Raw genomic sequence first — 129,572 nt, 5'->3', positions numbered from 1 at the left:
TAATATTGGGTCCTTAATCATTTTAAGGAATTCTAAAATATTATTGTTAGTTAAAACATTAATATTTAAATCTTGAAATTGAGACATAAGTTTATAAAACTCATCATTATTATTATTATTATCTTCTATAGGATTTATACAAGATTTTCCTTGTATACAATTATTGCATTCTTCTAAATCAGAAATATCTGATTCATTATCCAAAATTTCTTCTGAATTATAGGATTCTGAAGAATTCTCAGTTTCACTATCAGAATTATTATTAGAATCCATTATTATTTTAAATAATGTTTCTTTTAGATTATCATCTATATCTAAATTATTAATTTTGTTTTTAGCCCAACATTGATTAGCATAATGTCCTGGCTTTTTACATTTTCTACAAATTATTAATTTATTTTTATATTTATCTTTTTTCCTATCAGCTTTAGCTGTTTCACGAATTTCTTTTCTTTTCTTTTTTCTTTCTTTTTGTCTTTCAGACAAATGTCTTTTCTTATAAATTTTTTCATTATTATCTTTAATTTTCTTCTTACCTTTATTAGGTAAGTCCATACCAAATTGATCACAAAATTTACCTAACTGTTTTTTCTCAAGTAAATTCTGTCTTTTAATTTGATTATTTAATTTTAATTCATTACAGAGAGCTAAACCCTCTTGAATACAAGTATTAATTAAATTACCATAAGTATAATTATCATAGGAGATATTTATATCATCCTTTCTTAAAACTTTTCTAACCCTTTCAGCAAATAAGAAAGGTAAGCCATCTATGAATTTAGCTTTCCAAAGACTATTATTACAGTCTGGAATCTCATAAATTCGAGATAAGAAAGTATCTTTATACCATCTAAAATCAGTAAGTGTTTTACATTTTAGATTACTTAATAAAGTTCTAATTTGTTCACTATTATCAGTGAATTTTCCTGTAAAATGTTCAATCATAGTCAATATTAATGTATACACTACATTTTCTAATTGAATATTATTTCCATTTTTATGGAATTAAAGATTTCATCTTTTTGAGAATAATTTAGATAATTATCCCACCAACCTTTAAGTTGGCCAGTAAATCCTGCTGTTATCATTTTAGCAATATTCTTATCAGTATTACCTGATGATTTACACACAGTACTATACATTAGCATTCTGTGAGCAGTATTATAAATTTGTCTATCACTATAACCATCAATATTCCATTCATAAATATTTTTCCCATTATAACTATTTGAATAAATATATTCATTTCTTCAATGAGAACATCCATGGGAGTAGGTTTATTATAGTAATATTTGGATGTAGTGGGTCTATCAGCCCATTTAATTTTATTAATTTCATCTTCAGAATGATTATTAATCTTATCTAATTCTTCAAACTCTTCATTAAGAGTATTTAAATTAAGATTTCTAAATTTTTCTTCTAATAATTTTCTATATCAGAAACAGAAGATTTAAATTTAAAATCCTTAATATCAGGAGGGGATTGAATGGATGAGGTAGCAACAGAAACAATATTATTTTCTGGTTCTTCTATATGAACATCAGATTTAATTTTATTAATAGCTAAAATAATTTTATCAATACGATCTTTAAGAGAATTTATTTCTTCTCCTATAATCGTGAGATATAAATTTGTATAATTTTGTTTTTCAATTATCTGATTAATATGTTTAACAGTAATTTGTAACATATCATTCTCAAATAATTTTGAAAAAGCAGTGAAATTTAAAATTTTATTATTCTTTTCTATTATAAAAGATTGTTGAGGAGGATAAACAGATTTTTGAATCTGTCCTGAAGAAAGTTTATAATTTCTTTCAAGAATAGAAATATAATCTATAATAAATGTTTTAAAAAACCAAGGAACAAAATGTATTAATTTATTCTGGTTATCACAATATTTATAAAATGTTGAAACAATATATTCAAACTCTTCTTCAGAAAAACTTTTAAAGTACCAATTTCTGAAAGATTCCCATTTGGGTAAATAAAATTCTGCATTGATCTTTGCTCTAGCAGAAGATCCTTTAGTAAAATCAATTTTAAATTTATTGTCCATTAAATACTAAAATTCATTTCTGAAACTGTATCAGTTTCTCTAACTTTTTGAAAGTTACTTTTATGAACTATATTATTATGATTTATAATTAAATCATCTACTGTATTAGTAGATTCTAAATCTTCTCTAACTTGAGAAGTAGAAGCTCTAGAAGTTTGTGGTATATCAACCATATAATCTAGAGGAGAAATAAATGTATGACTAGATCTTGATCTAGCATAAACAGAAGAGGGTAATAATCTTCTTTGTTCATTATTAAACTGTATTTGAACAGTTCCTTCATTAGTTTGTATAACTTGTTCTAAATCTCTATTTATTATAGGATTTCTAGGAACAGCTTGTTCAATTATATAATATAATATAATATAATATATATATATATATATATATATATATATATATATATATATATATATATATATAAAGATAACTTTGAAAGTTATCAAACGTAACTTTCAGAAAGTTACAGGAGAAAGAGAAAAAAATAAGGTTCTTGGTTTTCTTTTCGATCGTGCGATTTATTGGTTTATCCAATCGACGAACCGACTTCAGATCTATGATCGTTGACACGAGGTCTTCGATTTGAGGTATAAATTTCATAGTTTTGGTGATGTTTGAAATTCGTCGATTTTTGGAATAAATCCGATAAATTGTTAAATCATACTGGAATTGAAGATTGTTGAATAGTGTATGATTTTAACGAAGAAGAGATGATTATAGTGATGTTATTTTGAATTATTCTCAATTTATTATAATTAGAGAATTTTAATGATTTGATTGAGATTGAAGAATTATTTGTCGGTTATATATGCGGTAGAATAATCGGCAAGAAACTTGTATTCGAAGTCGAAATTGAATTATATTATGATTTCGATTTGATATGAAATTTCAAAGTTTCAAAAGATATTTGAAACTTATATTGTTGATATTGAATAATGTTATTGATCGAAATGGATATGTTATTGATGTTGATAGATTATTATATTGGTATCTTCAAGCTACATCAACTGGAACGAAGAATTGGGGTATGTTGCGACCGGCTAACATACGACAGGTATCTGTATTATATGATATATGATTGGATTGATTTGATTGGATTGGATTGGAATACATGTCTATGTGCCTATTTGATGATTTGATGTGGCATACATGACATTGAGATTGGAGTATCGATGTACAAAATAAATGTTTTGTTAACACACATCATTTTATGCATACATCGATACATGACATGCACGTTGAGCTATGATCCTTGGATACCCTGATATGATTGGATTGGATTCCGGGGTTTGTGAACACAATCGCTATGCCGGTATTATATGACCCGTAAAGCATAGACAATTGTGGCCCCATATGATTGGATATGAGATGTGGGATTGATGGCGCTTCGTCGACGCTATCATATGTGTATTCCCATATCGGCCGGTGTGCCAGCTCGAGCATTGATTTGATTTGATAGCGATTCGATTGATTCTGACATGTGCTCAGTGGATGGGCATTTGACCTGATACCTCCACGACATACATGCATTGCATACCATATATCATTGTTTAGATATCTGTGGTATATATGATTGGTTGTTCCATACGGAGCTTTGCTCACCCCCAAGGGGGGCTGTTGTTGTCTTTGTGTGTGGACAATGGCAGGTACTCCAGGATATCAGGAGACCAGAGAGGGTACTTCTGGTGGGAGCCACAGCTTGGGCTGAGGTTTATGTTTTTGTCTTGTTCCCAGTATATATGTATATGTATCTATATACCGGGGCATGTCCCGAGGATATGAGATGTTTGTATGTGATTGGTTTTGATTATGTGTGGGCGTGTTTTATGTTTTTGAATTTAAATACTATTTTTAGTATTTAAATATCAGAAGAGATATTTTGGGCTCATTGTAAAGAAATTTTAAACTCGTTTTCCGCTGTGATTACTTAACCCTAATCAAATTGTGTTGTAATAACGATTAGGAGCTAAGGGCCCCACACAGTATGGTATCAGAGCATAGCTGGGAATGCTCTATTGAGTCTTGTGTACACTTGAATAGGCACAAATGAATTGTGCGTATGTATTTGACTTATCTGTATTACTTGCTCTTATGTGATTTGATTTGAGTAAGTATCTGATGAGATTGATGATATGAGATGATGATATGAGAAGATGAGATTATGAATTGATATGAAATTGTGATATTCATCTGTTGATTTGTAGATGGATCTCACAAATGAAACTGCAAGTAGCAGTACTGAGAGGATTGTTGGGCAATTTGAAGGATTGTCCATGGATGTTGTGATGGCTCGATTTCAGGATCTGAAACCACCGAAGTTCTTTGGCACTGAGAGTGCTGAAAGAGCTGAGGCCTGGCTAAAGGATATCGAGCACTTGTTTAATATTGTTGAGTATTCCACGGCGCGGAGACTGAAACTTGCTCTTTATCAGTTGAAGGACCGAGCTAAATCTTGGTGGGAAGCCGCTGAGATTGGATTGAAAGAGGCCGGGACTGAAGTCACATGGGATGTCTTCAAGGCCCAGTTTTTGGAGCAGTATTCCCCTCCTTCTTATTATACTGCTCAGGAGAATGAATTTAATAATCTGCAGCAGGGAACGATGTCTGTTGCAGAGTATGCTTCAAAATTTTCTACTTTACTGAAGTATGCACCTCACGTAGCTGGGAATGCGAGGGCAAAATATAACAGGTTTGTAAATGGTTTACATCATGTCTTGTATACATATGTTGTTTCTGGATTGCCTACCAGCTACGCAGAGGCAGTTGAACGAGCCAAGGCAGCCGAGGCTGGACTTAGGCGGGGAGGTCCACAGTATACTCCTCCACCACCGGTGTCAGCTCAGCAGCCTACTTTGCGACAGAGGGGTAAGAAGTTCAAGAAGACTGGATCTGCTTCTTCGTCTTCTTCGAGCTCCAGTGGATCACAGCGAGGGAGTCCTGTGATTGCTCCCTACTGTAGTCATTGTGGAGGCAAACATACTATCGAGCAGTGTCGAGGTATGTTTGGTACTTGTTATCAATGTGGGCAGGAAGGCCATTTCTCTCGAGTATGTCCGAACAGGGGTACGACTTCTGCTCAACCCCAGCCAGGATTTAGAGGTGGCCCTAGTATGACGAGACCTGCTGTTCCTGTTCCATCTTTTCAGCAGTCGAGTGCCCCATGATATCGAGGACCGGTTGGTCAGAGTGCCCCAGTTCCTCCTCAAGTGAGAGTGTATGCCATGACTGAGGATCAGGCGAGAGAAGCTCCTGGTGGTGTGATTGCAGGTATTTGCACGCTTTGCGATTATCCTGCACGTGTTTTATTTGATACATGAGCATCTCATTCATTCATATCTCATGCATTTGTTGCATCTCACGATATTGAGTGTACCCCGTTGTATGATATTTTGTCGATAGCCACGCCAACAGGGAAGATTATTTTGTCTGAGAAAGTTGTGCATAATTGTGTATTGATATACGAGGATAATGTGGTATTTCTGAATTTGATTGTCCTCCCAATGCACGATTTTGATTATATTGTTGGCATGGATATTTTGGCGACGAATCGAGCTACTGTTGATTGTTGTCATGGAGTGGTTCGATTTCGACCGATTGATGGACCCAAGTGGAATTTTTATGGCAAGGGTTCCCAAGCCAAAATTCCATTGGTATCTTCCTTGGAGATGTCTCGATTGTTGAATAGCGGAGATGAGGGTTATCTTAGCTACGCTATTGATATTTCGAAGAAGGAGTCTTCCTTATCTGAGATTCCTGTTGCGAAAGAATTTTCGGATGTATTTCCCGATGAGATTCCTGATTTTCCTCCTCATCGAGAAGTTGAGTTTAGTATTGATCTGGTGCCGGGGACTGCGCCTATTTCTAAAGCTCCCTATCGTATGGTACCATTGGAATTGAAAGAATTGAAAGAACAATTACAGGATCTTCTCGATAAGGGATATATTCGACCGAGTGTATCACCTTGGGGAGCTCCAGTTTTATTTTTTCGAAAGAAAGATGGTACGATGCGAATGTGTATCGACTATAGACAACTGAATCGGGCTACTGTGAAAAACAAGTACCCACTTCCGCGTATTGATGATTTGTTTGATCAGCTTCAAGGTACTTCTGTATACTCGAAGATTGATCTTCGTTCTGGGTATCATCAAGTACGAGTTCGAGACGAAGATGTGCCCAAAACTGCTTTTCGTACGAGGTATGGCCACTATGAATTCTTGGTTATGCCTTTTGATCTTACGAATGCTCCTGCTATTTTTATGGATTTAATGAATCGGGTCTTCCGAGATTATCTGGACCGATTCGTTATTGTGTTTATCGATGATATTCTTGTGTATTCGAAATCGAGAAAGGAGCATGCTGAAAATCTGAGACTGGTACTTCAAACTCTTCGTACTAGTCATTTGTATGCCAAATTGTCCAAATGTGAATTCTGGATGGACAAAGTGGTATTTCTGGGCCACGTCATTTCGAGACATGGCATATCTGTTGATCCTACGAAGGTCGAAGCTGTATTGAATTGGCCGAGACCTACGAATGTTCCTGAGATCCGTAGCTTCATGGGTTTAGCTGGATATTATCGTCGTTTTATTGAAGGATTTTCGAAAATAGCTAAACCGATTACTCAACTGACACAGAAGAATCAGAGATTCATTTGGTCAGATGAATGTGAAGCTAGTTTTCTTGAATTGAAGACGAGATTAACCACAGCACCTGTGCTTACTATTCCCTCAGGTACCGGAGGATTTGTGGTTGTACAGATGCGTCTGGTAAAGGGTTGGGCTGTGTTCTGATGCAACATGGCAAAGTGGTTGCTTATGCGTCTCGTCAATTGAAATCTCATGAAACACGTTATCCTGTTCATGATCTCGAATTGGCCGCCATTGTGTTTGCTTTGAAGATTTGGCGCCATTATTTGTACGGAGAAAAGTTTGTTATCTATTCGGACCATAAGAGTCTGAAATATCTCTTTTCTCAATCTGATCTGAATATGAGGCAACGCAGGTGGATGGATCTCCTGAAGGATTTTGATTGTGAGATTCAATATCACCCTGGATCGGTGAATGTTACTGCGGATGCCCTGCGCCGTAAAGTTCATGATTCTGTTCTAACTTCTGTCAGTGTCGCCAAGGTACATGAAGATATATGTACTTCTGGTTGGACTTTTCACTCGAACTGGAATTCTGTCACTGTCTCAGCATTGCAAATTGAGCCGAGTTTGATATCGAAGATACGAAAGGCCCAACGAAGCGATGCTCAGATTCAAAAGTCGAAAGAACTTATATCTGCTGGACATCAGTCTGGATTTCAGATTTCTTCTGATGGTTCTTTACGACTTAATGGTCGGCTGGTAGTTCCTGATGACTCTGATTTGAGATCTACCCTTCTTCGAGAAGCACATTGTAGCAAATACAGTATTCACCCTGGAGGTCGAAAGATGTATTTGACACTGAGACCTCAATTCTGGTGGAAACGTATGAATAAGGACATTGCTGAGTTTATTTCTAAATGTCTTGTCTGCCAGCAAGTGAAAGCCGAGAGAATGAAACCAGAAGGATTACTCCATAGTCTTGAAATCCCGAAATGGAATTGGGAGCATATTGCTATGGATTTTGTGACTCATTTACCTCGTTCGCCCAAGGGCTGTGATGCTATTTGGGTCATTATTGATCGGCTTTCAAAATCTGCGCATTTTATTCCGTATGAGCGGACTTATCCTTATAAGAAAATGGCCCGTTTATACATTGAGAATGTTGTGAGACTGCATGGTGTGCCAGTCTCAATTGTATCTGATCGTGATCCCAGGTTTGCTTCTAAATTCTGGGGTAGTTTCCAAGAAGCTATGGGTACGCGTTTGGCTATGAGTACTGCTTATCATCCTCAAACTGATGGCCAAACTGAGCGTACGATTCAGACTCTAGAGGATATGTTACGTGCGATTGTGATGGACTTTAGAATGGGATGGCAAGATGCCTTACCATTGGTTGAATTTTCTTATAATAATAGCTTTCAGACGAGTATCGGTATGGCACCGTTTGAAGCTCTTTATGGGAGACGATGTAGATCACCGTTATTCTGGGATGAAATTAGTGAGAGACAATTGACTGGACCTGAAATGATACAAGAAATGAACGATAAGATTCAGTTAATTCGGCAGAGGATGAAAGCTGCTCAGGATCGTCAAACGAATTATGAGAACAAACAAAGGCGACCCTTGGAATTCCAGAAAGGTGACAGAGTGTTTTTGAAGATATCTCCCTTTAGAGGCACTGTTCGATTTGGCATGCGAGGAAAGTTATCTCCTCGTTATGTTGGTCCATACGAGATTCTGGATCGAGTTGGTGATCTTGTGTATCGATTGGCATTGCCACCAGCTCTATCTGCTATTCATGATGTGTTTCATGTTTCTATGCTGAGGAAATATGAACCAGATCCATCACATGTACTTGCACCTGACGAGGTTGAACTTGATCCTTCTCTTTCCTATGTCGAACAACCTGTTCGTATTATGGATCGAAAGGAAAAGATATTGTGTAATAAATCGATTCTGCTAGTTCGAGTGCAATGGACACGACATGGGTGGAGGAATCGACGTGGGAATTGGAAAGCAAGATGCGAGAATCATATCCGCACTTGTTTGATACTATTCCACCTGTTCCATTGTATTCAATGTATACTGATCCGTTTACTGATTTTAGTTTTGATATGTACTATAACTGGTGACATATATATGTTTGCCAATGTTATGTTTATAGAGATGTTTGAGATTTCGAGGACGAAATCTTTTAAGAGGGGGAGAAATGTGAGACCCCGAGACTAAAATAGCTTTGATGACATTTTGGTAAATAAGTTGAAAAATATTCAATTTATTTTGATGGTATTTTCGTAAATAAGTTGAAAAATAATGAATTAATTTTAAGGGCAAAATGGTAAATAGTGATATATCTTTTTCATATGAAGCCCAAATGATTTGAGATTGGGATATGACGTAGAAAACTCAAAGATATAGAAGTTTCATGTTTTGAGTTTTGAAAAATTGGATCGTTTGACTAGTCCAAAGAGATATACCGATGTTAAAATATTAAATAATATATATTATATTATTTTATATAATATATAATATAATATAATATTATATATATATATATATATATATATATATATATATATATATATATATATATATATATAAAGATAACTTTGAAAGTTATCAAACGTAACTTTCAGAAAGTTGAAAGTTACAGGAGAAAGAGAAAAAATAAGGTTTTTGGTTTTCTTTTCGATCGTGCGATTTATTGGTTTATCCAATCGACGAACCGACTTCAGATCTATGATCGTTGACACGAGGTCTTCGATTTGAGGTATAAATTTCATAGTTTTGGTGATGTTTGAAATTCGTCGATTTTTGGAATAAATCCGATAAATTGTTAAATCATACTGGAATTGAAGATTGTTGAATAGTGTATGATTTTAACGAAGAAGAGATGATTATAGTGATGTTATTTTGAATTATTCTCAATTTATTATAATTAGAGAATTTTAATGATTTGATTGAGATTGAAGAATTATTTGTCGGTTATATATGCGGTAGAATAATCGGCAAGAAACTTGTATTCGAAGTCGAAATTGAATTATATTATGATTTCGATTTGATATGAAATTTCAAAGTTTCAAAAGATATTTGAAACTTATATTGTTGATATTGAATAATGTTATTGATCGAAATGGATATGTTATTGATGTTGATAGATTATTATATTGGTATCTTCAAGCTACATCAACTGGAACGAAGAATTGAGGTATGTTTCGACCGGGTAACATACGACAGGTATCTGTATTATATGATATATGATTGGATTGATTTGATTGGATTGGATTGGAATACGTGTCTATGTGCCTATTTGATGATTTGATGTGGCATACATGACATTGAGATTGGAGTATCGATGTACAAAATAAATGTTTTGTTAACACACATCATTTTATGCATACATCGATACATGACATGCACGTTGAGCTATGATCCTTGGATACCCTGATATGATTGGATTGGATTCCGGGGTTTGTGAACACAATCGCTATGCCGGTATTATATGACCCGTAAAGCATAGACAATTGTGGCCCCATATGATTGGATATGAGATGTGGGATTGATGGCGCTTCGTCGACGCTATCATATGTGTATTCCCATATCGGCCGGTGTGCCAGCTCGAGCATTGATTTGATTTGATAGCGATTCGATTGATTCTGACATGTGCTCAGTGGATGGGCATTTGACCTGATACCTCCACGACATACATGCATTGCATACCATATATCATTGTTTAGATATCTGTGGTATATATGATTGGTTGTTCCATACGGAGCTTTGCTCACCCCCAAGGGGGGCTGTTGTTGTCTTTGTGTGTGGACAATGGCAGGTACTCCAGGATATCAGGAGACCAGAGAGGGTACTTCTGGTGGGAGCCACAGCTTGGGCTGAGGTTTATGTTTTTGTCTTGTTCCCAGTATATATGTATATGTATCTATATACCGGGGCATGTCCCGAGGATATGAGATGTTTGTATGTGATTGGTTTTGATTATGTGTGGGCGTGTTTTATGTTTTTGAATTTAAATACTATTTTTAGTATTTAAATATCAGAAGAGATATTTTGGGCTCATTGTAAAGAAATTTTAAACTCGTTTTCCGCTGTGATTACTTAACCCTAATCAAATTGTGTTGTAATAACGATAAGGAGCTAAGGGCCCCACAGGTTGTGCCATCATCAACTGAACAAAATCCTTCCTCACAATCTCAGGATCAAGCAGAAATCCCTGCTAATGATATTTCAGTTCAAAATGTTACTGAAATAGTTTCAACTGATCAAGCCTTGATCGTTTCTGAACTTGATAAGGGTAATGCAAGCACTTCTCGCCAATCCAATCCTCCATCTTCAGCAGATTTTGATCTCATTTTTGAAGAAGTCCAACATATGCAGGACATCATGAATCAAATCATTACTGCCATTTCCAAAATTCAAAATACACAACTTTCGCACAGTCTGAAATTGGAAGAAAATCAGGAATCCTTGAAAAGACTGAAGGATATTCAATCTACTGTTACTGCTCTCTCTTTTGCAGTTGGTGATATTCAGAAAAATAGAGGTATCATGTCCAGTCTGACTGCCACTCAAGAATTGATTAACCAACGCGTCAACAATGTGGAATCGCTTGTGTCTCGGAAAATTGAACTACTGCAAGTCACAATGACTACTGCTATTGAAAATATGTCATCATCTGTCATGGTCCTCTCTTCTCACATTCGCAAGCTATCTGACAAGATGGATGTATTTGACAAAAAGGGGGAAAGTAGCTGAAGAAACTGATATCATTTGACCAGTTATTTTATGATTCAGTTATGATAAAGAATTAGAAAAAGAATTAATCAAGCTATTATTTTCAACTGATACCAGTTTCTCAGACTTCTACAAGAAATCCAAATATTCTATGATTCAGTTGCGTAATCTATTATCAACAAAGAGCTGAGTTAAATCTCTTGGTTTTGTCAAACACCATAAAGGGGGAAATTGTTGGAAACTAAATTCTGGAGTTTGACAAAACATAAAATCAACTAATACATGAAAGCATATTCGGCAGCTGAACATTCAACTAAAATCAGTTGACACAAACTGATCAGTTGAGAACTGATCAGTTAAAACATTCAGCCGAAAACATTAAAGCTTCTCAACTGATGATACCTCGGGAAAGATCATTCAACAGACAAAAAGACATATCAGACAGCAACTGAATATGGAAAGCCGCACTGCATAGAAAAACGTATTTCGGCTATTGAGATTAATACGCCGTCTTACAATAAATGATGAAGCGGCAATCAAGAACTCTGTCCAAGAAATGATAAGGAGGCAATCAACGGATACGAGAATTCAAAATTACCGTTGAAAGATAAGTCTATAAATATGACTAAAGAGCAGTTGACAAAACAGACGATTGACCAATCTCAAACTTGCCATTACTCTGTTAAAAATCTCTGCTCACACCTATCAGATCTATTCGTAGCAATCAAGGCTACATATTGAGCAATCTAGCACTGTGAAATATTGATAACTCGATAAGTGCTAAGTTCAGTTACTTACAGAGATCATTGTATTATACTAAGAGTTTCAGTTCAGACAATAGATAAGTCCTAACTGAAGTGGGTCTGTACAAGCGTTGTACTCGATCAAAGTCTTTTAGTGAATATCCTATCCTTGTGATAGAAGGGGTGACGTAGGAGTTATTCAATTCTCCGAACATCCAGAAACATATTGTGTTGTCTTTACTTCAGCTTTTTTACTTCCAGTTAGATATTCTATCTTTCAATTAGTTTATTTTCCGCAACTGCTTATTCAGTTTAACTGATTGATAATTGACAGACGGGATACTCAGTTCAGTTTGTAACAAAACTGAACTACCTTTTTCGAAAAACATTTAAATTTCTAGAAGTGTTTATTCAACCCCCCCCCCCCCCCCCCCTCTTCTAAACACTCCTTAGTCAATAACCGATCCTAACAATTTATTTTGTTTAAAAACCTTATAGGCTTTTATACTTGTCGTATCCCTTATCGGGAGTGTGGGATGTCGTCTTAACATCCTCCCAGGATTTATAATAAGTTTATGAAAAATTTATTTTTATTATTTCTAATAACAACATTATATTGTATATTAAATAAATACACAATAAATAAATAACAGTAAAATAAATATAATTACTTTTGTTACCTTTTTCTTCTGTTTGGAGCTTGGAAAAGTACGTAGGACTTTTAGAGCTTCGTGCTGATAACGTGTTGTAAAAAAGTAAAAATTTATGGTAAAAAGTAAAAATCTCAAACTCTCAAAATTTACCAAACTACACACTTTATAATATTTTTCTCTCTACTCAATTGTGATTTTCTTCACAAATGAGAGATCTATTTATAGAGTTTCATTACACATAATCCAAAAATAAAATACATCATTACCTACATCATCACACACAAATTTCTAACTTTACAACTCTTATTTTCAACATTCAAATATTCAACTATTACTTTTTCCATATTAAAATATATTATTTCAACAACTATATGTTTTTCGTTTGTTTTTTGTTTTCACAAAAGACATATAGTTAATATTCAAGAAAGTCATTTGCAAAGTGGCTAAGAAATAAATGACCAAATTATCTATATTGGACGAACACTCTTTTCGATAGGACGTAAATGGGGCGGGGTTGGTTTGTTATCCTCACCTCTTTTCCCGTTTATATGTACTCATCTTTTCTCAGCTCTATCTAATCAAAGAATCTCTATCTCCGATCCTTCATCAATTAGTGCTAACATCCAGCACTCTATAACTCTACCAAAATCTTCCAATATCTGGATAAAATATTCTGACAGTCTGTCAATCTGTGAAGAATCTAAAAGAAAGCTCATGATATATTCTGTCACAAGTACAAAATCAATCAAAAATCACAATCTGATATATTCTACTGTGGCATTCTGATTACTTTGACAACTTCTCTGACATAGATCTGTGTCATTTGGTTATGTTTGTACATCATCTTGTACAAACTAATAATATATAGATTGAACACAACGATTAAAATCTATCATCTCACTTCAAATACACATTGAGTCGGCCAAAAAGTCTATATAGATTAATCTTAAGAGAGTTTCAAAAGCAAAACTAGGAAGACAGAGAGAAAAAAGATTGAGTTTTTAGAAGAATAAGAAGTTTCTTCTCTGCTTTGCAAAACGACGCGAGGGTTTTCGATTAGGGTTGGTTTTCCTTCTTCAAGGTATTGTGAGAGATGCTGGTTTTATTTGTTCCTATAAGATTTGTGAAAATAAAAAACCTCACTATTAGTTATTAGTATTTAAATATACTTATTAAAATACCCAACTAATATTTGGGGTGTTATATTATTAGCATTAGTATAATAAAAATAACTATTACTATCGGGATAAGTTCAAGGATGCGAATAACATCTATATACCCACCCCCGATCTATTGCGATGATTTAAAAAGATAGTAGGTTTCTTGTGAGACGCTGTAGTGACCCGTTCCAGAATCACCTACTAGGCAAGAACTAAGCATGCAATTAACCTAATTAACAATAATCAGAGATAACAGCGGAAAAAGTCAACAAAATAATGGTTATACAACCCAATCGAAGTCTAGAATAACTCAAAATAAAATATCCAATACAACCATATCGAATCAAAACAATACCGATAAACTAAACCAACCAGCTACTCAACGTCCTCCTCCTGCTCCTCCTGAGCTGTCCAACCTGAGGCCTGCCCCGTGGGAATGGGGTGTCCAAGAATAAACAAAACCGAGGACGTGAGCGATAAGAACGCCCAGTACAAAAGTATGAGTATACAGACCTATATGAAATGCACATGCTATGATCATGATACCGGGGGTAGTCAAGAAACAGGAGTCACAAAAGGATCTCAACAATGCTCAGTCTAGAGGCGCCAAGTGGATAGTGCCGCGCGGTACACCTCTGGGTCACTGCATCCACTACAAGACAGACGTGGACCTAAAATGTCCCGGACCACCGAAGCCCTCCCGACCCGTCGGCCACTGTGTACTCTCGGTGTCCATGCGTCCACAAGACAGGGCTGAGCGGCCCCAAGATATAGCTTATCTCGAAAGAGATACAGCTCAACAGCAAAGGCTATCTCGAAGGAGGTACGGCTCAACATGAAATGCAACGTGCAGTAATAAACGTGACATAATAGCATGCATCATATGACATATATCAATGCACCACATAATCATGCAACACATATAAGAATGTATACTCAACCAGGATATCTCGGATAGTACTTTCGTACCTCTATCACAGCAAGCCTATCCTTACGCAACACCGCTAATCAGGTCTAGAACAAGCCTACGCATCAAAAGCATACCCAATGAACAATACTACCATGCTCAACTAGCAAAACCAGTACTCCCTAGTACTACCAAAGGTTTAGGGTTTACCTTCGTCCGTCGACAGCCCTTTGATGTCGATTGCCTCGTAACTCAGGCGCCGCTACGCTACTACTCCTGGCAGCTCTTGGCTATCGCTCGACCAACAACTAACCCTAGAAACCTTCCAAACTCTCCAAAATGAGAGAAAACTCAAGAAATTGGCAAGTCAAAAATGAGAAATCCGAGCACTATTTATAGGCCATGTTCGGATCCTCCGAACAACACTTCGGAACGTCCGAACGCTACGTGTCCATTGGCTCTTGACAGCTCATGATCGGATCCTCCGATCATACACTTCGGACCGTCCGAACATGCACGTGTCCAGCTGCTCTTGACACCTCATGATCGGATCCACCGAACCCACTTCGGACCTTCCGAACTCTTCGGTGCTTCCGAACCATCTTCGGTCCGTCCGATCATGACTCGGTCAAAATTACACATTAAACCTTCTTAATCACCATTAATCCGTTAATTACCCAATTTGGAATTCGGGCTACTACAGACGCTTTCACGAATATCTATCTGTGAGACGGGTCAACCCTATCGATATTCACAATAAAAAAGTAATACTCTTATCATAAAAAATAATATTTTTTCATGGATGACCCAAATAAGATATCTGTCTCACAAAATACGATCCGTGTGACCGTCTCACATAATTTTTTTGCCTTAAAAAAAGATCCTTGAATCCGAACTAATATCCGATAACGTGCCACCGAACCCACTCCATTTCAATTCTTCCCATGGAGCTTTGAAAATGCATAGAAAATTGTCAACCCTACCTTTCGATGTGCCCAAAGATGAAAAGATGTGAGTTGCATCATTAACCGATATTCTACTATATCGAACTTTGAGATTTGATGGTGGCGAGATGAACTGACAAATAAATGACACAATAGAGGCTCATACGCACATGAGAATGATTGATAAATGGAATCGACAACATTGCTTGCATATGTCTCATAGTTCATGTGTTGCTAAATACATGAAGTGTGAGAAATATTATTATAGTTTGAAATATGTTTAGAAAATAATTAGTCTATTTCGAGCAGATAAAACATTATTTGACATACTTTTCTCCTTACTCGATATGACATAGCAGATGGAAATAATCAAAACTTTATCTATAGAATATAAGGATAACGTGGTCCAATCGATCTGGTCCATGTCTGACTCGTCCTATCTCATCCATTTACAATTTTTTTTATTGAGTGATGAATTTGTTACAACAGAATATCAAATCCGAGATTTTGTCTCAAAACTGAGACCTTAGTGTCAGATAAATTACAATTCATCGACTCATCCATTTAATCTAAAGACTCGTACAAAACTTTTTTGAAATTTTTGAAAAGTTTTCACAACTGGCAAATTCAAAAGATTTTGAGGTAAAATGATGTGTAAATGTTCCCTTACCAACAGACCATTTACCCCTTATGGTTTGAAAAAAAAGGCTGGAAATATTAATGACAATTTAATGCATGCTCGTATGCTTGTCTCTAAATAATGATACGAGGAATTCTGTCAAAATATTTTGTTTTATTTAATAATCCAACAAATTCTAGTTTTAACTATAATCCTATAAGCAGAATTATGTATATTTTTAAATAATAAATCTTACATCTCAAATATATTTTTAAAATTACGAGTTATTTTCTTAGATAAAATAGATTCAAAGTAAATCTACTAGAAATAGTTTAGGCAAAAGAAATGAAGCTTATATTCAAGATAATTTCGTACATATGTGTGTACATAAATGAAAAATCGCATTTTTGGTCCCGTGGATTTTTCCAATGGGACCTTATTATACGATTGACGTGACATAATTCACACAATACTGATTTATAGCGTCACATCAACACTTTCGTTGAAAAGTACAAAATGAAAAAATACGCGATTAATAGAGAAATTTGATTATATAAAAGACCAAAAAACACAAAGAAACAAACTTACAAAACCAAAATTGCATTTTTCTCGCAAAAACTTTGTCAACATAAATCCACAAGGATTTGAGTATGTTTCTTGTAAGACGGTTTCACAAATCTTTATCTATGAGACGGATCAGCCCTACCGATATTAACAATAAAAAGTAATACTTTTTCATGGATGATCTAAATAAAATATCCGTCTCATAAAGTACGACCCGTGAGACCGTCTCACACAAGTTTTTGTGTAATGAATTTTAGCTTTTCATATAAACTTTCAAAATTGTCAGTTTTTGAGGACAAAACAAGAAAAGGCCAATTTGACTCCATTTTGTTGGATCGATCTACAATGCATTGCAAGTCATATTTTTACGTCTAGTCTGGTTTGTATGTTTCAGAATTTGGCTGCATCCAACATTTTTCCTCGTTCCGTCACCTCAAAAACTACCCCCTTTAGCCTTACCTAAGCCGACTGCATGGCTGTTTTGATATGTATATGTCCGCTGCTAACATCGAACGAACCCTTTTTGTGATACTGTTATACGAATTTTTTTATACGTGAGTGAGATGGATTTTAATATTTACAATAAAAAATAATATTTTTAGCATAAAAAGTAATATCTTTTTACGAGTGACCCAAATAAAATATTCATCTAAAAAATTTTTTACAAGAGTTTTTGTGTTAGTTAATTTCCACCTTAAATTTTGGCGTTTGTCCAAGTCGTCGTTTTTTTGACTGGGGATTTATGTTATTTTAAAAATACTTAATTTTGTTCCTTCTAATTCGAAATATATATCTAACATACATATAAATATATGACTTCTAATTGTGAATTTTCCAATATACCCTTATTCATTTAATGTAGCAAATTAAATCAATAATTTTTTTATGGATTCTTTTATAATTTATTGTATATCTTAAATGTCTTTGGATATTAATGCATATTAATTTATCAATTTACCCATAATTTCTTTGTTGCTAACTAAAATTTGTTACTAAAATTAGTGTATTTATTCATGATAGCTAATGAATATTTAATATTTATATCTTATTTTTTCTTTTATTTTATAAATTGATTTAAGTAATAATTAAATAAATAGTTACTCAATAATTTAGTGATTTCATTTATGATTCATTATGTATTATGATAATATTTTAGATAATAATTTTTTCAAATTAAAGTTTCTATTATTATATATTTTGTTACAATTTTCTATTGCATTCTAAACATAATACAAAGTATGATTATATTAGCATTATTCTGTTACGAAATCATCATATATAATATATTGATTTGTTATCTTGTTTGTTCTTTTCAACCTATTAATTAATTTCTAATTGTATATGATGAAATTACATACATAAAAAACATTTTTTTCTCTTTTCTACATATTAATTAATTTATCATTATATATGATGAATTTATATATATATATATATATATATATATATATATATATATATATATATATATATATATATATAAACTATTTTTCACATTTCAAAATAACAAAATTATTATTTAATATTACTCACATATTAAATTAACTAAGTTATGTCTACCAATTCATTGTGCATTATTAATATGATTTCAACTTAATGAATCATAGGCGATGACATAAAGTGATCACCCTAACAATTAATATTTGTGTTTAAATTATTATTAGTAACTAAAATTACTTTGTGTTCGATGAAATTATTTGATTAGTGAGAATAAATTTGATTTAAAAAAATTATTTCTAGAATGTAAAAATAACAACTATATCATATTTGTTAAGTACAATAATTTGTAAGGTATAACAATCCAAATATGACGTTTGAGTTGTTTTACGATTTTAAAAGATTTTAGCTAATGTTGCATCGTTACCCCGGTTATAACTTCTGGTAAAACGGCAAATGCATGATCTTACAATTGGTATATATAAGAGTCAAGTCATGAGATCGATTCTCATAGATTGCAATTAGTGTAATTATTGATATTGTTGGAGTGCAATAATTGTCATTCTTGGAGACATCGATCGAATCATGACGATTGAGCTACTATACCGTTTAAAATATTTGAGTTGATTTGTAATATCTATTATAAAAAAGGAAAAAGTTAAACAAAATTTGCAAGGAGTTAAAAATTAACAAAAACACAATTGATTTTTAACTTAATAACAAGTTTAGGGGTTTTGTTTTAACATCATTATGATAATTTAATTAATTAAGAGAATTTTATTTGACAATTATATGCACTTCATTTAAATACATTGTGATTTTGGTTTTAGTTAAATTTACTATTCTCTTAATTTTATTTTGATTGTTTTCATTGTGAATGACAATTGGATGAAAAATATCTTTGTTAATTTGAGAGAGCTGTCATTATGTTATAATCATACAAACTGAAAAATATTATATAAATAAGTGAATATATTTTATTTATCGTCATGGAGTATTTTTATTTATTGTGTTTTGATATATTTAGATTAATAAAAATTCATAAACAAGATGTTATTCAAACGATTTTAAAAATTATCTAAATCTCGTTATTATATTTTTCATTATTAATTACCCACGTGCATTGCACGTGATCATTCCTAGTATATATATATATATATATATATATTATATATATATATATATATATTTCTAGATTAATTTTTGACACTAATATATTGTATCTATGTAGTAATTAATTTTGATATCTAAATGCGACAACAATTTTTTACCCTTTGCATCTACTACTCTTATTTTAATGCCTATATGAAAGAATATATAAAATAGAATTATTCAATTACGAAATTAGAATAATAAATCACTCCAAAGTAATTAGATTTTTTTATACACAAATTTACTATACATGTATAAACACTGGCGGCTCTGCCCCGCATAGAATTTTAAACTATATAGTTGATCTATCCAGGCTAATATAATATTATTCCAAAATTATACAAAATTTAAATATAATTTTTTTTAACAAAATGGCCCACCCGAGCATGTGGCTCCGCCACTGATATACGAAGATCACCAAGAAGTACTTCGAGTGTAGAAACTCGGTGCACAAGACTAATCACTCGCGCCTGATCTCATTTTTTCGATTAGAATTCGAATCCGAGATCTCGTGAGCTACCGCGACAAACTCGACGGTTTATACTTATACACCAGTCGTATTATTTCTCAACTTCAGCTATGAATTTCGACTCTTTTTCACCCTTCCCAAATGTTAATCGACCATGACCTCGTGACTAAAAGTATAGATACGTATATTTTGTAGGGTCCCTATGTCTACTCGTATTAAATGTCGCCTTTATGCACCACCCAATCCCTCCCCCAACTTGAGATTTTTGCCCTTTTTTCCCTCTCACAGGATTGAAACTTGGTACGTGGTTTCGTTTTGGTCCCCTACTAGACATCGATTGAGTCAAGACATAGGTCGGGTTCTTGGAGTTTACGAGGACTTTGTGGACATCGATTGGGACATTTCATTATGTGATGATTGTATCATGTTATACTTTTGCAATACATTGTATATTTTTGTGTATATTATGCGTTCGTGTCTTGGTTTGTATATATCGACGATGAGGAGGTTCTGATCGGTCTAGGGTTTTCGGCACCGAGCGTAAATGAGATAAATATTTCAAGAGTACATTTTTGTGATATAACTTACACATTTTTCATTTCTTGTCGTTAGACATGCTTAACGGGCCGGCTCGACTTGGATCAGGATCCAGACTTACCGGAACTGGTTGGAATCAAGGTTTTAAAAAGCGTGAAGCATCTCGAAGCGTGGATGTCGAGCTTCAAGCTTTTCAAGCTTAAGCGAGATTAGCACAGGCTTAAGCGTGAAAAAGCGTATTTTATCTTTAGTGTAATTGTAATTATCTCAAACCAATAAATAGATAAAATAATACATAAATATGATAAATTTAAGTTTGAACATTAATTCTCATATTTATAAAAACATAAAATTCTCAAAATTACAATATTTATTTGTTTTTGCAACTAGACTACATTAAAAATTGCTAAATATTTGTCAAATCATTGTCAGACACGCTTCATCATAATTAAAATTAAAAAGTAAACATCTAAATCATAAACCTAATTTATTATTTTAAAATAAAAAGACATAACTTCAAAATAAAAAAAATTAAAAAATAAACATATATATGCGATTAATTGTACTTAAGCACGCTTAAATAAACGCCTTAATTACGCTTTAGTTTGACCGCTTTTTTTCGTTTTTCCCGAAATGGGGCGTTTTTGTCGACTTTTAAGCTTAAGCGTGCTTTTTAGAACACTGATTAGAATTTAATATAAATACAAAAAATGAAAACAACTGTTATAATCTTTTTAGAAAGACACGGAAACTATTGGAACGGGACCGAAACCGGTCCATCCACTACCAGTTTTGGTAGTAAATCATATTGGTTTCAAGGTTGCTAAGATAAAATTTATATCTAAGCTTTGGTGATTCTAAACTAAAATGATCTATTTTAAGCTTTTATATTAATACAGATCCTTAAACTAGACTATACAAGGCTACAAGTGTGCTGATTAACCTACGTTGTTACTAGTTTTATTGAACATACAAATCGAGCAGTCCAACTATTTCGATATCACAGAGTTTCTTGATCATGACTTGAACCAAGCTATTCGAGCATAATATATCAACTTGAAGATCATTCTATCAACATTCTATGAAGCCAAACATAATATCTCTCACGTCTTTTCATGGCCAGGTTTCTTTAATTACTCAGATATAATTCACCTTAAATTGGTCGAACCCACTTGATTATTATTTTTTAAATATTTTTATCTTCTTGATTAATTAATTAAAATTTATTTTAATAACTTAACACTTGCACAATTTATATCATTATAGCCAAAAAAAATGTATATTCTTGATTAATTAATTAAAATTGGAATGATTTGATTCATTCTTATTAAAAACCACTAATACAATTTTGCTCAATTTATTTGAGTAATGTTTTTAAAAAAATTACAAAGTATTTTATCAAGAAAAAGAATCAATTCAAGTTGTTGATTATCGAAATTATTTAAAATGATACTTTTAAATTAATTTTTCAAATGAAATACCTTTACCCCATCTTCAAAATCTTGATGACGCTTAACTACGTCATTTTTTCCAAAGCATGATCATGTTAAAGTTTATTATAATATATATAAATCTTAAGAATTTGAAAAAAAAAAAATAGGGAATTTATTTAAAGACAAGATAAATCAAATACATCACTTCTTTTTCTCATGCTAATAAAATAAAATTTCCATCGGCCCCAATTGTATATATTAATTTGTGGCCACTATCCAAGAAGAGATAATTTAAAGGCTTAAAGCCATCATCATTCCTATAATGATAGTGACACACATTTCCTTTTACATCTCAATCTCTTTTTCCAAAAGTTTATTACAATTCTTTTTGGTTTTTTATTTTAATATCCATGTTTATCTACCATATTTCAAGTTTATTTGCTCATCATACATAAATTTTATATTTATACACATTTATCATTTATGTATCAAGTGTGTACCTTTCAGAAGTTCCACCGACGCGTTTTTTTTTCTTTTATAATATCTATAAAAATTACCCTCACAAGACTACGAAACTAATGAAATATGTCATAAGAAGATGTTCGAGTTGATAGAGTAGGTGTGTACTTTGATCAATGTTCATGAGTTTGCTTCCGCTTACCAACTCCATGGAGCAATATGTTACAATTGAAACACGGAAGAATCGAAATCTTAGATCAAAACACTATGTATGGATGGTATGAACTGTCCAAACAAGAATTTTTGAACAGCGAACAACCAGTTCGGATATTCACAACCAAGAAGTGCTTGATTCTCTTTAGGATAGGCCCTGAAAGGAGAAAGAAGGATGGAATGCCAACGGACGTCTATTATTGAATATTGAACGAACTTGCCCAGAAAGTTATTTTGTTAACCCGAACGTTTATCCAGTGCACACAAAAAGATAACAGCCATGTCTTTTCATCTCATAAAAATATAAGAAGAAAAAAAATATTAAAAACTTAAAACAAAAATATCTTTACATAAATATGAACCGGATAAATATGTTTATTATATGAGAATATAAATGATGAAAAATACGAGGATATATAATTATTTCAATTATTACATAATCTAGCCAAGCGATATCACGGAACAAGAATATAAAAACAATCACAAATGTCTCGTTCTTGGCACCAATTGGAAGCTCTGTGAGTGTAAATATTCGCCAAAGAACAGGGCGTTGATGCTATAAATAAGTGGCTAGCGGCGTACGATGAAAGAGAGGCACTAGCGAAATTGCTGTGGCAATGATGAGGGAGAGGGACAAAGTGGGCGCAGCATAAGCACGTGGGCGTCGCCTTTCTCTCATTGCCTGCACGCTGCGACGGTGGCTTAGCAGCCTCCTGAGCTAAAAAACAATACTGCAAAAGGGGAAAAATCCCAGTTGAGAAATGATTGGAAGTAACTTGTGAGCATCAAAAGAGGAAAAAAACATTAAAATCTTCAGGTTGGTGTCCTTTTTTTTTTTTCTCGTATCTTACCTAAATTCGGTGACATGTTGCTGTTTAAGTGTTTTTTTTTTTGGAAAAATTATTCTGTGTTAGCTATGAAGGAGAAATTCTTTTTGCATGTCCATTTCGATTTTGGTGGAGAATTTGACTTATGTAAAAGGGTTATTACAACAGTGCTTTAATTTTCTTGAAAATGCAATTTTCTTGGAGTGTTCCTTAATTCTTGAAATTTGTTCTTCTTCAACTTCAAGTTTCCTCTGAGGTTGTTGGGATTATTTTGTTTTCCGTTTACTTTTTCAAGAATTTAAATTACACTAATCTCCGACGAAAAGATCTTGTTTGCAGCTGGAGGTAACATTTTCTGTGTTATTGCTAGTGTAGAACAGTGAAGTTTTCAGTTTGTTTTTGTTTGATTCTGAAATGGTACTGCCTTTTTCTGGTAAATTCTACAGTTTAGTGTCAAAATAGAAGGTTCAGAAGATGAAGTTTATGAAGCTTGGATCTCGCCCCGACACTTTCTATGCCACAGAGTCTGTTAGGTGATTTCGAATTTCAATTTTTTCTTCTTCTTTCATCTGTTTTCTTTTATATTGGGTTCTTTCAGTTTCTATCAAGAATATTTGTACATAATTATTTAGGTTAATTTGTTTGATGACAAAAGGTTAGAGTCTATCTGTTTCTTGATTCAGGTCTGTATCATCTGAGGTTTCAAGTGATCTTATCATCCAAGTCAAGGGAAGCAGATACTTACTCCATAAGGTAAATTCAAATTCCAACACAATTTTTTTAATGTTTTCAACTGATTAAAATATGATTATTGGATGCAAGAAATTTTGATACTTTTGAGGTTTTCATTGCACAGTTTCCGCTTTTGTCGAAGAGTCTGAGGTTGCAGAGCTTGTGCTTAGAAAGCCCTGAAGCTTCCCAGATCCAGATAGTCCAAATCCCTGATTTCCCAGCAGGACTGGAGGCATTTGAAGTCTGTGTAAAGTTCTGCTATGGCATAACAATCACTCTCAGTGCTTATAACCTTGTATCTGTCCGATGTGCGGCCGAGTATCTTCAAATGACAGAAGATGTTGAAAAGGGTAATTTGATATACAAGATTGAAGTGTTCTTCAATTCTTGTATCCTCCATGGTTGGAGGGACTCAATTGTAACTTTGCAAACTACCAAAGCCTCCCCTTTGTTATCAGAGGATCTTGGGATTACTGTTAGATGTGTTGAATCAATTGCCTCTAAAGTCTTAACCAATCCCACAAAGGTGAACTTATCACACAGTTATTCAAGAAAGGAGAGGGACAATCTGTCGTGTAATGGATCCGAGTTTCATATGAATAAGTCTGTGGGTAGTAGTACTAAAGGATGGTGGGGGGAAGATTTGGCGGAATTGGGGATCGATCTTTATTGGAGAACAATGATTGTCGTTAAAGCTGGTGGGAAGGTTCCTTCGAATCTTATTGGTGATGCGTTGCGAATTTATGCATCACGATGGCTACCTGATTTGCCCAAATTCACAGATATGGAAAAGGATGCCGAATCAGATCGTGGGTTGGATTCGAATGGAGAGAAAAGTTTGAAACCTAGGCTGCTCTTAGAATCAGTAGTTAGCTTACTACCAGCTGAGAAAGGTGCGGCGTCTTGCAGCTTTTTGTTGAAATTATTGAAGGCTGGTAATATTTTGAAAGCTTCTTCCACTATAAAAATGGAACTTGTAAGAAAGGTCGGTATTCAGTTGGATGAAGCAACACTTGGTGATTTGTTAATACCTAGTTTATCATCCAAAAATGGCCTGGTATATGATGTGGATATAGTTTTGAACATATTAGAGCAGTTCACGTTAAGAGGGCAGAGTCCCCCAATAAGCCCTTCGAGAATCAAGAAAGATTTTGAAAGACGGAGGTCTCGATCTGCTGAGAACCTCGATATCGAGTTTCAAGAAAGTAGGCGATCATCTTCTGCCTCACACAGCTCAAAACTTAAGGTGGGAAAGCTTGTGGATAAGTATCTTCAAGAAATCGCCCGTGAAAAGAATTTGCCTTTGTCGAAGTTCATTGCCATTGCGGAAGCTATTCCAGAATTCTCCAGGCTTAAACATGATGAACTGTACAAAGCCATTGACATTTACTTAAAGGTAAATTATAGAAAATATATTTAATTTTGTAAAGAAAGAACTCTTACCAATGGATTTTTCAACTAATTGTACAGGTACATCCCGAACTCAATAAGAGCGAACGGAAGAGCTTATGCCGTATATTGGACTGCAAAAGGCTATCACTGGAAGCTGGTATGCATGCTGCACAAAATGAAATGCTCCCATTAAGAGTTGTAGTGCAAGTTCTCTTCTTCGAGCAAGCTCGAACAGCGCAGAATGGTGGCCAAATGGCTGAGTTGCCGAGCGAAATCAAGGCCTTATTAGCAGCACACAAGAACCCTTTAAAGCACGCTGCTTCTTTTAGCACCAACATGACAGCAGAAGATCAGTTGAGTGTATCACGCCATAAATCGCCACACTCGAATGTTTCTACTCAGAAAATGAAACCGGTAGAAGAGAACAACTCAGATCCTAAGTTCCCAGATGGAGTCGAAAAATCTACGAAACTCAACTCCTTAAGCATGGTTCCAGATAGGCCAAAAAGAATGTTCAGCAAGTTGTGGTCAATCAGCAGAAGTGCAAGTGAAAAGAACTGAGAAATCTTGTTTAGTTTTTATTGTTTGTATTTGGTTCTTCATCTGCCAGAGTAAATTATACTTTGCCTTTATTGAGCTATTTTTCCATATCCTAATTCATGAAGTGTAATCACTAGGAAAATCAATTTCCTTGTGAATTATTGGTGTAGCCTGTGCTAATAATGATAAGGATACATGTTTTTTGCAAGAGAGAAAATTATATTGCAGTATCCTCTTTTCGAGCCAAACCGGTTTGACCGCAATATTTGAGGCTTGAGCTGTTGTAATAATGGACCTTTGACAACTCATGAAACTATTTCATATCCTAAATCACACAAGAAATTCAGATAGCACAATCAAGAAATGCAAAAACACAACTCTGGATCCTCGTATCATAGTTGTTCCATATTAGTCGAGTGGAAGCCCTCGAACTATTGAAGCACGGAGAGTCGATGCAGCAGACATCGGAATTAGCTAGCATTAGTGACGGATCAGTCAGCTGAAAGCCAACCAGGATAATTCATTTTATCCTCACAGTGTGTTTGGCAACCAGGATTTGGGAGGATTTCATGGGATTTGGATTTCAAAATCCTATTTTTACTGTTTGGCAAGATGTTAAAAAAAAAAATCGGATTTGCTTAGGATTTCATGGGATTTCAACAAGTATAACCAAATCCCATCAAATTTGATAAGATTTGGTGGGATTTGGATTTTAAAAACATAAAATTACTTTTTTATTCAACACATCATTCTCAAGCAAAAGTTTCTAAGGATAGTTTAGTAAAATTTTAAAATTCCAAATTCGAATCTTTTTTTCTCCAAACAAGAAATGGAGATGTAAATACCATTTTTAAATTTTAAACCAAACACCAAATGGAATTTCAAATACTTGAATTTCCAAATCCAAATCCAAATCCAATTCTAAATCCCACAAAATCCTCTCAAATTCTAGTTGTCAAACACATATATGATTCAAGAACTTGAACAATGGCGTGTTAATAATGTTCGAACTCAAACTCTAATCCGAGCCAGATCAAATAAAAAAAAATTCATCAAGTGTCAGCTAGGATTCACACATATTTGTAACAAAGTTGATCAAGTTCAAACATGAAAAATACTAATAATCTATTAGTTCAATTGAAGTAAAGAATATTTAAATTTTATATTCAATTTCTTGAAATGTGAACCATAATATCAAAAACTTTAATTATCATTATCTGAACCACAAGCAATGAGAGCTTCCGAATTATAACATTATCATTATTTTATAATTGCAGTAGCGAAAACATATACAATCTTTGATTTTACAAAAATAATAAAATATGAATTCAAGAGAAATGTCATTGTCTTGCTAAACCAACATTTTCATTTTCTCAATTTCTCAATTTCTATCTTATTTGGAGTCCTGAAATCCTTTATCTAAAATTTTCAATAAAAAGAAAGAAAATAAAAGTTTAGTTTTGGGCACTTAGTAGGGAAATAATCTGAGTTTATATATAGTTAAAAAATCAAACGATAATACAACAATATAATAATTCAATATTAGATGACAAGTATCAGTAACAATGAATCGTTATGAAAATATAATTGTCAAGTGATACAATGATGGTTTTGGACGCTGAAGTGAATAGTGTAGGCTAAAGAGCTGACTCCTATCAGTGGTGTAACACTTTTTCCAACATACTCAAATAGAACTCATACAATCGACTATTTATGAGTCAAGATGAACTCACATTTTCTGACCAAAGTTACGAACCCGGTTTTAAATCTGTTGTTCATTGGATTCACATTTGTCTAGTAGACTAGCAATATGGTATATACACCGTTGTCCAAGGCTGTAGTCATTCATTCATTTAGTCCATCACTCAATCTTTCAATCAGTAATTGTTGCGTATTTTTCGCTCGCAAGTGCACATTTGTCAAGTTTTAATATATATGAGTAAAGTATCATTCCCACGAGGAGTTTTTATGTAAAAATATATCAATGCTTGTAATTAGAATAGTCCCGAGTTTATTTAGAAAAATCAATAAATGTTTGGTTTGTTTAAAACAACTTAATTGCAAATAAATAATTAATCTAATCACCGAATGGAGAAATATCAACGAGAGAAAATATCTAGATGAGTGATTTCACTAAGTTTCCATGATAATTATTCCCGTTTGAATTTATACTCATGAATTTCAATTATTTAATGGTCAAGAACACTTAATTGTTTTATTCTCTCTTTCTCAAGTGACGAATAAATTGTATCATTCAAACTTTGATCCAAACATTCTTAATAAGAATCTAAGTTTAATTGATATATGCAAACGATGTTTTTACCTAGGCCTCGCTAAAGTTATTATAAACATTCAACAATATGTTTCCAATGATTTATAATCCTAATCCTTCTCTCAAGCTGTAAAATTAATCAGACAACAACAATTTATGGCCAATAAATTGCAATCGAATAAAAATAAAAAACACAATTAAACCAAAACGGAATTCAATCATATAAACAACCACGTCAAATCATCATGTCCACAAAGCTACATCATCATCTAGAATGGAAAATTAGTTCATAACGAAGTCTAAATAAAAACAACGCATGTTTGAAAGTTTAGACATCACAACACTAGAAAATAAAGATGAAGGAGTCAGATAACAAATCAGAAGTGGCGTCTCTGTCCCCAGAATCGTCGTTCTTCGTCTTCGTTATCGATCCTTCCGCTCCAGACCGTCGTCTCCGTGTTTTTTCTTGTTCTCTCGTCATTTTTCTCGCCAAAAAAGGCCCTCTTCTGCTGAACCCTCATTTCTTCTTTTATTTCCACCTCTGGGCCGTGAATTAAAGCCCATTTCATGTTTTCTCTCCGCCACGAGCGCCGCGCCGCTAGGGGCCCGCCTTTCGAAAGTATGGTGCCACGATGCGGGATTCTTAGCGCCTAGGCGCTAAGTCTTCGCATTGTAGTGTTGCGGCGCTTTTGATTCGGGTGCCCTAGCGCTGTAGCGCTTGATTGTGGCGCCTCAGCGCTTCTTCCCCTTTTAGGCCTTAGCGCTACGGCGCTTGATCCTTGGCGCTGCGGCTCTTGTACATCAACAACTCATGCCCAAAAACACCTCTAATTGTCTTCATTCGTCTAATAGTAGTTTATTTTTTGTACGACACAAAAACAACAAAAACCAAGCTTAATTATATTCGAAACTAACATAATTCAAATGGATTGACATATAAATTAAGTGCAATTCTTGCACTTATCAAACCCCCAAAACTTAAATTTTTGGTAGTCTCGAGCAAAATAAAAATAAGAACTCAATCAAAACTTTAACTCTAACAACTATAAGTCATGGATATGCAATCATTGACATTGGCCTCCGACTTATCCATTGTCATGTAATTCACAATTACTCAAGACTCTCGTGTGTGTGTGTGTGATATGTTAATGTTCATTTATTCAATCAAATGCTCAAATAAATTTACAACACTCGTTCGTCTTATGAATCAAGAGATCATCAGCTCAATTCAACTCACACTTCATTAAAATACAAATTCACTTACACAGACCACGTAGGACTTTATTGGTGATTATTTGACTCATAATATTTTCAACACATGTATACCAAAAATGATGTCACACAATGAGATGCTTACATGTAAATGATTTAATTTCATACTTGCTAACCATGTTTCTCATGTATCCATAGGCTCAACTTGAACAATTTTTCTCCACTAGTATATTGGATAAATGTGACAAGGTTAATAGCTCTTGTAGGCTTGTAATGTTAGGCTATGGTTCATTGCTACAATAAAAGATATGTAAATCAAAATTTGAGAGAAATATATGAATTTCATCATTTTCACTCATCTCATTCACCATCCACTTATTGTTTTCTCATCATTCATATCCTTCATTTCTCATATTTTTCTCTTCACCACTTTTGATTCATTCTTTTCATTGTTTTTCTTCTTTTTGTCTCTTTTTTCAACTCCTTTATACACATTTAATTTTCTTTTTCTTTTCAAGGAGTATTTGAATCATTAAAATACCAATTAACTTATTTATCTTAAAATTAGGTATGACAATAAGTGTTAAGCTTTATTTGGTAGTTGTTGTGGGGTATAGAATAAATACAAGTGGGGGCTAATTGTATGTCATTGACACACACCACTTGATTTTTAGTAGGCTCAAAATGAGACATTAGAGATATTTCATGTTCATTTGGTAGGCTCGAATGTTCAAACGGTTCCAAAAATTGCCTAAATCATTCCTATGTCACATATTATCCGTAATTCGCCTCAAAAATTTTCAAGCAAGTTCTAGATTTCCGTCAATCTATTAGTCATTTCATACAACCAAATATATGCATTATTCAATTAAATGATATATGAGATAGGTGCACAAAGAAAAATCAAGCATCTCAATCAACTCGAGGCTCTATGGGCTAACAATTGACAATAAACAATGAAAACAGGCCCAAAGATATCGAGAAAAATTGCCTAGATCATCTCTGTGTTTGCAAAGGTGTCAGTCAATGTCATGCGAGAATTACTAAAGACCATATCTCCATTGTCTATTAGCATCACATGTATGTAAATTGTATCTATGCATTGATAGTATCAACAAACATGATAGTACAAAAGATCTGTAACTCCCAAGTTATTATGAACCTTGATATGCTTTAGGACCACAACTCCATTCTCATAATCGACCATACAATGACTTATCCACGACTCTTTCTAACAACTTTTTTTTTCTACTAGACTAGACTCTACTGTGCAAAGAATAAATAACCATGCAATTCCTAAAAATGAATTAACAACTGAAACTCAAATAAACTAAACAAAGCAAAGTAAAGCAGAATTAACGACCCTCCCAAACTTAAGTACGTGCATTGTCCTCAATGTATAGTAATAAATCAAGAAAAGCATGGGATCACTTACCTCGTACAGCGAGCATCGGGACTCCTTGTCCTCTCTTGAGGCACCCTCCTCGTCCTGGTCCTGGTCCTGGTCCTGGTCCTCGTCATAATTGTTTATAGGTCGGTGTGAAAAAGCTGGCAGGGGTGTAAATGGCTCGTCGGAAGCGCTAGTCGCAGGGAAGCGTTGTGCAAGAACACGAGTAAAATTGTGCACGTAATCCATGTGCTCGCGTGTGATCCGCCACTGTCACCTCATCATGCGCTCTATGTCATCGAGACGCTCGTGTGCGGTCTGTCCCTGCCTTGCACGTGCCTGTCGTGCGTGTGGTGCCTGTGAGGTGGGCTTTGACTGTGCTCCACTCCTTGAAGCATCTCCCAGACCACTAGCAATCTGTGTCCTTCTCTTATCTCTCGGGAGCTTCCCAACCAGTAAGATGTCGCAATTTTTATGCAATACCGGCTCGCTATCATACTATGTAACCCCCACTACATGACATAGGTCAGTGATCGTTGATGAATGGGGCATGCTAACGGTGGAGGTGCCCCAAGCAGCTTGCAAAATCGAAGTCATAATCACCCGGCCTGTGTCCATTGTCCTTTCGGTGATGATAGAATAAAACAAAGCTGCCTTCCTCTTCGTCACATCAGAAACATGCCCAGATGGCATCAACCGCGAGGCTACAAAGTGATACCAGTTGTACGCCTCCCTCTTCATGGACGTCGCAGGGAATGTGACCAGGGCTCATTATTGGCTTCCAAACCATGCCCAACTCACAAAATGTGGTTATGATTGTCTCGTAGGGATAAGCCTCTCGCATGAACACCGTGTACTCATCTGTGTCGTAATCAAGCATCGAATACAAAGAATTGATCGTTTTGATATCGAAGGCAACCATCCGCCCCAGAATCTTCACGTGATAACCCTCATGTTTAACCTTTAGATTGACATAAAATTCTCGCACAAGGGAAATCACATCGTCTGCCGGTGTTTTCACAAACTCTTCCCAATTTAGATTCTTAGAAAGAACGAATGTCTCGCAACCCGGGACGCTTCGATCCATCCCTCTCTCCCAACTGCATGCTTTTGTCTTATAATTCAGAGTAATTTTCAGCAGCAACGGCATCCCAGAACTTTCGTTTATCAAAATTAGCAGTAGACGACTCGTCATCCCCAGACTCACCACGCTTAATTTTCTTTTTTCCGAGGCATGATTCAATTCAATGAAGACCTTGCTCAACAATTTTTCCCACAACAATGCCTCGCAAAACGATATTCCAACAATGCAACACACAAAATATCAATCAAACACTACTTCCCTTACAACATGAAATACTGCAAATCAATAATTCTCAAAAACAACCTCACTCAAACAATATATCTAACACCTTTTAAGCACAACTTCAGGAATCCTATTCAACTAAATCCCAAGTATGAAAATCAAGAATCGCGATACCAATAACAAATACCTTGTTGTAGAGGGCTTAATTTTATTGCACTTCGTCCGGGGTCGACTTGTTGAAGAACTTTCATTGAAATCTTGAGCCAACGGCGAATAGGAGTGAGATGTTAAGGTGAATTCCGCTTAAGATTGATTTTTGTGGTGTTTTGTGGAGTTTGGAAGAAGAAATTGTGGTGAGGAGGGGAGATTTTTGGTGGTGGTGTGGAGGGGAGCCGTGGGGCTGAATAAATAGCGTTGTGGCGCTAATGCTTCGGCCCCTACTACGTCATGGTGCTAATAACTAGCGCCTAGGAGCTTTTCTTTTCGAAAGTATGGTGCCGCGACGCTGGATTCTTAGCGCCTAAGTGCTAAGTCTTGGCATGTTTTGGAGCTGCGACGCCTACTATATGGCGTCTCGGCGCTCAGTCTCCTGAAATTTTGTCCAATTAAGATCTTTTTCATGTCTTTTCAACCCTTATCTGCATAATAAAACACGTATCAATGCCTAATCTTCACATGCATAATTTAAAAAAAATTAGAGAACATAAAAGCAATTATACTACTGAAAATGAATAAAATAACGAAAGCAGTAAAATATACTGATAGGGTTGCCACCTACAAGCGCTTGGATTAACGTCGTCAGCCCGAGTGTCACCAGTCTGCTCAATTTGGTTTGCTCAAACTAACAATGTCGATATTCCTTACTTCGGTCCCATAGTAAGGCTTAACCCGCTGTCCGTTCCCCTGAAGGTTCTTCCATCACTGCACATTAGTTCGATGGCCCCATGAGGATACACTGTCTCCACAACAAACTGTCCTGACCATCTTAATTTCAACTTTCCTGGGAACAATTTCAGACGAGAATTGAATAATAGTACTTGTTGTCCCGGTTTGTAGCTAAATTCGTGCATAAGAAAATCTTCACAAGGTTTGGAACACCGAGGGCCATTATAAGTGACGAAGGTACGCATTTTTGCCATAAAATTTTCCACTCACTTTAGGTTAAATACAGTGTGAAGCATAAAGTAGCGCTAACATATCATCCCCAGCCGAATGGACAAGCTGAAATATCCAACCAAAAAATTAAACAAATACTGGAGAAGACTGTCAACATTAACAGAAGGATTGGGCACTCAAGTTGGATGATGCGATGTAGGCATACCGAACTGCATTCAAATATCTTATGCCTCCAACCGAAAACTTTTCTTTAATCATTTTTAAAAATTTTTTATTCTCACAAAAAGGGAGAACCATTTAATTTTTTTTAATTTTTTTAAAAAAATTAAATTATTTAAAATAGCTTTAACTATTCAAGTTTTGTGATCATCAAAAAATGGGAGATTGTTGGAACATTTCTTGTTCGCAATCTTGATTTTGATGATAACTAACTTGTTATTTTGTTTCTAATGATTTACCTAAGTGCGCAGGAATTTGGAACTGATCAGTTAATCGAGCCAAAACTGAAGCTAACAGATGCGAACTGAAAGTGCCAGCTGATTGCCAAAACTGAATCAACTCAACTGATATATCAAAGAACAGTTCAACTGATTGTCCAGCTGATAAACAGTTCAGCAGTAGACCTTCAAAAGCCCGGCCAGCTGATGAAGTGCTCTACTGATGAAGAGCCCAGCTGACCAGTTCAACTGAAAGAGTGAAATCAGTTCAATTGACATGTCAATTGATTTCACCAGACCAACTGAATATCAGTTCAGACAACTAGTTAGGTGCATCCGTTAGGAATCAATCAGTTGCAGATCAAGATAAGTTTACCTAAGTGGATTCCAGCTACGCACAACGATAAAAAACTACTGCACAATCAAGGTACAATAATAGACGTTGCAACAACACTTAAATACAAAAAGTTCCAGCATAGATGTCTAAAAAGTCGAGACAAGAATCTCAAGGAACATATTCAAGCTGCAACAGATACAATTATTGAGTCTCACTGTACGATCATTTTCCCGCCTATAAATAGAATATCAGTGAAGACCAATATATAACAACAAGTGTGTGGAAAACAGAGGAAAAGGGCATGCATATTGCATATCAGCTTACAAGAAACAATCAGTCCAGAGGGAACACTTCATCATGTTATCAGCTTAGATTAGAAGCACAATTCCCTCAGTGTATGAGAACACTTTCGTGTTGTACTCAGAGATCAGTTCTCACACACACACCACCACTCAAATATAGTCTTGCACAAAGACAATAAACTTGTGTATGTATTCTTTGACACATAGACGTTAAATGATCGAGCAAAACTTGCACTACGGAATCCTCAATAAAAATATGATTTTGTATACTCAAAATTAATCGCAAGTGCACGATGTCAAGTAATAGTATAATGTATGTGAGTACGAGTATCGTTCCACCGAGGACTGTATTTAACAATTATTCTTTTCTGTTTTGAGATCTTTAGCAACGAAAATTTGATTGAGTGATTAATACTACTATGCTCAAAGAAAGATGCAAATAAAATGATTTAATAAGTAATGAATGAGAATTAATATCTAAAATGTTGTGTAAAATTCAATGAGAAATGAATTTGTTGGGAATTTCGGTTCACCTACCACTCGTTAATTAATTAATTCGTTCGAAAGTGATTAAATGCTTCCGACAGGATTTCCTATTCTATTGAACATACTCTCTCGAGCTATGCCAAACTAATTCTACTCAATGAAGTAATTAAATATCTTTAATTATTTATCAAGAGTGAATCTCATTTCGATCTATGAAATCTCCTAGTTTTCGACCCTAAGGACTATGACTATCAGCACGTATCCAATTTCATATATCTATGTAAATTGTAGATCCACGGATTATACTACTCGTTCCTATCACAAGTTATTCTCTCGAACTCACTCGCAATATAAAAACGTTGTTAAAGTTAGCTACACTCTAACAACACAATCAAACAATAGTATAATCAAGAATAACACAACAATCGAATGTAAATTAATTCAAATTAAAGTTTGGGGTAGGCTCCCCTTAAATCCCAACAAATATTAAAGTTTAGCTACTAAAATTCATAGTGACATTAAGCAAAACTAAGTTAAAATGATAAAAACTGAATAAAAATACTAGCGTTGACGAAAAACACGAAGAACGACGCCCGGAAAACTTCCAATCTTCAATCCAAGCGCAAAGTGCTCTCTTCAACTTTTGGTGGCTCAAGAATAATGTCTGAATAATCCCTATTTCGTGCCCTAATCCTTCCCATACCAGCCACCCCTCCAAAATAAGGTAATGATTCGGCTGCAAAATCTTGCCAAAATTAGGGGGCGCTCGGGCGGTAAAGAATTACCGCTCGAGCGCAACACTCTCTGTAGACTACCTGGAGCATACGGCTTCTGGCGCTCGGGCTGTAGAAAAGTACCGCTCGAGCGTCACATTCTCTGTAATTTCTTCATTGTGGATCATTTCTCAAGCTCGGGCGGTAGAATTTCACCGCCCGAGCACCACATCTTTTGTCCGTCTCTTCAGCAACTCGCTTCTCGTGCCCGAGCGGTAGAAAATTACCGCTCGGGCGCCAACCTTTCTGTACACAATCTTGTTGGCTTAGCACTTGGCCCCGAGTTCCGTTTTTCCGGCCATTTTTCCTGCAAATTCGTCACATCCAAGTGAGACACGATCACATGCAAATGTTTACTCTAAAATGAACAAAATGTAAACGAAATGTACGCATGCACAATGCAAACACACACAAACTAATGCAATAAAACACGTAAAAATCACACACATCAACCCCCTCATACTAACCTTTTGCTTGCCCTCAAGCAAAATAGGTTATAGACCACAATCAAAACACGAAACAAACACAAAAAGGAGGGTACTGAAACAACTAAAATGATGGTGAAGTAGCAAACCGGTATCTCATGCCTCAGCGGGTGTTTGAACCAAATCCACTTAGTCAAATCACAACATATATTACTGCCCCTTCAAAACATTGCACAACATTTGTTCTTTTCCAACAGTGTGTGGTTGTGTGCCGTGGATTTTTCTAGCTTGTGTTTCAGACAGTTTTATTCGCAAATCATGTGGGTTGCCAAATAGACAAGTCAACGCAAATCTCGCTCTCCTGAGTTCTGTTTCTATTTGGGACCGACCAGTAAACACATAAAGTGGTACAATTTCATGGTAAAACAACATAATGCATGGGGTCAATAGTTATAACTGCTCAACTGGCTCAGGGAGATTGGGAGTACGTAGATCATTTTCACTATGTCCTTGTCAGAAATTTTCTCTGACATTCCTCAACGCCTTACATCTCCTTCTTTTTTAGCATTTGGGATAGGATTTCATCCCTTTTCGGCTCCCCCACACCTTACATCCCCTTTATTATTCCAATTTTTTTTTGGTGCATAGTTTTCTCATACGTACTCCCTAGGCTTTGGTATATGTTTATTTATCTGGCCTAAGGATGAATTTTCAGGTCCTATGCATGATTGGAAGGAGGATGTTTGATACGTACTCTTGATTTGCTACTCGAATTCATACTACTGGTTAGTACCTCATATCAACAGACATTCATTCAAGTTCAACTCGCATCTAATGTTTCTCCGGTTCCCCTCACAGATTGTTTTGAACTTAACTGTCCTCGACACCACTATTAAAATCCACTATGTGCGCATAACGAAAATTCAATATACTTGGGGATTCACAACGAGTGATCAGACTAAATAACATGCAGTTCATTCGTCCCACAGTCATCATCGGCTACCAATTTACTAGTTTCACCATCACTGACACTCATGCAAGACAAATACGAACGCAAAAAAATAAGAAGACGTACGACGACCCCCTCATACTAGAAGTGTGCAATGTCCCCATTGCACAAAAGACTCAAAACACAGAAATGAAAACACAATTGCAGACTAATAAACATGAAAGCTAAAAACATGTTAGACTGAAACAACGATAAGAAAGAAAACAGAAAGCGGTAAAGAAATAAAAGTGCAAAGAAGGGAAACAGTAAACTCCCCTGGTCAAGACTCGTCGTCGTCGTGCTCAGGTGGTGGTACTCCGGAAGCATCCCTCTGCTGCTGGTAGTCGTACTGAAAATGGAACGGGGGAGGGGGTGGCATAGTCGGTGGGATGGTGCCTGGGTCAATGCCCCCGTGTATGAGCAAAGTGCGCATCATGGAGTCCATTTGAGCTGAATGGTCAATGAGGTACGAGTTGATCTGATTTTGATGTGTCATGAAGGCAAGGGTTTCATCGATTTTTTCACTTTGGGTTCGCCTCCGGGGTTGTGATGGCAGACGTCGTGGACGGCAGTGCGTGAGCCACCGGCTTCCTCCTCCTGAGTGTGGAAGTCACTGTTTCGTTTAGCACATTTCCGTTGGAGGTCGTCCACACAAATAGCCTTCATAGGCTGCAACCATTCCTCATCATCGCGAAATACTACTCCCGCCCTTGCACACAATTCGGAGATGATGGTGGGGAAGAACAAGCCGACATGACTATTGTTGGCCCTCAGTGTGATTTGCGAATTGGTAAGAGTTCCCACATTAATGTCGTATGTAAGGCTCGAGATTAATAGTCTTTATTGATGTGAAACTCGGAAGATATGAGAATGCATGACATGAAATGAGAGTTTTGAATAGGGTGAGGCCGAAACCACACCGCACCTGCGGTCCAAGAACCACCGTACCCGCGGTGCATGGACAGAAAGTTGGCAAATTTTAACGAAGCAACACCGCACCCGCGGTCGTCAAATTGTGAAAAATGAAAGTGCTGCCGAAGCATGAGCGCACCCGCGCTGAAGATGTCACCGCACCCGCGGTCATGCGTGTCACTTGAAAAATAATGACACCTGCCCTTGCCATGCATATATGTTATAGGTGTCTTCATTGCATCCATTTCAGCAGCTGAGAATTGAGAGGAAAAGGAATCAAGGGAAAGGAAAGCTCTTTCACTTTTGAAGCTAGATTGTACAAGATTTAGCCATCCAAATTTAAATTTGATTGCGGTTATGAGCTCCTCTCAGTATTAGCTATAAAAGGATGTAAGTTTCTTTAAATTCCAGCATGGTTTGAATTATAATTGTTGGAGAAACTCAGGTTTGATTTGTACTATGTATTTCCATGATTATGAGAAGCGTAGAATTGTAAACGAATCAAAGAACGGATATGTTACGCTATCGATATGAAATCTCAGCATGTTTAGAGTTAAATATGCAGATTTTGGGGTGCTATCATATGCTTATGATGATGTTCATAAATTGTGGAGATATGTTGAGGTTTGAGTTGATCTGTATCGAGAACTTACGCCGATATGCCGTCGAATGTTATTCAGATTTAATATCAAGTTCTATATGTATTGAATTGATTGAGAGATTGATAGAATGTACATTGGTGATTGCCATTTCAGATTGTATTGAAGATTTTGATATCGAGACTTCGACTACGACAGATTGTACTACAAGAAGGTATAATTCATGTGATTGTAGGGAAGACACGACTCGAATCAGATTTGATTATAGTTTCCCAACCAAATCACATACTAGATTTATTTATTTATGTCTTTGATATATTTGGATTTGTTTATAGATTTATATTAAAATCTTTTGATATGATCATGCATTGTCTATAGATTTATATTCGAGCATTGAGGTAGGAGAGTCATTGACAGATTTGTCAAAACTAGACGTTCGGTGTATCGACGCATAGGAGCAGACTCCCTCTGATTGTAGACATTCGATACAGGCACGACCGAAGTCTAGGAGTAAGACGTACAGTTACCCCGATTGGGAGGGTAGGTAATAGACAGTGACGTCTTATTCACCCCGGGATCCCTAGAGTAGAGTCGAGTTGAGTCAAGACATGAATTGATTTGCATTGCATGTTTTTATAGCTTGGTTTCATAGACTATGGAACCTATGATTTATGTTACATGCATGATATGGTGTTTTATGATTTTATTATGCATATGCATGCATACATGTTTTATACTGGGAGTTGTTCTCATCGGAGTTTCCGGCTGTTGTTATGTCTGTATGTGTGCATAACAACAGGTGGGGCAGGATCTGGGTCACGACAGAGATGAGTTCGAGATAGCGTGGTGACTACGGGCGCAGAAGAGGACTAGTGGCTTTTACTAGACTTGTAGTATTTGTAATTATGGTTTGTATTAAACTTTACACTAGTTTGGATTGATGTATTAGAACAGGACAGGTTGTATGTTTATACAAATAAATAAAAAACTTGTGCTTGTTTATATACATTTGAATGAATGTTAAAAAGCGAAAATTTGACCCACATTTTCTCACAAATCCATTTAATTCCAGATAGAATTGAGTTAGAGCCCGGGTCCCCACAACAGGTGGTATCAGAGCAGTATGTTCTGTAGACTGAGATAGAATAGAATGAGCGGGGTAGATTGAGTCATCTTCCTTGCTTTTGATGTGCTAGCATGATTTATTGCTTTCCATATTATATGTTGTTGTATTATCTGATTTGATTTACAGCATATAATTTTCAAGCCTGAATCAGAACTGATTCTCGATCAGAGGTATATGATCAGAAGAGGGCTGAGACAGAGGGTATAGACTATATACTAATCTGTTTGATTATCAGATATGCCGCCTAGAAGAGTACCACAGCCAGCTGCCGGACAAGTGCCAGAACAGTGGAGTACGTCAGGCACTCAGATGGACGTGACCGCTACACCAATGGAGACTCTGTTGAAGCGGTTTCAGTCGTTCCGACCCCCAACGTGGAAAGGCACTGAGAATGCAGCTGATTGCGAGAGTTGGCTGGATGACATAGAAATGTTGTTCGAATCACTTGCCTATTCAGATGAACGGAGAGTAAAGCAGATTGGTCATCAATTGCAAGAAGTGGCCAAGAGTTGGTGGCTAACGGCGAAACGAGCCCTAGAACATCGAGGTATTGATATTACTTGGAAAGTTTTTAAAGATGAATTTTATCAACGTTTCTTTCCAGTATCATACCGAAAAGACAAAGGGGCGGAGTTCGCCAATTTGAGACAGGGCCAGTGGAACGTAGAGGAGTATGTCGCCAAATTTTGGTCCTTGCTTCGATTTGCACCACATGTAGCAGGGAATGATGAGGCAGTTGCCGATCAGTTCATAAACGGTTTGAATCCAGATATCTTCACCTTGGTGAACACGGGGCGACCTAACACCTTTTCTGAGGTGCTGAATCGAGCAAAGGGAGCAGAGGCTGGTTTGATCAGACAGCGAGGAGCTTCCTACAGTGTTCAGGGTCAGAGAGCGACGCCACCGCCTGCTGCACAGTTTCCACCACCTCCTCCTCGATATGATAGTGGAAGCAGTAGTGGCAAGAAAGAGTTTTTGAAATCTAAGGGTAAGCAGTTTAAGAGAGCAGGGAGCAGTTCGTCGAGCTCCAGTGGATCCCGACAGAGAGGTCAGAGTCAGAGCTCAGAGTACAGTAGTGTTTATTGCGGTTCGTGTGGTGGTAGGCATGCCACTGAGCAGTGCCAGGGAGTGATGGGCAGATGTAACATAAGCAGACAACAGGGGCACTTTGCCAGAGTTTGTCCCCAGAGAGGTGCCCAGAGATTTCAGAGTGCAGGGTCATCAGCTTCAGTAGCTCAGCCCGAGAGGCAAGCTTCGTCTGTCCATTCATTCTAGCCCACGCCCACACAGTCCCAGCCTAGAGCCAGAGGTGGCCAGACAGTGAGCCAACCTCCCAGACAACAGGCTCAGGTGTTTGCATTGACAGAGGAACATGCACAAGATGCGCCAGATGACGTGATTGCAGGTAACTGTTTTCTTTGCGGTTATCCTGCATATGTATTGATAGATACATGTGCATCACATACATTCATATCAAAACGTTTTGCATTGTTGCATTCCTTACCCGTCGAGTCAATGTCTACTGTAGTATCTATTTCTTCTCCGTTGGGAAGTGGTTTAATATCTGTGACTTCAGTTAGATATTGTATACTACAGTTTGAGGGACATGAGATTGATTTAGATTGTGTGGTACTTGGTCTATTTGATTTTGATTGTATTGTCGGGATTGACATGTTGACTAAGTACAGAGCCACCGTAGACTGTTTCCACAAGATAGTCAGATTCAGACCTGAAACGACAGAAGATTGGAAATTCTACGGCAAGGGTTCCAGATCTCGGATTTCCTTAGTGTCTGCTCTGACTATGAGTAGATTGTTATAGAAAGGAGCAGAAGGGTTCCTTATTTATTCTGTAGACCTTCAGAAATCAAGCCAAGTATTGGCAGATTTGCCAGTAGTACGGGAATTTTCAGATGTGTTTCTGGATGAGATTCCAGGGCTACCTCCAGCTCGAGAGGTTGATTTCAGCATAGATCTTATGCCTGGTACTGTTCCGATATCGAGAGCTCTTTATCGAATGGCACCGATAGAGTTGAAAGATTTGAAAGCACAATTAGAAGATCTTCTGGCCAAGGGATACATTAGATCGAGTGTGTCTCCTTGGGGTGCTCCGGTGCTATTTGTACGAAAGAAAGATGGATCAATGAGATTGTGTATAGACTACCGACAACTGAACAAGGCAACGATAAAGAACAAGTATCCTTTGCCTAGAATCGACGATTTATTTGATTAGTTGCAGGGATCATCTATCTATTCCAAGATTGATTTGCAATCGGGATATCATCAACTCAGAGTTCGAGATATTGATATACCGAAAACAGCATTTTGGACCAGGTATGGACACTACGAGTTTGTTGTCATGCCTTTTGGTTTAACGAATGCTCCAGCGGTATTTATGAGTTTGATGAATCGTATATTCCAAAGATATTTAGATGAGTTTGTGATTGTTTTTATTGATGATATCTTGGTGTACTCTAAGAATTTAAATGAGCATGCCAATCATTTGAGAATTGTATTGCAAACACTGAGAAATGAGAGATTATATGCTAAACTATCAAAGTGTGAGTTTTGGCTGAGACAGGTGGTCTTCTTGGGTCATATCATATCTGGAGATGGTATATCTGTAGATCCGAGTAAAGTTGAAGCTGTGATCAGTTGGCCTAGACCGACTTCTGTGCCAGAGATACGCAGTTTCATGGGTCTGGCAGGATACTATCGTAGATTTATCAAAGATTTCTCCAGTATTGCGAAACCGATTACCCAGTTGACACAGAAAATATGCCATTCGTGTGGTCTGAAGATTGCGAGTCTAGCTTTCTAGAATTGAAGAAGAGGCTGACCAGTGCACCTGTCTTGATGATTCCTTCAGGTACGGGTGATTTCGTTGTATATTGTGATGCATCTCACAGAGGGTTGGGATGTGTTCTTATGCAACGAGGTCATGTGATCGCATATGCCTCGAAACAATTGAAGCCACACGAGATTCGATACCCCATTCATGATCTTGAATTGGCGGCTATCGTATTTGCATTAAAGATTTGGCGTCATTATCTTTATGGCGAGAAATTTGAGATCTACTCCGATCACAAGAGCCTGAAATATCTATTCTCTCAGTCAAAATTGAACATGAGACAGCGCCGATGGCCCCGCCCTTTCAACCAATGCACTTGGAACTCATACTCTAGGGCTCTCCTAGAGGGCATTACGCTTGACCTATATTAATAGGAGAGGTTTCGATCCTTTACTCCGACAGCATCTAGGGTTCCTCGATTTGTTGAAAGACTTTGATTGTGAGATCAAGTATTATCCAGGAAAGTCATATGCAGCAGCAGATGCCTTGAGTCGAAAGGTATGTTCCCTATCTTTATCGACGATAGGTGTCTCGAATCTAGTTGAAGATTGCTGTTTGTCTAGACTGACATTTGACACAGAGAGTAGACCCTTGAGAATTTCTACGATTCAAGTTGAGCCAAACTTGATTAGGAGGATCAAAGAAGCACAAAGAAGTGAACTGAATGTCCAGAGATCGATTGATATGGTTAGATCAGGGCATATTTCAGAGTACCAGGTACATGATTTTGTACTATATGTGAATAACCGTCTTGTAGTACCAGATGTTTCAGATTTGAAACAACATTATGTCAGAAGCGCACTGTAGTCGGTTCGGTATTCATCCTGGAGGCAGAAAGATGTATAACGACCTAAAGACACAGTTCTGGTGGAAACAGATGAAGTCAGATATCGAGATACATGACGTGTTTCATGTATCGATGTTGCGTAGATATATGCCAGATGTTTCCCATGTCATTCACCCTGACGAAGCTGAGCTTGATCAGACCTTGAGCTATGTTGAACAACCGATACGGATTCTTGATCGGAAAGAAAAACAGCTCAGAACGAAGACTATTCCGCTAGTGAAAGTCCAGTGGAGTCGACATGGCATCGAAGAAGCGACTTGGGAGACGGAAGCAAATATGAGACAGAGACATCCCGAGTTATTTACATGATGTAAGTAATTTTTCAGTCGTGATTATATTACTTTTCATGTATGTTTTGATAGATTGCCGGCGATTTCGAGGACGAAATCATTTCTTAGAGGGGGAGAAATATAAGGCTCGAGATTAATAGTCTTTATTGATGTGAAACTCGGAAGATATGAGAATGCATGACATGAAATGAGAGTTTTGAATAGGGTGAGGCCGAAACCACACCGCACCTGCGGTCCAAGAACCACCGCACCCGCGGTGCATGGACAGAAAGTTGGCAAATTTTACCGAAGCAACACTGCACCCGCGGTGCAAACATGACCGCACCCGCGGTCGTCAAATTGTGAAAAATGAAAGTGCTGCCGAAGCATGAGCGCACCCGCGCTGAAGATGTCACCGCACCCGCGGTCATGCGTGCCACTTGATAAATAATGACACCTGCCCTTGCCATGCATATATGTTATAGGTGTCTTCATTAAATCCATTTCAGCAGCTGAGAATCGAGAGGAAAAGGAATCAAGGGAAAGGAAAGCTCTTTCACTTTTGAAGCTAGATTGTACAAGATTTAGCCATCCAAATTTAAATTTGATTGCGGTTTTGAGCTCCTCTCAGTATTAGCTATAAAAGGATGTAAGTTTCTTTAAATTCCAGAATGGTTTGAATTGACAGATTTGTCAAAACTAGACGTTCGGTGTATCGACGCATAGGAGCAGACTCCCTCCGATTGTAGACATTCGATACAGACACGACCGAAGTCTAGGAGTAAGACGTACAGTTACCCCGATTGGGAGGGTAGGTAACAGACAGCGACGTCTTATTCACCCCGGGATCCCTAGAGTAGAGTCGAGTTGAGTCAAGACATGAATTGATTTGCATTGCATGTTTTTATAGATTGGTTTCGTAGACTATGGAACCTATGATTTATGTTACATGCATGATATGGTGTTTTATGATTTTATTATGCATATGCATGTATACATGTTTTATACTGGGAGTTGTTCTCACCGGAGTTTCCGGCTGTTGTTATGTCTGTATGTGTGCATAACAACAGGTGGGGTAGGATCTGGATCATGACAGAGATGAGTTCGAGATAGCGTGGTGACTACGGGCGCAGAAGAGGACTAGTGGCTTTTACTAGACTTGTAGTATTTGTAATTATGGTTTGTATTAAACTTTACACTAGTTTGGATTGATGTATTAGAATAGGACATGTTGTATGTTTATACAAATAAATAAAGAACTTGTGCTTGTTTATATACATTTGAATGAATGTTAAAAAGCGAAAATTTGACCCACATTTTCTCACAGATCCAATAAATCCCAGATAGAATTGAGTTAGAGCCCGGGTCCCCACATTGTATCCCTGTGTCAAAGCAAAAAACAGCACCGCCAGCTCTTTCTGTACCTCGCTCTTATGCGAGACCGGCATCATCCTCCGAGCCACAAATAAATACCAAAGAACAACTCCAGCTTTCAAATATTTCTCGTCGAAACAGCTTGGCGGCCCGCCCAATGGTTTCCACATCGCACCCGGATAGCACAATGTTGCGAGAACAGTATCATAATTTGGATCGGTGACTAATGTCTGGAAGCGAGAGTCGTCAATTTCCGCAGTCTCGAGGAGTGCATTGACTGTAACCGAGTCATATGGTACCTGTCTACCCTTAACAAAAACCTTGACATCTTTCCCTTCCGCCGCATTGGCATAGAATTCTCGAACGACTGAAACTACTGCCGCCTTAGGTTGACTTCCGAATTGTTCCCATCCACGTTGACCCAAATCCACAAGATGCTCCAAATGTCTATCCTCAAATTGTCTACGGAATCCCCTCTCGGCTATAGGGTTTCTGTGAATCTTAGAATGATCGTATCTAGCCCTAGCCGCCTCACCCACAAAACGATGTCTATCAAAAGATGAGGATGAAGAGGAGGAACCGGGATTACCTCGTTGTTTCCTGGGAGCCATGGGATTCTTGGCGGAGATGGTGCCTTGAATTGGAGAAGATGACCGGAGTGATGAAGGTTCTTGGTTCTCTACGAAGATTGTTCCACCTTGCCGAGGATTTGAGTAGAGATTGAAGTCCTGCACAAGAAACTTGAAGAATGGAGTGAAGGGGAATTAGGGATTTGGGGGGAGAAATCTGCGCAGAATGAGAAGGGGTTCTCGCGTTTATAAAGCAGTCGCGCTCGAGCGGTAGTTTCTACCGCTCGAGCGCCAGCCTCTTTGGAATTTTCATCCCGAGGTAAGCGTTCGCGCTCGGGCAGTATACAATTACCACTCGAGCGCCAGCCTCTCTGCCCAAAACCGTTCAAAATATTTTTTTTTCATTTTTTTTTGAAAACAAAACAACAGTAAAAGAAAATAGATAAATTGACAATAAAGAAAAGTTTAATCAAATGCAATAGAAGGGAAAGAAAAGTAAGTTCTCAATTTACAGTCGAGAGCTAGACTGTCGGCCGGTCTCAGTTTGAATTGTCTTGGAACTGGGTGATTCCAAGTTGTGGCTCAATTATGCCACCCATGTAATGCTTCAGTCGCTGAGCATTGACCGTGAATGTCCCATCCTTTCCATCTTTAAATTCTATAGCTCCCGATGGGTATACTTTCGAAATCACGAATGGACCGGACCATCGTGACTTCAGTTTTCCTGGAAACACTCTCAACCGGGAGTTATAGAGCAGGACATTTTCATATTCTTGGAATTCCCTTTCGATGATTCGTCTGTCATGAGCCCTCTTTGTCTTTTCTTTGTAGGACAGTGCGAGATCATATGCCAGATTTCGGAATTCCTCCAACTGATCTAGTTGAAGCAAACGTCGTTCACCTGCATGAGTAAAGTTAAAGTTTAGTGCTGTTGTTACCCAATATGCCCGATGCTCTAACTCTACAGGTAAGTGACATGATTTACCAAACAATAACCTGTACAGAGTTGTGCCTATATGTGTTTTGAACGCAGTCCTATATGCCCAAAGAGCATCATCTAACCTCACCGACCAATCTTTCCTATTGACACACACCACTTTTTCCAGAATTCGCTTGATTTCTCGATTAGACACCTCAAATTGACCATTTGCCTGGGGGTGATAAAGGGTAGAGATCTTGTGTGTGACACCGTATTTGCTCAAAAGTTTTTCAAAGAGTTTTTTGCAAAAATGGGTGCCACCATCACTAATGATTGCTCGTGGTGTCCCAAATCTGTTAAAAATATTTTTCTTTAAAAATTTCAGGACCACTTGAGCATCATTAGTGGCAAATGCTTCTGCCTCAACCCACTTAGACACATAGTCAACCGCCACTAAAATATATTTTTTCGTGAATGAACTGGGAAACGGTCCCATGAAGTCTATCCCTCATACATCAAAAACCTCACACTCAATGATGTTATTCAATGGAATTTCATGACGGTTAGAGATGTTACCTGTCCGCTGGCATTTATCACAATGTAGCACATAAGAACGAGCATCCTTAAAGAAGGTTGGCCAATAAAAGCCACATTCAAGTACCTTGGATGCCGTCCTTGTTGGTCCGAAATGACCACCTACCTCACGGTCATGGAAATGGTTGAGAATTTGACCGAACTCTTCCTCTGCAACACACCTTCTTATCATGGAATCTGCAAAAATTTTGAACAAAAACGGTTCCTCCCAAAAATTATATTTCACGACCGAAAAAAATTTCTTTCTTTGGTGAAAAGTTAAATTTGGGGGAGGTGAGCCTGTAACAAGAAATTTGCAAAATTTGCATACCATGGACAATTTTTCACCTCAAAGACTTGCTCATCAGGAAACCAATCATTAATAGCATCATTCACACTATCATCACTGACGAATTCTAACCTAGACAAGTGATCCGCAACCACATTCTCAACACCTTTCTTATCTTTGATTTCTAAGTCAAACTCTTGTAATAGTAAGATCCACCGAAGTAAGCGTGGCTTTGCATCTTTTTTAGCAAGCAAATATTTCAGTGCAGAGTGGTCTGTGTAAATATTGACTTTTGACAAGACAAGATATGCATGAAATTTGTCAAGCGCAAATACTACTGCAAGTAATTCCTTTTCAGTTGTTGCATAATTCAATTGAGCCTCATCTAAGGTCTTACTTGCGTAGTAATTTGTATGAAATACCTTGTTTTGTCTCTGGCCAAGCACAGCTCCCACCGCAGTGTCACTGGCGTCGCACATGATCTCGAAAGGTAGATCCCAATCTGGTGCCACCAAGGCAGGAGCCGTCACCAAGCACTCCTTCAAATCCTCGTATGCCTGTAAACAGTCAGAATGAAAATCAAAAGGCACATCTTTCATAAGTAGGGAAGATAGAGGTTTGGCCATTTTAGAAAAATCTTTGATAAAACGCCGATAAAAGCCGCCGTGGCCTAGAAAAATTCTAACTCCCTTTACTGAGACTGGTGGTGGTAGGTTCTTTATTACTTCAATTTTAGATTTGTCCACCTCGATTCCTTTTTCCGAAACCTTGTGCCCTAAAACAATTGCCTCTTGTACCATGAAATGACACTTTTCCCAATTGAGCACCAAGTTCGTCTCCTCGCATCTTCTCAACACGGACCTCAAATTCTGCAAACACTCATCAAACGTTGCACCAAAGACAGAAAAATCATCCATAAATATTTCAAGAAAGGTTTCAATCATATCATGGAATATAGCAGTCATACAGCGCTGAAATGTAGCAGGTGCATTACAAAGACCAAAAGGCATACGGCGAAAAGCAAAAGTGCCATAAGGACAAGTGAAAGTGGTTTTCTCTTGGTCCTCAGGTGCAATAGTGATTTGATTATACCCCGAATACCCATCGAGAAAACAATAAAATTCATGACCCGCTAATCTCTCCAACATTTGATCAATAAAGGGAAGGGGGAAATGGTCCTTACGGGTGGCATCATTCAGTTTCCTATTGTCAATGTACACTCTCCACCCCGTAACAGTTCTTGTGGGAATAAGTTCATTCTTTTCATTGGTGATTACTGTAATCCCTCCTTTCTTAGGCACACATTGAACCGGACTTACCCACACACTATCGGAAATGGGATAGATAATACCTGAATCGAGAAGCTTAATAGTTTCAGCCTTCACTACCTCTTGCATCTTTGGATTTAGTCGTCTTTGAGGTTGCACGAGAGGTGAGTACTTTTCTTCCATCAAGATTTTATGCATGCATATCGACGGACTGATTCCCTTTATGTCTGCCACCTTCCAGGCGAATGCTCTTTTGTGCTCCTTGAGAACTTGCAACAATTTTTCCTCCATAGCATCTGTCAAACCAGCAGAAATAATGACAGGCAAAGTGTTATTCTTACCTAGAAATATGTACTTCAAGTGCGGAGGTAAGGGTTTGAGTTCAAGCGTCGGTGGTTCCTCGATTCTTGACTTTGGAGGGGTCAAATCTCTGCGCTCTCCCAGATCTTCCAGTCTCATTCTCATCGGCCTTCTCCATGGAGGGTTGGCATTGAAGTATTCTACTATTTCAGTTTTTTCGTCGTCCAAGTTGTCATCCTCCAATTCAGTTGTGAGGGTGGCTTCCAAAGGGTCCCCAAGAGCATCCTGCACATAGTTAGAAACGAGAGCATCAACAACATCAATTCTATAACAACTATCAGAGTGCAGTGTGTGCTTAAGTGCATTAAAAACATCAAAAGTAATCTCTTCCTCGCCCACTCTTAATCTCAACTTCCCTTCTTGAACATCAATCAGGGCCTTGCTAGTCGCAAGGAATGGTCTCCCAAGAATCAAGGGCATCTCTATGTCTTCCTCCATGTCAAGTACCACAAAATCCACAGGGAATTAAATTTGTCTACTTGCACGAGTACATCCTCAATCACTCCGCGGGGGTACTTGACATATCTGTCAGCTAGTTGTAAGGACATCCGCGTCGGCTTAGGTTCTCCCAGTCCAAGTTTCCTAAACACAGAAAGAGGCATCAGGTTAATACTTGCACCAAGATCACACAACGCTTTATGAAAAACAAAATCTCCAATCGTGCAAGGAATAGAGAAACTCCCTGGATCCTTAAGTTTCGGTGGGATCTTGTTTTGCACCAAAGCAGAATATATCTTTCAAAAAACTTAGCATAACTAGGCATTTGCATCAAGGCATCGACAAAAGGAATATTGATATTCAATTTTTTGAATATCTCAAGAAACTTACCGAATTGTGCATCTAGTCTTGCTTTTTTCAGTGCTGCAGGAAAAAGTGGGGGAATAACAATTTTAGGTTGTGCAGTGGGTGATGGTGTAGAGTTAGAGGACTTACCTTTTGATGTTTCAGGGTGTTCATCCGATTTTTGAGTTCTCTCTTTTTTTTGACTCTAAAACTTTTCCACTCTTCAACTCGATGGCCTTCATTTGCTCTTTTGGATTTGTCTCTGTGTTACCTGGCAAGGTGCCCGGCTCTCTGTTTGTGATCATTTTTGCCAACTGCCCAATTTGATTCTCAAGCCCCTTTATCGATGCATCCTGATTCTGTAGTCTAGTCTCGGTAGACGAGATGAACTTAGACATCATCTGCTCCAAATTTGACTTCTCTTCTCTAAGAAGATCGGACATGTTCATCTGTTGTTTCCCATATGATTGTCCTCCTTGTGGTCTATTTTGGCTGTTTTGACCACCCCATGAGAAGTTTTGGTGTTGCCTCCACCCCGGATTGTATGTGTTCGAATACGGGTCATTCCTTGGGCGGTTTTGGACCCATACTTGATTTATTGGTGCCCCTTCTTGCACATAAAATGGATTGTCATCTTGACAGTCCTTCGCATAGTGTTCCCTTCCACACTTGTCACAGAATATCTCTTGAAGACGCATCGCCGTGCCACCCACATTCAAGCTGTCTAGTTTCCTGGTTAAAGCATCAAGTTGTGCAGTAATAGCAGAAAAATCAGTTACATGGTGAACTCCTGCACTCTTCCGCTGGTTGTTTCTTTCAGATTGAGGGTGATAGCTGCTAGCAGCCATCTCTTCTAACAATTCATATCCTTCCTCCGCGGTTTTTCTCAACAGGTTTCCACAAGCAGCAGCATCTATCATAGTACGGTTAGGAGTAAGCAAACCATAATAAAATTTTTGAACGAATAACCCAAGTGGTAACTCGTGATGTGGGCATCTTCGTAGTAGATCCTTGAAGCGTTCCCATGCCTCATATAAAGATTCCTGATCGAATTGAGCAAATGTTGTAATGTCTGCCCGCAGCTTCATGGTCTTGGATGGAGTAAAGTATTTAATGAGAAATGCTTTCGCCATGTCTTCCCATCTAGTGATCGAACCTACAGGCAAACAGTTTAACCATGCTTTAGCTTTATCACGTAAAGAGAAAGGAAACAAATGCAATCTAACAGCATCATCAGAAACTCCATTGAATTTAAAAGTATCGCAAATTTCAAGAAAATCCGCGATGTGCGTGTTTGGGTCATCTACTGCAGTTCCTCCAAATTGGACTGTGTTCTGAATCATCTGGATTATAGCTGGCTTGATTTTAAAGTGATTTGCTCGCACGATAGGCCTCACAACGCTAGGGCGTCCACCCTCCAAAGAAGGTTGGGCATACTCTAGCATCGGTATGCGGCGTGGCATCTCAACTTGTCTATTTTCAAGATGTTCCTCCTCACGTTCTTGCTCGTGTCTCTCCATCAGTTCTTTAAGTCTCTATTGTTGTCTTCTCCTGCGGAAGGTTCTTTCAATTTCAGGATCGAATTCAAGCTCCACGTCAAGTGACTTTGGTATGCACTAGACAAGATATCTGGAATAAAATATGGAGTGTTAGCTCAAGAAAAATAAAATAATGCTAAAGAAAATAACTAAAAATAAAATTGTAGATTAACAGTCCCTGGCAACGGCGCCAAAAACTTGATTGAGCAAAACTTGCACTACGGAATCCTCAATAAAAATATGATTTTGTATGCTCAAAATTAATCGCAAGTGAACGATGTCAAGTAATAGTATAATGTATGTGAGTACGAGTATCGTTCCACCGAGGACTGTATTTAACAATTATTCTTTTCAGTTATGAGATCTTTAGCAACAAAAATTTGATTGAGTGATTAATACTACTATGCTCAAAGAAAGATGCAAATAAAATTATTTATTCAGTAATGAATGAGAATTAATATCTAAAATGTTGTGTAAAATTCAATGAGAAATGAATTTGTTGGGAATTTCGGTTCACCTACCACTCGTTAATTAATTAATTCGTTCGAAAGTGATTAAATGCTTCCGACAGGATTTCTTATTCTATTGAACATACTCTCTCGAGCTATGCCAAAATAATTCTACTCAATGAAGTAATTAAATATCTTTAATTATTTATCAAGAGTGAATCGCATTTCGATCTACGAAATCTCCTAGTTTTCGACCCTAAGGACTATGACTATCGGCGCGTATCCAATTTCATATATCTATGTAAATTGTAGATCCGCGGATTATACTACTCGTTCCTATCACAAGTTATTCTCTCGAACTCACTCGCAATATAAAAACTTTGTTAAAGTTAGCTACACTCTAAAAACACAATCAAACAATAGTATAATCAAGAATAACACAACAATCGAATGTAAATTAATTCAAATTAAAGTTTGGGGTAGGCTCCCCTTAAATCCCAATAAATATTAAAGTTTAGCTACTAAAATTCATAGTGACATTTAGCAAAACTAAGTTCAAATGATAAAAACTGAATAAAAAATACTAGTGTTGACGAAAAACACAAAGAACGACGCCCGGAAAAGTTCCAATCTTCAATCCAAGCGCAAAGTGCTCTCTTCAACTTGTGGTGGCTCCAGAATAATGTCTGAATAATCCCTATTTCGTGTCCTAATCCTTCCCATATCAGCCACCCCTCCAAAATAAGGTAAAGATTCGGCTGCAAAATCTTGCCAAAATTAGGTGGCGCTCGGGCGGTAAAGAATTACCGCTCGAGCGCCACACTCTCTGTAGACTACCTGGAGCATACGGCTTCTGGCGCTCGGGCGGTAGAAAAGTACCGCTCGAGCGCCACACTCTCTGTAATTTCTTCATTGTGGATTATTTCTCGCGCTCGAGCGGTAGAATTTTACCGCCCAAGCGCCACTTCTTTTTTCCGTTTCTTCAGCAACTCGCTTCTCGCGCCCGAGCGGTAGAAAATTACCGCTCGGGCGCCAACTTTTCTGTACACAATCTTGTTGGCTTAGCACTTGGCCCCGAGTTCCGTTTTTCCGGCCATTTTTCCTGCAAATTCGTCACATCCAAGTGAGACACGATCACATGCAAATGTTTACTCTAAAATGAACAAAATGTAAACAAAATGTACGCATGCACAATGCAAACACACACAAACTAATGCAATAAAACACGTAAAAATCACACACATCATTAAACAAGTGTTGGCTGGAAGGTGATGCCTTCAGTCTAATCTAGGATTTCAGTTAGTCAGTTGGGTAAGTCCTAAGCTGAGTTGATTTGTATAAATCAAAGTCTTCTAGTAGATCATATCCGAGGTGGTAGAAAGGGTGACGTAGGAGCAGTTGAATTCTCCGAACATCCATAAACATATCTTTTGTATTTAATTGTTTAACTGCTGTTTCAAACTGATTTGATCAGTTAGAGCATCCGTCAGTTCTGTTTTCACCATAACTGAACTGATATATGTCACAACTGATTCCCTTTATTTTCAGTTATTTAGTTACACGGGATATAAAATATATCAGTGTTTCTTAACGAAGGATTACTTCGAGTTTTTTCCGCTTGATTTAATATCAAAGTCGAATTAATTTATCGATGTAAACATTCTTAGAACACGAGCTATTGCAGCTCTTGGAGAATATTGTGTTTGAATCACCTCAAAGGTGCCCGAACCGATCCTTCAGGATGGCTTATACTTTCGCATAGATTTTCGAAACTCAATCTTGTAAGCTGATTTAAATCCTGTGAAATTACCCCTTCTTTCCACTTTTAGAAAATCTCATTCTGTTCGATCCAAATACCTTGCTTATCTGATAATGAAACTTTGATCCCTTTTCATTCAATATGTATTGGAAATGTCCACCCCTCGTACTCTTGCTCAAGACGCCCTTCGCATGTGTCAACTTACTTTTTAAAACCGAACATGAGAGATTGAAACCATAAAGGCTCAACTCGCTAGAGGAAAACAAGATAAACAAGAACTCTTGCAGATTAGGAACCTGCTTCAAACTGATGTATAATGTCTCACCCATCATCTTGATCGAGCATAGAGCCAGCTCGCCCTAACCCGATGTAACCCATCTCACGTGGTACGACTAGTTTCCCATAACCGAAAGTTGATAGTAAGGATTGAAACTGAGAAGGATCTTGCTAACCGCTCTAATCATCAACATGAAGACCTTGCTACCAAGCAAGAACATTATATCGCCAAGCTTCATGGCGCTATGGATAGACTTAAAGAACAAAATAACTATATGAACCTTGTCATGGAAAACGTGACAGAAGAAGAAGAAGAAGTACCTATGGATATAGTGGAAAAAGTGCAGTGATGATGGAGAGATGATAAGGTAGACTAGGTTGATATTATGGTTATATGATACGAAAAGAAATATGTGTAACATTTCTTTGAGAATGTACAAAGATAAGTTGAATTATATTGAGAATGTACCAATTGGATATAAGTTGACTTATATTTTTGGGAATACACCTATCTGATATAAGTAGACTTACATTTTTGGAAATTTACCTATCGAAGATAAGCTTCTTACTTAAGATGAAATGTTTGACTAGGTGATAATACATTATTTATGAAAATATGATATAAGAATTATATAAGCTTTTATATTCAGAAGTAGAAGTTAATTTTTGTGTCAATAATTAACGGTATGTACATTAAATTGGGATGTTAAGTGCTAAATTTAAATATATAGGATTTTGTAATATCTTATGAAGGTAAGAAATAATATCAATTAAGAAATTTATATTATTTTAGGTCATTTCTTTATGAAAATAAAGTAAGATATTGATGGGCATCTAGGAAGTGTAGCATACATAATAAGTTCTGACTCTTCTTATAGTACAAAAAAAAAGGAAGATTTGAGGAGAAATACATCCAATGAAACTTGTTTGTGTTAAAGCATGCTAGGCTCATAGTCTTGATTAAAGAAAGATTTAGTAAAGAAGAATTGTTAGAGGAATTAGTTTCTTCCGTACAAGGTTGAAAGAAATTTTAACTAGGTTATAATTATTGGGACTTGAGTCAATAGGCTTATAAAGAGTTATGTTATAAGATTTTATATTGGTTTTAAGTTTTGAGATAGTAATCGTGATGATTTTAAGATATAACAAAATAAGTATTGATATGCATATATTTAGTGCCGATTTTATTCAGTGTACTATGCGAATGGATTGGTTGGCTAAGAATCATGCTTTTGTGGATTGCCAGAAGAAGAGTGTCAAGAGCAGACTCCAAACCATGAGGAGATCATATACCATGGTAGATCTAAAGAGCAAAAATATCTTCTATCGGCATCACAAACTTGGAAAGCCATGAAAGGTTGTGAAGAAATTTACGTAGCAATGATCAACGAGGTAAATAACGAAATTACTCTGAAAATAGAGGATATTCCAGTTATTCAGGAATTTCCAGATGTCTTTGCTAAAGAATTGTCTGGAATGATTCCTGACCGTGAAGTGGATTTTGAGATCAACTTGATTCCTGGTGTTGAACCAATCTCAAAAGCACCATATAGAATGGCCCCAGCAAAGTTAAAGGGACTCGAGGATCAACTCCAAGAGTTGTTGGATAAAAACATATTCGACCCCGTGCATCTCTGTGGAGAGCCCCTGAACTATTGTGAAAAAGAAAGATGGGAGTATGATGTTATGTATCGATTACAGAGAGTTAAACAAGATCACGATTAAGAATAAATACACACTCCCGAGAATAGATGACCTTTTCGACCAATTTAAAGGAGCCAAGATCTTTTCAAAACTCGATATGAGATCAGGATACTCCTAAACCAGACTTCAGGACAAGGTACGGACATTACGAGTTTACGATAATGCTGTTTGGACTGACCAATACTCCAGCAGCATTCATTGAACTCATGAATAGAGTCTTCAAACCATACCTTGACAATTTCGTGGTCGTATTCATAGACGAAATCCTTGTGTACTCACAAAGTAAGGAAGATCACGAGGAACATTTTTGCCTCACTCTACAGACACTCAGAGAAAAATAATTGTATTTCAAATTTAAGAAATGTGAATTTTGGCTAACAAGTGGACTTGGATCACATAATCTCTGAGATAGGTGTTTCCGTAGACCCCAAGAAAGTTGAGGTAATTGTGGACTGGCCTTGACCAAAGACCGTAACTGAGATTCGAAGATTTTTGGGTTTAACCAGTTATATAAGAAATTCGTCGAAAGGTTTTCTTCAATAGCCATACACAAAAAAACGCTAGATTCATTTGGAGCGAAGAATACGACAAAATTTTTCGAATTCTTAAAAGGAAACTCACTTCTACACCAGTGCTAGTACTCCCCGATGATGGCAAGAACTTCACGATATATAGTGATGCATCAAAGGGAGGATTAGAGTATGTGCTTATGCAGGAAGGTCAGGTAATTTCCTACACATCAAGGCAATTAAAACTTTATGAGAAAATTACCCAATCCATGATCTCGGGTTAGCTGTAATTGTATTTGCGCTAAAGATTTGGAGACATTACCTTTACGGAGTCAAATGAAAGATATTCACTGATCACCAGAGCATCAAAAACATTTCATCCAAAAATAATTAAACATGAGGCAAACAAGGTGGATTGAACTCTAGAAGGATTACGGCTTAACAAAAACTACCATCTGGGTAAAGCCAACAAGGTAGCAGATGCCTTGAGCCGAAGATACATAGGAAGTGTAAATTTATCGGCTCTTTCAACTCAATCATGCCTTCAAGAAACCATCAAGCTGAAACAAAATCATGATCCTTCCATAGCGAAAATTAAGGAGCAAATTCAAGAAGGAAAAGCCCAAGAATTTCAAGCTGATGAGAAAGGTGTCATGTGGAAGAAAGGACGTTTTTGTTTACCAGACCTCGATGAGATTCAACGAGTAGTAATGTCTGAGGCACACAAATCAAAATTCTCAATTCATCCTGGAAGTACCAAAATGTACAGAGACTTGAAAAATAATTACTATGGAATGGAATGAAGAAGGATGTAGTTGATTTTGTCGCTAAATGACAAATCTGTCAACAGGTCAAAGCCGAACTTCAGCGACTGGGAGGACTCCTACAACCACTAGGAATCCCAACATGGAAGTGGGAGCACATTTCCATGGACTTTGTTGTATGATTACCAAAGTCAAGACAAAATCATAATGGGATCTTGGTTATCATCAACTGAGTAACCAAATCGGCACAATTTTTACCGGTGCGAATGAACTACAACCTTGATAAACTAGCCACCCTGTACATGGACAACATAGTAAAATTACACGTAGTTCCAACAAGTATACTATCCGACAGGGATCCAAGATTTGTGTCCCAATTCTGGAAAAGTTTCCAAGAAGCCATTGGAACCAAATTCACCCTCAGCAAGACCTATCACGCACAAACAGACGGCCAAACTGAAAGGACGATCTAAACCTTGTAGGATATGTTAAGGGCGCGTGTTCTAGATTTCAGAGGAAATTGGAGTGAACAGCTGCCCCTAATAGAGTTCGCTTACAATAATAGCTACCACAGTATTATATAAATGGCCCCTTATGAAGCGCTCTATGGTTGAAAATGCCCCGCTGTATTGGGACGAAATCGGGGAGAAAGTTGTCACCGGACCGAAACAGATACAGGTCACGGTGGAAAATGTAGCCATTATCAGGGAGAAACTAAAAGTGGCACATGATCGACAAAAGAGCTAGGCTGACTTGAAAAGAAGACCGTTGGAATTTGAAGTCGGAGAAAAGGCTTATGTCAAGGTTTCACCTATGAAAGCAGTGGTCTGCTTCAGAAAATCGGGAAAATTGAACCCAAGATACGCCGGACCCTTCGAGATTCTTGAAAGAGTTGGAACCTTAGCTTATCAACCTTGCCACCAGACATGTCAATAATCCACAAAGTTTTTCACGTTTCGAAGCTGAGAAGATACATTCCCAACTCGAGTCATATCCTTGAGGTCGCACCTCTACTACTTGACGGCAACCTGAATTAAGAATTGAGATACGAAAAGTCCCTATCCGTTTAGTGGACACAAAAAAAAAAGTGATACGACACCGGACCATTCCATATGTAAAAGTACAATGGTCAAACCATACTGAACGGGAATCAACATGGGAGCTAAAAGAGAAGATGTGCACCCTGTATCCCTACCTTTTTGAAGAATAAGCAAACTCAAGTTTTGAGGACAAAACATACAATAAGGAGGGTGGGATGTGAGGACCTGGATTTTCGAAGCAAATCACCTCAAAGAGCTCGAAAAATAGCTCAAAAAAATCGAAGCAATGAAAAACCATAAGAATTGAAGGGACGTCGCTCATTGATGAAACCCTCAGCACAAAGAAGCTCATTGAAGAAACCCTTAGCTCACAAGCTAAAACACTCAGCTCAAGGAAGCTCATTCATTCTTGGGAGAAACCCGCTAGCTTATGAGCTTAAACCCCTAGCTCAAAGGAGCTCATTGATATTTGTCGAAAAAATGAAAACAATATAGCCATGAAAAGAGCTAAAAGTTGGAGATAATTAATGCGTAAGAAGTGACCATTGAGTGCACATAACTTTTGGTTTTCGGATAAACTTTGACCATTTGAAGGCTATTTGGACCATCAACTTTGGGGGCATTTCAAGGGGAAATTCTGCTGAATGAATGGGGTAGGAGAAGAGTCATTTTTCACCTATAAATAGCCCATGTGTTCTAGCAAACAACACACTCAAATCTCTCCTCAATTCTCTTCAAAGTTCGGCCAAGGCAAGAAAAGAAAAGAAAGCTTTGTGAGGTCATTTCAAGCCTCAACAAAACCTGTCAAAGTTTTGCTGAAATAACTCCATACTCTGCTTAAGAAAATAGGTGAAGTGCTGCCAAGTTCTAGCTGAAGCAACGTTAAAGAAGCAATCAAATTCGAGCCCTATCTTTCGAACCAAGAGTAAATGGGTTTTTGCTATGTATTCCTTTGTAATTTAAAATTTGTGTAAGTATATCATGACATACTTGTATGTGTGTCTAACTATATTTTTGAAAATTGTGGTAATATATTTTAAAATATAGATCGATGTGCGTTACATGTCTTTCGTCTTCGATATTCTTTGATTCTGCCGAGTCATCTCGTAATTCTGATAAGTATTGTATGATGAATCTGATTTTGTAATACACTGTTATGATTCGAGTTGGATATGAAACGGCGATTGTAAATTCTGTTTGGCCCCCATCAGTGGGTATAAAGTTGTGTTCTGGTCCCCATTAGTGTGTATAAAATTGTGTTATGGCCTCATCCTTTAGAGTACTAACATATATGGGACAATTTGACAATGGATGAAGAGATGAATAACAATGTTCTATTTGTTCCGATTTGTTTTGTTCCAAATTGTTTTGATAATCTATGTTCTACATTTCGACTCTGATTTAGGTAATGTTCTGATATGATAAGTCGATATAATAAGTTTTAAAAATCTGTTTTAAATTATCATTATATGTATTTGTGGTAATCGATTGACCCCCACTTGCTGAATGTTTCTAAAAGCACTCACTCTTACATCTCTCCTTAGATAAGACCGAGGAACAACTGAATGCTGAAGAGCATGAAACATTTTGGGGCTAGTGATCGTATCAAAAGATCTAGGATCAAGAATTTGTATTTCTCTTGTATTTCGCTTCTGCAATCTGATGTGATTTTCATTATGTTGTCATTGTAAAGACAATATTTATTTATGAAAAATACTGGTGTTTGGCTATTTGCTACGAGGATTGTTGTTTTCATTCAAATTGATAAACAATGACGGATGTCACCGACGCCTCTGTCCTGGGGCATGACATGCAAGATAATAGTATCACCATGATACATTTATTTGTTTCTTAACTTTGAATGATGATGATTGATTTCTTGAGTATTCTGTTATTTGAAATATGTAGGCTAAGTGGGAAAATGTATTATTATTTATTTAAGTTCATAAAATAATCTAATTTTGATCAACATATTTCATTCAGATAAATATGAGAGATGTCTCATATTTAAAGAAATGAAAATCAATAATATTATGTATATTAATATGAAAAATATATTGAGATTTATTTACCATATAACAAATAAACATCATCAAAATTTACCAAATCTCTTCTTCCTTTTATGATGGTTAGAAACATCGATAAATAGTAGCGTTTGGAATCCTGAAGCACACATATCAAAAGTTACACAACATCATCAATTGTGAGGTTTGAAGTGCTTAGAAGAATCAAACAATTGGAAGAAATTCAAAGAAGTGTTCAAGGGGTTCTTCATAATCAATTACTAGAGGTAACATTTGATCTATTTTTTCGCATTCAGTATCATGTTAATAAGTGTAAAGATGAATAATTTCTTACAGATCAATGTAAGAAAACTAAGTTCTAATTTTTTTGGATCGAGCACTTGATGTTCTACCAAAATCTGTTTTTTGTGGTAACGATATAAGTCTAATATTTTAAATTGTAAAGTATCTTAAACATCGCGTGTCGATCAGCTATCCTAGCTGGGAAATTACCCCCAAAAAAATTCCGTTAAAAGAAATTAACCATTAGAATTATTATGAATATAATTGATGCAAGTTAAAATTATGTTTGCTAGTGTAATAATTATTTATATTTTGTGTCTGGATCGGACATTTTGTAATTTAAGGGTCCAAAACTAAGTATAATTTATTTGGTCCATACAATAAACTAACGGGCTTCTCCATTATGCCCGAAAACCTAAACTTACCAAATGGGTACTCATTCCTGGTTTTTTTTAAAAAAAAACATTTAAATTGAATTAAATTAATTTACATGTTATTTTTTCAATAAAAAAATTTATATTAAAACCCAAACTTACGAAATGGTATGTTATAGAACTGTTGTCGTGTCTACCTATAAAATAATGGAATCCAAATTAAATGTTTATATCTTTTTTTTAATGACGACAGAACCTACAACCACTATCTTTCACTATGTATTAGGTAAACCGTCAGACTAATATTGTAATATGAAAATCAAACTAGACAAGTAAATCACGCTGGACAAATCTCGTGCGACGGGTTCACCTGAAAAACTGTTAATAGGAGAATCGAACTAATGCCTAATGATTAAATGCTCGCATATTCTACCAACTCAAACATGTCAGGCAGGGAAATGTATGTCTGGACTTTTAGTTGTGTTTGAAGACAATGATAGATACTGCAAATAATAGATAATAATTGATAACCATGCAAGTTTAATTATATTTAAAGTGTAATAGGATAAGGTACTTTGAATTCAAAAATAATGGCAAGTATTTAAAGACTACTCGTTTGCATGTACGAAACCTATATGTTTTTTTTAAAAAAAAATTAGCTGCATCTTGATATAAAGTTGTTGCATAATCAACAATTTATTGATTTATATTTGAAATTTTATTACTTTTCCAAAGGGAAAAAAATCAAAAAAAATTCAGGGATTTTACTTATTTTTATTTATATAAGCCATACTCGATTATTTACGTACTTCGTCGTATAATATTTTTAATGAAAATTTATTAAAAATCTCATAGGAAAAAAATTAATTTAAAAAATTAATTGAAATGCAACTTAATTAGATTCTCAAACAAACTAAATAATGGGTTAAAATCTATATAAAATTTTGAGAAATGAATATTTGGCAACAATAGAATGAGGAAATTAAGGGATGAATATTGTGAGTTACACCAAAGCTTAGAGTTACCTAGAATTTAAGTTGCTTGATTAGTTAATTAATAGGGCATGCCCATGACTAAGTCCCATTTTGCGACTTCCCCCTAAAAAAATAGGAACCCTAGTCCCTAGGTTTAGGTGTTATTAAATATTAATTAATATTATTTGTCACATAAAACATTTCCACCAACTTAAAAAGTTTGATCATCAACTACGCGAAAATTGTAAATTTGGTCATGTATATTTGTATTTTATGGAAGCTAACCGGCTTAGTAGGCGAATATAGTTTTTATATTCCGAATAAATGATTATAGATCTTGCCTATGTTAATTTTGTTTTTGTTTTTTTTTTTATATCATGAATTATATATTATTGTTTATGGAAGTATTTTTCACCCGGAAAAATAGAATTTTGGACCTCATTTTAAATTATCGTTTTAGTATTGAAAATTGGTAATTATTCTCGCATTTAGTCTTTTCCATCGGATTTCTGATGTGACATGAGATATGTCAGCAATGTCTGATGTCATAATGACAATTTTCGATGTCACCTAAATCTATTTATAGTGTCATGTCATCAATTTTCGGCGATACATCAGTATTTTGGTGAAAAGTAACTAAAATATAGAATAAGCACCAACTTATAAGACTAAAAATGCAACTTGAAAGCTTATAAGACTAAAAATGAAAAATTATAAAGTTACGCGAGACCAAAATTAAAATTTTCCTTTTCGTCATTTATGGTTTCATGATTGCAAATTTGATAATCCGTATTATCAAAATTGAACCTCCATCTTTTAATTGTTTGCAATGTTAGTCATATTCAATTTGGAGACATATGGGTGTCAAATCGTTGTTAGGACAACATCGCATTAGAAAAAAATGAAAATCGTAGAAAATAGAAAACAAAAACAGACGATTAAAACTGAAATTCGATAACATGGAGAAATATGGAAAAAAATGGATATATTCAGTGTTAATTCTCGGGTGGTGTGGTATGCATTAAATCTCAACGCTGAGAATGTCTTCAAATAATGTTAATTATCGACAAAGTTTTAACATGTACACACAAGGAAATATCCACGTATCGAAAAAACATAGCCATACGAGTTAAGTTTATTTAATTTCATTTAGATCGACAATTAATCTCGAATATCAAATAAATACAAATTAATTTGAAACACTAGGTTTTAGGGTTTTGCCTATATACACTTATCGAGAGAAATATTCCGTGTACATCGATCATTTATTGTTGAATATATAAAATATTTTAATACATACAATACATATAGGAAGGAAGAGGGACGTAACCAAGACCCGAAATTTATAAGAAGGTCGGGAATCTAAAAGGAATATTAGTTGTCTGTTTTTTTTTTCTTGTTATCGTGTCGTTAATTGTTTAAATTTTAGTTTTAGTCATTTAATTTTATTTTTTAATTGGTTTTAAATACTATATTATGAAAGAAATGATGTTGCGTCTGACATTAGTAATTTTTTGATGTTATATCAGTATTTATCGGACTGACAAATAAAATTATATAACTAAAATCCAACTTTGATATGATATAAAACATGATAACTACCATGACGATTCTAACAATTTTTCCTGCAAATATTTACATTAGTATATATGGAAATGCTTGCTTGGACTAAAAGATTAGTCGACATATGTGTTTAAATCGAAAATTTTGAAATTAAAGAATTTCAAATCTAAAATTTAAAGCCGATCTCATCGAAGAGACTTCGAATTTTATGCATGAATATAATTTCATTATCTTACATTATTATGAAACTTTAATTTGTAGCCAACTGAAGAACACATCTCTTCATTGAATCTCCCACCAGGGTTTGAATTTGAATTCAAAGTACTGAAATCTTGTTATTGAAATGGGAAAATTACAAAACTAATCCTGTGAATTGGTTCGATTGTGAATTTGATCATCTGACTAGTTAATTTCATTCTTATTCTGATAATTTTTTATTTTTTTTTGCGTTTTAATCTTATTTTCTCAATAATATTAACTTAGCACTAGATATTAATGAGGTGCGCGAGGTATCATTGATGTTGTTGGGTTCAGGCCGATGCCACCCACCACCTAGCCCCTAGACGATTTTTCTTTTTTTTATTTAAATATATAATTTTTCTTGTTCCTATCTATATTTCTTCGATAATTCATTTATATCAGATTCAAACTCAAAATCAATAACATAATCTTCTTCTTTATCCTATAAAAATTGATTGAAAAATATGTCGAACAATATTTTATGAAAAAAATAATCTACATATTAAATTAGACGGTCGTCTAGGTGATCAATTTTTTTAACAACGCCCAGAGACATCGTCTTTTTAAAAATCGAGGCGGTGAGTGGACTGTCCAACGCCTAGGCGCCATCTAGGACGATGTTAACTAGGACATAAATTTATTACTGCATGTTTGTGGCAGCACCGGCCTGATACTTAGTGACAAATTGTCATGAGGGGTTGCACCTACTTGAGTTCCAATTAGTCGTGTTGTTAGGGCCATGAGTCCGGGATGGGGCAATGAGCATGTCTTACTGCTACTATTGTCTGGTATCACCTTTGATATAATTTTTTTCATTTTTTCGTCATTAATAGTATACTAGCAGATATCAATCTTATCTATTAGGATATGAAATCCCTCTTTTACGACTCATCAAACTAACCAGATCATATAATGTAGCATCAAGAATTTGACGTACGAGGCACTTCCTGAGATGACACTCATTATAATACTTCTTTTATCATGAATGTTTAACCCAACAAAATCACAATTTTAATATTATTTATACTAATATGTTTTAATATCTAAACTTTAAACATCAGATTAACATATTATATGAACATCTACCTACCAAACCAAAAAAGATACTGTTTGACAACAAAATATATAAATTGTTTTCAATACAATTTTTTTAAAAAAAACCCCCCATTTTCACAAAACAAAAGCCTAAAAAGAAACGAAAAATTGTCCAAGGATATCTTCAACTATCAATTCTATTAGCTAGAGAAAATTCTGTATCAAAAGGACATCTTAAATATATCTATGTCAATTATTTATTTATAAATTCACTAATATATTTACTTATTAAACCTAAATAATTTATATTAATAATAAAAAAATTATTAAATAAATAATATAAACAATTAATTATTAAAAAATTAGTTTTTACATTTTAGCATAGTTTTATTTTATAATATTATAAAAACAATTTTTTCTTCTAAAAAATATCAATTATTTTAAATTAAAAAGTAAATGATTGTTAGGAGAAAATAATTGTTTTGGTAATATAAATGAACCATTTTTCATTTTTAAACTATGTAAGTTGTCAAAATTTAGTTCTAGTAAGTTTGTTTTTGTTTTAAGTACTGTTAGTCCTTTTTAATCGCACAGTTTACACATCAACAATGTTCAATGTCATATTAGCGATTTCCAGCATACATTATCAGTTTCCGGGGCACCATGACATCACCTTAGCGGAGAGAAATAAAAATAAAACAAGAAACAACTAATTATTAGACTAAGACTAAACTTGGATCCATGGTTTACATGATTAGAAACGAAAATGGTGCAAGGATGCAACGCCACTTTGGCGTGAGGATATGGCCTAACCAGTTGGTTCAATTCTCATTCACATAGAGCAGCTAATTAGTTTCTTATTCAAGGATGTTAATTTTTCTCACGGATTTGAGGTCACAGGAAAAATCCGAAATGGGGCGGCGTTGGGAGATTTTTCAAATCCCAATTAAGCAAATCGGAGATGGATAAGAGAATGTTATTCTCGTCTCCGAACTCATCTCAAAGTCCCCCGATAATAATATCATTTCTAATAATAATAATAATAATGAATTTTCTTACTAATAAAAAAAAACTCAAATCCTTGACATTCAATTTTTGTGGATGATCCAACTCTTTACCTCATAATAAGTATGTGATTTCATTCATTTTTATTAAAACTATGAATTATAAAAGCTCGTATTATTTGTTAAGTAATATTAATATTTATAAATATAATTAGATTATTACCTCAATATTCTTCAAGTGAAATTGAATTTTTTTTGGTTAATTAAACAAATATTTGCAGCGGTGATGAAAATAATAATTTAATTCACTTCACGTTGGGGATGATGAAGTTAAATCTGGTTCACTTCGTTATCATTTTTAGATTATTTGATGCGATGATGAAGATTTGATGTCCACAAAGTCGAGATAATAATTTTCAGACTAATCAGATAAAACCAGATATTGAGACCCGATAAAAACTTTGTAAAAAATTGTATCAAACGATCTCACCGGTCATATTTTGTGATACAAATCTCTTATTTGGGTCATCCATTAAAAAATATTCCTTTTTATGCTAAGAATATTATATTTTATTGTGAATATCGATTGGATTGACCGTCTCAAATAAAAATTCATGAGACCGTCTTACAAGATACCTACCCTACAAACTTAACCCCCGCAAAAATGAAAAATCTCCAAGTAGAGAAAAATGTCATCTTCATCCCCATTGCCACCCATATTCTTGTTAGGTTTAAAGGCAAGAAATTCACCATATCAATGGAAAAGATAAATGGCAATTTTTTTGAATAAAAATGAGCAAATTCTTGATCAGCTCATACAAATTTACAAGAAATTGCACAAATAAGAAAAATAAAAATAAAAATAAAACATACATGAATCTATATCTATTTTAATAGACGTACATTTATTCCATTAAATAAGATTAATGCATATAATTAAGATAGATTAAACCTCACAGACAATTTCCATCACGCATTATGATTATGAACTTCAATCCGCGGTGAGACCTAGAGCTTGTTGGCAGTGAAAAAACTCTCCCAGTTAGCTTGATAATCGCAATCAAGCGCCTGAAAATCGTCGTGCGACGGGGTCATAGAGTTCGATTCAACCCCAAGAAAACTGCAGGCAGATTTAAAATTATGATCAAGCTGTGGAGAATTTATTTGGCTATTGTACATATTTTCGAAAGCTTCATAGTTGTCGAGTTTGACTGAACTCTCAGACATCTCCGGCGAAGGAGGAAGAGAGTGAACCGGAGTTTGCAGTGGCTCTGCCTTAACCTCCGTAGGCTTTGGGAAAAACCCGTGTAGAACTTCTTGAAGCAAACCAGAATCAGACCTTTCGGTTCGGAAAAAATCCAAACAATCAAGGTCGTCACCGCCGGAGATTCCGCCGCTGGTTGTTAGAGTAGAACCACTGATACTGTTTTCTGAAATTTGAGTGGTTAAATTACAAGAAAATTCCGGGAAGGCATTTGAACATTCCGTGATTTGTTCTTGTAAAGGGACGTGGGAATAGGACGAATCTGGATTGTTTTGTGAGTTAAAATAGTCGCAAAACATAAGCATGTTCATTGGATCGCGGCTCCTCACATGGCTAGATCCATTGAAAAGAAGAAAATCAGGGTTTCTCGAGGAACACGATGAAAAAAACTGGCGAGGACCCATGTGATCTCCGACATAAGGATGAGATGACCTGACTAAACTATACGGATGGATGAGATTCTCCGGAGCGGCGCAGTGTGCGGAAGAACTAGGGTACACAAAGTTCGTCCTCGCCTTCACGCCACGCATGGCACGAGCTGCACAGTCGTAGGCGCAGGCTGCTTCCTCCGCCGTGTCGTAGGTGCCGAGCCAACGCCTTTCTTTGGACTGTGGGTCCCGTATCTCCGCGGCATAACGCCCCCACGGACGACGCCGGACGCCACGGTACCTAATGGTGACGCCGCCTCCTGTGGTTGCTGTTTCCTTCAGGGCTCTTTTGTTGGCACCCGTGGAAGAGCTCCCCATGCTTCTCTTCGGCGCCAGGGCAGCTGGTGCAAGAAGTTGGTCGGGTTCCGGTATGTTTGCCGTGAGAGCGGCGGCGTTGAGCCTCCGCGAAGCTTCTTCCATAGTACGTATAACAAATTATCGGAGCGTATGGTAAAGAAGAAGGTGGTGAGAGCATGTCGTCCAAGGCATTTATAGTGTATTAATTAGAGAATACTCGCTCGTGTGGAGGCCTATGGGCTAATCCGTGTCTCCGCCGTATACTATTTAGACTAAACTTGTTAATTAATACAACATATGCGTACGAATTAAAATATTTTTATATAAAATAAATTTTTATTATTTTTATAGTATTTTTAATTTTAAAATTCAGATAAAAATAGAGGAATATTTTATTAAGATATTTTTTCATTAAAATAATTTTTTATGATATTTCTAGCATTTCTAAAACTAAACTAGAATTATTCAAAAATAATAAATTAATAAGTGAGATATGCTTTACACCTACCGTGCACATCTATGTGAGCACCGATGAGGTGTCACTCACCTATTGGATGTGATGAAATATAGAAAATTGCGTACCGAATAGGTGAGTGACACTTCATCGGTGCTCACATATGTGTGCACGGTATGTGTGCAACATATATATATATTATATATAATATATATATATATATTAAATATATTGTGAGACGGTCTCACGAATCTTTATTTGTAATAAGGGTTAATCCTATCGATATTCACAATAAAAGTAATATTATTAACATAAAAAGTAATATTTTTTGATTGATAACCCAAATAAGATATCTGTCTCACGAAATACGACATGTGAGATATCTCATACATGTTTTTGCCATATATATATTATATATATGTATATATTATATATATATATATATATAATCAAAATTCAACTTTATTTCACTATTTTTTATTTAATTTTAGCTATTTTAATATGAATCTAATGCAACATATGTTGCACCGATACGGCACTTTGTATATACAATATCACTGTCATGTCAACATTCCTCGTTAAAAACCTCATTAAAATCATTAAAGATTGAAAAAGAGAGCTAAAATGAAATTTTGGTTATATATCTATATATATATATATATATATATATATATATAAAACGGGAGTGAGTCTCATGTGAGACCGTCTCACGGATTATATTCTGTGAGACGGGTCAACCCTACCCATATTCACAATAAAAAGTAATACTCTTTGCATAAAAAGTGATACTTTTTCATGGGTGACCCAAATAAGAGATCCGTCTCACAAATAATACCCGTGAGACCGTCTCACACAAGTTTTTGCCATAAAACGGAGTATGTAATTAAAATTTTGGGATCCGTAAATTGTGGGGAAAATTATATATCTTAGACAAATGGAGGACAATGTCACAATGTGTTGCAAAAGTTGGGGAAAAACATTTTAATAAATAGAAGTAATATTTGTTGTTTTATAAAAACATGACGAGGAAAATAAACCAAAAATTATTAGGTATGTATAATATTTAATTTATTTTTTCGAAACCAAACATATTGAAACATTTCTTTTTGGCAATATTTGTTGATGTTCTTTTGGCAGTTTTAAGCATATAATTATATAAATATAAGATCTATTACTTTTCAGTCTCATAATAATCTTGTTCGAGTTACAATATCTTCTGTAAAATTTTAAATTATAGTAGAAAATAACATTTAAAATGTTATTCAATTAACGGATTTCATAATAAGAAATTTAAAAAATATATATTTCTTTACTAAAAAAATAATATAACCTATTTGTATACATGGCCCCCAAATAGAGATATTTTGATCAATAATATTTAGATTTTAGGGAAAAAAATGACATCCTTTATTAAAATAGACAATGTTCAATTGAATGATCATGTTTTTACTCAAAGAAGATAATAAATAAATAAATAAAATTTAGTTAATATTATACGCAAGGAATTAATTAAGAATGGAACAATTATGTGTGAAAAGGCCACATTTTTTTATCCGTCTCATATTTAATATTAGGCAAAAACTTGTGTGAGACGGTCTCACGGGTTATATTTGTGAGACGGATCTCTTATTTGGATCATCCATAAAAAAGTATTATTTTTTATGCTAAGAGTATTATTTTTTATTGTGAATATGGGTAGGGTTGACCCGTCTCACAGATTAAGATCCGTGAGACGGTCTCACATGAGACCCACTCTTAATATTATTTTATTTTTATCCATCTTTCCATATCATTTAAAATACATTATTTTTTCCAAGTTCCAACAAATATTTTATTATATTATGACATTCATACGAGTAAAATTCGAAATTTCTTTTCAAAATTTATTTTTCAAATACTTTATTTCTTTGTAAAAACATACACAAATATAAATACATGAGACGTAAGAAGTAATTGTTTTTTGAATTTCAAAAGCACAAATATCAAATTTAAATCCTTATATCGGTATTAACAAAGAATTTTTGATCTTATGAATTGATTTTTCATAGTATATCAGAGTACTAACATGATATTAGAAAATAATATATCAACATTTTTTAGTGTTTAATGTTTATATCAATATTTTAAAAGTAAGTCTCTTGTAAGACAGTCTTACGAATCTTTATATGTGAGATGGATCAAATTTACGGATATTCACAATAAAAAATAATAATATTAGCATAAAAAGTTATATTTTTTCATTGATGACCCAAATAAAAGATCTATCTCACAAAATACGACCTGTGAGACCTTCTCACACAAGTTTTGTCATATTTTAATTGTCACGTCAATATTTTTAAATTTTATGTATCACTCAAACAAAACGAGATTAAATTAATATTTAAAAAAATGCTTAAGAAAAGAACAATGACCCAAAGGTAAAAAAAAAAAAAATTCAGTATGATAAACAAAACAGTTCTTTGAAGAACCCCCAAAAAAAAAAAACAATTAAATTAAAATAAAAGAGTAGAAAATGTAAAAGGTCTGCATCGATTGATGAAAATGTCCCAATCCAACATGAAAGGAAGAAAGAATCGTGATTTGCAACAGAATCTCAAATGCGATTTCGTTCACTGCTTTCAAGAAAAGTGCAACTTTCTCTGAATCATGATTATTACAGTGACGGCGCTCAGGGTTTGTCTCTTCCAGTTTGATGTCAAATACACATATTTCCCCTTAATTCCTTTCTGTGATTTACTTATGGGAGTTATTAGCATTATTATTTGGGAAATATTTATTATAATTTTATATAATATTAAATAACATGATATATAGAATAATTTTTAAATTTAAGTTAGTGTTCGCATTTTCATTTTATTGTATTTTTTTATTTTAGTAAAAAATTAGCATTATAATCATGATTATACTATATAGTATATATTAAGCGCGGGATGTTTTCAAAACTTTTTTGATAAATTTATAAAACCCTCATCAAATTACAAAAAGACTATCACTCTTTTTTTTTAATCCTATTTTATGGGGTGGGAGGACTCGAAGCTGAGTCACGACAATGAGGAAACAAGATGAAATCATTAGAGCCAAAACTCGGTCACAAAAAGACTATGACTCTTAAAAGAACGAAAATAAATACTCAAAACAAAAAATAAAAAAAAAACTTTATTCAAAATAAAGTTAAAATTAATCAATTAAATTGAATAAAAAAAAATTTGTTTCATATAAGTATTTAAAATATGAGAAAATTATGATCGGGTCTTATAACTTTATCAATTTTCAGTTTTAGTCATGAAACTGGTGTTTATTATCATTTGTATTCATTTTTCACATAAATGTTGTCATGACGTCTAAAATTGATGACGCGATACTTAAAATTGATGAAATAGAATCAGAAATTTAATTGTGTGTTAGGGTTTGAAAGGCAAAGGTACTATAAGATTTCACATGGCTTTGTCTCCACCAGCTAGGGCTTCGTTTGATAGATATATGTGGCCTACTCTTACATTTACTCAGAAAAAGAACGGAAATTTGGTCTAATTGTCTCATTTGAAAAACCAAGTTTACAGATACATTTGGTCAAGCAAAAGTGATGCGAGATAAAGAGGAAAATGTTTCACTCATTCTTCTTTGAATGGTATTTCATGCTCAATCTGATTGTTTTAAATGTAATAAATAGTACTTCATTACATACAAAGAAAATTATAATTTTAGTAATATATATTTATTTCGTTGCAGTTTTGATTTTTTATGTTGTCAAATTTCATTCTTATATCGTCATCTCTGCTTCTTATTTTTATTTTAGATTTTTTCGATGTAATATCAACATAACATTGACGTTAGGTCGACGTGACACATATATGTATGTACCGCATTTACACTTGTAGGATATTATTTTGTTCGACAGATAATAAAATATATCTAATATAAACAAATCAGTATAAGATGAAAATTCGTGTTTTATCAGAATTAAATATTGTGCCAGATGTTACAACATCTCGGACAACATACAGCGGAAAATTAAAGTTTGTAACACAAATTTACTTAAAATAAATGCGATGGACAAAATTGAATATGCACAAGTATTTATACTTGTGCGGTGCCTCAGGACAATAATTAATCACTAGAAAACCAAACCGTTTAAAAAAACCTATTACTAGTGATTTCCACGAAAATCACTTTCCTCAACACTTTGAGAAAATAAATCCTTCTAAAAACAATCAATAATATTAAAACGTAAATAAGAAAACAAAATAAATGTGTGCCAAAAAATGGAGTCACAGAAACACTCTTCAGCCAGGCAATCTCCAAAGCAGCAGCAACGTTTATGATCTTTTCTCTGAAACTCACAATGTGCAATATGTGTGTATAATGTCGAGATCAAGAAGCCGCAACAAAGTCCCTGTTTCTCTTATTTATAGATCTTCTCTCTCCTAGAGTTTGTCTCAACAAGGAAACCTATTCAACAAGAAAAAGTAAGAGTTTAATAGACAAAACTCTTGTTAAATCTTGATACCATATCATATCAATATTTGCATAATTATCTCATTAAATACCATTTTATCTAGAAAGGAAAAATTACAATAAATATTAACCAAATCAAATTAATCATGGAAGAGATAATATTAAGGAAATTATATTAAGTTACGAAATCATATTAATTAGAGAAAATATATTTCCCTTCAATATCCCTCTTTTTGCCTTTCTGGACAAAATGAGATCAAACACATTTATTCATGTTTAGTTCAAATCAACTCCCCCTGTGTTAGAGAATTTTTCTCCCCCCGAATAAAATGAAGTTAGAACGGGTGTTATTACAGTTGTTGGCAATACTTGAGACAACACCTGTACAATTTCATTAGCAGTTAACTGAGTAAGTACATCAGACGCAGAAACAACACATATACAGAACCATTAGTAGAACATAGTAGAACAAAAAAGCAAAAAATATCGACTTTTAACCAAGACACTTAATTCCCCTCATCCTCTTCATCACTATCATCTTCTTCATGATCCTCACTGTCCGCATCATCATCCTTGGTCCCTGAAGGACCAGCTTCCATTTTATCATATCCATCTCCCCTTTTTTGTCCTGGAAAGACTGCTACCTCCAAAAATAGCCGAAAGTTTCTAGCCACAACTTCATAGTAGGCAATATCAACCTTGGCTTGTTCAAACGTCTGCATAGCATGATCAATAGCAGCGTTTGGCTTGCTCAACCTTTGCCATAGCATGATCAATGTGGGCGTGTACGTCTGATACAGAGATCATGATGTAATCAGTGGTCAGTGGATGAGCATGAGGGCTTCATGGTCCAGTAGGTGCTGCAGAATCATTACAGGGGGCAAACCAAGGAAGATCAACTTTCCTATTTCTCTTGAAGAATGCAGGAGCAATCTTGAGTGGTTCACCAAGCTCAGATAATTGTTCACTGAAATCTCGAACAAAACCTTGGGATATCAGCACCTAGGATTGGAAAAAGAAGCTTGGACGTCTTGAGACCTCCGTCCACATACTGAAGTACAACGTTGAAAACCAATTGTCCAAAATCAAACACTCCATCGATCCCGATAGAGTACAGAACCAGGGCTTGGTGTCTTGTGACTGTGATGGTGTTTGTGGAAGGGGTCCAATTTCTAATAGCCAGTTTAATGGAGCACCGAGTAGAACATGGTTAGGTTGGAAGCTAGGAGCTTCTTTGGATGACTCGGAAATTGAGTAACAATACCCCCAGTGAGTGTGGATGTGACTAGATGAATGTCTGGGGCAATTCCTTCAACATCCCTCGTGGGAGTCTGGTAAAGATTGTTGATACTGACGGATTGAAATTATAGATCCTCCTTGTGACGAACACGTTCCCGTACTTCAATGAGCATTCATCAGCAACTACTGGTAACAGATTGGCATAGAATTGCAAAACAGGACGGCGAGAAAAAGGCGTGACTGCTGATACCGTGGAGTAGAGATTTCAATGTTTGAGAAATGACACCAAATTGTGTTGCTCAAATACATCAAAATCTATATTCCTTTCCTCAAGAAAAACTCGGTTTGCATACAGGTATCACTGAGACACCATCTGTTCTGTGTTGAACTGAGTGCTGAAAGCGCTGTTAAGATCATAATCAGCAAGGTCTATGTTGTCCAGAGTGTGGGCAACATTGTTAGAAACATTCTCAGCAGCATAGGAAACTTCATGATCAGATGGGGGAGCCGCATTTGGTATATCAGCAGAATGGTGAGAAGACGTATCAGAGGCAATGCTAATGGAGAGACTTTCTGAAGAGCCTCTCATCTCCGCATCCCTGGAGTCATGTGGAGCAGTGCTTGATGTGGGCTCAGAGGTGGACCGAGCGTACTTCTTATCTTTCTTCAAGTTTGCCATAAATTGGGCCAAGGAGATTTCATCCTCGCTCTCTTCCAGAGAGGCCCGAGTGGATTGTGCAGTGAAATGGGCAAAATCAGATGGAGACTTGTTATCCTTACCAGAATATGAAAATGAAGAATCAGCAACAACCCGAGGTACGGGTTTTTTACGAGCAACCAATCGTAATCCTCATCATTCGAATTGTCTCCTGAAGTCTCTGCACGATCATGAGAGATGGGCGAATGGAGGGTTGGCCCTTGTAACGAAATCGCTTGCCAGGAGTGAGGTCTAGGTTATACCCCGCCTGTCTTTTGGATCGTCGCACCGGTGGTCGCGGTGGTTTAGGAAACCTGAACATTGGAGGATTATCGAGGTCAGCAGGGTTTCCTGGCTCTCCAGGCTCAATAACCTCCAAAGGTTCTGGCGTTAGGACTGTGGTGATGATTTGGAGGTTTGAAGCCGTGGGTGTTGCATCGGATGTTGCCGGAGTTGGGGAAACATCCTCTGTATGACCCATTTCGCTGCGAATCTCATGGCGATCAAAACCTTTTCCTGCCATTGATTAGTTTATCAGTAAAAACGAGAGTCAAGTAGATTGCAGAGAAAGAGCAATTTCAATAAGAGGGATATACAAATGGAAATTTCAGATAGCAGATTCTGCACAGAAATTTTCAAGGGTTTGCTAGGAGAAAGAAATGCCGAGGATGAGATTGTGAGTAAAGCAAGTGAATTAAAGAATAATCATGCACATATAGTACAACAGTAACAAAGAGATCTAAAACTGCCGAATTCTAACGGTAAAAAAAAAGAACGATGAAATATTCCGTTTAACCTATCATGCAATTACTGAGATGATTTTCGCACAGTTTTATTTCAATAATTCCAGAAATAAACCCACATCAAATTTAAACTCCACTAGGCATGAAGGATCACTGAAATTCTAATTTTAGCAAAGTCTGAATTTTCATCAAATCCTTCTTTTGTTGAAATACTCATATCCTTATGACTCAACAATATTCACAATGATATGTTTATGAATGACCTATTTATGCATAATAACAGAATGCAACAGAAATAAAAATATGAAAACAAATATGAGATATGTTTACAGATGAAGTGTTGTCACAAATGTTGGCAACATCTTCCGACAACACGCACAATTCCAGAAAACAATTTTAATTTTCTTCACACTCAGTGACTTAACAATTTTCTGATCATAGAAGTAGTAGCTCTCACACTAAAAGAACAGTCTTCATTGGACTCTTCTAGGTAAATTTTTCCATTTTCTTCTATTTCTGTGTTAATATTTGGAAGGCCACACTAGAAGAACAACCTTCATTGGGCTCCTTTAGGTAACTTTTTCCATCTTTCCTTCCAATCACAGACCCAACATTTTTTAATGATCATTTTTTAATATCTCGGGTTACTTGTCTCATTGATTAGAGTCAAGTGACCATTCTTCAAAACTTTTGTGACTAAGTCCATATGTATATGTGTGAAGTTTTAAAAGATAAAAAATATTTGTAAGTGCGTCAGAAAATTATACTACACGGATTCAACATGCATGTAAGATGTTGTCCGAGATGTTGTAACATCTAAGACAACATCTATGATTGATAAGGCAGAACACATGTTGAGAGATTTCCTAAGGTTGGAGAACCTCTCAAAGCCCAATGATTTTGTGAATATGTCAGCCAATTGGTTATTTGTAACAACAAATTCAATTCTAATCAATCATTTTTCTACTAAATCTCGAATAAAGTGGTGTCTAATGTCCATGTGTTTAGTTCAAGAGTGTTGTACTGGATTTTTTGAAATATTAAGTGCACTAGAATTATCACAATAAACAACTAAAGTTTCACTCTTAAGTATTACCTATCATTTGGTTCATCCACAAAATTTGGGAACAACAACTTCCAACTGCCACATATTCAGATTCAACAGTTGAAAGTGACATACAATTTTGTTTCCTACTATGTCATGAGATCAACTTATTGCCAAGATAAAAACAACCTCCAGATGTATTTTTTCTATCATCTAAATCACCAGCCCAATCTGCGTCAGAAACTCCTACCAAATTCGAATTGGTTTCTTGAGTGTACCATAAAGTTCCTACTATGTAACGTAAAATGCGCTTCACAGCTTCAAATGAGAAATTTTAGGATTAGATTGATATCTAGCACATAAGCATACACTAAACATGATGTTAGGGCGAATGGCCGTCAAAAAAAGGAGGCTACCTATGATGTTGCGATATAGAGTGTTGTCAACATTTTCGGCAACATCATCTTTGCACAATTTTTCACTCGAGCCTATAGGAATTCTCATGTGTTTGGTGTTCTCATTTGCAAATTTCTTAATCAAGTTCTTAGCATACTTACTTTGACACAGAAAAATGTCATCATGCATTTGTTTAATTTGCAAACCAAGAAAATAACTCAACTCACCAACCATGCTTATTTCAAAAGTGGATGACATGCACTCAACAAAATCATGAGCATGCTTTTGAGAAGACGAACCAAAGATTATATCATCAACATAGACTTGACAAATAAGAATCTCACCTTTGGACTTTTGAATAAAAAGAGTTTTGTCTACCTCACCTCGTTTGAAGCCAATTTCAAGTAGGTATTCTGTCAATCTCCCATACCACGCACGTGGTGCTTGCTTCAAACATAAAGTGTCTTCTTCAATTTGTAGACATGATCCAAATGGTGTGGATCCTCAAAACCCTAAGGTTGTCTAACATACACTTCTTCTCTCAAAATTCCATTTAAAAATGCACTTTTAACATCCATTTGAAAAAGTCTGATTTTCATGTAGCACGCAATGGCTAGCAGTAGTTTGACTGACTCAATACGGGCTACAGGAGCAAATGTCTCATCAAAGTCAACCCCTTCAACCTGTGTGTACCCTTGAGCGACCAACCGTGCTTTGTTTCGAATGATGTTTCCCGACTCATCAGTTTTGTTTTTGAAAATCCATTTGTACCAATAATATTACCATGGTCAGGCGTGGAACCAAAGTCCAAATATCATTTCGAATAAATTGCTCTAACTCATCATGCATTGCATTAATCCAAAATTGATATTTTAATGCCTCATCAACATTTTTGGGTTCAAAATTGGATATAAAGCATGAAAATCTAACCTGGGAGTACATTGAGCTCATGCATATAAGTCTAGCCATTTTTCGGTAATCAACTTTCTCTTTCTTTTGAGTTTGAATATCTTCGAGCATATTTCCGGTTATTTGAGATGATGGATGATCTTCTTGAATTTTGCTTGGAATATTCTATCCATCATCTATTGCATCATCATCGCTGTTAGGTTCGTCCTCAGTTTCGGTGACTTCAATATCACATGTTGTGCTAGGTGTGTTGCAAAATCTGGGGTAACACCTGCATTTTCCAGTGCGATTGGAATTTCCAGAAAGTCTTCCACATCATCTTCAGTTGTCTTCCTTTTCAGATCCGCACAGTCATAAAAGACAACATTAATGGATTCCAGAATAGTCCTAGTTTGTAAATTAAACATGCGGTAAGCTCTACTATTAGTGGCATATCCCAGAAATAAATATTTATCACTCTTTGAATCAAATTTTGTAAGTTGATCCCTGTCATTCAAAGTGTAACAAACACAACCAAAAACATGAAAATAGTTAAGATTAGGCTTCTTTCCCATTATTATTTCATAAGAAGTCATGGTTGAAACACTTCTCAAATACACCCTATCTGAAATATGACAAGTTGTATTTAGGGCCTCTGCCCAAAAACACTTTGAGATACTCTTTGAAGCTAGCATCACCCTTGCCATTTCCTTCAATGTTCTGTTTTTTCGTTCGACAATGCCATTTTGCTGTAGTGTTTTTGGTGCTGAAAACTCATGTGAAATTCCTTTCCTGTCACAAAATGATGAGAATAAAGAGTTTTTGAATTCCTTACCATGATCAGTCATGATCCTTCTCACGTTTAAACTATGGAAGTTTGTGATTCTTGTGACCAATTATTTAAAAACATCAAAAGTATCTGATTTCTCCCTAATAAATCTTATCCATGAAAATCGTGAGAAATCATCAACACATACAAAAGAATACTTCTTACCTCCAACACTTTCCACTTCCTTAGGACCCATAAGGTCCATGTAGAGTAACTTCAGACAGCGTGTTGTCCCGGATATTGGCAACACTGGATGTGACACGCGAGTCTGTTTTCCTTTTTGACAATCTCCACATACATATGGTATACCGGAAGAGAGATTAGGCATACCTCGTACTGCATTGTACTTACATAAGTTCTTCAGGGTCTTGAAATTCACATGTCCAAGTTTCTGATGCCATAAATCAAGTTCACTAACTTGTGCACGATTGCATGATAGTTCTTCACCTAGTTGGTAGCAATTATCCGAAGACCTAGTACCTGTCATAATGCACAAATTAGTTTCATCAAAAACTTCACAAGTATGTTTAGTAAACTTGCCATGCAAATTATCATCACACAATTGGCTTATTCTAATTAAATTCAAATTTATTCCTTCAACGTGAAGCACATTGTGGAGCTTTGGTAATCTTTCAACATTTAATGTCCCATTTCCAACAATCCTTCCTTTTGCTCCCCCTCCATACGTTACTTTACCACCTTTTTGATCAACATAATCAATGAGATGTTCTCGTGATCCTGTCATGTGGCGTGAGCTTCCGCTATCGAAATACCAATAACCTGCAGTGTTAGTTTTCAATGAAGTGTTGACAACATTACAGTGAATTTTTACCTTTGGTACCCAAACCTGTCTTACTGTAGGTCGGCGATTGGAGGTGTTGCGGGAAGTATTGTGCAACATTCGGGGCAACATTTGACTTGTCTTCCGATTCATGTGATCATCCCCGAGTTTAAAACAATATGGTCTGATATGACCAGGCTTAAAGCAGTAATGACATATATACCTATGTTTTCTTTTCTTAGGAGTAGGTGCAGCAGGTTGTCTTTTTTGGTGGAGATCTTTTGGTTGAAGGTGCAGGTTGTGGCGGTGTGAATTTTTCAGTTTTTTCTTTCACAAAAACAATAGATTTAGAAGATTCACCTATTTTGTACACACTGTCTTTGAACCCTAATCCATTTTTGTCATATCTTCCCATCAAAAGAATGGTTTCAAGCTTGGAGGTGCTTGAATTAAACTTGGATAAGGTTTCAGTAGCCTTTTGAAGTTCATCCTTGGTCTTGCCTAGTTCCACATTTTTTTTGCAAAGAATGACTTCAAGTTTGGCCACCACCGATTTCAGTTCGGTGTTTTCTTTCATAAGATTTGAGTTAAGCTTGTTCATTTTGCTCCAATCTTCAAACAGCTATCCATTCAGTTTTTGTACACTTTCAAGAGTAATTTCTTCTTTTTCAGCTTCCTCATCATTTTCACTGAAGTTTCCAGAAGACTTAGATTTAAGGCAGACTGATTTTGCGCAGATTTTGCGTCTGGGTATGGCAACACCTAAAGGATTCATTTGCAGCCAACGTTTTTTGGTCAATAGTGCAGTCGAGGAGGTATGATCAGCTTCATCATTTGATTTCTCCTCCTCATCAGATATCTCATCGCTTAAGGAGACATTATACTCTTTGTTCTTTCGCAATCGGTTAGCACATTCATTGGCATAGTGACCAAAACGCTTGCACTCTCTACACTGCACGAAGTCATACTTCTTTGAATTATTGTCCCTTGCCCTCATTCCTTGGTCGAAATTTTTGTTGGACATGAGACTTTTGTGGCCTTTCAGGTGTGGGTAGACTAGGAAATCTAGGCGGTTGTGCATCCTTCTTTTTATCTCTGATTCTCTTCAAGTAATCCCCGAATTTCTTTGTGATATAGGTGATGGATTCCTCGCAAAGATCTGATTCATTAACTTCTGGGGATATTTTAAGGAGATCATTATAGGAGTCGTTTGAGACTTGGAAGGCAATCGTCTTACCTTTTTCTTTTTTCTGCATGTCCATGTTCATCTCAAATGTGCTTAGGGAACTAACCAAATCTTCCAAAGCCATCTAAGATGTGTCCTTAGCCTCGTTTATTGCACAGGTTTCTACATTGAACCTTTTAGGCAAAGATCTTAGAACCTTGCTAACTAATCATTCATTAGAGATAGGGTCCCCTAAACTGAACGCTTCATTATCAATTTCTCGCAAGCGACGATCATAATCCAATATGTTCTCGGATTCTTCCAACCTCGTAGTTTCAAACTTGGAAGTAAGCATTCTTAGTCTAGTTCGTCGCACACTCTCAGGACCTTCACAGTGTCTTTGAAGGATATCCCATGCATCCTTATAAAAATTACAGTTGGTAATCAGACTAAACATGTTCATATCAACCGATGAAAAAATCGCATTCAGTGCCTTTGAATTGTAGTTAGAAATCTGCACTTCATCAGTAGACCACTCACTCTCTGGTTTTATCAAACTATCACCATCTTCATCCACTCTCCTCGGCGGAGTCCATCCATTGACAACACGCTGCCAAGCCCGTTCATCTATGGGTTTGATGTAATATCTGATTTTGACCTCCCATAGGCCGTAATTAGTTCCATCTAGGACTGGTGGTCGGAGTGCTGTGTTTTCAAGTGATGTGTCCATTTGAATAATTCCTGTCAAACAAAACAAAAATCAGAATCAACACTTAGTATATCAAGAGTAGGCTCTGATACCACTTGTAAGATATTGTGTTGTTCGACAGATAATAAAATATATCAAATATAACCAAATCAGTATAAGATTCAAATTCGTGTTTTATCAGAATTAAATGTTGTGCCAGATGTTACAACATCTCGGACAACATGCAGCGGAAAATTAAAGTTTGTAACAAAAATTTACTTAAAATAAATGCGATGGACAAAATTGAATATGCACAAGTATTTATACTTGTGCGGTGCCTCATGACAAAAATTATTCACAAGAAAACCAAACCGTTTAAAAAAACCTATCACTAGTGATTTCCACGAAAATCAATTTCATCAACACTTTGAGAAAATAAAGCTTTCTAAAAAAAAATCAACAATATTAAAATATAAATAAGAAAGAAAAAGAAACGTGTGCCAAAAACTAGAGTCACATAAACACTCTTCAGCCAACTTCGTCACGGATGTTGTATGCAGATGTTTCCAACATTCAAGGAAACACGTCCGACGGCAATCTCCAAAGCAGCAGCAACGTTTATGATCTTTTCTCTGAAACTCACAATGTGCAATATGCGTGTATAATGTCGAGATCAAGAAGCCGCAACAAAGTCCCTGTTTCTCTTATTTATAGATTTTCTCTCTCCTAGAGTTTGTCTCAACAAGGAAACCTATTCAACAAGGAAAAGTAAGAGTTCAAACTTGAAAATGATAACCGCCAATACATTGATAGCAGAAGAAAACCCTACTTAATTGGCGTATTTTCAAGCCAACACGTTTAATACACCCCTCAAGATGGAAAGCGTATATTATCGACACCCATCTTGGACAGCTATGTACGAAATGGGTTGACAACAAAGATTTGGTGAATAAATCTACATGTTGTAAATTTGAAGAAACATAAAGAACTTTTGATGATACACTTCTGAATCTTTTTGTCGCACAACATGAAAATCGATTTCCATATGCTTCGGGCTCTCATGAAAAACATGTTTTGGAAGAAATGTGGATGTCTGATTGGCTATCAAAAAACTGTTGGAGTATCGTTTTGTCGCATCCTAGATGCAGCGGAAGTTTAAAAATTTTTGTTTCGACGTTAGAAACGTTCTTTGGGCGTCGTATGATTTAAAACATTCATAAGATATTATATCTATTTATTTTTGCGTATTTTAGCAATGAACACCAAATCAATCCAAGATTAGCGAAGTTGGTCTTTCTTGTAAATCTCTACGAATGAATTTTCTTCTTTTGATTGCCTAATCAAGTCCACGACTGGTCCTTCTTATATCGCACTAGATCTAAACGAAATTTGCATCGAGATTGGATCATCAGAATTTGGATAATGAGAATTTCGGAAATCTGGCAGCGATGTGGTGAAGGGAAGTCGATGTTGTACTGATAGTACAAAACTTGTTCATATAATGAAAATTTCGAAGATCAAAATTTCTGTTGATATATTTTTTGAACTGCCAGTTTTTGGTGAAGGTTTGTGAACTCCTTTCCACTTTCTTTACTTAATTAGTTGTTAAGCTAACTTCCACATCTTTTATTATATAAAAATAACTTATAAACTTCTTTATAAGTAATCTGTTTGATCTTCATAAAATTACATCCACCAAATTCATCAGATTGTACTTTACTATCTTGATGTGAACAACGTTCGTTCTTATTCGAGCTTATTCTAATTAGTCTAATTCTTTTCATCAACCTCTTGATCAAGAACGTCAAAACTCAAGTTTGATTGCACCCATCGGATCATGGTAAGAGCATGTAGTAGCATTGTCATATGATATCCTAAGTATCACTGATAGTGCCTACAATAACCTTAAGTTATTATTAGCAATGGTCCCTCAAATCTTATATGCTGAACGAATCTGCAACCATTGGTATCGAGAGTTGCAAATAAATTCGATAATGATGTGATATTCTTTGAGTAATAATAATGATATGGTATGTGCAACTGAGGAAAAATCTTTCCAAATGTACATGTATTACTCTAGCCAGAGATTCCTTGAACTATTAACTCATCATATCACACAAGATATCTTCACCCGCAACAAATGATCAGTCTATGAGTAGAATATATTGGCTTCTACGTATTTCAAAATTACACCCAATCTAGCCACCTCATAACCCCAAATAAAGTCAGTAAACAGATCAAATCGCATGTTAGTAAGTAGAGCCTCTACATTGCCTCGAGTCAAAGTTCTAATGGTGTAAAATTATAATCGCAGACTACTCCACTAGATAAGCGATAACCATTTGGGCAGTCTGAGAAAGGGTTGTTCAGTGCATCATCAAATGATCACCCATCAATGTGTATGGACATCTCAATGCCCTTATCAATGAAACATGACATTTATATCATATAGATGCTAGTCTCAAGCTCAAACGACCTTTATCCTTATTTTAGGTTTCTGATTGACTAGAAATGTGTTTAGAATATATGGTATACTTACCATTGAGTTTCATGATCTTAGGTTGAAAGACAGACCTCATGATATCTTTTGTATATTCAAAAGCTTTGTCTATCCAACTTGCTTGAGTATACCAATAAAATAAATAACATAATTGGATAAAACTATAAAATATTATTGAAAAAGATTATTTTTACATAAAATTCAATAAAGCCTCAACCATAAGTTGATTCGTTGGTCACTTACAATAACAAAAACAAGGCAGCAAGTTGAGGATGAGAAATGCACAAGTATGTAAGTAGTGAGAAAAACCAAACCACCTCATAAACAGCACTAGCCATAGAACTATATTCTTCTTAAGCATGTGATCGTAATACCGTTTCTTGTTTCTTGGACTTCCATGATATTAGATACTCATCCAATAAGCACAAAAAATAGCAACAGAACTGAGTGTATCCGGGAAAGTAGCCCAATCTGAATCTCAGAAAAAAAAAGAAAAGAGTTTAAGAAGATATTATTAGTTATAGAACAATCATTGCCCAACTGTGCCTTTGACATACTCGAGAGCACCAAGTATGCAGCTCGAAGATGTGAATCCCTTGGGTTAGCAAGGAATTGCCTTAGTTTATTCACAGAATAAGCTACATAAGGCCTTGTGCTTCTGTGCATTATATTGTTTTCAAGCCAACACGTTTAATAAGGTTCAATATAAAATCTTTTTTATGACATTTTAATCAGCAATCGCCACCTTTCAATGTTTGCTGAGTAAACCTCTGACAAACACAGTAGCCCCGCTTTTTAAGAAGGTATTGGTAGAGAAAATCAAACTCATGAATATTGGCCAAGCGTTCACATATTCCACCAACTTGAACACCTCCGGAAGCAATAGGTTTAATATCATTTTTTCAGATGACATTGAAACTCGTTACCTCTACTTTTATGTGCGTATTGAGTAAATTTTCGGGCTAACGTAGTAATTTACAAACCACGTTAGTCAAGTAAACCGCACTGGGTAAGCCATGTGCGACAGGCTCGTCCGATAAGATTTTGATGAGAAGAATCAAACTCCTAATCATTAGCCAAACACTCACCTACTCCACCAACTCAAACACTTAATTCCTTTGAGGCATAGGTTGAATATCATTGGTACTGCTTGGTGTGATAGATGAAATAAATATATATTGGTCAACCAACATTCAACCCACATATCAAATATATAATAAGTCATTACATTACAAAAAAAAATTTATATTTGTCGAAGTACAATAATTATCTCAGTTGGTGGAGTGATCAAAATGTGGCGCTTGGCTATTGAACGGTTTCAAAGATTTGAGTTGTAATATTACCAACAGCTATAAATTTGATAAAACGGTGAGATATTCAGTTCTATAATATATATATCATTAATTTTTTTTTATCACTCATATTATGCATTCATTTTCTTTCGTCATTTCATTCTACTAGCCAAACGATACGTACCGCATACGTTTTTCATATTTGTTTTCGTTGTCTGGTCCTTTTTTATGTATGTTGCCTTAAGCCCTTTACAATATATAGAATGTATGTATCATGAGATATACAAGCTGTCCAATATTTATGATGACTGAGTTAGCCACCCAGAATTTCCATGGTTGTGCCCCAACACCACGTTCTTCTCTCATTGAAGATATATTTTACCTTAAGCACTACGTCATGTAAACATGTGTAGAATAACCGGTCGATATGATATTAGAAATACTTAACATATGTGTACACATTACGTGCTTATACAACTAGCTTTTGTTACGAATTTAGAACCAAATAGAACGTATCATTTCTTACGGTAGTATTCTACGAATTTCACACCAAAGGCATATGGATATTGATGATATTTGATATGGGAATTAGTTTAAATTTATATAATAAAAAAAATTAAGTTGGATTATGATATAATCATAGGTTTTTTTTTTCAAAGAGTGGTGAAAATTTAAGAGTAATGTCAAAATTACAGGCGCAATATATCCTATAATTATTTTCTAATTCAAATAATAGTTTTTTTACTTTGTAATAAGATATTTTTGGTTACATGATGTACTTGAATCCCTCGAGTTATTAAAAGTAAATGCAGATGCCGAATTTCAAAAACTCCGGTTATTTGTAAAAAAAAAAAAAAAAAACAAGTGTAATTTTTGTCTTGTATATTTATCGATATGTAATTTTTGTCTTCCAAATTGTCAAAATCGAAATTTAATCTCATGTCTTTCAATTTTTGGCGATTTTATTTATTTTTCATTTGGACTGCTAGTATGAAACTGCATATATGAGTACCACATCGACGTCGCACCAGCATCACATCCGAAAAAAGATTGAATTTTTTTTAAAAAAATTCAGAATAAAAATTGACGATGTAGAGTACCGAAATAATAAAAATGCAAATATGTAGGCCAAACAAAATTGCCATTTTTTCCTAAAAAAATATAAATAATTTAATAACATTGACATTACCAAATCTAAGATAAATAGAAAAGAATTACGAAAAATTTCGAACTATCCAAAACTAGATAGCAGAATCAACAAACTAAATATTTTATATAATGATATCGAAAACTAAAAAGCTTGGAAAATATATAAATAATATCTTTAATATTTTAATATAATAATTTGTTGAGTGCAATAACTGTCTATGCTTGGTAGAGCGATCGAACCATGGTTCTTGAGCTGTTGTGCGGTTTAAAAGATTTGAGTTGCACCATTATTACTAGCTATAGCTTTTGGTAAAGCGGCAAACGCTCGGTCCTACAATTGGTATCCAAGCCAAGGTCACGGGTTCGATTCCCATTGATTGCAAATAGTGTAATTATTGGGAGGGAGATTGTTGGGTGCAATAATTGTCCTTGGTAGAGCGATCGAACCGTGGTGCTTGAGCTGCTGTGCGGTTTAAAAGATTTGAGTTGCACAATTACTACTAGCTATAGTTTTTGGTAAAGTGACGAGCGCTCGATCCTACATAATTTATCCACCGGAAATATTTTTAATGTGCTTTCTTTTTTTATTTTCTAATTATAAAATATTTTCTATTTAATTCAAAAACATCATACACAAAATTTTTAATCTCAATAACCAGATATTGCTTTTAATTATTATCCTTTAACAAGCACTTGAACACTTGATGTTTCTAACTGTAAATATTTTTTACTCACAAAACACATATTTTTATTTAATTCTCAAAATACATAAATATTGATCCGGTATGTTTACAATATGTGCAAAAAATTGTGTGAGACGGTCTCACGGGTCGTATTTGTGAGACGAATCTCTTATTTGGGTCACCCACGAAAAAGTATTACTTTTTATGCTAAAAGTATTACTTTTTATTGTGAATATGGGTAGGATTGACCCGTCTCACGGATTATGATCTGTGAGACGTTGTGGGGACCCGGACGCTAATCCTAGTCATAATCGTCATTGGAACTGATTAATCAATTATAAAACAGGGTCTAAATTTTTTTTTTTTTTTTAAATGCGGAACGTAGTGACAACAATCTAATATACAACTCAGTATATAATAAAGTACAAGTCCTGTACCGTCTACAATTCAGTACAAACTAAGGTTCAACAACTACTATCAAGTGTTCAAACCCTATATACAATCCAAGTCCGGAGCCTCCACTCTAATCACGATCTCTCCTCATCTCCTGGACCCTGAACCTGTCCCACCTGTTGTCATGTACACATACAAACAAGACAACAGCCGGATAACTCCGGTGAGAATAAATCCCAGTATAAATCAATGAACATGCAGTCATATATTCAATACCAAGCATGAAACAGATAACAGTAATACATATCAAATCAGAAATGTAAACAATATCAATTTGTCGACAATACTCGTGACTCCACGATTCAGACTAGACTCAATCCTAGCCTAGGGATCCCGGTGTCCAGATGTGGCATTCCTATATCGACAAACAGTAATAGAAAAGACTCCAGTTCTATCCAAGTCGATATAACCAAACATCCAGTGTCCAGACGCATCCGTCATAGACTATGGTCTATCGCCATATCTTGTGACATCGTGCAATGTACCCGTGGTTACCTGCCACTATCAGGTACTTCTGTCACAAGATTACTCGTCTAATGCATGCTCCTATAAATCCATAGAACAAGCATTTAAATCAAATCATTAAACACAATGATAAACAAAGAATAAGTATGTGATTTAGGGAAACCCAAGTGCATCCTACTTGAGTCGATGTCCCAATACCCATTGACTTATACCTTTCGTTGCAGTTTCGGTCTGGAATCCAAACTCTGTCAATCCCTCAATCTGACAATGGCAATACCAATAATCTCATATCACTATACCTTTCAAATCAATAACAATCTGATCAATTTAGATTTAATTCAAAATCAACGGTATAACGGTACAATCTCAGTATCCCCGTCAATACCAAATCAACAGACATCAATTACCAGTCATAACTCATATCCATTACAATCTGTAATTTAGTCACAATTCAAATCTGTCTGGTATAAATCAATATATCCTAAAAATTCATAACAAATCCATAATCAGTCCGTTTCTCAATCTGACTTCGATTCTACGATGTCTAATATATCAAAAACATCATATATGAATTCCATTCAATTCTGACAACATCATAATCTCAAAGCATGTCAAAACGTAGTAAAACTTACGTCAAGTTGTAGTCTACGTTGCTAGGAACTCGGTACCGAAGTCGGATTACAATTCAGACGGACAGATTGATCGCAAATCGAATTCTGGAATCAAGGATCAAAGCTTTCCCCGGATTCTCCTTTTCTTTCCCCGGGAGAATGAAATGCATGTATGTATATATATATACATCTCCCACATGCATTAGGCCAAGTGGCTCGGTGTGCCTGCTGCACGTCTCGCGCATATGCGCGACCACCTTCCGCGCATATGCGCGAGACATTCTGTCTCGGCGCGTAGCTTCACGGGGACTCGCGCATATGCGCGACACTATTCCGCGCATATGCGCGAGGATTTCTTCACAACTCTCGGGTTGTGTCGCGCACATGCGCGAATACACGCCGCGCATATGCGCGAGGCCTACTGTCTGCTTGGCGCATGTGCGCGCGTTCTGTCGCGCATGTGCGCCGATGCTACTGTCCTCGCACATACGTTTCCACACGTATTCTTATTTCGTGTCCCGATTAATCCTCTCATAATCATGTCAAATTATAATTCAATAATTTTAGATTATTAGGATTAAATTTCCGGGCATTACATTTCTCCCCCCCCTAAGATACGATTTCGTCCTCGAAATCACAAGCAATCAATTGCATTAGTAAGGAGTGTATACACAAAACCGTACACAAAAATTTACATCAGTGAAATAATGCTGGGAATTATTTTCTCATATCCGACTCAGTCTCCCACGTAGCTTCTGCGATACCATGACGAGTCCATTGAACTTTTACAAGAGGAATCGTCTTTGTTCTGAGCTGTTTTTCTTTACGGTCGATGATCTGAATCGGTTTCTCGACATAACTCAATGTCTCGTCCAGCTCGGTCTCGTCTGGTTGAATAACATGAGAATCATCAGGGAGATATTTCCGCAGCATCGATACATGAAAGACATTATGTATTCCAGATAAAGAAGGCGGCAAGGCTAGTCGGTAGGCACGATCTCCTATCTTCTCGAGAATCTCATAAGGACCGACGTATCGTGGAGACAACTTCCCTCTCTTTCCAAATCGGACAACACCCTTAAAAGGTGAAATCTTCAGGAACACTCGGTCTCCTGCCTCAAATACCAACGGTCTACGTCGAAGGTTGGCATATTTGGCTTGTCTGTCCTGGGCTGCCTTCATTTTCTTTTGAATTAATTTCACTTTTTCAGTCATATCTCTGATCATATCAGGTCCAGTTTCAGGAACTTCAGAGATATCATCCCAATATAACGGGGATCGACACTTCTTTCCGTACAACGCTTCAAATGATGCCATTTGAATACTCGTTTGATAGCTATTGTTGTACGAAAATTCACAAAGAGGCAATGCTTCCTGCCATCCAGTGCTAAAGTCAAGCACTACCGCTCTCAGCATATCTTCCAATGTCTGGATCGTCCGTTCTGACTGTCCGTCAGTCTGTGGATGATATGCGGTACTAAGATGCAATTTCGTACCGAGAGCTTGCTGCAGACTTTGCCAGAAGTGCGAAGTAAACCGAGGGTCACGGTCTGAAACAATAGATTTCGGCACTCCATGCAATCTAACAACTTCTCTGACATAGATATCGGCCATTCGATCATATCTATATGTCATCTTGTATGGAATAAGCATCTGATTTGGTCAATCTATCAATCACGACCCAAATCGCATCGTAACCTCGGGAGGAACGTGGCAACTGTGTCATAAAGTCCATGGAAATGTGATCCCATTTCCATTCAGGAATGGACAAACTTTGCAACAATCCTCCTGGTTTCTTTCTTTCAGCTTTCACCTGTTGGCAATTCAGACACTTTGATACAAATGTAGCAATGTCCGCTTTCATTTGTTTCCACCAATATTGTGTCTTCAAGTCATTATACATTTTTCTGCCACCAGGATGAATGCTAAATCGACTGTTGTGCGCTTCTGTCAGTATCTGCTGTCTCAAATTCGAAACATTCGGCACTACAAGACGATTATTTACATACAAAATACCATTTTGAACCTGATATTCCGATCGATGTCCAGCTCTAACCATAGCAATCGACTTCTGTATATTCTGATCATCTTTTTGAGCCGTTTAATTCTCACAATCAGCTCTGGTTCCGCTTGAATAGTATATAATCTCATTGGTCTCTTATCTGTCTCAAATACTAGTCCAGACAAACAGCAGTCCTCAATCAAATTCGAGACTCCTATAGTCGATAATGATAGAGAACATACCTTTCGACTTAGTGCATCTGCTGCTGCATTAGATTTTCCCGGATAGTATTTGATTTCACAATCAAAATCTTTCAATAAATCCAGCCATCTCCGCTGTCTCATATTCAATTCTGACTGTGAAAAGAGATATTTCAAACTTTTATGATCAGAATAAATCTCGAACTTCTCACCATACAGGTAATGTCGCCGTATTTTCAACGCAAAGACTATGGCTGCCAATTCAAGATCGTGAATTGGATATTGAGATTCATGGGGTTTCAGTTGTCTTGAGGCATAAGCGATCACATGCCCTCGCTGCATCAAAACACAACCCAATCCTCGGTGAGATGCATCACAATAAACAACAAAATCACCAGTACCTGACGGGATAGTCAACACCGGTGCACTGGTTAATCTCTTTTTCAATTCCAGAAAACTGGATTCACAGTCTTCTGACCAAACAAACGGAGCATTCTTCTGAGTTAACTGCGTAATCGGTTTGGCAATGCTCGAGAAATCTTTAATAAATCGGCGATAATATCCTGCCAAACCTATAAAGCTGCGAATCTCTGGTACAGATGTCTGTCTTGGCCAAGAAATCACTGCCTCAACCTTGCTGGGATCAACAGATATCCCGTCTCCTGATATAATATGTCCCAGAAATATCACCTGTTTCAACCAGAACTCGCATTTCGACAGTTTAGCATACAGTTTCTCCGTCCTCAAAGTTCGCAATACAATCCTCAGATGATTAGCATGTTCAATCATATTCTTTGAATAAATCAATATATCGTCAATGAATATGATAACAAAATCATCCAAGTATTTCTGGAAGACGCGGTTCATCAATCCCATAAATACCGCTGGTGCATTCGTCAAACCAAATGGCATGACACTAAATTCATAGTGTCCATACCTGGTTCTGAATGCAGTCTTAGAGATATCAGAGTCCCTGACTCTCAATTGATGGTATCCAGATCTCAAGTCCATCTTAGAATACACCGAAGAACCCTGCAACTGATCAAACAAATCATCAATACGAGGCAATGAATATTTATTCTTTACCGTTGCCTTGTTCAGTTGCCGGTAATCTATACAAAGTCTCATCGACCCATCCTTCTTTCTCACGAACAGTACTGGAGCACCCCAAGGAGAAACACTCGGTCTGATATACCCCTTGGCCAGTAAATCCTCTAACTGTTCTTTCAATTCTTTTAATTCGATCAGTTCCATCCTGTAAGGAGCCCTCGAGATCGGAACTGTTCCTGGCATCAACTCAATGCTGAAGTCTATTTCTCGAATCGGAGGTAATCCAGGAATCTCATCTGGAAAGACATCAGCAAATTCGCACACCACCGGCAAGTCCGCCAATGATGGGCTCGATTTCAGTAAATCAACTGAATATACCAGGAATCCATCCGCTCCTTTCTGCAATAATCGTGTCATATTCATTGCAGATATCAAAGGAATTCTGGCTCGAGAACCCTTACCGTAAAATTTCCACTCTTCAGCCATCTCAGGTTTGAATCTCACTATCTTATGGAAACAATCGACTGTAGCCATGTACTTGGTCAATGTATCAATGCCGATAATACAATCAAAGTCAGATATCCCAAGCACAATACAATCCAACTCAATCTTATGCCCATCATACTGCAGTGTACCAGATTTCACAGACTTTACTAATATCAAACTTGTCCCTAACGGGGAAGAGACAGACACTACCGCAGATAATGTCTTAATAGGTAATGCATGACTCAATGCAAACCTCTCAAAAATAAATGTATGTGATGCACCAGTATCAATCAATACGTACGCAGGATAACCAGAAATAAAATAGTTACCTGCTACAACGTCATCAGGTGCATCATGTGCCTGCTCCTCGGTCAGAGCAAACACTCGGGCCTGCTGTCTCGGAGGCTGGCTCACTGTCTGGCTTCCTCCTGGCCTCTGTTGTGACTGGGTAGACAGTGCTGGCATGAAAAGAATGAACAGCAGATGGTCGTCTACCTGCCTGAGTCGCTGATCCAGATGACTCAGCTACCTGGGATCCCTGGGTACCTCTCTGGGGACACATTCGAGCAAAGTGTCCCTGTTGCTTGCAAATACGGCAGCTGCCAAACACTCCTCGGCACTGCTCAGTGGAATGTTTCCCTCCACAAGTATTGCAAATAGGTCCGGTATAGCTCTGGCTCTGGCGAGGACTCCCAGAACTAGAAGAACTGCTCCCTGACTTCTTGGATTGCTTTCCTCTCGTCTTCAAGAAGTCCTTCTTTCCGCCACTACTGCTGCCACCTTCAAATCGAGGAGGTGGTTACTGAAATCCCGGTGCTGGAAGCATAAACGAAGCCTCTCTCTGTCTCATCAGACCTGCTTCAGCTCCCTTGGCTCTATTCAAGGCATCGGTGAAATTGTTCGGTCTTCCCGTGTTTACCAAGGTGAATATTTCCGGATTCAGGCCGTTAATGAACTGATCCGCCACGGCCTCGTCATGATCCGCCACATGTGGAGCAAAGCGCAACAGGGAAGAGAACTTGGCCACGTATTCTTCGATGTTAAGTTGGCCCTGTCTCAAGTTCGCAAACTCGGCTCCCTTGTCCTTTCTGTATGACACTGGAAACAACCTCTGATAGAATTCAGTTCTAAACACACTCCAGGTAATACTCGTACCTCGGTGTTCCAATGCCCTTTTTGTGTTGATCCACCAGTTCTTGGCAATGTCATGCAATTGGTGTCCTATCAGTTTCACCCTCTTCTCATCAGTATATTCCAACGAATCAAACATCATTTCAATATCATCCAGCCAACTTTCACAATCCACTAAATTTTCGGTTCCTTTCAGCGTAGGTGGATGGAAAGACTGAAATCTTTTTAAAAGTGTCTCCATGGGTGTGGCTGTAACGTCCATTGGAGGGTTCGATGTACTACCCTGCTCCGGTACTCTTCTCGGAGACATATCTGAAACTCAAAAGGATTAGTAACCCCAAACAAAATCCGGTTTCAATCCTCTTCCGATCATCTTACTGCTGATCCAGAATTAGCTCCAATTCATATTCAATAACACATGTTTTCAAATCAAATCAGATAAACATGTATTATAAAGCAGTAAATCATGCTAGCAATCCAAAAGCAGGAAAGAAAACACAGTCTACCCCGCTCACTAGCTCCTATCTCAATCTCAAGGATCTATGGCTCTGATACCACCTGTTGTGGGGACCCGGACGCTAATCCTAGTCATAATCGTCATTGGAACTGATTAATCAATTATAAAACAGGGTCTAAATTTTTTTTTTTTTAAATGCGGAACGTAGTGACAACAATCTAATATACAACTCACTATATAATAAAGTACAAGTCCTGTACCGTCTACAATTCAGTACAAACTAAGGTTCAACAACTACTATCAAGTGTTCAAACCCTATATACAATCCAAGTCCGGAGCCTCCACTCTAATCACGATCTCTCCTCATCTCCTGGACCCTGAACCTGTCCCACCTGTTGTCATGTACACATACAAACAAGACAACAGCCGGATAACTCCGGTGAGAATAAATCCCAGTATAAATCAATGAACATGCAGTCATATATTCAATACCAAGCATGAAACAGATAACAGTAATACATATCAAATCAGAAATGTAAACAATATCAATCTGTCGACAATACTCGTGACTCCACGATTCAGACTAGACTCAATCCTAGCCTAGGGATCCCGGTGTCCAGATGTGGCATTCTATATCGACAAACAGTAATAGAAAAGACTCCAGTTCTATCCAAGTCGATATAACCAAACATCCAGTGTCCAGACGCATCCGTCATAGACTATGGTCTATCTTCATATCTTGTGACATCGTGCAATGTACCCGTGGTTACCTGCCACTATCAGGTACTTCTGTCACAAGATTACTCGTCTAATGCATGCTCCTATAAATCCATAGAACAAGCATTTAAATCAAATCATTAAACACAATGATAAACAAAGAATAAGTATGTGATTTAGGGAAACCCAAGTGCATCCTACTTGAGTCGATGTCCCAATACCCATTGACTTATACCTTTCGTTGCAGTTTCGGTCTGGAATCCAAACTCTGTCAATCCCTCAATCTGACAATGGCAATACCAATAATCTCATATCACTATACCTTTCAAATCAATAACAATCTGATCAATTTGGATTTAATTCAAAATCAACGGCATAACGGTACAATCTCAGTATCCCCGTCAATACCAAATCAACATACATCAATTACCAGTCATAACTCATATCCATTACAATCTGTAATTTAGCCACAATTCAAATCTGTCTGGTATAAATCAATATATCCTAAAAATTCATGACAAATCCATAATCAATCCGTTTCTCAATCTGACTTCGATTGTACGATGTCTAATATATCAAGAACATCATATATGAATTTCATTCAATTCTGACAACATCATAATCTCAAAGCATGTCAAAACGTAGTAAAACTTACGTCAAGTTGTAGTCTACGTTGCTAGGAACTTGGTACCGAAGTCGGATTACAATTCAGACGGACGGATTGATCGCAAATCGAATTCTGGAATCAAGGATCAAAGCTTTCCCCGGATTCTCCTTTTCTTTCCCCGGGAGAATGAAATGCATGTATGTATATATATATATATATACATCTCCCACATGCATTAGGCCAAGTGGCTCGGTGTGCTTGCTGCACGTCTCACGCATATGCGCGACCACCTTCCGCGCATATGCGCGAGACATTCTGTCTCGGTGCGTAGCTTCACGGGGACTCGCGCATATGCGCGACACTCTTCCGCGCATATGCGCGAGGATTTCTTCACAACTCTCGGGTTGTGTCGCGCATATGCGCGAATACACGCCGCGCATAGGCGCGAGGCCTACTGTCTGCTTGGCGCATGTGCACGCGTTCTGTCACGCATGTGCGCCGATGCTACTGTCCTCGCACATACGTTTCCACACGTATTCTTATTTCGTGTCCCGATTAATCCTCTCATAATCATGTCAAATTATAATTCAATAATTTTAGATTATTAGGATTAAATTTCCGGGCATTACAGACGTTCTTACATGAGACTCACTCTACAATATGATAGAATCGATGAGAGGATAATCATTGAGTTACAATAGCTTGGGTGTTGAATATTGAATATCGATAAATTAAATCGAGTTTGGTTTCAAATCGATCGTAAGACACTTAAAAAAATCATTCGTAAAAACTGATTAAATATTTTTTAAAAAAATTTGAAAAATGTGCAAATTGAATGAGTAAAAAACATTTTGATCGAAACATTATATCAAACATTTGATATGCAAAATTTTGATATTTGAATGCACATAAAATGGTTCAACAATGTATCTTAAAAATAGTTAGAAATGATAAGTAAATGCAATAAATAAATAGATATGAATTTGTTTATAGATGTTCGGAGATTAACAACTCCTACGTCACCCTTTCTTCCTCTTAGGAAAGATCCACTAGAAAACTTTGATTTATACAATTCTTTGTATGAACTCATTTCAACTTAGGGTTTATCTCTTGCCTAATTAAAACTCCTAGCACATTTTTTATTGTAGGTCGTAACCTCACAATCCGCATAATGTTTAACATATCTTATGTTAAGAATACAAATACAATCTTTAATGTCTTTTTGCGAAGACTCACTAAACTTTGAAGCTCAACTCTCATGTATATGTATGAGTGATTGTGTGTGAGGATTTAATCCATTACATTGTGTGTATCTCTCAAATGTATCCTCACACTTGGGCTTGCTCTCATTCTAGCTCATTTCTTCATGTAGGTTGGTCATGCTTTGAATCCCCGTCCAAAGCTTGTTTTGATCTTCAAGATGTATTAATAGGCTCCAATAATGATACGTTAGATACAAGAATATGACCATTTGGAAAGTTTTTGTACTCTTTCTGATATTGAAACGGTCATTTCCGCCTTTCTTGAAATTTTCTTGAGCCTAAACTAGTCATTCAGTTTTGTTCTATTCAACTAGTTCAGTTTTGGTCTTCTCAACTGGTCAACTGATTCATTTATGCTCCTCTGCTAAACTAGTCAGTTTTGTTCCTCTGCTCAACTGAAACTAGTCAATTGAACCTGCTCAATTATAAATTGGTCAACTGAACCTACTCAACTGAACCAAACTGATGAAGTATGTCTGATTTAATCATGTGCAGAACCAGTAGCATCATCGTCATTTATCAGCATCTTACAGTCTGATTCAGATTTTGACATGTGAATATCATTTGGAGATCATTTTCGTAGTTTTGTAACACATACTGAATCGTTTCATTTGGATAATCGAGCTGATCAGGCTGACCAGCATACCGCAACTGCTCATGCTAATGCTCAATTAATTACTAATTTTGTGCAATCCGTTTGGTGTTTCAACCATCAGTTTGCCTAAATAACATCCGATTTATCCCCACTGATGTTAAATACAACTTGTCTCAAATTGAGTTTTCTATTCAGTAATCTTTGCGGCTGGTCATTTGGATTACCGAGCTAAGATATATCATCAAAATACCGAAGCTTGCCATATTTTCAGTTTGGCTAAATTCGAGTTTCAACTTCCATCTTGAGTTAACAACTTCACACTTGAGTAAATATGTTAGAAACACATTAATCAATTTTGTTATCATCAAAATTAAGATTGTTAGAATTCTAAACCCAATAATCTCTCTCTTTTTTATGATCATAAATGAAACGATTCAGTATGCATTATGAAGTTATGACGATGATATACAAATCATATTCTCAGGTCAAAATCTGAATCGGAGTATAAGATGCTGATAAATGACGATGAAGCTATTGGTTCTGCACAGGCTGAAATCAGCAAGCTCATCAGTTTGGTTCAGTTGACCAGTTTCAGTTGAGTAGAGAAGCAAAACTGACAAGTTTAGCAGAGGAGCATAACTGAACCAGTTGACCAATTGATTGAGTCTTCACACAATGACATTAAATATTGTGTTTGTGGTCTTTAAATAAGATATGCTAAACATTATGCAGATTGTGAGGTTGCGGCATACAATCAAGAGTGTGTTATGATATTCAATTAGGCAAGAGATAAGTCCTAAGTTTAAATGAGTTCGTACAAGAAATTGTATAAATCAAAGTCTTTTAGTGGATCTTTCCCAAGAGGAAGAATTAGTAACGTAAGAGCTGTTAATTTGCGAACATCCATAAACAAATTTGTCTCTATTTATTTATTGCATTTACTTATTATATTATTTTTATGATGCATTGTTAAACCATTTTATGTATATTTCAAATATCAAAATATTTCACACCAAATGTTTGATAAAATACTTCAACCAAAATGTTTTTTACTTTGAGTGTCTTCCGCTTAGTTTGAAAACCCAACTTGATTTAATTAATCGGTGTTCAATACTTCAAGAATCGAGCTATTGTAGCTCATTGATTATCTCGCAATCGATCATAGCAATTGGTATTAGAGCTGGTTGTTCTTGAAAGATCATTTGAAACTTATTTTTAGTTTCAAAATTTGTTTTTCATATTGTTCTAACATATATGAAAAGTTTCAATTTTCTTACAGCTTGTAGCGTCCAACCTTTTGTATTGAAAACTAGACTCGTTAAGGATCACAGTGGTATAAAATTTGAAGCCTGGTTATGCTCGAGGACAAGTAGATTAATCATTAAAATAGTACCAAGTTTGTTGTAGCAGAAAAGGAGCTATTGAGAAAATTGATCACTTATCCCTCTACAGTTATAAATTTCATAATTTCAAACATACAGGGGGAGAACTCATCATAATTCTAAGTTAGATATTGATTTTAAATATTGAGGGGAAGAAAAACTTGTGCTTAAATTGTTTTGAAAATATGACTTTTTCATTCACACAAAAAGAGGGAGAAATATGCTATTTGAAATATTTATTAATCCAAGTTTTGTGATAATCAAAATCAAAATTGTTGGGGTTTCTAAACCCAACATAATATATTAGGTCACTTAATTCGATGTTTTAATTAACAAAATTTACAGCAATTAAGATATAATTTATAATTAAATGTTTAAATATAGATGATATTTTACAGCTAGCGTAACTAGAATAAAATGTACTAGATGAACTTTTAAATATAGGATTACTGTTTTTTCTTTAAAAAAAAATCGAGGAATTATATGAATTGTGTAAACATTAATTACAAACATTATTGCCTGAGAAATATGTTGGGAAATTCAATTATGCAATTTAATAATTCAAATTCCATGCACACATGTGCTCTCATTATTGACTATTTTGTTAAAAGGAATCGAGTGTTTGTTTTTCCATATATTTTTATTCTGGGACAAAAAATCATATAGAATTAGTTAAAAGAATATTATCTTAGATTTCTAATCAAAATAATATAATCATATGGACTTTTAGTTATCGATGATGGGTTCAGTTGCTCCTCACAGTAGAATCTTTAAACGTGTGCTGGATTTTCAGATTTTGAATATATGAAAAGTTTGAGTGCGAAAGTTATTGAATAATTTCTTCTTCTTCTTCTCGAGAGAGATAGATCTATGCCTCTTCGTGAATCTCTCAAATATCCTTATAAGGTCTTTCTTCAACGTTCGGATAAGAACAACTCTAATGCCGTTAAGAGTACATGAATCAATTAATTTAGGCTTGTTATTTGTTTTGTAAACAAATATGATAAAAACAATAAATGATTATTAGGTTCATTTAATAGCATTTAATGAAGTGTAATATTGATTTAATACGGTCACAATAAATAGAAATAATATAGGAACAACGCAGTTATAAGGTTTGGTATAATCTAACGTATCATCATAAACGAAAACCAATATGACTACTGCTTCTGGTTTCTAATCATAAGAGCTACTGTTTCTCTTGGTCAAGTACTATTGAAACGTAAGCATGCAGAAGTCTCCTGGTATTTTATTTTTAAGATGTGTTCATTTTTCTTAAGTTCAAAGAATTATGGTTTTTCTTTAACTCATTCGAATCACCACAATTAAGATATTCCAAATAATTTCCCCTTTTGTCGTGATGCCTGAAGGGAAATAATGTTTTCCTTATTTTCCCAATATATTTTCTTCATTGTTTTGATTGAGTAAATATTTGATTTGATTTTGCCTTCCTAGACAAATGAAATATTAAAAGATTTAGTAAATTGATAAGATATGATTTTAAATGTTTAAAAAGAGTTTATTCCTAATAAAACTCTTACTTTCTTTAGTTAATAGGTTTCCTTATGAGATAAGGCACTCATCTATAAGAAGGAAAACCTAGGAAGTTGGAGCGTGCCGTCTTCTACTCAAATTCATACGCATACTTTGCACGATCTGAAGTTCAGAGAAAATCATTATCAACACTGATCCTTTGAAGACTGCCGATACCAAGTGTTGCCTTGAATGTTGGGAGCATCTGAAGACAACATCTGTGCAGACGTTGGCTGAAGATTGTTTCGCTTGGAACTATCGTTTGGGAACACGTTTTTGCTTTCTTGTTTTGTTTTATTCTGGTTATTTGTTTTAGAAAGCATTTATTTCTCTCAACTTGTTGAGGAAATTGATTTTCGTGAATCACTAGTGTTAGGTTTTTGTGTAAACATTGTGGTTTTCTAGTGATTAATTTTTGCCAAAAGGCACTTGTGTATATTTAATCTTGTTCATCTAATTATTTAAAGTGAATTTGTGTTATTAATTTTCCGCTGCATGTAGATGTGGTCCGAGATGTTGTAACATCTGGCACAACACCTAGTTCTGACAAAACACAAATTTACTGTTTTTCATCCTATTATGATATTTTCATTATTTGTTATAACTGTCGGACAAAATAATCCTAACAAGTGGTATCAGAGCCAACTCTTGATATACTAAGTCCTGATTCTGGTTTTTGTTTTGTTTGACAGAAATATTTAATGGACATTACGTTTGCAAGTGCAGCACTTCGACCACCAGTCCTTGATGGTACTAATTACAGCTTATGGAAGGTCAAGATACGATACTACATAAAATCCCTAGATGAACGGGCATGGCGGCGCGTTATCAACGGATGGTCTCCACCAGTCGCAACAGACCAAGAGGGGGACAATCGACCAAAGCCTGAAAATAACTGGACTGCTGACGAAGTGCAAAATTCAAACCATAACTCAAAGGCTTTGAACACTATATTCACATCGGTTGATATGAACATGTTCAGTTTAATCACAAACTGTACTTCGGCTAAAAGTGCATGGGATATCCTTCAATGCCATTGTGAAGGGTCAGAGAGTGTGAGACGAACCAGATTAAGGATGCTTACCTCCAAATTCGAAATGATGAGGATGGAGGAATCTGAAAGCATACTTGAGTATGATCGACGTCTATGAGAGATTGCTAATGAGGCATTCAGTGCTGGAGAATCTATCTCCAGTGAGTGTCTAGTAAGCAAAATCCTCCGTTCTCTGCCTGAAATATTCAATATCTGTGCAATAGATGAAGCTAAGGACACGTCTAAGATGTCAGTGGAAGATCTTATCAGCTCACTACGCATGTTTGAGATGAATCTGGATATGCAAAGAAAGGACAAAGGAAAGACAATTGCACTTCAAACTTCTAATGAGTCCTACAATGAGCTTCTACAGATATCTCAGGAAGTCAATGATTCTGATCTCTGCGAGGATTCTATCTCTTTCATCACAAAGAAATTTGGGGATTACTTGAAAAGAATCCGGGAAAAGAAAAAGGATGTACAACCCTCTAAATATTCTAGTCTTCCTGAAAAGCCACAAAGGTTTCCTGCAAAGTTACCAATTCAAACTAGGAACGAAGGCAATGGACAATTCAAATCAAGGAAGTCTAATTCGGTGCAGTGTAGAGAATGCCAAGGATTCGGCCACTACGCCAACGAGTGTGCAAACAAATTACGCAAGAACAAAGGTTATAATGCATCCCTGAGCGATGAAGAATCTGATCTTGAGGAGAAGTCCACGGATGAAGACAATCAAACCTCCCTGACTGCACTACTGACAGAAACCCGCTGGCTACAAGTGAATCCCTCAGGTGTTGCCCTAGGTGTTGCTACACCTGGCTACAACATTTGTGAAAAATCAGTCTGTTTCAACTCTACAGTTTCTGGAAACTTGAATGAAGATGATCTGGAGGCTGATGGTGAAGAACTTACTCTTGAAAGTGTCCAGGAGCTTTATGAAGAACTGTTTGAAGATTGGACCAAAAGAAACAAGCTCAATGCGAATCTGGTAAAAGAAAATGCCGAACTAAAATCGGTGGTAAAAGAAAATGCTGATCTAAAAGCAGTGGTTGCTAAACTCGAGGTAATTTTGAGCAAAAAGGATTTGGAACTTGGAAAGACCAGAGAAGATCTTCAAAAAGCAACTGAAACCTTGTCCAAATTTAACACAAGCTCATCCAAGATCGAATCCATTCTTCTGATGGGAAGAGATGACAAGAAAGGCTTAGGGTTCAAGGACAGTGTGTATGAAACAGGTGAATCTTCCAAACCTACTGTCTTTGTGAAAAGAAAAACTGAAACGTATACACCATCACACAATACATCTTCAACCAAAAGCTCTCCACTGAAAAGACAAACCGCTGCACCTATCCCTAAGAAAAGAAAACGCAGGTATGTATGTCATTACTGTTTTAAGCCTGGTCATATCAAGCCATACTGCTTTAAACTCAGGGATGATCGCATGAATCAAAAGTCAAGCCAGATGCTGCCCTGAATGTTGTCCAACACTCTTCGCAACACCTCCTATCATCGACCTACAGTAAGACAAATTTGGGTCCCAAAGGTAAAAACTCACTGCAAAGTTGTCTACACTTCATTAAAAACTAACACTGCAGGTCATTGGTACTTTGATAGTGGTAGCTCACGCCACATGACGGGCTCTAAAGAACATCTAATCGAGTATGTTGAACAAAAGTGTGGTAGAGTGACCTATGGAGGGGGAGCAAAAGGAAGAATTGTAGGAAAGGGTGAAAGCGGACCGGTTACGGGGGCCGGAAACGCAACGGAAGCGAAAAATTAAAATTTTAGAGCATATATTTCGGCCCCCATGAAAAGTTTTGTGTAAAATTTGCAAAATCATAAAACATGCATAGGATGTATAAAGAGGTTTACCTATCAACCCCTTAGATTTGATGAATGGCACCAACCAAAGTGTAAACACTTTGGCTCTTGTATGGATGAAAGATCTACAAGCTTCCACCTCCAATCCTCCAAGAATTAGGCCCACCACAAGCTATGTAAACCCCCTTAAGTTTTGCACTAGAAAAACTTAAGGATTTATCAAAGAGAAGAATTTTTCTCCAAGAAAATGAAGAACAAAAGAAAGAAAAATTTGAGAGAGAAATCCTTCAAATTTTCGGCCAAGGATTGATACAAGTGAGGGAGTGAAGTCTAGACTTGGGTGTGGGAAAAGTGGAAAAAGATGTTCCCCATGCCATGCATTATTTTATTAAAAAGTATTGAAGTCTCTTCACCTCCCAAGCATGCAAACCCTACATGTCTCACTTATATATTATATGGTTTTTTAACACATTAAAAAACATAGACTAAATTTTAATTATCTCAAACACATTTGAGATTAATTAAATACTACTTGAATTTATTCAAGTCCCACTAGTTAAATAATTATTTTAATTGAGCTCTACTAGACTCAATAATATTAATTCAACACTTGAATTATATTTAATTATTTGGACTCTACTAGGTCCACTAGTGTTTAATTAATTCAACACTTGAATTAATTTAATTTAGTCCCCAATAATGTTTATGAAAATCACAATTTTCAACTACATTATTTACTTGGCCAAATTTTAATCTTAGGAACACTTCCATAAATTAAAATTTATATTTCTCTCTTAGAAGTCATACTTCTATTTTTCTTAACGCTTATAAACACATTTATAAGCCGTTCAACACATTGAACTATTTTACTTCTCTTCGTGATTTACAAAGCCAGTACTTGTGTGGCCCTCAATGGTTCATTGATACAACTAGCCGTGGGTTCACATCTCAATGTGATTCGGACTAAACATGTCCTTATACGAGCATACCCCAATTGCTCCATTCTTATTTATCAACTCTTTGATAGTAAGAACGTCAGAACTCAAGTCTGATAGTACCCAACCAATCACGTTAAACGCCTAGCAGCATCGCTTACGTGATTCCCTAGGTATCACATGATAGTGCCTGCAAGAACCATTCAATTATGGTTAGCGTACAGTACGGTCCCTTCAACTCATATATCCCGACCGATTCGACAACTATTGGTATATCGAGAGTTGTCAATGAATCGATACTATGTGTCATGTCGTGGTTGCATCGATGGTGTAATCTATGAAACCCCTTTCATAATTACCACCATACTCTGATCAGAGATTTCAACCCACACATACATGAGAAACACATAGGATATCCATACCCGTAGGTAAGCGGTGAATCCCCGACTACAATGCATCGACTCCTATATGTTTCGCCATAACACCCAACCTTGCCACCTGATGACCCCAAAAGAGTCGATAAACAAGTCAAAGTGAAACGCTAGCACATAGAGTCTCAATGTTGTCCCGGGTCATAAGGACTAATGGTGTACAACCATAAACTAGGACGTTTCCACTCGATAAGTGAGAACCACTTGGAAAGTCCTTTCATAGAGGGTTGTTCAGTGCACTCTACAAGGAGCACCTATCTGCATGCTCGGACATCACAATGTCCCCTACCAATGAAACATGGTACTCACATCGCAGATACTAGTCTCTAACTCGAGCGGCCTTTATCCTTCTTAGTGGCGGCTGAATCGACTAGGAACGGTTTAGAATATACAGTATTCCAAATATGAGTTTCATGATACTCATCGTATGAGCATCTCATATTCTTTCTACTATTTGTATATTCAAGGACTTTATCTATGCAACTAGCATGGGTATAAAGATAAAGATGCGCCAAATTAATAAATTCAAATATTATTAAAATAAAGATAGTTTATACAAGGAGTTTCATCGTGAACAGTCGGCCAACACTTGGCTCGACGTGCACCTACTCTAACAATCTCCCACTTGCACTAGAGCCAACTACCCATATACTTTAGACCCATTGATTCGCGATGCTTCTCGAATGATGGTCCTGGTAAAGGCTTGGTTAGTGGATCAGCAACATTATCTGCGGAGCCGACTTTGTCGATCGACACTTCTCCTCGTTCCACGATCTCTCGGAGGATGTGGTACTTTCTCAATACATGTTTGGACTTCTGATGAGACCTTGGCTCCTTCGCCTGAGCTATGGCTCCCGTGTTGTCGCACATCACCGGGATAGGAGCAACTCCATTTGGAATGACGCCCAACTCTTGGACGAAATTCCTAATCCAAACAGCCTCCTTTGCTGCAGCCGATGCAGCAATGTATTCTGCCTCAGTGGTGGAATCCGCAGTACTGTCTTGCTTGGAACTCTTCCAAGAGACAGCACCACCATTGAGCATGAATATAAATCCGGAGGTTGACTTCGAGTCATCAACATCGCTTTGGAAGCTAGAGTCGGTATAGCCTTCCAATTTTAGTTCTCCACCCCCATAGACCAAGAACAACTTATTGGTCCTTCTCAAATACTTGAGAATGTCTTTCACAGCTTTCCAGTGTGGAAGACCGGGGTTGGATTGATATCTACTCACTACACTTAGTGCAAATGCCACGTCAGGACGTGTAGATATCATCCCATACATGATACTACCAATAGCCGAAGCATACGGAATTCGTGTCATCGCCGCTATCTCTGCATCAGTCTTGGGAGACATAGACTTGGATAGGGACACGCCATGACACATTGGTAGATGTCCTCTCTTGGACTCATCCATCGAGAACCGCTTCACGATGGTATCAATGTATGTGGACTGGGTGAGACCAAGCAATCTTTTTGATCTATCTCTATAGATCTGTATTCCCAATACAAAAGACGCTTCTCCCAAGTCCTGCATTGAGAACTTACTTGCTAACCATATCTTTGTTGATTGCAACATTCCTACATCATTCCCAATGAGTAGAATGTCATCAACATAAAGAACTAGGAATGTCACAGCACTCCCACTGACCTCCTTATACACACAGGGTTCCTCAGGATTCTTAGTAAAACCAAACTCTTTGATTGTACTATCGAATCTGAGGTTCCAACTCCTCGATGCCTGCTTAAGACCATAAATAGATCTTTGAAGTTTGCATACCATATGCTCACTTCCGATAGATGTGAAACCCTCAGGTTGAGACATATAAATCTCTTCCTTAATATCCCCATTAAGGAAGGCTGTCTTAACATCCATCTGCCATATCTCATAGTCATACCATGCAGCTATGGCTAGCAATATCCTAATGGACTTGAACATCGCAACTGGAGAAAAGGTTTCCTCATAGTCAACACCTTGCCTTTGAGTATACCCTTTTGCTACCAATCGCGCCTTGAAGGTCAATACCATCCCATCCGCCCCAAGTTTCCTCTTGTAAATCCATTTACACCCTATGGGAACAATTCCCTCAGGTGGATCCACGAGATTCCACACTTGGTTCGAATGCATGGAATTCATCTCAGATTCCATTGCTTCAAGCCACTTGGATGAATCGGCATCCGATAACGCTTCCTTGAAGGTCCTTGGATCACATCCAAGGTTAGGCTCATCATGGCCCTCTTCAAGAAGCAGACCATACCTCACAGGTGGTCTCGAGACTCTCTCGGTTCTTCTAGGAGCTTGTATCTCCTCACTTGGCTTCTCAGGTGTGGGTGCTACGACTGTGGGTGTCTCTCGAACCTCTTCGAGTTCTATCATCTCGCCTTTTCTATCCAATAGAAATTCCTTTTCCAAAAAGGTTGCGTTCCTGGAAACAAACACCTTTGTTTCTTGGGGATGATAGAAGTAATATCCAATTGAATTCCTTGGATATCCCACAAAGTAGCATAAAATGGATCGACTATCCAATTTATCTCCCACTGTCTGCTTCACATAAGCAGGACACCCCCATATTCTAAGATAAGAATACTTGGGAGGCTTACCCATCCATATCTCATATGGAGTTTTGTCAACTGCCTTTGTATGGACATTGTTCAACAACATTGCCGCTGTTTCAAGCGCATATCCCCAAAAGGATGGCGGCAATTCCGTGAACCCCATCATAGACCGAACCATGTCCATCAAAGTCCGGTTACGACGCTCCGAAACACCATTCAACTGTGGTGTAGCGGGCGGAGTCCACTGCGAGAGAATCTCATTCTCTCTAAGATACTCTTGGAACTCGGCACTCAAGTACTCACCACCTCGATCCGATCGAAGTGTCTTGATGCTTCGTCCCAATTGATTCTCTACTTCACTTCTGAATTCTTTGAACCTTTCAAAGGCTTCAGACTTGTATTTCATCAAATACACATACCCATACCTCGAATGGTCATCGGTAAAGGTGATGAAGTAGGCATGTCCATGCTTAGTGGTGATGCTAAGCGGACCGCACACATCGGTGTGGATCAAATCCAATAACCCTTTGGCTCGCTCCGCATGGCCCTTAAAGGGAATTTTGGTCATCTTTCCTTTCAGACAGGATTCACAAGTTGTGAGAGCGTTAATATCAGACATATCAAACATGCCAACTCCCACTAGCTTGTTCATCCTTCTTGAGGAAATATGGCCTAATCGAGCATGCCATAATTGTGCCGAATTAAGAGTATCTTGTTTGCGCTTGTTTGTTGTTGTTATCGTTTGGACATTGTTAAGTGGAATATCTTTTAATTTTAAGGTGTAGAGATTGTTTTCAAGTTCACCCGTACCAACTAAACATTCATTCTTGTAAATATTGCAAACACCTTTGCCAAATAAACAAGAAAATCCATCGATATCAAGCATAGGAATGGAAATAATGTTTTTGATCAAGTCTGGTACAAATAAAACATCTCTTAATACAAACTTAAAATCATTGTTCAAAATTAAACAAACATCTCCTATGGCCTTGGCAGCAACTCTTGCTCCATTGCCCATCCTTAAGAAGGTCTCACCCTCTCGGAGCCTTCTACTTCTTCCCATCACCTGCAAATCGTTACAGAGATGTGAGCCACAGCCGGTATCCAATACCCAAGAAGTAGAGTTAATCGAGATATTTACTTCAATAAAGAACATACCTTTGGCAGAACCCTTCTGCGCAAGATATTCCCTGCAGTTACGCCTCCAATGTCCAGGCTTCTTGCAGTGGTGACAGATGTCAACAGTCTTTTCAGCCTTCACTGGCGCGGCTGCCACAACGGGACTCGGAGTCTGCCTCTTCAAGGGCTCGCTCTTCTTGGGGCGCTTGAAAGAACGTTTCTTTCCTTTCCCAAGTGGACCGGTCTTCGTGCCAGATGAAGAGCCCACAAAAAGAACCTGCTTCTCCTTCTTGATCGTGGACTCAAAGGTCACAAGCATGTTCACCAACTCTTCAAGGCTGGGCTCAAGCTTGTTCATGTTGAAGTTCGCGACAAAAGGATCGAAAGAGCTGGGCAGTGACAACAGCAACACATCCGTGGTCAACTCCGATGGCAAGATCAAATCCATGCCTACGAGTTTATCCACGAGCCCAATCAACTTTAGGCCATGCTCATGGACCGAAGTCCCATCTCGCATGCGTAAAGTGATGAGCTCCTTTACTGTGGCATGCCTCAAAGGCCGAGTCTGCTCACCGAAGAGCTCCTTGAGGTGCATATGAATGTCAGCAGCATTCTTAGCATCCTCGAATCGCCTTTGCAGCTCATCGTTCATCGAAGCCTGCATATAACACTTCGCCTTCAAGTCATGGTCGCACCAATCCTTGTAGGTCTGCAATTCCTCAGGAGTGCAGCCTATAGGAGCCTCAGCAGGGGGCGCCTCAGTAAGTGTATATGCGATCTTCTCCGAGTTTAGGACAATCTTTAAATTTCTTAGCCAAGTGATATAGTTTGGTCCGGTTAGAATGTGTTTTTCGAGAATGACTGAAAACGGGTTGCGAATTGATGACATGTCAAAGATTGTACTGAAAAGTAAAACAGATAAATGTTAATGACTATTTTAAAATATTTAATAAGATATAAAGTTTGGACTTTTACTTTATAAATAATCGCTCCCACTGTTTTGACATTTTCACTACCCTCTAGTGAAAACGGGAAACACTTTCCTCAGAAGGTACGTAAGGTCCAATTAGCGAATTGTGATCCCGAATAATATCGGCCATCACAATTCCTAAAAGGTAGTTTCCAATTGCATCGCCATGCAACCCTCTACGTATACTTTTGTCTCACGTTTGATTAGGACCCAATAATATGACGTCGTTCATCTTTACGTGTCAAGCCTAACCCATCGATATTGAACCTTAATGGACGGTCGCCATGAGTTCCCTCAATAATATGAGCCGAAATCATGGGAGTTCCACGTAGTTCACATCACAATGTCAATGGATGTCACAGCTTTCCGGCACTCAAGGCTCCCCAATAATATGAGCCGAGCCCCGAGTACGGGTAGCGTTCATCATGCATCCATTGTCGATGGAAGACAAGGAAATTATAAACAAATTTATAATTCCCCTTTTCGGACTTGATATTAATTTTGAATCTTATTCAAAATGAGGGTTTTTAATTTTGAAAGGTCTCATCATTAATTTTATTTTAAAAGCTCGCCATGTTTGATCGTATGTTTGCCGGATTCATGCAACTTTGTTATTATAATAATAATAACGCACATACTCATTATTTATAACATATCATGCATATATTATAAATAGAAAACAGTACAAGGATGATCAATTGCCCCAACACTAATGGCCCGTGTGAGCCAAACACGGGCCTAGGTCCAATCCTAGGGTAAATGCAAGGGATGCAATGCAACTAAACTATTACATTAGCATCCTATATTACATGTCTTCGATCTTCATAATCACCAAGGCCACCATCTTCCAATCTTGATCTTCCCCTATTCTAATATTTACAATTAAATATCCATGGCACATAGGGATACATCTCATGGGGTGGGAACGGGCCATAAACCAAGCCCACTTTAAAAAATTGATAATTATTACAATCATACAACACAAATATCCTAGCATACACCTAGCAAATTGGGCTTGGGCTTTTGATCATCCTTCATGCATAATATCACATATCATACACCATTAATTAATTATCACTATAATTAATTGATCCAATATTATATTTCTTGATCCAATCACTAACCGCCACAATTATAAATTAAATTAACAAAGTATACAAACACCTTTGTCTACTTTCAAATTAATTTATTTATAATCGAATTTCTTGTAAATCACAATTTACTATAAATAATTAAAGTCTCACTTCAACTATTTATTTTATGAGAAAATATGTGCAACAATTGTAAATTTAAACTTAAGGGCCCAAAAACCAATTTTTCACCAAAAAAATATTTTGGCCCATTTAAATTTCACAAATTATGTTGGCCATCCAATGGCCCAACATCTCAAGGCCCATGACACTAAGGTTGTCCAAAACACTTTTGGAAACCCTAGCCGTCATCACCGTCGCCGGAACTCCGTCGCCGGATTCCGGACAACAAAAAAATTTTTTTTTTTTATTTAAAAAACAGTATTTCGGGCAGCCCCTTGGCTGCCCTCGGCTGCCCGAAATTTCGGGCAGCCCTCGGGCAGCCCCGAAAAACATTTTTTTTTTTTTTGTTTTGCATCAAAATTTCGGCCTTGATGTAAATATTGCACAAAAAATCTCAAACGGTTAGAAATCGATCTCAACATAATATTATGCAAATATTACACAAAAACGTAACCATAGCTAGGATACCACTTGAAAGCGGACCGGTTACGGGGGCCGGAAACGCAACGGAAGCGAAAAATTAAAATTTTAGAGCATATATTTCGGCCCCCATGAAAAGTTTTGTGTAAAATTTGCAAAATCATAAAACATGCATAGGATGTATAAAGAGGTTTACCTATCAACCCCTTAGAGTTGATGAATGGCACCAACCAAAGTGTAAACACTTTGGCTCTTGTATGGATGAAAGATCTACAAGCTTCCACCTCAATCCTCCAAGAATTAGGCCCACCACAAGCTATGTAAACCCCCTTAAGTTTTGCACTAGAAAAACTTAAGGATTTATCAAAGAGAAGAATTTTTCTCCAAGAAAATGAAAAACAAAAGAAAGAAAAATTTGAGAGAGAAATCCTTCAAATTTTCGGCCAAGGATTGATACAAGTGAGGGAGTGAAGTCTAGACTTGGGTGTGGGAAAAGTGGAAAAAGATGTTCCCCATGCCATGCATTATTTTATTAAAAAGTATTGAAGTCTCTTCACCTCCCAAGCATGCAAACCCTACATGTCTCACTTATATATTATATGGTTTTTTAACACATTAAAAAACATAGACTAAATTTTAATTATCTCAAACACATTTGAGATTAATTAAATACTACTTGAATTTATTCAAGTCCCACTAGTTAAATAATTATTTTAATTGAGCTCTACTAGACTCAATAATATTAATTCAACACTTGAATTATATTTAATTATTTGGACTCTACTAGGTCCACTAGTGTTTAATTAATTCAACACTTGAATTAATTTAATTTAGTCCCCAATAATGTTTATGAAAATCACAATTTTCAACTACATTATTTACTTGGCCAAATTTTAATCTTAGGAACACTTCCATAAATTAAAATTTATATTTCTCTCTTAGAAGTCATACTTCTATTTTTCTTAACGCTTATAAACACATTTATAAGCCGTTCAACACATTGAACTATTTTACTTCTCTTCGGGATTTACAAAGCCAGTACTTGTGTGGCCCTCAATGGTTCATTGATACAACTAGCCGTGGGTTCACATCTCAATGTGATTCGGACTAAACATGTCCTTATACGAGCATACCCCAATTGCTCCATTCTTATTTATCAACTCTTTGATAGTAAGAACGTCAGAACTCAAGTCTGATAGTACCCAACCAATCACGTTAAACGCCTAGCAGCATCGCTTACGTGATTCCCTAGGTATCACATGATAGTGCCTGCAAGAACCATTCAATTATGGTTAGCGTACAGTACGGTCCCTTCAACTCATATATCCCGACCGATTCGACAACTATTGGTATATCGAGAGTTGTCAATGAATCGATACTATGTGTCATGTCGTGGTTGCATCGATGGTGTAATCTATGAAACCCCTTTCATAATTACCACCATACTCTGATCAGAGATTTCAACCCACACATACATGAGAAACACATAGGATATCCATACCCGTAGGTAAGCGGTGAATCCCCGACTACAATGCATCGACTCCTATATGTTTCGCCATAACACCCAACCTTGCCACCTGATGACCCCAAAAGAGTCGGTAAACAAGTCAAAGTGAAACGCTAGCACATAGAGTCTCAATGTTGTCCCGGGTCATAAGGACTAATGGTGTACAACCATAAACTAGGACGTTTCCACTCGATAAGTGAGAACCACTTGGAAAGTCCTTTCATAGAGGGTTGTTCAGTGCACTCTACAAGGAGCACCTATCTGCATGCTCGGACATCACAATGTCCCCTACCAATGAAACATGGTACTCACATCGCAGATACTAGTCTCTAACTCGAGCGGCCTTTATCCTTCTTAGTGGCGGCTGAATCGACTAGGAACGGTTTAGAATATACAGTATTCCAAATATGAGTTTCATGATACTCATCGTATGAGCATCTCATATTCTTTCTACTATTTGTATATTCAAGGACTTTATCTATGCAACTAGCATGGGTATAAAGATAAAGATGCGCCAAATTAATAAATTCAAATATTATTAAAATAAAGATCGTTTATACAAAGAGTTTCATCGTGAACAGTCGGCCAACACTTGGCTCGACGTGCACCTACTCTAACAAAGGGTACACTGAATGTTGAAGGACTGCCAAAACTTCACAATGTGCTCCATGTTGAAGGATTGAATTCAAATTTAATAAGCATAAACCAACTATGTGATGATAATTTGTTTGTTAAATTTGATAAACATAACTGTGAAGTCTTTGATGAATCGAATGTGTGTGTTATGACAGGTACAAGGTCCTCAGACAATTGTTACCAAATAGGAGAAGACCTTTCATGCAAACATGTGCAAATCACCGAACTTGACCTTTGGCATCAGAAACTCGGACATGCAAATTTCAAAACCCTGAAAAACTTGAGTAAGTATGATGCAGTAAGAGGTATGCCTAACCTCTCTTCTGGTATATCATATGTGTGCGGTGACTGTCAAAAAGGGAAACAGACTCACGTGTCGCATCCAGTGTTGCCAACACCTGGAACAACACGTTGTCTGGAATTACTACACATGGATCTTATGGGTCCTATGGAAGTTGAGAGCCTCGGAGGTAAGAAATACTCTTTCGTGTGTGTTGATGACTTCTCCCGTTTTTCATGGGTTAATTTTATTAAAGAGAAGTCAGATACATTCGAAGTATTCAAAAATCTGATCACAAGAATCACTAACCTCCACAGTCTGAAGATAAGAAGGATTAGAACTGATCACGGTAAGGAATTTGAAAATCGCTCATTCTCATCCTTCTGTGACAGGAAAGGTATTTCTCATGAATTCTCAGCACCAAAAACGCCCCAACAAAATGGCATTGCCGAACGTAAGAACAGGACTTTGCAAGAAATGGCAAGAGTAATGTTAACTTCAAAGAATCTTGCAAAGCGTTTTTGGGCAGAAGCCCTTAACACAGCTTGTCATATTTCAAATAGGGTGTATTTAAGGAGTGGATCAACCATGACATCTTATGAAAAAATTATGGGAAAGAAGCCCAATCTTAGATATTTTCATGTCTTTGGCTCTGTATGCTACACCTTGAATGACAGGGATCAATTGGCTAAGTTCGACTCCAAAAGTGATAAGTGTCTGTTTCTCGGTTATGCCACTAATAGTCGTGCTTATCGTATGTTTAATCTTAGAACAAGAACGATTATGGAATCAATTAATGTTGTTTTTGATGACCGTGCAGATCTTAAGAAGAAAACTGTAGAAGATGATGTTGAAGATCTGTTGGAGACTCAAATACCGCTGGATAAGACAGATGTTGCTCCAGATGTTGCAACAGCCAGCACAACATGTGACACTGATGTCAACGGTTCACAGGAAAATGGTCACAGCGATAATGAGGTAGTCGATGATGGACCGAGTATTCCAAGCAAAATCCAAAAGAACCACCCGTCTTCTCAAATCATCGGAGGAATAAGGGAAGATATCCAGACCAGGAAGAAGGACAGAGTTGACTATCGAAAAATGATTGGACTCATGTGCATGAGTACCATGTACTCGCAGGTTAGATTTTCATGCTTTGTGTCTCAAATTGAACCTAAAAATGTTATGGAAGCATTAAAAGATGAATTTTGGACTAATGCTATGCATGATGAGCTTGAAGAGTTTGTTCGAAATGATGTGTGGACTCTAGTTCCATCTCCTGACAATGGCAACGTGATTGGCACAAAGTGGGTTTTTAAAAATAAAACTGATGAATCAGGAAACATCATTCGAAATAAAGCAAGGTTGGTTGCTCAAGGGTACACAAGGTTGAGGGGGTTGACTTCGATGAGACCTTTGCTCCTGTTGCCCGCATTGAGTCAATTCGACTTTTGCTTGCCATTGCTTGTTACATGAAAATAAAACTGTTTCAAATGGATGTCAAAAGTGCCTTCTTGAACGGGTTCTTGAGTGAAAAAGTACATGTGAGACAGCCTAAAGGATTCGAGGATCCACATAAACCGAATCATGTGTACAAGTTGAAAAAGGCTCTCTATGGCTTGAAACAAGCACCCCGTGCATGGTATGGGAGATTGACTGACTATCTTCTCGACATTGGATCTACACGAGGTGAGGTAGATAAAACTCTCTTCATTCAAAAGGCCCAAGGTGAGATACTTATCTGTCAGATCTATGTAGATGATATAATCTTTGGTGCATCATCACAAAAGCATGCTAATGATTTTTTTGAGTGCATGTCATCGACGTTTGAAATGAGCATGGTTGGTGAGCTAAATTTCTTTCTGGGTTTGCAAATAAAACAAATGCATGACGGCTTTTTTTTGTGCCAAAGCAAGTACTCTAAAAGTTTGATCAAGAAATTTGCAAATGAAAACATCAAACACATGAAAACTCCTATGGGATCAAATGAAAAATTATCCAAAGATGTTGCGGGTGAAGATGTTGACAACACCTTGTACCGTAGCATCATAGGAAGTCTCCTATACTTGACGGCTAGTCGTCCTGACATCATGTTTAGTGTTTGCTTATGTGCTAGGTATCAATCCAATCCTAAAACTTCTCATTTGAAAGCTGTTAAACGTATTTTACGTTACATAGCAGGAACAATTGAATTAGGATTATGGTATACTCACGAAACCAACTCAAACCTGGTAGGATTTTCCGATGCTGATTGGGCTGGGGATCTAGATGATAGAAAAAGTACTTCTGGGGGGTGTTTCTACCTTGGCAATAACTTGATTTCCTGGCATAGTCGAAAACAGAATTGTGTATCTTTATCCACTGCTGAATCCGAATATGTGGCAGTTGGAAATGCTTGCACCCAACTTTTGTGGATGAATCAAATGATAGAAGATTATGGACTTAAAAGTGAATCTTTAATGGTGTACTGTGATAACTCTAGTGCAATTAACATTTCAAAAAATCCAGTACAACACTCTCGAACAAAGCACATTGACATAAGGCATCATTTTATTCGAGACCTAGTAGAAAAAGGATTGATTAGAATTGATTTTGTTGATACAAATAACCAATTGGCTGACATATTCACAAAAGCATTGGACTTTGAGAGATTCTCAAATCTTAGGAAATCTCTCAGCATGTGTTCTATTTGATCATTGATAGATGTTGCCCCAGATGTCACAACATCTCGGACAACACTTAACTTGCATGAGCATATTTAGGATTTAGGCATACTACACTGCATTCATACTGTGACATGTTGTGTTGAAAAAATGTAGCATAGTTTTCTGATGCTCTTACAATTCCTAGTTATCTTTGAAACCTTCACATCTATACATTTGAACTCAGTCACAACGAACTTGATGATTGGTCACTTGACTCTAACCAATGGGACAAGTCTCCTCAGAAAAAATTGAAAAGTAAAAAGATGAGTCTGTGGTTAGAAGGAAAGATGGAAAAAGCTACCTAAAAGAGCCCAATGAAGGCTGTGTTTTTAGTGTGGGAGCCACCCCTTCTAAAATTACCACAACAATAGGAGAAAATGGAAAAGGCTACCTAGGGGAGTCCAATGAAGACCGTTCTCCTAGTGTGGGAGCTACCACTCCTATGTTCAGAAAACTGCTAAATCACTAAGTGTGAAGATAATCAAATTTTGTTTTGGGAATTGTGCGTGCTGTCAGAGGATGTTGCCAACATTTGTGACAACACTCCATCTGTAAACATATCTCACATCTGCTTTCATGCTTCTATTTCTGTTACATTCTGTTTTAGGCATAATTAGCTCATGCATAAATTTATTTCCGTGAATATTGGTGTGCCACAAGGATATTGATAATTCGACAAAAGAAAATTCGATGAAAATCCAGATTGTGCGAACATCTCGAATTCACGTAATGCTCGATGTCCAGTGGAGCGAAAATTGATGTGGGTTACTGGTATTTTTGAATTAGTTTTGTGCGAAAATTTTGCTGAGCAATTGATGATGGTAACGGCTAATTTTTGCTGAGTTAAATTTTTTTTACCGTTAGACCTACAGGGAGTTACATTGTGCTTAATTGTGATTATTAGCCTCTCTACTCCACACGTACTTTACAATCACTACTCTAGAAACCCTAAGCCGTTGCTCCAGCACTTTCGCATTTCCTTCTGAAATTCTCTTCATTTCTCTGTTTAAAACTTACAAATTACCATCTATGGCAGGCAAAGGTTTTGATCCCCTTGACATTCGGAGTGAAATGGGGCACACAGAAAATGTTGAGTGATACAACATCTGCTACGACACCCACTGTCGAATCGTCCCTCCCATTGACGCTGACTACTGAAGATCCAGTCCCTTTGGAGGTAATTGCACCAGGCGAACCCGGAAATGCCTTCGATGTTGAGAATCCACCAATTATCCAAGTATTCAATCCTCCGCGTCAACCTGTTCGTCGATCCAAAAGACAGGCTGGGTATAATCCTGACCTCACACCAGGGAAACGGTTTCGGTACAAGGGACAATCATCCACTCGCCCATCGTTAATCGACCCTGCAGAGACTTCGGGAGATGATTCTGCTGATGGGGACTACGAATTGGTTGCTCGCAAGAAGCCTGCCCCTCGCGTTACTGTTGTCTCTTCATCCTCTTCCTTCGGCCAAGATGATGATGATGATGATCTCTCTAAGCCTGCACCCTCTCCAACACGACCCTCTCAGAATCCTGTTGATGAAAGTGAGGATGAAGTTTCGTTGGCCCAATTTATGGCCAACTTGAAAAATCAGAAGGGTAAGGCTCCATCTACCTCTAGTGCTCCTCCAATCTCCACAAGTCCAACTTCATCAAGTCAGTCTAATGGTGAATCCGCTGATGACGCGGTTGCTGGTGGTGCCAGACAAGAAAATAACCAGGCCCCTATGGATGTCGCCCCAGATGTTGAGGACACTGAAGAAACCAATGATCTATCTGCCTATGATCTGGCCAATAGCTACAACAACATGTTTTACTCTGAGACGGCTTTCTCCAACTGGCACCTCTATGAAAATCGAGAGCTTGTCGCGGAACGCAATGTGGATTTGGGAGCATTCTCTAGGTACAATTTAATCGAGTTCATAAAGTCTCGAAGTATGCTTTCCACATGCACATCTGCTCTGCCCTACTGTCATAAGGTTGTCCTTGAATTTTATGCAAATCTATCTTTAAGCGTTGGCGATCCGGGATCGGCAAAGTGTGGACAAGTGTTTGTCCGCAACAGGGTGTACAACTTCACAGCCGATGTAATCAATGCACACTATGGTACACCTGCTGTTGCCGACGGGCCTCCTCCGGATTTAAGCGAAGTAATTTTTGTCCTCACTGGTGGAATGGTAAGCCAGTTTCCTCTACATCCCCACAAGGTCTCAGCTGCTACACTTACATCACTCTATTCGGTATTGCACAAGATTGCCATCCACAATTGGACTCCGACTACTAATACCACGGTTGTCACCAAGGGTCAGGCACTTGTTCTCTTTGCGGTTGGGAACTCAACCTTAAATTTTGGACGCCTGGTGTTCAACACAATTTTGCAGTATGTCAACGGCGGTTTGAAGTCATCCAAGCTCCCATTTCCATCTCTCATTTATGGAATCTTGGAGTCACAAGGGTTTATTAAGGACATTGTTGAACCTTTCTCCCTGGTCAGTGACTCCCTCAAGATTGCTCCTGCTCTACTGCATTTCTCCCTGGTCAGTGACTCCCTCAAGATTGCTCCTGCTCTACTGCAAGGCAAGAGGAAGGTTGACCTTCCTTGGAATGCCTCTGCCTCAGTACCCCCTGCCACTGGTTCTTCTCGGCCTACTGTCTCTACACCATCACCTCATGCTACTGGTCATTCTCCACATACCACTTTTTCTACATCCACCTCTGGGTACTTGAAGATTCCAGTTGGTGCTGCTCAGGCTCACCTTGATCATGCCCGTCGAAAGATTGCTCAGGCCAAGGAAGATTTGGCCTACTATGAGATGTTGGCCACTACTATTGAGGTTCTGTTGACTCTAGATGTCTTTCATGGACAAAAAGGGGGAGAAGATGGTGCTGGTCCTTCTGGCACTAAGGATAACAGTGATGATGAAGAAGATGATAGTGATGATGAGGAGGATGATGAATGACTGCATGACTGCTTTTTATGCTTTTGATCTTCACTATACTCTTTTGTTCTTGATTTTAACTGTTTTTGCTCTTATAAGTATTCGTACTAGTGTTTATGCCTTTACTATATGCGTGCATCTGCTTCTCATGTTGTTTTTGAAATATCAAAAGGTTGTGCAGGTGTACTGGCATTATCAACACCTCGGCTAACAATATCTTATTCAGGGGGAGACAAACATTCTTAAACTCAGGGGGAGTTAAAGTGAATTAATTATGATAAATGTGTTTGATCTCATTTTGTCCACGAAAGGCAAAAAAGGGGAGATTGAAGGGAAATAATGTTTTCCTTATTTTCCCAATATATTTTCCTCATTGTTTTGATTGAGTAAATATTTGATTTGATTTTGCCTTCCTAGACAAATGAAATATTAAAAGATTTAGTAAATTGATAAGATATGATTTTAAATGTTTAAAAAGAGTTTATTCCTAATAAAACTCTTACTTTCCTTGGTTAATAGGTTTCCTTATGAGATAAGGCACTCATCTATAAGAAGGAAAACCTAGGAAGTTGGAGCGTGCCGTCTTCTACTCAAAGTCATACGCATACTTTGCACGATCTGAAGTTCAGAGAAAATCATTATCAACACTGATCCTTTGAAGACTGCCGATACCAAGTGTTGCCTTGAATGTTGGGAGCATCTGAAGACAACATCTGTGCAGACGTTGGCTGAAGATTGTTTCGCTTGGAACTATCGTTTGGGAACACGTTTTTGCTTTCTTGTTTTGTTTTATTCTGGTTGTTGTTTTTAGAAAGCATTTATTTCTCTCAACTTGTTGAGGAAATTGATTTTCGTGAAATCACTAGTGTTAGGTTTTTGTGTAAACATTGTGGTTTTCTAGTGATTAATTTTTGCCATAAGGCACCGCACAAGTATTTATACTTGTGCATATTTAATCTTGTCCATCTAATTATTTAAAGTGAATTTGTGTTATTAATTTTCTGCTGCATGTAGATGTTGTCCGAGATGTTGTAACATCTGGCACAACACCTAGTTCTGACAAAACACAAATTTACTGTTTTTCATCCTGTTTTGATATTTTCATTATTTGTTATATCTGTCTGACAAAATAATCCTAACAATGCCAAAACTCAGAAAACTGAAAAACAGATAAACTAGATAAGAGTATAGATAACCAAAGTAGATAACATTAAGACTGAAATAAGAGCAATATGTTAGTCAAAATCAATTCATAAAATAAGGAATAAAAAAGCAAAGAAGTTTTGATTATGCAATCTACTCCTCATCATCAATAATAGTTTCTCTATTCTGATCACTTTCACTTCGAGGTTCTGCTCTTTGACTAGCATCTATATGTTGCTTGGTTCTGCTCTTTCCATAGCATCTTTGTCACAACTTTCATTGGTGAACTCCCAAGAATAGGGTCCAAGAGCAGGTTATCCACAAGTAGTATAATTCAGTAAGTCTGAATGTCGTATCTACATGGAATGTAAGGTAATTACAAGTCCACTATGATGTTTTTTATTTTGTTTTTTTCTTTAAAATAGATTTAGCTTTAAATGATGATTTTTATATGTTCAAAATTTTAAATTAAATTGTAGAGATTAGAAGATGCAGTTTTGATATTTAAATATAGTTATAATAAATTATCATAATTTGAATCCACTTGATAAAAGTGTTTAAATATATTAAATAATCATTATTTATATTATTGTTATATATTATTCTCTTATTCATATATTATATACACCAAAACTTATAAATAGTGTCAAGTATTTATTGAGATATATATTCATAAGCATCAAGTCAAGATAACCACATTAAATGGTTGGTAATACCAAACTAATATTTAAATGATACAAAGAATTCAATATTGTGATAATATTAATGTATAATAAATAAAAGTAACCACTTTAAATGGTTAGTATTACCAAACTAATATTTAATTGGTACTAAAAATTTGATGTAACAAATAACATCATTAAATAAAAAAACTCTCACTTATAAGTAGAGTATAAAAATGCTTAAATAAAAGAAATTAAATATAACATACATAATAAAGAACAATTAAATACTTAAAGATTATTACTTTATTATCATATCAAGAGCTTCATATTTTCATCTTGACTTTGAAAGATTAGTTACTTATGATGGAAATGAAGAACTTGAAATATATACTTAGCATGATAATTGTATTTAAGTGAAGAAACTTAGAGAAAAAAAAAATATGATCTCAAAGTTTAGTTCATAGAATAAGGGATGATTTTCTTCATCACAATATACTTTTATTTATAGGCCAATTTGGGGAGACAAAAAAAAAATATTATTTTGTACATATAAATGTTCTTTCTTCATGAATGACTCAAACTTTTATTTCATTTTGTACACCATCTTTGACAGTCTCTCCAACGGATTTGATTCTTTATAATAAAGCCAATATTGTTCATAATTAAGTTTTCTGAATTGTGGTAAATTTTCATATTGTTTTACCAAGTATTTTGACAGATATGGTCAAAATACTAAATCTTGATAAAACTGTAACTCTATTAGCACGACTTTCACTTATTGCTCCATTTAACCTCAATTGTGAGAAAAATTTTATCTTAAGTTTTTCATCAATATTGTTGACATTGAAATAGTTTTATACAGGTTTAAGAATCATCACATTCTTAAAAAAAAAGAACATCACATTCTCATTCTTCTATCCAAAGTTATTCTTGTTTTATCAAACTTGTAAAAATAACTTAATTAATACAATTATGCAACACATATATTCTTTTGTACAAATTAATATAAAACATAAAAAATTAAATAATTAATACACTTTAAACTACAAAACATTTAATAAATATACATTTTTTATAATAATCATACCCCAACCAGCTTATTGCTAGTTCATAGCAATTTAAGCATTAATAACAAAACAAAACAAGCTGATTAATCTAAACAGAAATGCAATAAAAAATATTTAGGTGTTTATTATTAATTTAATGAATGTCAAAATTGTATCAAATTTATTATAATTATTACTTATGAAATACGCGAATGATAAATCCACAGAATATTTTCAGATAATTAAATATACATGGTCATCTGAAATTCATAGTAAAAGACTCAACTCCATATCCTTACAGGTTAATAAGTGTTTTGATGAGAACGATTTCTCTCATGGAGTTGGAATATAGATAAACACTCAAGAAAATTGTTTACGAAATGCAAATAGACAAAAAAACCAAATTAATCAAAAGATAAAAAAATCCATTAGTTCAAAATCTAGTCATTTTAATTTTTTCCTGATTTTGATTTGAGTATTTTTTTTTTTTTGAACTAGGTCATACTGAGGTTACGCTAATTGACCACATATTTATTCAATTTGTACAATATCTTTCTTTTTCTTTTTCTCTTTTGATTTTTATTTTTCGATATTTGTTAATGAGAGAGAAATCGGTCATAGTATATAAATTCAAAATGACATTGACCTTTGACATTTTTTTTCAAGATGCATTAATGTTTTCAAAATAAGAACTCAAGATCTAAACAATAGTTAGCCTCTCTTGATCAATAAAGGCTCGAAAGTTTTTTCTCAATCATCTTCACTCGCTCACAAAATATGTGTGAGTTTAAAATTTAAGACACTCTTATGGAGTATATCTTTGGCAATATAGTTTAATAACTGATCTAATCATAATGTTAATCACTCAAAAAGATTTCATAAATTATATTTTTATAATGATTAAAATATTGAAATTGAGTTTAATTAAATAAATAATTTAAACATCCCCTTATATATCAATATGCTTTCTAATTTAAATATTTCAAACATGTAATGTATGAAAATTTTCAAAAATTACTAAGATAAACATAAGAAGCATGATTTTTATTTATTTATATATTTTTTTTGAAAAACTTAATATTCTCTCCCAACTTAAATATGACATTGTCCCTAATGTCAAAACTATTACACTCTTGTACAAACCTACTTTAGTAGAACTTATATTTGCATATTGAAACTCTTAGTATTACAAATCAACTCTTAAAAAAATCTGGTTCTCGGAAAGAATCTTTCCACATATTACAAATGCTTCACACTTTATAATAGATGATATAAGAATGAGTGTGAACAATAATAGCACAAGTGATCTTCTAAATAAGATAGAAACTTTAATCCTGTGCAAAATAAATAGAAACAATCTCTGAATAAAGTGGTTATAAGATTTGGGAGGCAAATAATTCAAGGAATATTAAGTGGATTAATAATTCTATTGCGTACTCAACTGGTGCTCAATTGGAAAAATACAAGACTACTAAGAATGTTTGGATCATCTGGCATGCTTGTATACGTAGTCTAATTTTGCCAAACAATATCAATTGGAGATAGAAATTTGTGCCCTTCAACAAAACGATACGAACATCCATGATTTTTATTCTTCCATGTCTACACTCTGGGATCAATTGACATAAACAAAATCTACAAAATTGCAAATATTCTCAACTTATATTCCTCTGAGAGAAGAACAATGTTTGGTACAATTTTTTATGGCGTTTCAGGTATATCTTCCTCCTTGTGGGTCTTGGATTCTGTAGCTTCTCATCATATGTGTCATGATCTATCCTCCATTGTTGCTTTGTCTCTCAATTGGTCTAGTGTGACTGATGATGGTACACCGATGCCATTAGTAAGTGTTTGTTCTCTTGTTACGTAATCTTGATTCGGTCAGTCATTCATGTGAGTTTTGATACTTAGTCTACTACTCATCCTCAATTTGTTATGTGCAGGACCCATGATCCCGGAGGCTGATTGGGACAGACCGTAGGTATAGGGACTATGTTTTGGATAATCTCATAATACAGAATGTTGTAGCATCTAGTGTGGATCTCTCTTCTTTCCCTTGAGTCATTCGTCTTCTGATTTTTATTTATGGCATAATTGTCTAGGCCATGTTTCGCGTCTCGTTTGCAATTTTTATCTTCTACAGGAGCACTAAGAACTTTGAAAATTCACGATATTTCTGATTATAGTGGTTGTAAACTGGAAAAATTCGGCTTTACCTTTTTAAAGTCTTTTTTTTCTCCTACTCCTTTTGACCTTGTTCATTCAGATGTGTGGGGACCATCTTCTATTCCCACAAAAGGGGTGTCAAGATATTATGTTTTTTTTATTGATGATTACATTTGTTATTGTTGAGTTCATTTTATGCAACATAGGTCTGGTTATCTTGTTATTTTCAATGATTTTAAAGCTCTTGTGAAACTCAATATTCAGTTGTCATGAAGTGCTTTCCTTCTAATTTGGGGGTGGATACACTTCTGACGATTTCTCTCATTTGCTTCCTTATGATGGTACAATACATCAAACCTCGTGTAGAGAAATCGCTAAAAAATGGTGCTGAAGAAAGGAAAATAGACATATTGTTGAAACAACTCGCTCCTTCTTATTGTCTTCTGATGTTTCTAGTGTGTTTTGGGGCGAAACAATTCTTACTTCTATTCACGAGATCAATAGAATTTCAAGTTTACACTATTAAGATTTGTCACCTTTTGGAAAATTGTTTTGTCATCCTCCTGACTACTCTTCATTACATGTTTTTGGTTGTACCTATTTTGTTCTCTGACCACACATCGAGTAAAATAAGTTGTCGCCACGTTCTGCTTTGTTTGTTTTCTTGGGTTAAGGTATTGTTCAAAAATGATATCGTTGTTTTGATCCAGTTAGTCAAAAATTGTATGTCTCTCGTCATGTTGTGTTCATTGAGCATATATCATTCTTTTCTATACCTATTAGTTCACATAATATGACAAGTGTAGATCTTATTCATATTGACCCTTTAACCTCCGACACCAACGAATCCTTGCCCACGACCTCAACTGAGACTCATGCTCCTCCACTCCGTCGGTCCACTCGTGTTTGTAAGTATACTCATCTAACTGATTTTTCTTACTCATATTATTATCTCTTTTTCTTCATTTTCTGCCTTTGTTCATCTTCTATCTGAGAATTTATAGATCTTGGTAATCCACTTCGGATGCTATGGTTAAGGAACAGACTGCTCTTCATCAAACTCATACATGAGATTTGGTTCAGTTGCCACCAGGATGGTACATCATTGGCTCTCGTTGGGTCTACAAGACCAAAACCAAATCTAATGTATCTATTGAACGATACAAAGCACGTCTTGTTGCTAAAGGCTACTCTCAGAAGTATGGTAGTGTTGCTTCTGTTCGTCGATAGAAATCTCTCATATAGATGTCGAGAATGCCTTATTCAATGGTGATCTTCACGAAGAAGTTTTTATGGCTCGTCCTCCTGGTGTTCTTCACCAACCTAGTGAAGTTTGCAGACTTTGCAAGGCTCTTTATGGTCTTGAACAAGCTCTCCATGCTTGGTTTGAGAAATTTTCTATAGTGGTTACTTCGCTTGGATTTAATACTAATCATCATGATTCTGAATTATTTTTCACGTGTACTCGTGCAAGTCATGTGCTTCTGTCTTTATATGTTAATGACATGATAATCACTGGTGATAATATTGATGGTATTGAGTTTTTGAAGTCTGAGTTAGCTCGCTGCATTGCTATGAAGGACTTAGATTTTCTACTGTTACTTTCTGGGAATTGAGGTTGCCTATTATCAAAAAAATTATATTTTATCCCAGTCAAAGTACATAGTAGATCTGCTTGAGCATGCATGTCTAACTGATAACAGGAGAGTTGATACTCCTCTCAAGACTGTTGCTCAATACTCTCCATCGGATGGGTCTCCTTCGCCTGATCCTACTTTATACCGTATTGTTGTTGGTACGTAGCTTGGTTTATCTCACTTTGATTGTCCAGATATTGTGCATGTTGTTCATGTGGTTAGTCAGTTGATCATTGCACCAACTATAGTTAATTAGGTTGTTGTTCTTCGCATTCTCAGGTATCTTCGGGGCACTCAGATTCTGAGTCTTTTGTTTTTTTCTACTTCCTTATTAGATTTGCATGCATACTCTAATGTTGATTGGGCTGGAGATCCCATGGATTGTAAGTCATCTGCTGGCTTCTGTATTTTTCTCGGAGATTCTTTTACCTCTTGGAAAATTAAGAAACAAGTTGTTATATCTATTTCATCGACCGAAGTCGAGTATTGTGCTATGGCTTCAACCCCTTGCGAGATTGTTTGGTTACGTTGGTTGCTTGCAGATTTAAGTATCCTTTTTAATCATCCTACTCCGTTATATTGTAATAATCAGAGTGCTATTCAAATTGCGTGCAATCTAATTTTCATTAGAAGACAAAGATTATTGAAATTGATTGTCACGTAACTCGTTATCATTTCCATCTTGGCACCAACATGTTACCTAATGCGAATCTGGTTATGCAAGAAAGGTAGACACGATCTAGACCCAGTTGCACCCTCAATTCAATGAAAAAAAAATTCTTTAACCCCTGATTTTTAAACGTTGAAAACAAAGAACATGTATTTACGCCTAAATCATACGATTTAGTAATAAATAACACAAAAAATAACAGTCGATCTCACAATCCATCAAAGAACTTTTCCTTGACAATATGAGTGAAGAACAATCGAAAAATGATACAAAGTTATTAAATTTTGATAAGTTTGATTTGAAAAGCACACAAAAGTGTGAAACAAAAGCCAAAGCTTTTTGGTTTAAAGAAAACTCACAAAATATTTCAAAAACTCAATTCTTCATATACAATTTTGTGTATACATGTTTATACAAGATTTTTTATAATTAAAAAAATGTAAAAATTCATAAACTCGCAAGCTAGAGTTTCCATATTAAAATCTGCATTGTGGCGCGCTAGGGCGAGTTTTTTCGGGCGCTGGAGCACGCTATTCTCGTAGAGGCACGCCTTCTCAACCACTAGGGTTCCCAGACTTGCGCCATGGGCACGCTGGGCAGTCATTTTTGACCCCTAGGCGCTCCTGGGAGTGCAGGGCATGACATTCTGTGCACTGGGGCTTGTTCTAGTTGTCTTCAGGTGTCATGCTTTGTTGCTCGATACGTCTCCATGGAATGCTTCCTTGAGCTCCTTCAATCGTTTTTTTTTATTCTTCATCTTTAATCATAATCAAGATTGTACGATCGAGATAACACAGATGTTTGAATCTATTCCCAAGATTTAGCACGTCATGCCCGGTCAGATTTATATCATACTCTCCTTCTTCAAAAAGATTTGTCCTCAAATCTTGGCTATCTACACAAAAACCAAGCAAATAAGTAATAACAAAGATTATATTATCAATATGCTTACCTCTCAACTTTAGTATGTAGGTGCTATAGTCCACGTGCTCCATCACTGGTTGGAACTCTAACTCCATGGTTGCTTTCTCGATATAATCTTCAACTTCGACATACATCACATGACAAGTGACATGAAATGATAATACTAACATATCATTAAGCATCAAGAAAACTAAGTTCTTTTCCTTCTTAGACCAAGTTAACATCAAAATAAAATCCATAAAAATGTACGACCATAGCTCACTAGGAATAAGAATTAGTCCATGAAATATATAAGAATCTAGCGTAGTTGCCATCTTCCTTTATTCAATGCATCTTCCACTATACCACTTAACATACCTTTTTATATGCAACCAACACTTATATCATGCTACACGTCAATGATCACATAACAACTACATTTTTTTACTATCAGATAACTCATGCAATGAATAAACAATAAATTTATCATATTTAAACCGATATTCATCATGACGTTGAATTCATCATATTCAATCATTCATTTTTCCCAACTATCACCAAACAAATAATAATCATGCAAATAAGACAAGTCACATGTACTATCCATGCAGTATCTTAACACATCACAAAAATTTAATTCTTTACCACCACTAAATATCACCAATTTTACAACGTGTGAGAACTCAAAAATCACCAAAATGTACATGTAATTTCTCAATACTCTCGAATTCATAAAAACCAGAGACAAAACTGAAATCAAATCACCTCTCTTAAAATTTGCCTTTGCAATCTTTCTCCTAAAATCTTGAAAACAATACAACAAATAATTTAGATGTGGAAGCAAGTCATACCTCATAGTCGTTGTGTTGGTAACTACTCTTACCTCACCTTGATTTCCCTTGAATTCTAATGGATCCACACATGACATCCTTCCATCTTCGACACTTGTTTTCCCCTAGCTCAATCTCACTCTTTTGGGTCATCAAATTATTTTTCTTTTCTCTTCTTTTTCTTTGGCCTCTTTTTCTTTTTCTTTCATCTCATATTTTTTCTCTATGGCCACCTCAATCTTTTGTTCACTCTTTTTTTTGGTCATTTCACATTTCTTTTCACTCCCTTCATGAAATGCTAATTGAACATCAAGAACTTCTTCTTCTGGATTCAATTGAACAAGAGACATACATTTTTCCTCAACACATTCGTAAACCAAATATTCATTTTGCCTATTCTTCTCGTCCATAGCATACACAGTAGAAACTTCTTAACCACGTAATGATTCACTCTCCACAGAGCATCATTCAACAACATTTGAATCATCAATTGGTGTTATACCATCATCAACAACTACGACCCCAATTTCATATTCAAACTCAACTACAATCTTGGATTCAAGCTCTACTTGGGAATCCATTACCATCACAGCCTAATTTGGACATTGGATAATGTCATGTCCAACTTCTAGACACCAACAACAAATAATATCACACGTACGAGTATTGAAAATTTTAGATGTACCTTGATACTCATTCTTGGTAGCCTCATGATTTGAACCCTCCATGTTGGACCTCCAGGTGGACACGAAAGAAACCTCATACAAGTCATGTTCATCTCTCATACCAACTCTCCTATCGTAGTGATTAGGAACAAGTCGCTTCCTCATCACCTTTTTCATCTCATCCCACGTGACAATAGGGTCCTCTCCATATCTTCTTCTATCCAACATTTCTTATTCCACCAAGTAGTAGGGTAGTCGGTAAACTCGCTACATGCTCGTTTTACCTTCATAGCTTCTGTATAATCCCGGCTCTCAAAAACACACTCCACTCTTCTTCTCCAATCAAGATACTCCCTCAGATTGGCTCCCCCATGGAAAGATGGAACTATCATCTTTATACCACTCTTTCAACTCTCTTCGAATTCTATGTCTATGAATCTCACCATATCGTCTATCATTATCATCTTGATTCAAGTACGACGCTCTATCTTCTTCGACTCTCTTGTCTCGCCTATTCTCATCCACTTGCCTATCACACAACTCCTCTTATTGCATCGTCTATACTTCTCACGTAATGGCCTAAACTCCTCACACATTCTATCCAACTCTCCAAACATTGTTTGAAATTGGAGATTGACAGAAATTTTAATTGCAAGGAAAGTTAGTAGAAAACAATAAAGAATAAGGTCCCTTCACACAATTCCTCGATTGTCACTCCAACAAAAGTCACTCAAACTCTTTCTCTATTTTTTTCCCACACTACAAGTACCTCTCACTTCACACTAAGAAAGAACTGCTCTCACTCATGTATTTCACTCAATTTTGAGAGTTCTCTCGTAGGGTACACTTTAGGCTTTGTAGCATGTGTGCATCAAACTCACAAGTTCAAACTTCACGAAACTTGCAAATCAACTTACTCGGACTGCTTAAAACAAGAAATTTGTTTTTTTTATAGACACTTGAATATGACTCACAATAAAGACAAGAAAAAAATTTCAATATCAAACAATAATTTTTTTTTTCAAATTTTGTATTTTTTTGGACATCGATCTACTTGTTTTTGTTGATCGAAAACCTCCCCCCTTTTTTGACTAATTTCAAGAACGAAGAAATTTGTGCAACAAGAAACAACAAAGAAAGACTTAGGAAAGTTTGAGAATCACAAGATTGATAAACACACAAAAACTAGAATACAAGATTTCTAACAAAAATCTCGTGACATAAGGAAACGAGGAACTCAAAGAATAGACGAAGAAAAATTGATAAATAAAAGGATAGCTTACTTATTTCAAAAGGAGCCTAATTTCTGATATCAAATGAAGTGAATCCGGTTATGCAAGAAAGGAAAACACAATCTAGACCTAGTTGCACCCTCAATTCAATGAACAACAAGATTCTTTAATCCCTCGATCTTGAAAATTTGAAAATAAGTAAAGTGTATTCACACCTAAATCATGCAGTTTAGTAATAAATAACACAATAAATAATAATCGATCTCAAACGAACCTTCAAAGAACTTGTCATTGCCAATTTGAGTGTATAACAATCGAAAAAACGTCACAAAGTAATTAAACTTTGATAAATTTGATTTGAGAAACACACAAAAATGTGAAACCAAAGCCAAAACATTTTGGTTGAGAGAAAACTCATAAAATATTTTAAAAACTCAATTCTTCATATACAATTCGTGTATACATGTTTATACAACTTGATTTATAAGTAATAAAGGTAAAAATTCATAAAACTCGCAAGTTATGATTTTCATATTTAAATTTGCATTACGGTATGCTGGGGCAGGTATTTCAGGCAT

At 36.4% G+C, this 129,572-nt stretch overlaps 2 protein-coding genes and 1 non-coding gene across 4 annotated transcripts; 2 read left to right on the top strand and 1 right to left on the bottom strand.

Annotated features, from left to right (window-relative positions):
• The first annotated feature begins 23,135 nt into the window (after positions 1-23,135).
• On the top strand, positions 23,136-26,377 carry LOC140819718 (BTB/POZ domain-containing protein At1g67900-like). Of its 2 annotated transcripts, none has more exons than XM_073179897.1 (5): positions 23,136-23,499; positions 23,956-24,042; positions 24,193-24,262; positions 24,366-25,637; positions 25,712-26,377. In XM_073179897.1, exons 2-5 carry the CDS (start codon positions 23,984-23,986, stop codon positions 26,192-26,194), a joined length of 1,884 nt encoding a protein of 627 aa, XP_073035998.1. In that variant the 5' UTR covers positions 23,136-23,499; positions 23,956-23,983; the 3' UTR covers positions 26,195-26,377. The 2 variants fall into 2 exon arrangements, with proteins under 2 accessions (XP_073035998.1, XP_073035999.1); XM_073179898.1 differs by lacking the exon at positions 23,136-23,499 and adding an exon at positions 23,604-23,854.
• Positions 26,378-50,930: 24,553 nt separating this feature from the next.
• On the top strand, positions 50,931-51,036 carry LOC140820390 (small nucleolar RNA R71). Its single transcript, XR_012115465.1, has one exon. It is a non-coding gene; the product is annotated as a small nucleolar RNA R71 (small nucleolar RNA).
• A 15,459-nt stretch (positions 51,037-66,495) lies between these two features.
• Positions 66,496-67,612, bottom strand: LOC140819224 (ethylene-responsive transcription factor ESR2-like). Its single transcript, XM_073179236.1, has one exon. It carries the CDS (start codon positions 67,597-67,599, stop codon positions 66,496-66,498), a length of 1,104 nt encoding a protein of 367 aa, XP_073035337.1. The 5' UTR covers positions 67,600-67,612.
• Between the last annotated feature and the right edge of the window lie 61,960 nt (positions 67,613-129,572).

The sequence above is a fragment of the Primulina eburnea genome, chromosome 18 (genome assembly GCF_022965805.1).
Source record: "Primulina eburnea isolate SZY01 chromosome 18, ASM2296580v1, whole genome shotgun sequence".
NCBI lineage: Eukaryota > Viridiplantae > Streptophyta > Magnoliopsida > Lamiales > Gesneriaceae > Primulina > Primulina eburnea.
Note: the sequence above shows the minus strand (reverse complement) of the source record. Positions and strands in the feature narration are given on the sequence as shown.

What these genes read in the sequence shown, in the direction of transcription:
- LOC140819224 (XM_073179236.1), bottom strand. Translation starts at nt 67,599, where the DNA reads ATGGAAGAAGCTTCGCGGAGGCTCAACGCCGCCGCTCTCACGGCAAAC.
- LOC140819718 (XM_073179897.1), top strand. Translation starts at nt 23,984, where the DNA reads ATGAAGTTTATGAAGCTTGGATCTCGCCCCGACACTTTCTATGCCACA. An exon ending in GCAGATACTTACTCCATAAG is followed by an intron (nt 24,263 to 24,365) that starts GTAAATTCAAAT and finishes TTCATTGCACAG; the next exon opens with TTTCCGCTTTTGTCGAAGAG. An exon ending in CCATTGACATTTACTTAAAG is followed by an intron (nt 25,638 to 25,711) that starts GTAAATTATAGA and finishes CTAATTGTACAG; the next exon opens with GTACATCCCGAACTCAATAA.